The following is a 122,679-nucleotide window of genomic DNA, read 5'->3' on the forward strand; positions in this document are numbered from 1 at the left end:
CATGTGCAGTTGCTATTATATTTGTCATTGAAATGCTGATGCCATATGTGACTTTCGTGGATGGTTATTTATACCGAAGTTGTATACGTAAGCTGCAGAAGTCAACACAAACCCGCCGGAAAATCTGGGAGAAAACAATCAAGATGCAAGAGAAACGGGGTCAGCTTGTTGAACTACCTTAAAGACCGACGTGCAACCTCCGTTTTTTTGCAATGGAGATTATCCTCTTTGGGCTCCCCGTCTCCTAGGCTGCAAGGAAAGGAAAGTTTGGGGTAAGGCAAAAAGTGGAGAGGATACAGGAAACAAGGAAGCGAGTAAAAGTGGAAAGCGCGAAGTGCATACGTCGGTCTTTAACAAGTAAATTAATACCTCAGGGTCTTTTAAAATATAGACCTAAGTGTTTTCAGATCAGTTTGGCCGACCATGTCTGGGGAACATTTTTAATTTGGATGAAAACAATAGTTTGCTGACTTGGTGCTCAGCAAAACGAAACCGACTTTTGTCACGTGAAAAGCAAATTTGTCTTTGCGGAAAAAAAAAATTAAAAGCATTTACTGACAAATTACGTATTGACTGAAAGGAGGATTGACTCAAAAGTATTTATTCTAGCGACAGCGAGGCAGCTGACGAGACAGCAGCCGAGAAATGGCCACGCCAGTTGAACGCAGAACAAAGACTGCCTTCACTCCGCCAAATTCAGGAACGAAAACGTAAGCACCGCCAGACAAAATGGGTGGCGCCATCTTTTGCAAGATGGGCTTACTACATCCCCCTTTCGAGCTGAAGCGGACTTAACCTCGAGCTTACAAGTCGTCTCTCTGGTGGCCTCACTCGCCGCCCAAGACGGGCAGCGAGTGAGGCCACCAAGATGGGTGACCGTGTGATGCCTGGGATGACACTTGCACTGGGAGCACCAGGCACGTCTGAAGAGCCAAGAGTCAAAGGGCTGGCTTGTAGTACAACTATGGGGTTTGACTGGCCGGATGTGGCTGACAGGACACGAACCGGCTTGCTCGGCCGGCTGGGGGTGAAGGGCAACAGGCGGCTGCAGTTGCGTTGCACTACCCCATGGTCTCGACAACGTAGGAACAGGGTTGCTGTGCCGGGCTCAGGCCTCTTGCTGCGCACGCAATGTCCTGGACCCAGGCATCCTCGTCTGCTTTCAAAGGCCGCAGTGACCGGGCTCCGTGACGACGGTTGAAGTCTTTCCTTTGACTTCGCACCACCAGGTTTTGACGTCGGACGACCTCCAGTGACGGCCACTTGGAAGCTCGTGACCAGTTCAGTCCTGGAAGCCTTGTCTGTAGGCGCCGTCTCATCAACAGTTCCGAAGGGCTGCAGCAATACCACATCACAACGCCTGCGCCTTTCCTCCTCTAAACGTCATCACTAGTGGATCTTCGCAGCGGCCTCTAGGCAGCCCGGATGAGCACCGTCGTCTCCTACGTCGTCTGCTACAGCGGTTGACGGTACTGCCGCTGTATTGTCAGACGCTGGACCCGCGATGATCGAACGAATCGGTCAAGATTCCGTTCCACTGCTGCGTGAAAGGCTGCCAAGGAAATAAGCATACGTCTCATAATTCGGTGCCGGTTTTTTTTTTTGGGTTTTTTTTTTTTTTGTTCCCGGCCAATGAAACCCGAAGGCAGCAGTGGCTTCGAGAACTGCTGAAGGATAGTGTAGTGTCCCAACGCTCAAAGGTGCGCACGTAATACATACAATCATTGGCTCTGCGCCCCTTTAGTGGAAGGACGAGGTTACAATGATAGAAACTTCTTTTTGTCTTCAGTATGAGATGAGATCTTGATGGGGGCGAGTGAGAAAATAGACGCAGTGCAATTCTGTTGCATTGAGGCAAACGTTTTTTTATCCTATTGCCGAATGACGTGCGAGCGCAATCGCTACCTCGGCAGGTTCAATTACAAACCGACGTTCTGTCGCGAAAAAATTCGTCTTGCTGCACTTGCCGTTCACGAAAAAAGCGTAGATTCTGCAGTTCTACAGCGGCGGCCGCGCTGCAGAAGACATCATCGGCGTGATGCTCACCATGCAGTCGAGCTCCGAGCCCATCAACAAGTTTTAACGTCGCGCAGAAAAATTAACGCGGGGTACGACATATAATTTCGAAACTTTTTGTGACCATCACGGTACAGAAAATACATATTCCTAAATGAAATTACCGTGAACTACAGGTTTTCCCGCCCATTTTAATCCAAACGACGATAAATTTAATCCGAGTGCCATTCAATTTAATTTAATCGCTATCTAGTTTAATGCCAGTGCTACCCAATTTAGTCCCGGCGTCAGTAAATTTAGTCCACAATATATATATATATATATATATATATATATATATCAGTGTGTCGAACCGAAAAAAATACGGGTTCGGTTACGGTTCAGGTTCAGGTAAATTTATTTTGTTCCGGTTCAGTTCCGGCTCGATTAATTCGATCCGCAAACCGGTTCGCGAACCGGTTCGGGGCGCTGAACCGGTTCGCGAACCGGTTCGGAAATTATAAATGACAAATTGCAACATCAAAATAAATTACAAATAAAACATCTGAAATCAGCACATACGAAACGGGATACATCGTAGTGTAAGGCTCAGGGATTTCTACCAGGAATGGTTTCTTTATGTGCACTCAAAGGTTACCTCACCGACGTTTACGCATTCGGACTTCATCTTAATGGGTCCGACGCAGTAGCTGTAAAATCCGCGACCTCCTTACAAACCCACTTACAGGTAGACCTCGCTAACTATCCCGCCACCTCGGCGTGTAAGCAATTGAAGGAACAGTGGGGAGAAAATACAGCTTTCTTTATTTGAACTAACCTTCGGTAACTCAAATTAGACCCTTAAAGAAGTTTTCATTAAACAAGATACAGAATATGAAAAACACTTCAACGAACGCAACGCCAGAAGGACGTAATAGGATAAATATTAAAATAGAAGAGTTCGCTGTCTCACAAATATGTTAGCTTCTAAATGCCTATGCGAAACCGGATGCATTATTATCAAACTCCACAGCCTTTTCTTTTCTCATTCCGATGGAAGCAAGCTTCAAGAACTCGCGCGTTCTAGAAACGGGTTATGAAATGAGCACACAGCAGCATTTAGGATTTACGAGATTGTAGGAAAATAAAATCCCGTGACCCGATTTTTTTTTTTTTGCATAGCCTTTCAATTTTTTTTTTTCCGTGCAAGCCGCGACCAGCGCAATACTGGTTCCTATGTCAAGATGCATGGATGCAGCGTTTGTCAAGATTCATGGATGCAGCGTTTATATTCCTAAGACTGAGTGGAGAAGGAAAATATGTAAGCGAGGTGTGTGTCAGTTGACGCCACTTAAAAAACGAATGGCATTGATAGCACATTCATTGTCAACAGCGCGTGGCCGAACCGTTTTGACATGAGCCGGTAACCATTATTTTTTTTCCGGTTCAGTTCCGGTTCGGGTTCATCGCGATAACAATATAACGGTTTGGGTTCGGGTTCAGTTCCGGAAAAAATACCGGTTCGGTTCCTTTTTTCGGTTCGGTTCGGTTCCGGTTCGACACCCTGATATATATATGGGTGATTTCATTTGAATTCGACCAAACTTGTCGGGGGGGTCTTTAGATTTAATCGTAAAAAATATATATGATACCCGAATCCTTGTGATGAAAGAAACTGCCTTTTAAAAAAATTAGAATTGTATAGTTTGAGAGAAAAAAATTCTGAGGCGCTGCAGGGTAGAACACGTCAAATTCCCAATTTGATTTTATCTCGACTTTTGCCGCCATTTACAAAATATCGAATTCTTGCAGAATTATTATATTTATTACGCAATATTTACGCAGACTTGGCTATTTTTAGAGGTAAATTTCTGTCTTCTGTTATTTTAAATTAATTTTCTAAAAAATCTCAAACATGCAACCTAGAGCAAGTGTGACGCAACTTCGGACAGCTATATAAAACGAACGGTAGGGCGCAATGACGTGAGACAGATATCTGTGCGTAGCTATCAATGTAAGCTATCGATTGACATGTATTTTCTGGTTATTGTGTTTACCGTGTTGTTTTTATTCTGCCACAAATATAGACAAAAATGAAAAATATGCAAATTTTGAAGTCAATTTTCTCAAAAAAGCCCTTTTTTATTTCGTTCATACTTTTTTAATTTATTGCCCAGATTCTGCTTAATAACCGGGTATAAATATTGCTTGACCTTTTTTTGTTGTAGTTTTAGGACAACCAGTTGAATAAGTCATTTTTATCGCGTAATACCAACCTCCGGCTCCGGTATGCGGGCTTCACCGCAACATTGATAATTGGCTCAGCAATATCAGATTTCACTGACAACCACTTTACCTCGTTGCATTCCTAGTAATATACTTTTTACAAAAAAAAGAAATGTCACAAAAAAATGACAGAAGGCAAGTGGCGTAGGCAAATTTTTTTTTCTCTTTCAAACTTTTTTAATTGATTTCCCGTGTGTTGCTTACCAGCTGGGTATGCACGTTTTCTGGCGCTTTTCTTTATGTTTGTTTTTACATCAAAAGAAAGAGCCATGTTCGTTACATCAGTTGCAACTGGTCCAGTTGTTAGGTGAAGTATAGGTTCAGTAACCTCTTCGCGAGCGCCAGCAAAAGGCTGCGATTCTTATCATGAAGATTACCATGCGACTCTTAGTTGACCTCGGCGTGCGCCGTTGCAAGAGGGTTATGCTAATCTTGTTAGAGTGGAACTCGCGTCGTCACAGGCTGTCGCAATGCATCACAGCGAAGTGGAACTGTGTGAAGCAGTCCTTGTCCTTCTCCCAATAAATTTATGGGCGGAAGCTTGAGACTCTTTGGTGCCCGAAGTTTCTGTAGCTCGGCTGGGTCAAGTTTGTCAAAAGGAGAAAACAAATGCAGTAAACACTAGACATTATCACGCCGGTCGATGGAGTCGTAACTGTATACATACAGCTTTTGCGGATACTTATTTGTTTCAAGGGTGGCAAGTTATCACCAGTACAAACATGGCCACAGTGTCGGCAAGAGCATCAGAACAAAAAGGAAGGTTTGGTTGGCTTATCATTTTGTGTCTTCGTTGCAGCGCTTTTCTCCGGAACTAATGTTTGTAGTCCTCTTTGAGCCCCTGGTGCTATGGTCTGTCTGTTTCTCTTATCCATTATTTATTTTTACTTGTAAGCGAATAACACGCACCATGACATTTCTGGCGTCCTTAGGTTGATTCGCTAATCAGTGTCTATATTTGACAAACTCATCTAGTATAAGAGAATAAAAACAATATAAGAAAAGGGCTTGCAGCAATGAATTTGCATAAGAGAACTGCGGAACTGCGTCGAAAGCAGAAAGCCGGAACCTCCCGAGGAATGAACGCGTTATTTTGAACTCAGTCATGGCTGCAGTTTTCAGCTTTAAAAGAAAGAGTTGCGCGGACTACTTCGAGAGACATAAGCGAAGGGAATACCGCAACCGACGTTTTCGTTATGTCACCGATCTCAACGTAGACGCCTTGAAGATGATCCTGCCTCCATCGAAAGCCGCGGCTCTTGCGTTGGATGACGTGCTCTGCCAGAACTGCTTCCAGTACACCGGTGAGAAGCTTTCATCATCTGTCAGTGATCCATGCTCGAGCTCTCCAGCAAGCTGCATCGAAGAGCACGAAGTAGTGGAAGGTCTTAACGAAGAGATTTCTGCTGCTGGGCTTGAAACAACTCCTTTGCGCATGCCTTCTACAGTAAACCCGAAAAGCCGTCAGGCATATGCTGAAAGAAAACAGCGGGAGATTGAAGGATCACACAGCCGACAGGTACGAAAAAAGTTGGCGACTGCATATACCTTGGAGCCAAGTGGGTCAAGTTCTCGCAGTGATCAACCATGCCTCGGCTGCGACGGGTGGTGGGCAAACATCAGAGAGGCCTTTGTGAAGGCGGCATCTTACCAGGAGAGATGTCAGCTCCTCACGCTTGTGCCCAAGGGCGTAGCCACTAGGGAGGTAGAACGGCTAATTCCTGAGGCATCGAAGTACCTTCTGAAGAAATCAAAGCAGCTTCGTGAACGGTTCGGCGTATGGGAGCGTCCGGAGCCTTATCACGGTGGAAGCATAAGCGAGGACACCATACGGGCAGCCACGCAATATTACACCGACGACGATCTCGACTGTTCTCGGCAGAGCCCAAACAAAAAAGATGCTGTTAAGCTTCTGAAGGATGGCGAAGAACATGTGGTCGTGAAGCGGTATATGACAAGGTCTGTCCGAGAGACGTACAGGCTGTTTAAGGAAGCAAACCCGGACTCAAAATTAGGTCTGACTAAATTTTACTCGCTGCGGCCAAAGTGGGTCAAGCTAAACCCTGAACAGACTGTCTGTGCATGTGTGTGCTGTACGAATTTCGATTTGTGCTTTTCCATCCTGAACAGCATGCGAGAAGAAAAAATAACAAAAGAGGAGATTCTCGCTTTGTGCCTCTGCCCTGAACCCTCGTCCGAATGTTTCAGAGGCGAATGCAAAAACTGCCCCTCGACTGACAGACTCTCCTTAGAATCATTGGAAATGGTGCCTGAAGAGGAAATTACATTTTTCACATGGGAGAATGGTAATTTGATAAGCAAGACTGCCGACTCCAGCGCCTTTTTGAAAGAGCTACAGAAATGGGCCACAAGGTTTTCCACGCACGATTTTATTCGTAGGACTCAACGGGAAGCCATACGGATTGAGAAGTCTAGTGTGACCTCAAGACACATCGTCATGCACTTCGATTTTGCGGAGAACTGGACGGTAATTTTGCCACACGAGATACAGGAGTACCACTGGCACAAGCGTCAGCTCTCTGTGTTCACGTGTGTGGCATCCACGTCGCAAGGCTCAAAATGCTTCGGCGTTGTCTGTGAGGACTTATGTCATTACACTTCCCATGCGCTGCTGGCTCTGAGACTTATAGAAGACTGGCTGGAGGAGCACATCCCAGTTTATGCTTCACTAACGTACATATCCGACGGGGCACCTGCTCATTTTAAAAATAGATTTCAGCTGCATGAGTTCGAACGAGTGGGCCATACCCAATTGAAGTGGATATTTTCTGCCTCTGGGCATGGTAAAAACTCTTGTGACGGGGTTGGAGGGCTTCTCAAACACCACGCAACGGTGCACAACCTCCGTTCACCGGAGGAGCAGCTCGTCCGAACATCAGTAGATTTTGTGGACAAGGTTGGAAGGCGTGTCAAAAACGTAACTCTCATGAACTTAACCGAGAAGGAGGTGAGTGACTTCCGCAGAATCAAGAAAACAGAGTGGAGTTGCGTACCGACTCGGAAAGGCATCCGCGCTTCGCACGTGTGGCGACGCGAAAGGGGCGAAGTGCAGCTTGAGCGAACTGTTCTATCTTCGTCTTAATACATGAACCTCTGTGGTGCACGTGCGGAACTCTCAGATGATCTACGGCTTTGTTTTGTTTTGTTGTTAAAGCCTCTTCTTGTACATTTGCGCTTCTGTGAAAAATTATGTGTTTCTATAGGTGTGCCTTGTTAACCCAAATAAATTACTCAATAAATAGAGTGATTTTGTTAAACTGTTACCTATGAATGTTTTATTGCATACTGCCAACAAAAGAGTATGATTACTGTAAGCTGAAAAGCAACTTCCGATATGCTGTGCGTAGCCCAAAAAATTTAAACGTATGCAACAAGTAGTCCAAAAGCCGAAGGATGGACAAAATGTAGTCAATTTTTTTTCACGTACCTCGGAATACTAAGGGCCAATGAAGGATAGGCGAAAGAATGCCATGCGGTAAATTTAAAAAATTCGAGCCGATTTTCCGATAATGTTTGTATAAAATAAAAATTGTCCGAAACGCATAAACGGGGATATTGTTTTTCTGGACTGGATAGTGCCGTAGAATGCAACCCGACATGATCGAAACGGATGAAACGTCTTGGATCTCTCCACTCGCTTAGGCTAGTTAACATTGATGTTAACTAAATTTACTTTTGTTGTTGTTTATCACGGCACAATGTTCAAACAAATAATTTAAATATGTAAGTTTCGGGCAACCTCAGTAGTAAAACGTTGTCGTGGCGACGTTCGAAAATGCAAGCTGTGACTTCGCAGACATCACTTCGTCAATTCAGCCATCTCTCATTTCTTTATGACGTTACTGATTTTTTTTAAAATATATTAGTAAAAATTCAACGGGGTAAAGTAGTTTTCAGTGAAATCTGATATTGCTGAGCCAATTATCAATGTTGCGGTGAAGCCCGCATACCGGAGCCGGAGGTTGGTATTACGCGATAAAAATGACTTATTCAACTGGTTGTCCTAAAACTACAAAAAAAAAGGTCAAGCAATATTTATACCCGGTTATTAAGCAGAATCTGGGCAATAAATTAAAAAAGTATGAACGAAATAAAAAAGGGCTTTTTTGAAAAAATTGACTTCAAAATTTGCATATTTTTCATTTTTGTCTATATTTGTGGCAGAATAAAAACAACACGGTAAACACAATAACCAGAAAATACATGTCAATCGATAGCTTACATTGATAGCTACGCACAGATATCTGTCTCACGTCATTGCGCCCTACCGTTCGTTTTATATAGCTGTCCGAAGTTGCGTCACACCTGCTCTAGGTTGCATGTTTGAGATTTTTTAGAAAATTAATTTAAAATAACAGAAGACAGAAATTTACCTCTAAAAATAGCCAAGTCTGCGTAAATATTGCGTAATAAATATAATAATTCTGCGAGAATTCGATATTTTGTAAATGGCGGCTAAAGTCGAGATAAAATCAAATTGGGAATTTGACGTGTTCTACCCTGCAGCGCCTCAGAATTTTTTTCTCTCAAACTATACAATTCTAATTTTTTTCAAAGGCCGTTTCTTTCATCACAAGGATTCGGGTATCATATATATTTTTTACAATTAAATCTAAAGACCCCCCCCCCCCCGACAAGTTTGGTCGAATTCAAATGAAATCACCCATATATATATATAAACAAATATGTGCAGATGAATGAACCGTACTTAATCCAATGAATCATAGAATCAAAGTTTTCAGGAACACGCCGAAAGCCCAAAATTGGCGGAGCCAAGATTTGAACTCTGGGCCTCCCAATGTCCGGTCGGGTGTGCTAACCTCTACACCACTCCACCTTGGCTTTCTGGCGTTTCCTACCTGTCTTATTAATGCATGCACAAGAAACGAAATGTATCAATCGGAGGTGTTCTGGAAACACACGCCGCCGCGTGGAACGCGGTACGACGCTTAGTGTCACGTGGTACGTGCTCGTTTGTGCTCCAGAAATCCTCCCACTGTTTGTCTCGCCCCGTGTACATGTAGTATTCTTTGTTCATGAGCTTTTAGAGACACGGTATCATCATCATCTGCGAGAATCAAGAGCCACGTTATTGAATATACAACATGGGCACTTCACACCATCGTACGTGGTCTCCGAGGAGGATATAAACAAATATGTGCAGATTAATGAACCGTACTTAATCCAATGAATCAAAGAATCAAAGTTTTCAGGAACACGCCGAAAGCCAAGAATTGGCGGAGCCAGGATTTGAACTCTGGGCCTCCCAATGTCCGGTCGGGTGTGCTAACCTCTACACCACTCCACCTTGGCTTTCTGGCGTTTTCTACCTGTCTTATTAATGCACAAGAAACGAAATGTATCAATCGGAGGTGTTCTGGAAACACACGCCGCCGCGTGGAACGCGGTGCGACGCTTAGTGTCACGTGGTGCGTGCTCGTTTGTGCTCCAGAAATCCTCCCACTGTTTGTCTCGCCCCGTGTACATGTAGTATTCATTGTTTATGAGCTTTTAGAGACACGGTATCATCATCATCTGCGAGAATCAAGAGCCACGTTATTGAATATACAACACGGGCACTTCACACCATCGTACGTGGTCTCCGAGGAGGATATAAACAAATATGTGCAGATGAATGAACCGTACTTAATCCAATGAATCAAAGTTTTCAGGAACACCCCGAAAGCCAAAAATTGGCGGAGCCAGGATTTGAACTCTGGGCCTCCCAATGTCCGGTCGGGTGTGCTAACCTCTACACTACTCCACCTTGGCTTTCTGGCGTTTCCTACCTGTCTTATTAATGCACAAGAAACGAAATGTATCAATCGGAAATGTTCTGGAAACACACGCCGCCGCGTGGAACGCGGTACGACGCTTAGTGTCACGTGGTACGTGCTCATTTGTGCTCCAGAAATCCTCCCACTGTTTGTCTCGCCCCGTGTACATGTAGTATTCTTTGTTTATGAGCTTTTAGAGACACGGTATCATCATCATCTGCGAGAATCAAGAGCCACGTTATTGAATATACAACACGGGCACTTCACACCATCGTACGTGGTCTCCGAGGAGGATATAAACAAATATGTGCAGATGAATGAACCGTACTTAATCCAATGAATCAAAGTTTTCAGGAACACGCCGAAAGCCAAAAAAAAAAAAAAAAGCCAAAAAGCCCCCCCCCCCCCCAAAAAAAAAAAATATATATATATATACAGGGTGTCACAAAAGAAAATTTACACGGTCTTGTTTACCGCAAGAATAAACTAGGCATCGCCGAACGCTCATTCTCCACCCAAAGGTAGAGCTAGAGGTCACAACCAGATGCCAAAGTTTCAGCCCGATCCGATAGCTTAATCAAAAGTTATAAGTGATTTACTGAAAATTTCAATGGGAAAATGGAGCCGATTTTTGCTCGTTTTCGGTTTCTGGTGCCATAGAGCCTTATGTGTTTGAAAACGCCGTCGGCCGCCATTTTCCCATTGAAATTTTCAGAAAATCACTTATAACTTTTGATTAAGTTATCGGATCGGGCTGAAAGTTTGGCATCTGGTTGTGACCTCTAGCTCTACCTTTGGGCGGAGAATGAGCGTTCGGGGATGCCTTGTCTATTTTTGCGGTAAAAAAGACCGTGTAAATTTTCTTTTGTGACACCCTGTATATATATATAATAGGGTGTGAAAGGACTTGGAAGACACGGCAACCTGGTCTTGTCAGTTCGGTCTTTTATTTACGACTAACTTTCTCTTTCTTATCCCCGTGGCTACTTCGTCGTTCTTCGTATAACCAAATTATGTGATTGCGGTCTAACCGTAACAAGATATATATATATATATATTGCTGAGAAGCAAGTGTGCGGTGTTGAGCGAGTTGGCGGGACTCTTCCGCCCGGTGAAGAACGTCTTGTACATAGTCAGATGATGGTTCGGAAACGCTTGGAAGGATCGTTTCTAGGGGCGTTACTACGTCCGGTACGTAGACTAAGTAAAATGGAGAATAGTGCGTAGTTTCATGGATGGCCGTGTTGTAAGCATAAGTAACAAACGGCAAAACTTGATCCCAGTTGTCTTGATTATTGGAAATGCACATTGCTAGCATCGAGGCAAGGGTTCGATTAAAGCGTTCAGTCATGCCATTTGCTTGAGGGTGGTAGGCAGTTGTGGTGCGGTGGATTGTGCAACAATACCGAAGGAGGTGCTGAATGACTGTAGATAAAAAGACGCGCCCTCGGTCGCTCACGAGTTTTCTGGGGGATCCGTGTCGCAGAACAATATTGTAGAGAAAAAACGAGGCCACCTCCTCTGCATTTGGTGCCGTAAGTGTGGTGTCATCCTGATAACGCGCCGACGTGCCGATTCCTCGGGAACTGTTATCACTGGTCACATGACCCGAATCATCTGTATATATTCACTGGTGTCTGAATAAACGAGAGGGTTCTTTGCTCACCCACGACGGCTTGTCTGACATGGTGTCAGAAGTGGGTGGATTCCGACCGGTTCCGACGGAATGCCGCTAACGACGAGTACGAACCCCTAAGCAACGACCGAAGCAGCGTCGACCTCGCCACCACAGCAGCAGCCGGCGCCACGTCGAGATGGCAGGACTCAAGCCTCCGAAGCCGTTCGACTTCCACAACGCCGCTGACTGGCCTGCCTGGATAGACGAGTTCGACGACTACAGATTCGCGTCGGGCCTGCACGAGAAACCTGAAGAAGTTCAAGTAAGAACTCTTCTTTATACGATGGGCCGGAAGTCGCGAGAAATTCTGCGTTCAGTAGGCGTAAAAGACGAAGAATTCAAGAAGTTTGACCTGATAAAGTCAAGGTTAGACGGATACTTCGTTCACACCAAGAACACGGTGTACGAGAGTGCCCGTTTCAACCAACGCCGACAGCAAATGGGAGAAACGGTAGACCAATTTGCGACCGAGCTACACAGGCTAGCAGAGCGTTGCGAGTTCAAGGACATGAAAGAACGGCTTATCCGAGATCGATTCGTAGTCGGTCTTTTGGACCAAACTCTCTCAGAAGAGCTTCAAATGGATCCAAAGCTGACGTTACACGTAGCTCTATCGAAAGCTCGGACAAGCGAAACAGTAAAGAAACAACAAGCCGAACTAGCAGGGCAAGAGTCCGCAAGCCCCGAAGCATGCGTTTCGGCCGTGAAACAGAAAAAGACTGCTAGACAGAACGAAGCCTCAACCAGTCAAAGGACTGCAAACAGCAAGAGGTGCAGTTACTGCGCTGGTCCTCTGCATCCCAGGACAAGTTGTCCCGCCCAACGAGAGAAATGCCGTTTTTGTCAAAAGTTAGGACATTTCGAAAAAGCATGCCGCATCAAAAAACGCGACGGCAAGAAACTCGACGTCATTGCCGCACCCGATAGCGATGATTTCTTGGGCACGCTCGAACAGTCGACGAACACGTTATCTGCGCTCTTCGTGACTGTGCAGATAAATGGTCAGGAGCTTCGAATGAAAGTTGATATGGGAGCGGAAGTGACTGTAGTAAGCGATAAGTTTCCAGGCGTTCCATGCTCTCTAGACGAAGCAGAAAATCTTCGAGGGCCGAGCGATGCAAGAATTTGCACTGTTGGTAAGTTCCACGCGAACGTCACCTGGAAAGATAACTGCTCACGACAGACTATCTACGTCGTCCGCAATCTGCGAACTCCCCTTCTTGGGTTCCCAGCGGTCAATGCCTTAGGCATCGTTCGATTCTTGGACGAAATAGAGAGCGTCAAAGACGTTGAAGCGAAGTATCCCAAACTGTTCAAAAGTACGGGATCCCTGGTCGGTGAACACACGATACGCTTAGTACCGGATGCCGTCCCCTACGCGGTGTCTACTCCTCGTTGGATTCCCATACCGACGAAAGAAGCAGTAAAGAAAGAGCTAGACAAGCTAGAGCTCGAAGGAATGATTCGACTGATCCGAGAATGCGCCAGTGAACGCGTGCAATTCTCGGAACCGATGATCCCATCCGAAACACCAGAACTACCATGGGAGAAACTAGGAGTCGATTTATTTGAACTAAAAGGAGCGGTGTACGTTGTTGTTGTTGACTTTCACTCCAGGTACCCGGAAATGGCGTTGCTGGACACAGGCTCGTCATCTGTGGCCGTCATTCAACACCTGAAAAGTATCTTCGCCCTACACGGGATTCCTAAGACCGTGGTTTCGGACAACGGGCCCCAGTTTGCATCGGGTTTGTTTCAAGACTTTGCGAGGACATACGGGTTCAAGCACGTGACAACCAGCCCTCGCTACCCGCAAGCAAACGGTGAGGTTGAACGTGTGGTAAAGACTCTAAACCTGCTCCTCAAGGAAGCAGAAGACCCTTATCTTGCGCTGCTGAACTACAGGAACACCCCTGGGCCTACAGGTTTTAGTCCAGCACAACTTCTTATGAGCTGACGACTTCGCTCAAGAGTGCCTTGCGCCCCATCTTTACTCAAACCTCGCACGGTAAACTCTTCTTGGAAGAAGAGAGATGAGGAGTATAGGCGGAAACAAAAAAAAAGTATTTTGACAAGCGTCACGCGGCCCGACCTTACCGTAGTCATTCTGCAAGCAACCAAGTGTGGCTGAGAGACAGAGGTGCTACGGGTACCATCCTTCGCCCCGGGTACACACCAAGGTCTTAATGGGTCAGGACAAAGGACGGCACCTTCCGCAGGAGCCGTCGTCACCTGTTCCTGCTGCGGGAAAAAGATCCTGGTGCAGAGCCAGAGTGTCAACAACCTGCCGAGCACGCGGACAAGACCACGAATGATGCAAGCAAGTCTGGGGAGACCACACCGCCAAGCGAGCCTTTCATGTCCGATCATCCGTCGACCAGCACCCAAGAGACTGCCCCAGCGGGTGAAACCGCGACACACGGTGTGACGACGCGATCCGGGCGTGTTGTAAAGATTCCTAAAAGACTTGGAATTAATGACTAGTTTGTTGACGACAAAGACCGATTTGTTGTGTTTTCCTACCTAAAGAAAAGGGGAAGATGTGGTGTCATCCTGATAACGCGTCGACGTGCCGATTCCTCGCGAACTGTTATCACTGGTCACATGACCCGAATCATCTGTATATATTCACTGGTGTCTGAATAAACGAGAGGGTTCTTTGCTCACCCACGACGGCTTGTCTGACAGTAAGAGCCTGGGTTTCTACGTATCGCGACAAATGGTCGACGGCGACGATTATCCATCGTTTTTTGTGTGTCGACTCAGGAAAAGGGCCAAGGAGATCAATTCCAACACTCTCAAATGGGTGGCTGGGGGGCTGAATGGGATGCAGATAGCCCGCAGGAGCGAGGGTAAGTGTTTTTCGGCGCTGGCAAGCTTCACATGATGTGACGTATCTGTGCACACTTTTGTATAAGCCAAACCAGAAAAAACGAGAGCGGGCGCGGTTGTATGTTCGAAACACACTGAAATGTCCGGCAGTCGGATCATCATGAAGGGAACGAAGTACATCAGAGCGTAAATGTCGCGGGATCATAAGAAGCAGGGGTTGTCCTGTGGGTTCATAATTGCGACGATATAGAACTCTCCCGACAATTGCATACATACGTTCGATTTTCGCTGCTCTGCTCCGTGGCAAAGGATGCTGTAAGAGTCGGATGATACTCCTCAGTTTTGGATCGTTACGTTGTTCCGTTGCGATGTCCATTTGGAGGGATAAGGCTTGAACAGGGATCTCGGTGGCATCCGTGTCATCGGTGGTGGTAGGTTGTAGAGGGCAGCGGGACAAAGCGTCGGCATCTTGGTGAGCGTAGCCCGCCTTATAAACTATCTCGAAATCATACTCCTGTAGACGAAGTGACATTCTAGCGAGACGTCCTGATGGGCATTTAAGGTTGGTCAACCAGCAGAGAGCGTGGTGGTCAGTCACTACTCGAAAACGTCGCCCAAATAAGTACGGTCGAAACTTTGTTATGGCCCATATTATAGCCAAACACTCCTTCTTTGTTGTAGAGTAGTTTACCTCCGCTCAAGTGAGCGTGCGGCTAGCATACGCGATAACCTGTTCCTTGTCATGTTTCTTCTGGATGAGGACAGCACCAGTTCCATATCCGCTTGCGCCTAAATGCATTTCTGTGGGATAGCGGGGGTCAAAATGGCATAGTATTGGGTCATTCGTCAGGGACAGCTTTAAGGATTGAAGAGTTCTCTTGGTCTTCCGTCCATTCGAATGCTGTTTCCTTTGAAAGAAGGCGATTTAGAGGTGCTGCACGGTCAGCGAAATCTTGGATAAAGCGACGAAAGTATGAGCAGAGGCCCAAAAAGCTTTTCAGTTGTTTAACGTTGAGTGGCCGGGGAAATTCCGAGACAGCTCTTATCTTGTCGGGGTCAGGACGAATGCCGTCTGCGCTGACGGTGTGACCCAAGATCTGAATTCAAGCAAGATGGCATTTCTTAGTAGTAAGTTGGAGACCCGCTGTCTTGATGCATTCTAGGACGGATTGCAATCGTAAGAGGTGTTCTTTAAATGTCGCAGAGAAGATGACAACATCATCTAAATAGCACAGGCATGTTTGCCATCTTAAACCCCTCAATAAAACATCCATCATCCTCTCGAACGTGGCAGGAGCGTTGCATAAATTAAACGGAAGGACTTTAAATTCATAGAGCCCGTCGGGAGTTATGAAGGCTGTTTTCTCTTGATCTGGGTCATGTATTGGTATCTGCCAAAATCCAGATCGAAGGTCTAAAGAGGAAAAATATTCGGATCCTTGTAAGCTGTCTAAAGCGTCGTCGATTCGTGGTAGAGGATACACGTCTTTTTTGGTGACATTATTTAGGCGTCTGTAATCTACGCAAAACCTCCACGACCCATCTTTTTTCTTGATCAGAACTACAGGTGAGGACCAGGAACTTGATGATGGTACAAATATCTTCTTTCGGAGCATGTCTTTAACATGCTGATCAATTAAGGCTCGCTCTGAAGGAGAGACGCGGTAAGGTCTGTGTCGAACTGGCGAAGCATCGCCGGTATCAATTCGGTGCTTTACGGAGGTTGTTAAACCCAATTGGCCACCGTCGATGTCAAAGCATGAGGAGCATTGTTTCAATAAATCCAACAGTGGTCTTTGATAATCCCTCGGTAGTTTTTTATCAACCATGGATGATAAAGAAGAGACGGAGTCACGCAATGAAGTAGACGAGCCTAATAATTTTTCAGCGCACGGTAGAAGAGTAAAAACTGGGCAAGTGGGCAGGGTATAAACAAAGGCTACGCAAGTTCCAGTTGATAAACGTTGAGGCTCGTTTGACATGTTGGTGAAAGGGACTGTGGCCGTGCCATTGGTCAATGTCGATAATGAAAATGGAAGGGCTAGGTTCTTGCGTAGCAACATGTCGCGGCAAGGTTCCACAAGGACAACGCATTATAGTCGCCGAAAAAACACTTATTCACCGCCGTGACAAAAATGGTACTCAAAGACGGAATGACATGGTCATGACTCAAACATAGCTTCCTTACTTGAACCGTGTCTAGGTCATAGTCATCATAATTCTCTCTACCAATATTAAGCAACCCAGTGCCGCAGTCGATGAGCGCGTTGCGTTGTGATAAGAAGTCGCATCCCAAAATAAAATCATTGCTGCAGTGAGGAACAACAGTGAAAGACACCACGGTAACTTTGTCTAGAGTGATGCGAGTGGTACACAAGCAACATGGCGAGAAAAGAGAACGACTCGCACCTTGCAATCCCCGCAGGGGGCACCTGTGAAAGCAGGTGTTTGGAGAGTGGCGTCTCCACGGACCACGAGCCATGCGGGTTCGCCCGCCCACGTCTGGCTGTGCGTGGCTTTCCCGTGTCCGGGGAAAAGGGCATCCTGGTGGTTGAGCCGAGCCCGGGGTAGGTTTGGACCCTTCGGGGCCCCCCGGGCGAGGCAATAAACCACTTCGGCCCCCGCTTCCCGTAGACGGGTGTCCTGGCTTGGCCCGACCAGGACGATTCAGTCAGTCGACACTTCTACTATCCCCTCCCTTCTTTTACCTTTGTCTTCTCCTTCTTTTCACTCTTCTCATTTCTCTTCTTTCCTTTTTCAACTCCTTTGGCGGCAAGGGCTAACCTTGGGTGGCGACAGACCCCTTGTCCAAAACCATACTTGGTTATAGTACCTGGGCAGTGCTAATAGTCTAACGGTTCCAGCAAAGCCCTTTTTGTTATGGTCCGTTAACTATTCCCTCGTTGGGCTCCGTGGTGGGCGGCACACCACAGGTTCTGAACACTCTTTGCCCTCCTATGGCGCCCCCCTCTTCCAAACCCCGTTCAGGGCAAGCCTTTAAAAGGCGTTGTCTTGAACCCAAGACCATCGACAAAGATTCTGAAGGAGAAACATTTACAAAGTTTTTTGTTGTTCATTCACTTGATGAACAAAAACCTGTTTCAAAGCTGTCGCCCATTGTTGTTGCGAAGGTACTAGAAAACCTTGTCGGATTTTCCTACAAAGCTAAAAAGCAGCACTCCGGAGACCTCCTAGTGGAGGTAACCAACAAAAAACAGAGTGAAGCGATCCTTAAACTGACTAGTTTTCTTGATGTTAAAGTGTCGGTTAGCCCTCACCGCACGCTCAACACCATCCGTGGGGTCCTCTCCGAGGACGACTTCTTACACACTAGTGAGGAAGAACTTCTCGAGGGACTCCAAGGTGTTGGCGTTGTTGCCGTTAAGCGCATCATATTCCATAAAAATGGTGAGGAAATTCCTTCGAAACACGTAATCCTTACTTTTTAAAGAAACACACTACCAGAAACCATCAAGGCAGGATACCTTAACTGCCGCATCCGCCCATATGTCCCCAACCCCCAGCGGTGCTTCCGTTGCCAGCGTTATGGCCACGGATCACGCAGCTGTCGAGGGAAGGAGACGTGTGCAAAGTGCAGCAGCCACGACAATCTAGCCGACAACTGTGAAGCGGCAGCTTTCTGTACCAACTGCAAGGGTCCTCACCCTGCGTACTCTCGTTCTTGCCCCTCCTGGCGACAGGAAAAGGAAATCCTCACCTTAAGAGCAAAAGAAAACTTATCTTATCCGGAAGCAAAGCAAAGGTTCTCCTTTCTTTCGAAAGGCACGTACTCCGACGCGGTGCGCAGGGGCCCTCCCCCGCGAACGGAATCGAAGGCCACTCAGGTCTCGCCTGAAGCCCTGGCAGTGGCCTTTCGGGCCCCATCCCCCCCGCAGGGGCAGCAGCTTCCCCCACCTTCTGGAGGGAGCACATCAGCAGCCCCCAAGTCTCAGGACAGGCAGGCAATGCCAATGCCCGTCCTGACCGCGACGCCTTCCTCCGGTGGAAAGGAGCGACACTCTCGTTCCAACTCACTGGAGAGGGCCTCCTCCAAAGAGCGGCACAACTCTCGTGCTGCTCTCCCTGTACTCAAGGGGCCGGAGCAGGCAGAGTTGAAAGACACTCTGCCTAGCACCTCCGCTGCCTCTTCGGCTGGTCGCGGCCGGGACCTGGCTCCCCGTGATCCAAGCCGGAAGAAAACGCTGGCCAACACCAGCGACACGACTCAAGAGGCAGACCTGTCCATGGAGTTGGACGACTCGGCTGCTCCTGCTTCTGACCCGGATAGCATGGAGTGGCAGACGCAGACCCGTGCAGGGAAGAACAAAAAACCGGTTACTGCGCCGAAGTAATCCAAGTGGTCTCCCTCCCGAGTTTTAATCTTTTTACAACCGAGTTTTATTGATTTACACTTTCCGATATAAACACATTTTATAAATGTCAAAAGTGAATTTTTTGCAATGGAATTGTCGCGGCCTTTTAAGAAATACTGATGATATAAATCATTTCATGGATGAGCTTCGGCCGATAGCTCTTGCTCTCCAGGAAACTCATCTTCATGATCACTCTCCTCATATTTCAAGACGTCACCGGGTCTTTAGAAAAGACCGTCTTAGTGATACTCCCTCTGGTGGCGTGGCAGTGGTTGTACAAGGTGGGGTCGCCTGCTCTGAGGTCCCGCTTTGCACACCACTTGAAGCCGTGGCAGTGCGCCTTCTTTTAGACCGCCTCATAACTGTAGTATCACTTTATTTACCACCTAACACTCCATTACATCTTAGTGAATTGCAGGGTCTTGTAGGTCAGCTCCCACAACCCTTTATGATTCTAGGCGATTTTAATGCCCATCATCCCCTATGGGGTAGTATTCGTCAAGACTCTCGTGGAGGTATAGTTGAACGTTTTTTTATTGGCATCTGGACTATGCCTTCTTAATGGGAGAGAGCCAACATTTTTTAGTGCAGCTCACACCACATTTACATCCATAGATCTGTCGATTTCATCCCCCTCATTGTTTCCTTGCTTTACATGGAATGTTCTCAACAACCCTTTTGGCAGTAATCACTTTCCGATTGTTTTAGAAAGTGTTGCTCAGTTGCCCTCACTTTTAAAACGTATCCCTAGGTGGAAGTTAGATAAAGCTGACTGGTCACTTTTTGGGTTACATTCCACCTTGGACCCTTCTCTGCTTTCTTCTATGTCACCTGAAGATGCTACACTGTATATTACTGAGCAGATACTAAATGCTGCTGAGGTGTCTATTCCACGAACCTCTGGTAATGTGCCAAAAAAAAATGCAAACCATGGTGGAACAAGGAGTGTGCCACAACCTTAGCGGATCAAAACAGGGCTTGGGGCAAACTTCGCAGATACCCCACATCATGTAATCTCGCAGAGTTCAGGCAGCGGAAAGCTAAAGCCCGTTGGACCAGGAAGCAGTCAAAATGGAAATCCTGGATGAAGTATGCCTCTTCTATAAATACTTTTGTGCCAGCCAAGGAGGTTTGGGATAGATACAGGAAAATAAACGGAGACTATAGGTACTTTGCAATTCCTACTTTTGATGCCCCTTCTTCATTTTTAGTTGACATCGCCAACATCCTTGGTGAACATTTTTATAACACATCCAGCTCGGCAAACTACAGTGATTCGTTCAGTAGATTTAAATCTCGTGCAGAGCGACAAAATATCTCCATGTCTGGAGGAGACTCTGAGCCTTATAACCAGCCTTTTACGCAGTGTGAGCTTGAAATGGCACTTGACATAACGAGGGTTTCTGCTCCAGGGCCCGACGCAGTTTATTATGAAATGCTTCGTCGCCTTTCTCCTGAGTCCCTGAAAAGTCTTCTCTTGTTTTTCAATTTATTATGGGAAAAAGCCTGCTTTCCCCATGCCTGGAAGCATGCTCATGTCATCCCGCTCCTAAAGCCGCAGAAAGACCCTTCACTACCATCAAGTTACCGTCCCATTGCTCTGACGAGCTGTGTTGGGAAAACATTTGAAAGGCTTATAAATAGGCGGTTAGTATACATATTAGAAAGGCAAAAGGTCCTTGACAAAAATCAGTGCGGGTTTCGCCGAGGTCGATCTACTCTCGATAATTTGGTTCGCCTGGAAACCATTATACGCGAGGCATTTGTGAACAAGCAGCACTGTTGCAGTGTTTTTTGACTTAGACAAGGCGTATGATACCACTTGGAGATATGGTATCCTGAAAGACTTGTATGATTGCAATATCCATGGTAGGATGTTGCAATGCATTAACAACTTTCTAACAAACAGAACCTTTCAAGTCCGGCTTGGCAGCACCTTGTCTAAACCTTTTGTTCAAGAAAACGGAGTCCCACAGGGAGGCATTTTGAGCGTCACTTTGTTTGTACTGAAAATGAATTCTCTCGCACGAATGCTACCTCGATCCATTTCCTACTCTCTTTATGCTGACGATATACAGATCTCCTCATCTTCTTGCAATCTTTCTAGTTGTGAGCGGCAGTTGCAACTGGCTATAAACAAACTTTGTAAGTGGGCAGATGAAAATGGTTTCAAGTTCTGCGTTGCAAAGACAGTATGTGTGCCTTTTTTCCTACGTCGCGGGCTTTCCTTAGACCCAGCTTTGGAACTAAACGGTACTCTGATCCCTGTTAGGAAGGAGCACAGGTTTCTTGGTGTCATATTCGACAAAAAACTTACCTTCATTCCCCACCTGAAATTTCTCAAGGAAGTTTGCCTTAGTTCCACAAACCTTCTGAAAGTTTTGGCTCATAAATCATGGGGGTCGGATCGGAAATGTTTGTTGCATTTGTACAACGCGCTTGTGCGATCTCGTCTTGATTATGGCGCCGTGGTGTACGGATCAGCTCGCCCATCTGCTCTCAAGATGTTGGATCCTGCACATCATCTTGGCTTGCGTTTGGCAACAGGTGCTTTTCGGACATCGCCTGTACTTAGTTTGTATGCGGAATCAAATGAAATGTCGCTGTGTAAAAGATGTCAATACCTCAGCTTAACCTACGCGTCTAGGATCCTAGCAAACCCTGATCACCCAACGTATCATTCCGTACAAAGATCTCTATTCCACCGTCTCTTTGAAAATAAGCCAAGCATTGTCAGACTTTTGAGTTTTCGTATAGAGCAATTTTGTTCCTCACTTCAACTTCATCTGGACGAACTTAACCTAATTCAGAACACAGACTGCGTGGCGCCCTGGAATGTGGTGCGTGTTTTTTGTGACTGGACTTTCACTAAGTTTAATAAGAATAGCATATCAGCTCTTGTGATTCAGCAGGAATTCCTTGACCTAGAAGAGAAATATAAAGATTATGCTCACTTTTACATGGATGGTGCCAAGACTTCATCATTTATCGGGTGCGCCGTGCATTCAAGTCGTTTTGTAAAAGTTAAACGTCTAGAAGAATTTGCGAGTATATTTACTGCTGAAGTATATGCTGTGTCTTTTGCATTGGATTATATTCTGAAGACTAAAACTAGACGGGCCGTAATATTTGTGGACTCTCAAAGTGCCATTACTGCAATATGCTCTCTAAAAGCCACTAAGAATATGCTTGTGTAACAGGTGCGAAATAAACTTAACGGAGCTTTACGTAAAGGTCACAATATAAAATTCTGCTGGGTTCCGAGTCATGTGGGAATAAAGGGTAATGAGGAGGCAGACAGGCTCGCAGCATCTTCAGGTAACTGGTCTAAATATCAAGGTAGCTTGCCCTATCAGGATATCAGATCATTAATTAAGTCATCACTTTTTAGTTTGTGGCAGACAGAGTGGGCCATGGAGACTAATAACAAGCTCCATGTAAGCAAACCAGTCCTTGGGTGTTGGGAAAGCTCCTCACTTAAGAACCGCTTTCACGAAGTTGTATTGTGCCGGCTTCGAATCGGGCACTCCTTCCTTACACACAGATATCTCCTTTATGGGGAGGATCCACCAGTTTGTGAGCACTGTGGAGACAATCTCACTATTCTTCATATTTTGTGGATCTGCCCGGAATTCGACACTGAACGACGCACTCATTTTCCAGAGCTTTTTAGATTTTGTATTCCATTTCATCCCGCTCTTTTGCTGGGAAAGCACCCTCTCGTTCCTCTTGATCGAGTTTTATCATATATTACTAGTACTGGCCTTATACATTAGATCTAGTCCCAGTTCTTTCCAAGATCGCCTTTTTGTAATGAGGTAACCATAGGAGTTTCATTAGTTCATTTAGTGTGGCGCAGTATGGCCTCCGTTGCTGTTGCGCCAAAAAACCCGCAAACAACAACAACAACGCACCTTGCAGTAACCTGCCGTCCGGAGGGGTGCCAACCCAACGAAGTTTCCGTCGCGTGGACTCGTTCATGACTGAAACTGACGCACCCGTGTCTATTATTAATGCTGAAAATGTTTGTCCTTTGACGGTTATCGAAACAAAATTTCTTGGGGAAGGTGGAGGCTCGCAAGAATTGAACGAAGCGGCGTTACCTCATACTGCCGCCGCGTCTAGTTTCCCTCGTTCTGGTAGGAAGTGGATGGCTCATGGGATGGTCGGAATGACGCCGACGAACGTGGGTAAGGCAAAGGCGAGCGCGGACGCCTGTATGCCGATGGTCTCGGAGATGAAGATCGGTAACGATGTGGGAAGCTTGTTACTGGAACATCCTCGTCGTATGGATACGTCGGATAGGCTGGTGGCGAGTTGTAACTGGAACGACCAAAGAATCGGTAGGTATCTCCTCGTTCTTCCGCGATGCGTCGGCGACAAAAGCGAGCAATGTGACCTCGGATTTCGCAGTGGAAGCAGGTGGGGCGGCTTCGAACAGTGGAGGTCCACTGGGCGTTGGAGTAAGTGGTCCTGAGAGGTTCGGTACTCATCGGTCTTTGAAACGTGGGTTGGAAAGAAACCTGGGCAGCTGGCTGGGAAAGAAGTCTGGGCGCTGAGTCAGCATGTAGACGACGGCTCATGGTAATTGCAGATATATTAGGAGCTGCGGCAGAAAGCTCCTCTCGAATGGCGTCCCTTAAAGACATACGCGTCGCTGCAGTTGTTTCCTCGAGTAATGTGGCACTGTCGGGAAACATAATCCGAAGCTTTTCCTTGATGATGTCACGGATGACTGTGCGTATAGTTTCAGTGACGGGGATTTGCAGTCGCGAGGGTAGCGAGGGTAACCTCGTTGAGGTGGTTGCTGGAATCCTGGCTCTTTTGGTCTCGTTGAGGCGACGACATGCTTCTATGATGCTCTCGACGGTGCGGGAGTCACGAGCCATGAGGTATTGGAACCCGTCTTCTGATATTCCTTTGAGTATATGGCCAGCCTTGTCTGCCTCTGACATGGTTGGATTGGGGAGTTTACAAAGAGCAAGTACGTCCTCGATGTAGCCGATGTAGTCCTCGTCGGGACTTTGGGCACGGTAAGCGAGACGCCCTTCAGCCAGTTGTTTGCGCTGCGTAGAAAGTTCAAAAACTTGCAGAAACTTCTCCTTCAATCGATCCCAGGAGGTGAAAGCGTCTTCGTTGTTATTGTACCAGATCATCGACGTGTCTTTGAGGTAGAAAGAAATTAACGTTAGCAAGTTTAAGCGTATCATCCCAGCGATTGTGCGCGCTCGCCCGATCATAGTCGCGGAGCCATTCGACGACATCTTGGGTGGCTGTGCCGGCAAACAATGGAGGATCACGTTGACGGCATGTCGCGGTCAATGACGTTGTGACGGGTGGATTCGGAATGCTTTGGGATGTTACGGTGTTTGTGCCCAACGGTGGCTGTAGACCCCGGTGATTACCTGATCGAAGCTCCGTGTCGGATTCTCAGCCTTGAGGTAGGGGTCGCCTCACCTCCACCAAATAATAGGGTGTGAAAGGACTTGGAATACACGGCAACCTGGTATTGTCAGTTCGGTCTTTTATTTACGACTAACTTCCTCTTTCTTATCCCCGTATAACCAAATTATGTGATTGCGGTCTAACCGTAACAATATATATATATATATATATATCTATATATACATATATATATCTATATATACATATATATATATATATATATATATATATATATATATATATATATATACATACATATGTGCTTAGTTGTCTTTAGTGGTCGCGTTTCGCTTAAACTTTTGATAACCAAAGTAATTGTTTATAGAAAAGATTTTGTTCAGGACAATTGATATTTTGATCACTACTTCGATTACTTGGTGTTACCAGTCGTATGATTGACCTAGCGTAATTCATATGTTGTTTACCCTTTTGGTAAACTCGATTTTTTTCCCCAAAAGGACCAAAAGAAAAACCTTTTGGTCCTTACCAAAAGGGTAAACCTTTTGGTTTACCCTTTTGGTAACCTCGATTTTTTAGTGGGACACTCGACTTTAATGTAGCTGAAGTAATGTTTTGTTTACTCTTTCTTGTTGTTCGACTTGTTATTGATACAATTCAGATGATAACAGTGCGATTGCAGTTTGTGATTGCTCTTTTGATTACTTCGCGCTATTATTGACACTCCTGACTTTATATAAAGCTTGCTTAATGAAGGTTTGGCTTGCAATTCTAATTACGTCAACTCATTAATAACACGAATCACATGAAAACAATTCTAAAAATATTTTGGATTACTGCCTCGGTTACTTCGAGGGATTATTGACAAAAATATGACTTGGTAGAAGCTTGTTTGACCTCGTGCTTACTTTTTGGTTATGCAGGTATCATTGACACAAATAACTCTATAGAAGCCAAAGTTTCATTACTCAGTCGATCACTTTGAAATATAATTGACACATACCACTACATAAAAGTTCCGTTCAGATTTGGATTACTCATTTGATTACTTCGGGTTACTAGTTACCCGATTCACTTGAAATAGCTCAATTAACGCAGAGGTTATTTTTTATCTTTCCCCAATATATTACTCACAACTGAGTTTATATCACCATTATTGGCATCCTCGCGGATGGAGCGACCTATTCGACTTTATATTGGTCTAATTGACATAAACTTCACTAGCGTGCTTGAAGCTTTTATACAACCGAGTGATTTATTCTCAATTCAGTTACCATTTTTATTACTTTTTTCAATCAATCAATCAGTCAATGTTTATTTTTCCCTTGTGCTCACCAGCAGCTCGAAAGCCTACTCGGTTAAGCACACATAGTTGAAATACACACAAAATACAAAGTTGTGAAAAAACATGCAAGCACACAGACACATCTGTATGCGAATTAAAAACGCGTTCATCAAATGATCGTCCTCCAAAAGACAGGTTTGCACTAGAAATACCGACGTAAGTAAATTGCGTGTTTAAAACATGTTGGATTCGCGAAACCGGTAATGCGTTTTGAATAAGGTCTGGGTAAAATACTCTTAGATTTCTAGAGTTTGTTCTAAGTGCAATGCGAAAGTGAACAGATGTGAGGAGAGTAGGGCTGTCTATTGCATTGTGAATAAACCTATGTAAAAACTCTGCATCCTGAACAGACCTTCTTTTACGTAAGGTGCCCAATGTTAATTTTGCTAAAGTCGAGTTATATTCATAAAAACACTTCCGAAATATCTATCGTAAATGATGCGCAGAAATCGCCACATAGCTTCCGCGCATGCGTGGCCTTCCGCCCGTGATGGTAAACAGAGCCGCTCCGCGTGTCGGTCTATATGGGTTGAATATTAGCTCAAAGTGATTAAAACGTTATTACAGTGTCAATTAGGCCAACAATACCTCTCAGTAATAAAAAATCACCAAAATGTCAAATATGACAAATTAAAATCTATTGGGTCAGTGGTAACTCAGAGTAATAAAAAGAGTAATCATAATGCCAGCTAGCCTCATAATAAATTAATCGGTTTAATATTAAAACAAAAGAATCAGAAGAGTCAAAACAATGTAACGTAGGCCGCAATAAAGTCAATCGCGTCAAAAGTAACTCGAAGTCATCAAAACATACTATTACTGTGAATTCCGCGCATAATAGATTATTTGGTTGCAGAACTCGAAGCATTCAAAATAGTCACTAAGATGTATATTGGGCCGAATTAAAGTTCATTGGGTCAATAGTAACTCAAAGTAATCAAAAGAATAATCATAATGTCAACTAGGCTCATAATAAACCAATTGGTTGAATATTAGCTCAAAGTAATCAAAAGAGCAATCAAAATATAATGTAGGCCTAATAAAATTTCGTTATGTCAAATGTAACTCGAAGTAATCAAGGGTAACATCAAAGTAATGTGAGCTCATAATATATCAAAATAATGATATAATAACTCAAATTGATCAGGAGAGTAACCAAACTGCCAATTATGCCAAATTAAGTTCAATCGGTCCATAGTAACTCAAATTACTCAAAAAGTAATCATCCTGTCTATTGGACTCATAATAATTCAATTGATTATTACCTCAAAGAAATCAAAACGGTGACCACAATGTCAATTAGGCTGAATTAAAATGAGCTGAATCAAAAATAACTCAAAAAATCAAAAGAGCAATAATAATGTGAATTGAGCTTGCAATAGATCAACTGGTGTTATACTAGCTGGATGTAACCAAGAAAGTCCCCAAAATGTCAATTAGGCCGAATTAAAGTCAATTCGGTCGATGATAACAAAGATTAAAAAAACGCATAATCAGAACGTCAATTGAGCTCATAACGAATAATTTGTTAGAGTAAAACATTAAAGTAAACAAAATAATTTATAATGTCAATTAAACCTCTTAATGTCTATGGGTCAAAAGTAACACTAAGTAGTCAAAAGAGGAATATTATTGTGAATTGAGCTAATTCAATAGATGAACTTGTTATATAATAACCCCAAGTAATCAAGGGAGGGACAACAATGTGAATTAGCTGACACGTATATTCAGTAAATAACAACACGAAGTAATCAAACTACGAATCACAACATCAATTAAGCATTTAACAAATCAATTGGTTCAATATTAGCTCAAAGTAATCAAGTCATCAAGATGTTAATTAGGGCGAATTAACGTTCATTGGGTCAATGGTAACTCGAAGTAATAAAAAGAGTGATCATAATGTGACTCGTGCTCATTATAAATAAATCGGTTAATCTTTAATTTGCCCAAAGTAATGTCAAGGGTAATCATGATGTGAATTAGGCAGAATGAAACTCCATTGGGGCAATAGTAAATCAAAGTAATAAAAATAGTGATCAAAATGGGAATTGAGCTGAGAATAAACCACTCGGTGGTATAAAAGCTCAAAGTAATAATGAGAGTGAGGATCATGTGAGACCTATTCATGCGAGTGGGTCACTACTTGCTCAAGGATGTCAAAAATGCTGATATTAACTCAGCTATGTCACAAATATATCAGGGAAAGATAAAAATTAACCACTAAGTTAATTCAGTAAATTCAAAGTCAGTTTGGTGAATAGTAACACGGATGAATCAAAGGAGTAGTCAAACTCTTAGCTGATCTTATATGAAGTCGCCTTTGTCAATATTAATTCAGAGTGATCGACTGACTAAAGAAATGTTTGCTTCCATAAAATTATTCGTGTCAATATTAACTATACAACTAAAAGTAATCAACATATCAAATGAGCTTCTACGGAGTTATGTTTTTGTCAATAATTCCTCGAAGTAATCGACAGAGTAAAAAAAATGTTTGCTGAACTTTCATTATGTAAATTGTGTTATTAATTGTATTTATTTAGAAGTTGAAGCGATTTTTAGTCAGCGGTGTCAATTCCCAGGTAGCACACCGCGTCGGCCGGTTTCGGGACTACGCCGGCCGGTCCCGGTAACAGGATGGCGGCGCCCGGCCATTGGCGCCGGTGAGCTACCGGCCACGGCCGGCGTCGGGGTTTCGTCTTGCTCACTGGCCAGTTCCGCCGAAGAAGTTACAGTGACTGGCCGGCATCGGGTGTTTGCTGTCTTTGCTGGCCAGTCTTTCTATGGAGGTTCCAGTAACTGGCCGGCATTGGTTTTTTGCTGTCTTTGATGGCCAGTATTTACATGGAAGTTCAGTAACTGGCCGGCATCGGCACTTTGCTGTCTTTAATGGCCAGTATTTACACGGAAGTTCAGTGACTGGCCGGCATCGGCGCTTTGCTGTTCAGGCTGGCGAGCCCCGCCATGGAAGTTCCGTTTACTGACCGACATCGTTTTATCTTTTTTTTTTTTTTTTGCCGTTTTTACTATGCAGTCAAGTCCTCCAGATTTTGACGAACTGTGGCAATTCATGAATAGCGAGTGGAAATATTTGCGTAGATCAATCCTTCGCAAATAACTGCCGACGCTGGTGTATTTGATCCCAGCATGGCAGGGCTGACGTGTTTTATCGCGAAAACGCGAGAAAAAATAATGCGGCGTGGAACATTTGCAGTTCAGGATTCGAGACTCTGACCACCTACGCTATGAAGAATAAATTACACAACACCGAACGACACCTTTTCAGGAAGCTAGTTTAATTTGATGCACTATACTTAAGGTCGGTGGTATACGCACGTGTTTGGCACTGATAAGAAAAATAAAATAAAAACGGTATAGCGGAGAATCCGAGTGAAGAACAACAACCACAATTAACAAACACGTGGCATGATTGAGCACGCGCTTTGAGTTACAAAAACAATAATCTGTATTACATTGCAGAATCTGGACAAGAAAGAGATGTGTGTTTTGCTTATGACGCAGCGAGATGTACACAACTTTCCTGAGATCATGTTATTGGTGATTTTAATTGAGTGTGAAAATATGCTATTTCAGGCAAGAATCGACTATTTTCTGTGGTAGCTACGACCATCTAACAGAAATATTTCAAATGTTCACATAGCCAGATGATCTGTCCCCCATAGCTTATGTTATACGACATACCGCACCAAAAAAAAGTAAATATAAAAACTTTTTTTTTTTTTTTTAACACGATAAAACGGGAAACACAAAGGCGTTGTGGGTGTTTACACTGCCGGGTTTGTGAATGTGACCCCTTGGCGCTACAAAACATAAATGTTATCACACCGAACGATACCGTTTCTGAAAGCTAGTTTATTTATCCGCACTGTTCTTCGATCTCAGGAATAAAAACATTATAGGCCTAATAAAAAAGTAAAATTGCGGAGCACAACCTCAATAAGTAAAACCACGGGGCAGGCGATGGATATCACTGATGTGCCAGAACAAAATTAAGTACTACTTTCCGGAAGTCAGAAAATACGTAGCGCGCTATGAGCTCAGGTAAAGAACTGCCTTAAAATAGCGGTATTTTTGTTTTAATAGTGGCTAAAGGTGACCGCCTTCAGACAAACTTCGGCTGCATCACTGTGGCAGTTTGACCATTTACATACACATTTTCCCATTTTTCTCTCAATATTCCCATTATTATTAGCTTCTTTACTTCGTTGAAAGCACTTGCGCTGTTTGCGTACTACACCAACCAACCTATTAGCACGGAGGGAGCGATTTATCCCGGCAAACAGGAGGGCCACGGTTTGTGCATTGCATCAACTCGAATTTGGGCTCGCACTTTCTATTTTCACATTCTGAGTGACTTTTACCCTAAAGTGGGGGGCCGGCGACTGCAAAAAACACAGCAAATATTTAAAATAAAAAAAAAATGCGATAAAAAAAAATTAGAAAACTTTCTCTCTACGGGGATTCAAACCACTGACCACTACGTTACCAGCAGGACGCGTTAACAATCAACGCTAAACCGACATTTTTTTTTCTTTATTACATGGAAGTTATGGAACAAGAGAGAGCACATCAGCCAAAAAGCATTCAAACAGGCAAACGAGCATAGTAATATACAGATAAAGATGAAATGCTATTTACAGAGAGGATTCAATCCACAGTCAACAATAGGCCTCTTTCACACTGATGTCTTGATTAAATTATTATACAAAACTTAACAAAGGATAATCAAATCTTTCAAAACCTATTGACACACAGAATGCATCCAAAGTCCTTAGTATCACAGTATTATATACATATATAACGGAGGGGTTGACAATGGGCAAACAAGCAAAATCTTCAAAAATCTGGTAGACCTATACAGGCGTCTAACAGTGGAAACCAATCAGGCTGGGATGGCTGTGCCGCGTAAACACTGCGCAGCTGAGCCATATTCTCCACAAAAATAGATTTTGTGGTGCGTGGCGCTTGCGCGTTTCTATCTATCATTCTACATCTCCACAAACTGTGGAGGCCTAAAATTACAAATATGTCGTAAGGAACACTTTCCCCTTTTGAGAATGGAAGAAAACGAATAGTTTGATCAGTGATGTCAAGGTCTTTCTTTAGTGTTCGTTGAAGCACATCCCAGAAAAAAAAGGCGTCATTACAGTAAATGAAGCAGTGTTCTATGGTCTCTGGCTTATTGCATAGCCTACAGTTAACCGTCCACGGCACAAATATCCCTCTACTATGAAGCCAAGTTTTAACAGGCAAGGTCGAAGTGTGCAGTTTGAAAAAGAACGACTTGGTTGATGGTGGAACAGACATCTTCTTTACTCTGTAAAGGACATCATCTTGGGGATCGACAGGAAAGTAACTTCGGTAAAGCGGGATAGAAAAAATGCTTTCGATTATCGCTGCTGATAGTTTCTTGCGTGTTACATTAAATAAAAATTCTAATGAGAAACGTGTCTTCAAGAATTCAATCGTGTCCACTACCTCTTTTAGGAAGCCCCAAGGTCTTCCCTGAAAGGAATCATCACTGGATACAATTAAATAATTTAAACTTGTGGCCAGTCGCAACTGAAGAACGGTTTTGAGGAAGGGATGGTCGGCATTCTTAAAGAAAAAAAACCGGGATACTAATTGCCGAACAAATAGATGACACAGACTTAGTCCCCCTGCCTCCAGGGGCAGGAAGAGGTTGTCCCTTTTAAAAGGCTCCCACGACGAACGCCAAATAAATGTCGCGAAAATTCGATGAAATGTTTGAATGTTCTTACGCGCACAATGCATCACCTGAAGTACATACATTAGCTTAGACACTAGGAACACATTGCACACGTTTGCCCCGGTGAACATGGACATGTCACGTCCTTTCCATGCTTCAGCTTTCCTCCTCAACGAGGTTTCCATTGACGTCCAGTACGATGAGCTACTCCTGATGTGCGAGAGTGGAACTCCCAGGTATTTCAGCGGACCACGATTCCATGCAATACCGGCAAAAAATGGGGGCGTGGTAGCCCATGAACCATACCAAAATCCATTACATTTTTCCGTGTTCAATGATGCTCCAGTAACACTACAGAAATGTTCTGTAACATGTATGGCCTCTTCCACACTCTTCTTATCTGCACAGAAGACGGCAACGTCATCGGCATAAGCGAGTACCTTTACCTCAGCATTATTAAGTGAAAATCCTTAAATACTCTGACTTGCAAATATGCTCCGGCACAAAGGTTCCAAATATATGGTGAATAGAAGAGGTGATATTGGACAGCCTTGGCGAACGGAAGCTTTTATGTGTATTTTATCGGAAAGCTTGCTGTTCACAATCAATCTTGTAGTGCTATTATGATAACACAAGTTAATACCTTCGGACACTGTTTCGCCTACGTTGATGTGGCGTATGAGTGCAAACAAAAATGCGTGGCTCACACGATCAAAGGCTTTTGACAAGTCAATTTGTGTCAAAGCAACTTGTGTGTTACTGTCAGAGGCACACTCAAGAACCGAGCGCGCAACGTGGATATTGGTTTGAATATTTCTTCCTTTTATACCACATGTTTGGTGCTCACCAATAAGGTCTTCGATTGCTAGCTGGAGTCTGTCATTCAATATTTTAGCAAAGATCTTGTAATCTACATTGCAAACTGATATTGGCCTATAATTTTCAACTTTTTTCCTCTGTTCCATGTCTTCCGTCTTGGGTATTAGGACAGTATGGCAGTCGTAAAAGGATGGAGGAAGCGTCTTCCATTGGTAGGAGTCATGAAAAACGTCAAGTAAAACTTGACTAAGTTTGTCTCTGTATTTCTTGTAAAACTCTCCGCTAAGCCCATCGGGTCCTGGTGTTTTGCCATTTTGTAGAGAGTCGATGGCGGCCTTGACTTCATCTAAAGTTATAGGGCCTTCTATGATATTTTTATTGTCTTCACTAAGTGCAGGCATCAGTGATAACAAGTTATCTACATCCTTTGCATTGCCTGTGTGAATAGCCTTGCCAAAAATGCTTAAGTAGTAGTTTTCAAATGCTTTAACAATCAAAATTGGCTCCTTGATAGTTTTGCCTTCTTGATCTATTTCTAATATTTCTTTCGATAGGGCATATCGCCTCTCATCGTCCAGGGATCGTTTGGTGGGTTGCTCGCCAAGTAAAAACTTTTTCGTGCGAGAACGTATTACAGCTCCCCGATATCTTTCTGCCTCGAATTTTTGAAGCTGTGCTTTGGTGACATTGATGTCGTCGTTGTAAAAACCGGGATTAATGCTTTCCATCTCATGGAATAACGAACGAGTTTTATAGAGTTCGCGCTGTTCCTGTTTGTTTTCGTAAGATATTGCTGTAGAGCGTTAAATTGCCAAGTTTTTTACCTCTTGCTTAAAACCGTCCCATATTGCAAAAATATGCATATTACTATTCTTAAGGCTCTCTGACAGAATTAATGACACTCCTTTTGAAAACTTCTCATCCTTTAAAAGCTTTACATTAAGCTTCCAGAGTTCCCATTTGGGCCGAAAAACACGGAGAGTTTTCGTCCCGAAGCTAACAGAAACTAAACAATGGTCAGAAAAGAACACTGGTTTAACGCTATAGTTCTTCATTAAATTAAATGCATCGCCTGACACATATATTCTATCAAGACGAGCGTGTGAAACACCTTGAAAGTGGGTGAAGCGTATTGATTGGTCTTTCCGACATGCCACATCTACAAGGTTGCGCTCCTGGAGTATGTCAATGAGTAACGCAGAGCTTTTGTCATACCGTGTCTGCTGTAGCGCACGGTCTTCTGCGCTACAGACACAATTAAAATCTCCCGTTAGTACAACTTTTTGTCGGTGTTCAAAAAATCTGCTAGAAACTGGAAGTAAGAAGTCCTTCCATTCACCGTATTAGGAGCATATATACAAATAAAACGCCAGTTGATCTGTCTTAAAGAAAGGTCACATAAAATGAGACGCCCTTCCTGGTCTCTGGTCAAGGAAACAGACGAATAGCCAAGCTTTTTACGAAGAAACAGAAAACAACCGGCAGAAAGGCCTACTGCTTGACTCACACATATTTCGAAGTCCTTCCGAAAAGGCTCTAAAGCCTCCGCCACGTCTTCATCTGATGACAATTTCGTTTCTTGTATTACGGCTATGTCAATATGCTCGTGATTCAAGAGCCTTAGAAGTTGGTACTGTTTCCTTTTAGACCTTAAGCCCCTTACATTTAACGTTAAAAAATGCAAAGGCAGGGCGGATTTTATGAGGGGCATTAGGGTGAGCTAAAGCCCCTCATGACCATCTTCAAGCGTCTTATGGCTACTTTGTTTTCGATACGGCTGGTGTCTGGTTCCTACCTGTTTTCTATCTGTTCTCGATTTTGCAACAGCCCCTTCATCAGCTACAACAGTGTCAGACTGATAGCCGAGTCCTTCTGAAAGATCTTGCGGCTTCAGCGCGTCTGCATCCAACCCGATGGTCGTTGGTGCTACCTCAAAGGTGGTGGTGGTGTCGTCTCCACTTGCTGTAGCATCCTCGCCGACGACCGTGGTTGTAGACGAGTTGTCGTCATCATCGTCAGGTGGGGGGGATGGTTCAGGGAGGAGTTCTGGATCGTTTTCCGTGGTTTGGGGGTCTGTCACTGCTGCTGGAAGGTCACTTTCGGCTTGGCTCTTAAAAGCTTCTGCGGGTGGTGTGTGCCCGGAAGCATCGACAACCTCCGAGACATCCATCAGGAGCTCAGACCGTTCCTCTTCGTCCTGGGATATCGTTCCGCGAAGCTTGCTTGCATAAGTTGTGACGCAGTCGTCTGCGGTGTGTCCGTAGCGTTTACATTCCGAGCAGCGCGGTGTTCTGCACTGTCGGCGGACGTGTCCTACCCTGTTGCACCTGAGGCACAAGGGGGGTCTTCCTGGAATAAGGATGAGCGATTGACATCCATACACTTTAAGTAGGAATGGAATTCTCTCCGTGGTGATTCCTTCATGCAGGGTAATGTTAACTTCCCTGTTGAGGGTGTCCATGTGCTCCATGCCGGGGCACCGCCACTTCTCTCGGCTGATGTTACGGACTGTGCCGTAAGGCGCCAAAGCTTCGATGATACGCCTATCTTCGAGGTAGTCCGGAAGCCAAATAAGCTTGATCTTGAGGTCCCGGGTGTCCGGGTCAAGGACAAGGCATTTCTTGCCTTTCACGACCAACTCACCACGACTGCAAAGCTTCTCTTTGGCGAGGGCGTTGACGCAGGTCACCATCCACACATGACTCATCTGAAATTGTCCGGTGGCTTTGACATCTTTCAGGTCGATAACATCTTTGATGGCGTCTCGAAAGTCCGGGGCCGTGTATGGCCTAGCAGTCAGATCGGCGTGGAGAAATACGGAGTTGAGGACGATGTTGCCGGTTGGCAGACGTGGAAGTATGACCTTATATTCGTTGGAGACGACGTCCGAAGACTTAGAAATAACTCGGCCAGTGGCCGATGCGGTGTTTCCACCAGAGAGCATTTTTCCACGGTCGTTCGCAACGGCGTCTTTTTCTTCCTCCAACGCTAAACCGACATACAGAATCTGATGTTTTAAAAGATTACACGTCTGCTGAAGTCGGTTGGATACATTGTGCGCTTAGTTTTGTATTTAATTTTTTGCTACGTGTTCAGGACGCATTTATATTATTGTGGCAATGTTTACATGCTAAATAAGTTATTATTACTGTGTATACTAATTTTTTTTTTTAATTTGCATTGCTGGTCGTTTTATTGCAAGCGTGTTGAAGATAGTTTCCGTAAAGTCGCTAGATATCCATTAGAGCCAACAAATGCAATCCAATCCAATCCACAGCCCTTTTTTGCACGTTTGGCCGGGCGTGTGGGTTTTCATATCTCTGTCTTCAGGTCAATTCACCGATTAGTCGTGATGCGTGGAGTTTATCTTAGTTTCAAATGTGTCTAAACAAGAAGGAAGCGACTGTGAGCCGTGGAACTACGTCAAATCTGCTCAACAGCCAAGATCATGGTACGATCGTTCCAAAGTAAGTTCCTTTCTTTGTCAGTTAGGGCTAGATTATTCTTTCCTCCGTTCAAAATCCTTGTTATTGTCTAGATCGCTTGCTTTTACCAGTATTACTAATTGTGCGCGAATGGGGTAATGCGAGGCTGTTTTTCTTCGCTCACAAATAGGCTGCATACTCGCTCGAGGTCCATCAGTAGCGGCGGAACTTTTGGGGAGATGGAGGGGGGGGGGGGGGGGGGAACCGCGGCAGCGCTTGGGCAGCGGCAGCGCTTGAAAACCATACAAGGGGATTATTTTAGGCCTTTATTATTCTTAGTATGAGCGACCAATGTGTCCGCACATCCGTCTGTTACCTGAGCTGCCAAGAAAATTGTGTTTACAGTCTTATGCATATGGGTGGGAGTTAGCACATTCCACTTGGACCTGTTCGAACTTTTGCTAAAGCACCTTTCGCATTCTTTTTCTTTTCTTCTCCAATTTGTGAGTTGGGAGTCTACACTCGTATGTAGTGTATGTATTCCTCTCTTTTATTTCTTCTTTTTTGTTTGTTACTTTTCAGGATGTTCAATCAGAATGAACTCACCACCTTATTACATGGAAAGGCTGTTGTTAATTCCAAAGTGTCTGTAAAACAATCTAGCTGACATCTTTTGCTCACGCCCTGGTTTCTGAAGCTCGCATTCTCCGAACACAGCCTTTCTGATTTCTCTGATCCTTTTTCTTTTATGTTCAATAGATCAAGTTGTGAGTGTGCACCAGTCTGCGTCCTATGTGTTCCTGTCCTTTTGTCCTTGTCTTTTTGTGCACTTTTTTCACGTTGGTCCATGATATTTTTTATCGTATATTCTAATCTGTGTTTTCATGTTTATACTTACTGCAGTCCTTACCGAGTAGAAGTTGGCATTCACTTTCGCCATTCTGATTCGAGTGTCCTGAGGCGACACAGAATGACAGCTTCCTCTGCTGAAGGCCAGGCTTCATGGAAGACTGCCAAGGCTGTTCATGGTAAGGTGCTCTATATATTGAGCAATATAATAGCAACTTATTGCTGATAGTATTGTTTTTAACACAGACTGTGTTTATGGACTGGCCTTTAGCAATTCCGATGCCATTCACGTGGAACGAAATCCTCTAGGGCAATTGCGCATCCCATTCGTAAGTGGAATGCTGAGTTTACAACAGAAGTGCGTCTCGACTTGCTGCCAGTATTGCTGTGTGTGTTGTGTTTGCATTTTTATTTGTTTATTTAGTGTTCCCAATAATGGCTCAAGCCTTCCCATTGGAAGTGGCAACACACAAACACAAATGAACGGCAAGAGAGGTGAACAGCGCCACTCATGCCGTTCGCCACCGCACTTATTGGTTTTTGATGAGGTTTGCAGTATTGGTCTCTATGGTATTTGGTCATATATCGCACATGAACACAACCAGGGCACTGTGCCTACAATTCAGCACTCGCAAGATTTGCGTTAATACACCCTGCAGCTGGTCGCACTTTCAGAGTCATTTTAATGTTGCAAAAATGAATAATGACATTGGCATATTTCTCGTGCCAAATCCTTCATGCCTGTTCCGAACTCTGATCCCCACGAAATCACAGTAGAGTCGTTTCTGTTGTACAGTAAAACCTCGTTAATTCAACCCCCGCTAATTGGGAAATTTGGATAATTTGAACTGCCGATTCGGTCCCGTCAAACGTATGTATTAGTCAATGGCAGCAAACGCTCATTAATTCAGAGGGAACGCGGCGCACTATCGTAAATTCGGACGAATTCGGCAGGTGGCGCTATCTACCGTCTGTTCCAAAAGGTATAACCGATATCCATCCGAAGTGCGCACTTGATTTTTCCGGTTTTCCCATGGTTTTTCGGTTCTCCGTGTTTCGCACCAGTTTTGCTCTGGATCGCCGTGCTTCAGCGCGTTACTCTCCTGGCAAGGAAGCGGCAGAAGCATTGCTGCAACCGAAAAAGGGTAGCACAAGTGACCGACGACCGGAATGGCAAAATCGCGACACGCGGGGCTATTGTTCCCGAGCGTGCCAATAGCGAGAGTGACAGTCACGTTTTATGCCTCAACGCGGGGATCCTAAAGCCCGCCATTTTAACAACTATCCTATCCCTCAATTTTTCGTCGGCCACCCCCGCATTGTAAAATGCAACGTGACTGGCACTTTCGCTATCGGCGCTCGGGAAAAATGGCGCCGGGTGTCGCGATTTCGCCGCCCCGATTACTGGTCAGTTGTGCTACTCGTTTTCCGTTGCAGCTGTACTAGGCTAAGAATTTAGCGACGAAAGTGGAAATACTGAGGGCCTTGGAGGGCGGCGTCTTTCGACAACTTATGGAAAGTTACGACGTCAAGAGAAGCACTTTGGCCACGTACGTAAAAATTTTGGCCGATATCCTACGGGCTTTTGAGAGCGAGAAGTTCAACGCGAAAAGAAAGCGGCCTTGGAAGGTGGTGCACCCGAAACGAGAAGAGGCCTTGCTGTGCTACATTGTCAGCGCACGGGATGCGTAGCTCCGACAGTGCGAGTGCGGTGGAGCACTCGACCGCGCTAAGGAAAGTTGCCGTCTTCGCCCAAGTGTCGTCCAGAAAGCAGGCGGTAATAACAGATTTTTTCTCAAAATAAAGGTGTGTCACAGGGCAACGTTTTCGCGCAGCTTTCTTTGTCCTTTCGATATTTCTACTTTCGGTTAATTCGGACATTTTTGCCGGTCCCATGAGATCCGAATTAACGAGGTTTTACTGTAGTGGCACGGCAGATTCTATACTTGTTTTGCTTCAATCTTTGTAAGGGGGACGCTGTAATCCAATTCTACTCATCTCTGATGTACTAGATAGCACCATATTTGCAGAGATAGTCTTCAGATTTTGTAGTTCCAGCAAAATATATTTCAGCTTATAAAATATTTGTTATTTGGCTTGTAAATTTTCAAGCAGATCTAGATTGAAGGCAGCAAATATCTTACCTGCAGTCATGGTATGTGTCCGAAGTATATTGCATTAAAATAATTGACCCGACCTCTTATTTTTGTTTTCAGTGCCTCTAGCGAATTGTGGATGCTAGGATTGCTTTTGTTTGTTTCATATAATCTACAACACTTTTTTCATCTTTATACTCAGTGCAGCCCTTGCCGAACGGAAGCTAGCATCGACTAGGCCAATTCGTTCCTGCATCATCAGCCAAGCCGAGGATCAGGTCCATGGCAGTCTGCGAAGGTTGTTGATGGTAAGCTGCCTTATATATACAGCTGTGTAATAGCAGCTTGTCCTGGATGACAATTTGAAATGCGTGTTTATGTTTTGGAAAGTGAAATTTGCATGGGCATACTTGCAACGTGAAACCTCACCAAGCCTGTTCTGATCTTTCATCCTTTTGAGATTTCAGTACAGCCGTTTCTGCTGCACACATACTGCCTACTTTGGCCAAGTAGAGACTTGATCCATATGAAGGTAAGCAGGTGATTATCAACTGCTCAGTGCTGTCCGTGGTGACGTCCTCTCCTTATCAGATGACTTACCATGCTTGGTTCGCAAGGCATTTTAAAAGGAGAGCAAGTCCGCAAGTGCATGATGCTCCCAGTACTGAATAGTCGACGATCGCTTGTTCACACTCGTAAAGATCACGACTGTACTTCAAGCTCGGCAAGTGTGACACTTATGTGATTCAGCCAGTGGCTGTGCAGTATAAAACGCGCCCAATTGGCAACTTTAATGCAGTCTCGTGTAGTCCCATTGATGTTTTCTTTTGGCATGCATGATATCTGTTCACACTTTTTTTCCCCTCGCTTACCGATCGTCCTAGCTGTCTGCAGAGAGTGAGTGTGAAACATGCCAACAAGCCTCTAAAGCAGTATGCAGTGCAATTTTGGTCTATTGTGCAAGCGAGGAAGAAGACTGCTCGTTTGGCTGTTGAGGCTGTGACATAGACATTAGATAGTTTTATCTGAGCATTGTTAGACCTGCTCCACTCAAAAGGAAAGCACCTGCATGCACACAACGCTCAGTCAGCAACGACCAACCGGAGCGCAGATGCCGATGGAGAAGACAATTCCTGCACCCCTATGGCCACTGCCGACTGAGCGTTACGTGCATGCCTGGTTAATTTCCCGTGGCTGAGCTGAGCGGGCCGCAAAAAGCGCTCAGCTAAAACTTTTTCTGATAGGGGGTGGCTGACGCATAGATATTTCAGACAGAGGGATGGCCGACACTGCTCACATCAATTCTCAGTGTGAGCAGCTCTCATCGCAATACGGAAATTATGATTAAAACTTCCTCTACCCGTTTCTAAAGGTTTTGGGACATGTGCTCCTGGCAGTATTGTCGGGCTAGACATCATTACACCCAGATGTACTCTAATAAATTCTAAGAGGATGAAGTCAGTTGCCACATAACTTGTGCAAAACTAAATCTGGAACTCACTCCTCCTTCCTGTTTTCCACTGTATTGAGAACCTTGTCCCAGTATGTGATGGGTATGTGAAGAAAATTGACCAGATAAACAATATCACTTAGAAAATAGATGTCCCATACATATTAACCTGCATCTACCAGCCACTGTACACTACCTCACTACTGATTTGGTATCTTTCAATTGATATTCCTGAACTGTTCGCACCTGTAGACATCTTAATGATGATAACGAGGGAATGTTTCATCTCATGGGATGTCATATGCTTAAAGTAAGTGAGGCTTGCGGGCATTTTCAAGGGCTATGGGGCATGCCGATGGAGAACACTCAATGTGAGTTTGATGGTGGACGCTGATAATATATACTAGTTTTTGTGTAAGTCGCTATTTTTTATTTCATGAAGTCTGCAGATGACTTTTAGTCGTCAAGTTGCCATTATGTGGGAACCGGGGTGTCATACTCTGCAATGCATTACATGTTTACCTGTGTCTACCCAATCTCATTAGTATGTGTACAACGGTGAGCTGTATACGTCAAGGATATGATTTGTCATTGTCTCAGTAATGCTAATGAATCGCTATGTTTACCTAAAAATGCTGAATGTGGATATCGGGGACTGCACACCTATCGTAACAAGAGTCAGTGTTAACCAACATGCCAACTACTCTGCCAAGCTCGCCCGTCTCTCGACATGCCCTTTTGAATTAAAATAGATGATTTCCACAAGCCTTTCTCTGAAGTGGGCCTTTTTCATACAAATAGCTGACCTTGATTATGAGATAACTGGACCATTTTCGCCCCTTGGTCATCCAGTGTGTTGTTACAGGTGTGTCCCTTAGGGATTCTTGTTTTGATATAGTTTCCAGATTGAAAATAAAATAAAGACAATTAGTGCATTAGCTACAAAAAAATTTCCTTTTACATGGGCTGCTTGTCTCATGCCCCTCACCCCAGTTTGGAATTTCTGGATTGTCACGTCCACCTGGTATTGATTTACCCTGTCATTCTACTGTGGTGTCGATTCTCTTTACAGGTGCTGTAATGAAGGACTTGCCTTCTCGGGTGCATGGTCGACTTGCATCACAAGCTGCATGAGAAGTGTGAAGAAAATTTCCTAGGCCCGTGACATGCAGCCTCTTTCATTCAGCGCACTCCTCTGGCGACAAGCGCATGATTACCAGCCGACTGTACCTTCACTGCAACTGACAATAAACAATGACGGTAACAATTTTGTATGTTTCATTTATTGTTTACACACATTACGTGTTAAAATAACCCCTGTTATGAACTACATCATTTCTATTCAGGTGTGAATTGCACACAAAACCAAATGTTAGCATGGAAAACAAGACCGTGAACTGTATGGTTTTAGCCCGCTAGCCTGGGGTCTTCCTGGTATCTTGCGGTACTGCTGGTACTATGCTGGGGATTTGTGCTGGCAGCAGCCCGGGAACTCGCTGGGAAAAAAGACCGGGAACTGTATGGCTTGAGGCCGCTAGCCTGGGGTCTTGCTGGTATCTTACCGTATTACTGGTACTACGCTGGGGGTTTGTGCTGGCAGCATCCCGGGAACTCACTGGGACGCCCAGTGCCAGGCGTCCCAGTCAGTCCCAGTCGCTGGCCAGTGACTGGCAATCTCACTGGCCCGTTGTCGCCCCACGGGGCGTTTCCAGCGTCGGGCCAGTAGGATCTTGCTGGCAGACCGGTACCGCCCCATTCCCAAACCAGCGAGTTGTGCTACTTGGGTTATAACAAGAAGTAATAAAATGTGTAATCACAAATTACAATTGTATTTATATCATCTTAACGCTATCAATATTAATTTGAAGCAATGATAACGAGTAAACAAAACGTCAATTCAGCTAAAGTCGAGTGCACCACGAATGACTCGAGGTTAGCAAAAGAGTAATCCACATGTTAGTCGTGCGACTAGAAACTTCAAGTGATCGAAATAGTGATCAATATGTCAGTGGTCCTCAGGAAAATCGAAATGTATAAATAATTACTCGGAAGCGCAACCACTTAAGACAAAAGCATGCACGTATATATCGTGGATTAAATTGAGCGATCCCAGGATTAAATCGGGTAGTGCAAGGATCAAATTGATCGGCGCTTGAATTAAATGGAATGGCACTTGGATTCGATTAACCACCATTTGGATTGAAATGAGCGGGAAAACTTGTACTGCTCCAGCCATGGCCAAATGTCGCCATATGTTCCATCAAAATTTTGATGACGCCCTTTTAAGTGGAGACGAAGAGCTAGCAAACACAGTTTGGGCTAAAGCCCGTGGATGGTTTACATCCGACAGCGTCTTCGCGTTTGTGTAGATACGCAAGAGCCACCGCGAAATCCCTGCTTCTTAAGGCCGGCCTACATAGGGCGTACACTCGACGAATTTACGCGCGTTTCAGCGGGCGTAATCACGGGCTTTGACGGGCACACGGGCTTTGGCGGGCACACGACGCTTTTCGTCGACGTCTCCTCGGCGTTTGGTTCAGTGTTGCCGGACTCGCGCCTTTCATGAAAGGAGGCAAAATCTAGATCGGCTGCTATTTTATTACGTTCCGAAAGGGGACAGAAATAACTGAATGCTAAAAAGCAACCAAAGCGTATTTTGCTTACACCTGTTTCATAAATGTTCGTCGCAAACGTAAAGTTGCCAAAAACTCCCGGCAGGAGGGCGGCCGCGATCTCTCCTCAAAACCCTTCCTTTTGTAATTTTTTTTCACATAGCCCCCAACACTGAAGGTATTTTCTTCTGTCTCAGTCATTCATCGCTCGCTCCAAGGATATATAGCAATTCCGTACAGTTCGCCGATAAACCGGCGAACGCGACGAGCGAGCTCCCATTTCGGCGGCTCAGTCAAGCCAGCCAGCCGGCCGCATAGCTAAGCATGCCGATTCTCGAGCAACTTCCGGCTCTCATCTCGGGAGCTGATTGGCCGGCACAGCGCCGTACGCATCCGGACACGCCACGCCGAAATACGCCGGTGCGCCGAGATCTGTCTCGGTCGGATCGCCGAATACGCGCGTGTTTACACACTAAACATCGTAACACCCTTGTGGGTGTAAATGGCTTGTCCTATAACTAACACCCATTTGGGTGTAGCAAAACGCCCTAAACAAAGGGCGTTACTCCTAACGCCCCTAAAATAGGGTGTGTTTCCCTAACACCCTTAGAGGACGGCGTTATTCCGAACACCTTTCAATTAGGGTGTGATTCCACTGTACACGTTTTTATTAGGGCGTTATGTCTGCGCAGTACGTCCTCTAAATTGTGTGTGTCACCGCCAGAAAGGGAAATAAAAAAAGGCGTGATTACCAACACCGATAAAGTAGGCGTAAAAACCCAAAAGAGTGCACAAAAATGACTGCAAATGCCTGGTTCACTTTTTTATTTTTAATCAAGGTTCTAACAGGTTCTACACAATTCTCTATAGACGATTGCGAGCAGGTCATCCGGCCGCAGCCATGTCTTGCTTATGCGGGCAAGTGCGTGCAATTACAAGCGTGCCAAAGGGCAAAGCTTCGTTCACGCGCACGTCATCAAACTTGGCGAAGGCAAGACTTAAAGAAATAGTTCTTTTATCCTCGCAATTCCACCACGACCAAGACGCTTCTAAACCAGTGGCGGTCCGTGCGTGTAAGGTCATGAATATTTCAACCGGATATTGCTTCATAACCCCTTCAAATTGTACAACCGAAGGCCCTATTTGAATCTCCAACTGTACTTTTCTTGTGACGTTTATGCCTTCTTGCACTGGTGACGTGGACAAAACTGGCAGGCTGGCAAAGACGGTACGACCGGGAGTTGCTTGGGACGTAAGCGGCAGTTCATGTTTGTAAACCGTAAAATGGTCTATTGAAAGGGAAGCAGGGAGGCTATGTTCGACAAATGTTTCGTTACTCCTAAAAATAAACGGAAGTGACGGAAGTGACGATATTGCGTTTGATTGGTTAGAGGTTCAAATGACGAAAGTTAACTATTTTCGCCATTTGACCTTCTAACCAATCAAACGCGATATCGTCGCTTCCGTCACTTCCGTTTCTTTGTTGGAGAAACGAAACATTTGTCGAACATAGCCCCTTGGACTACTATTCAAGCATGATAGCAGAGTACTTACAAATAAAACAGCGATCTCATGTAATCCGTGATAGATGCATAATCCGATTCGGGCAGCACAGAACTATCCACAAGCACAATGTCGAGGATGAAGGCGGTCGCTCACACTCAGCGGAAATTTCGCGGTCGTCGATGAGCACCTCTCTGTCGTGATAGATGCGTAATCCGATTCGGGCAGAACAAACAACGCAAGTTGAAGGCGGTCGATCACATTCAACGGAAGTCTCGTGGCCGCTGATGAGCTGCTCTTTGTCGAAACGCGCCCAACAAATACAGCACAATAATTCCATGGACTCCGACGAAATAAACGACCATTTCTGAAAAGTTTGCATGGATGTATTCCGGCCGTTCACGACGAAAAATCACGGTCGCGACTGGCACGCACGAAAAACAGGAATACACTGACGGGCGCGGGCGCCCCCCTTTTTGTATATCGGACCTACGTGGCCCCTACAACTCACCATAACTTGGCATACGGCAAAGACTACGGCCCCAGTAGCCCATCAGCGCGTCAGAGCGAGTCACATGACAAATTTTCGTCCAAACGTCCTTGTCCTACGGAGAGCGGTCACGTGTTTCGCGCCACCCCTCTGATTTGCTAGAAGCGGCCTTCGCACTCGCTCACGGCAGCACGAAGACACAAAAGAAGGTTTGGAGGCTTATCCGAAGACGAGGTCAAAGGGGGTTGGACAAAGCCGCTAATCTCCCTCTGCTGCTTTGTATTGCCACCGGCCCTGCCCAGGGAAGGTCGCGAAATCGGACTCGCCAGGGCTTGCTTTGCGTAGTACAACCTTGAGCGTCTCAAACTGCCAATCATGTAGACTCGCGTGCTCTGGTGCGGACCGCGAGATCACAAAATAAATACGAAAAACAATTTTGAACGTTGTCGAAGACGCGGTTTCACGTGTACCAAAGAAAAACCGGGAAAAAAAAAAAAAGCGCCGGGGAGTTAGATATTTTGGTGTCATTACGCAGAGATAAGAATCGCGTCCCTGGGGGTGTCATTAATCCGGCACTTTCGATTGTTTTGCGGCATGGTTTCTTCAGAGCTACACTCCAAAATAAAGTCTCAGTGAAGGTGCTATAAGTAGTACGAAACCCAGTCAGGTGAGTTTGTAATATCCGAAATGAGGGCGCCGCAGTTTGTTCAAGTCGTCAGTTTAAAAGACCTTTCTCAGGTTAAAAGTACGCGGATTCTATTTCGCTTAATCTTGCTTTGTTTTGTTTTGTAACGTCGGATTTTAGGCAGTCAAGGAATAGAAATACCTCGCCGGCATAGCCGATTCATGCAGGACACTCTTGACAGTCAGCCAAAAACGGCGCCACGTACGGTATGTCAGGATATATCGTCGGCGCAACCCATCCCATTTTTCACAGATATTGGCTGGACCAAAATAATATCGGCACAATCTTTCCGATTTAATTCCACAACAGCGCAATACTGTGTGCTGCCTAGGTTGTCTTCGTTCATTTTTTTTTTTTTTTGCGAGCGGAGATGATTTTTTTTAAATCAAGGTTGAACCGATAAAACTGATGCACGCGCGAAACGTAATTTTAGGCTCGTATCGGACGAAGAGTTCAATAGGAGTTGCAAAAACTATTCTCTAGCGCTTCCTAATCATATGCGACTCCGTGCGGCGATTAATTATACTCGATGTTTGTACCGCCGTACATCACCAACAGTTTCACCAAAGCAATAAATATGAACGGCTATGAAATCATGGCTGTATTCGACTGGATCACCATTACGCCCCTTTCACACCGTGTGGATGAAGGGCGTAAAATTCGCCCATACACCCTTTTTACACGATTTCAGACGCTGTCGCTGCAAGTGGGGCGTAAAGAGGGCGTGTAAAGGGTGTAAAACGTCAGCACACCCTTTTTACACCCACCGATATTCAAAAATCGTGTAAAAAGCGTGTAAAAAGGGTGTTTTTCCTAACGTGCACCCTTCTTACACCCTTTTTACACGATTATGGGTGTTACAAAGTTTAGTGTGTACGCCGACCGAGGAAGCGCTCGTCCCGACGCCCGCTGCACGTCGCGATTACGCCCGCCAGAACGCCCGTAAATACGTCGCAAAGACGCCCTATGTGATTCGGGGTTTACGGCGGATGACGACCGGTTCAGCGTAACTTCGCGCTCGGTACATGCAGCCCACATGTCAAGGTCGAGGTGACTTGCGTTCGTAGCGTAGCGTAAGAAAACGCTGCCCTGGGAATGGGTCTTACCGGGCAGCTGTTTCCATGTTGCGTGCCGCCAACGTACCAAGTACGGACTCTACTAAATCCAATTTAATGTTTTGATTATATTTTTTTCTTGCTTTGAACGGAGTCTATACTTTGTTATTCATTTATTTATTGAACATACCCTCAGGGCCTGGGAGCAGGTACGAAGACATTGAAGGAGAAACTGTAACAAATTAGCAATAGTAATAATATAAGAAACAATCAAGCAGGTCGTGAATCATTGGAAAAAATGGTTAGTGATAGCATTTCGAAATATATTAGGGTCAGTGCTGGTAGAAATTAAACCGGGGAGGTGGTTCCATTTTTGTGCTTTGCGAGGAAGAAATGATGAGTCAAATACAGTTGTGAGTGAGCTTGGGACTCCAACTTTATGCTGATGTTCAACACGGGACAAAATATAAAAGGGGAGAGTTATCATTTGATTGTGTAAAATAAGATTATTAAAATAAATTTCGTGAAATGAACGTAAACGTGAAATTTTACGGCGCAGTAAAAGATATGGTAATGTAAAACTAATTTTCATCGATGTGACACTAGCAGTGTGATGACAGTTCGATAGAATGAAATGAGCTGGGTAATTTTGGATAGATCAAGGGTGGCCAGGCTGGCCTGGCCTAAGAGCCGCAAACATAACTACGGAACTTTTAAGAACCGCAGGGAAGGGGGGGGGGAGGGGGGAGGGGGCGGGGGCAAACTTAACTTTTGTTCATAGTCTAACTGTACGTATGAGGGCACAAGGCTGTACGACTGTACGTATGGGTGTACAAGGCTGTCAAGCTGCAAGCTGCAGTGTGCTTTATTCTGAAATCCTTTCTTTTTGTTTTTTCCTTGGGAAACGCGGAAAGGGGCGAAGGGGAGGGGGGGTTCCTCTTACGAGGGATCCGCGAGCCGCACTTCGACCAGCAAAGAGCCGCATGCGGCTCGCGAGCCGCGGTTTGGCCACCCCTGGGATAGATTCTAGTTCCATGACGAGGGTATCGTGACCCGGATATCAGATAGAAGCTGCATATTCCAGCTTTGGTCTGATCAATGCTTTATATAAAATAAGTTTAAGTGCCATTGAGAAGTTAGGTTTTATGTATTCCAATGTGCAGTGAGCGCGAGAAGTGATATGCTGAATGTGGGGTTTCCATGAAAGGTCTGAAGTGAACGGCGAGATATTTTTTAGACGAGACTAGTTCTAAAGACTTGCGATCAAGGTAATAACAAGGATTGTCGTTAGGCCTACGGGACACTCTCATGTGTTTACATTTATTAGTGTTTAGTTTCCTTAGCCCCGACTTACACCCAAGCGAGACAGACTTAATGTCGAATTGAAGAGCAAACGAATTATAGACATCTTTAATGTCACGGTAAATTATACAATCAACGGCAAAGAGACAGATAGAGGGACACATTGATAGGCAAGTCGTCAATATACATTAAAAACTAGTAAGGGGCCTAAGACAGGCCCCTGAGGAGCGGCAGAATTAAAGGACACAAGTAGAGACATACTTTTATCGACTGTAACAAACTGCGAACGGTTAGTCAGAAAAGATTGGATTAACGCTAGAACGTTAGCGTCTTATGTTGAGTTTACCCAGCTTTAGTAGCAGCTCGTGAACCACCTTATCAAATGCTTTGTCGAAGTCTAAGAAAATGCATTCTACCAGTGAGCCGCGGTTAATGATAGGATGAATGTCATGGGTGAAAGTTAGAAGCTGAGTTTAACATAATAATGATTTACGAAATCCGTGTTGTGCTGGGGTGAGGAAAGTATTCGTCTCTAAGAAGCTCACAAGGTGGGAATAGATAATGTGCTTGAGAAGTTTGCATGGGATGCTGGTTAATGAGATGGGACGGTAGTCGTCGGGAGAATGTTTATCGCCACTTTTTGGCATAGGAACCACCTTCCCTACTCTCCAATCAAAGGGAAAAATACCTTCACGGAGTGACTGTTCGAAGTATTTAGTAAGAATTAGGGAGAACTACATTTGAGTATTTTTAAGAAACTTGGAGTTAACTCCATCCACATCTGATGCAGACAACTTCAATTCATCAATAATCTTAGTCATACCAACTGAATCGACGAAAATAGAATTCAATTGTAGGTAACCGGTACATTCCATTAAAGGGCTATCAGTCTTGCTTACATTTGAAAACGCTTCAATGAACACATAAATAACATATCGGAACATTCGTCGCTGGGCAGGTCATCACCATTTGATGATTAAAGTAAAACAGAACCACTGTCTTTTCTAGTTTACAATTTTCCAAACTCTTGAGGGATTAATAAGCAACATCTCTGGGAGGCTGCGTCTAAAATAGTTTGATTTTGAATCTTCAATCGCTTTTTTGTATGCGTCTGCTGAACACTAAAACGCGGTCCAGCGACGCTCACAAGTGGAACATTTTGCGGCACGGTACAGACGCTTTTCTTTTTAATTTAACTCGTTTTAGGGCTTTCGTGAGCCATGGTGACTGGGTGTTTTGAAGTGTATTTATTAAATGTATGTATTTGTTTGTTAAAAAATAAACATATACTTAATTAAGTTTCTAAACGTATGTCTAATCAAGTTCCTCCTTCGCACGAAAGGTGAAGCTTCGTTTCACCTTCCGTGTGAGAAAAGACAAAGCTAAAAGCGCGTGCACAACAATCTGTGCATTCCGGTCTCGCACGAGCACCCATACAGTACAGGCACTCCCTATTGGAAAAACGTACAAGAAACAAACCTGCTGCTTGTACAGTTCTGGTATGACACCACCATAATTTCTTTGTGTTATGCATGCAGCTAGTTTGGTTTGGCGTACTGCATATCTGGAGATACCGGCACCGCTATGGCTCCGGGTCTGTCTATACTGGCAGCCACTTTGCTTGCCGATATGATTGGGTGTGGCTGGTATGATTTTGCGTCCGATGACGTAGTTGACTGCCGTCTTTCCAACAAACGCTTATACCACAGGACCACCGGTATTACCAAATCATACATGCAGAAAGACGATCGCCATCTTCCAACAAAAACGTCAATCGTTCACCACCGCTATCGTTACATACACCATACATGTCGAAAAAGAACATAAGCCACGTTTACACGAATGCGACTTAGTCGCATTGAATCCAGTTGCCGCATTCAATATGCGGTCATGTAAACGGCATAATGCGCAAAGCGCATCGCATTTTAGAACGGGGAGGATTATCGGAAGGCGCTCGCTGCGGGAGCGAGTGAACAGCTGAGAACATGGCGGCGGCCAACCTCGTCGGCGGCGCGGAGAGCGGTCCCGCAATTTTTTTCCCGAGAACGCAAGCTTTTATTGCGATCATAAGTAAGCGGAATATAGCGGAGCTGCTCGGTGAGGGCGGCCCCGTCCAAACCTTTGCGAAGTACGACTGGCGCGTCCGAAGGGGTCACAAAGGCTTCAGTGCAAGCACGAATGACACCGAGAGCTCCGAGCACTGTAGAGCACTGCATGGTAGCGCAGAACGAGCAGCTCCTACCTTGGTGCAGTTCCTGACTCCGCAAGAGCCTTTCGGACTCGGGGTCCGGTTGGTCCGGTCGCGATCGGCGAGGTCTAGCGCGGCGAAACGCGGAGGCTTCCTCAAAGCGTGCACACACACGTCGCCTCTCGTTCAGAGTGAACCGGCGGCCCGGCCTGGAGTCCTAAACGCCTTCCGTCTCCCAACTTCTTCCACAGCACCGAAGACAGCGGTCACGATCTTTACGCTCACTGAATGCGTCCAAAGGTCTCCACGTGCGATGCACCGGAAAACGTGGTGCGGCTGGTGCCGGAACGGAACTGCATAACTTCGAGCTTTGAGTCAACGTGCACGGCAACAAACCGATCGTGACACCAAGCCGCGGATACCGCATCGCCGGTCGACAGCGGCAAACGGCCCGTTGCTCGTATCGTGGGCCGTGACTCGTACTCGGCCAACTTGGCGTGTTTTCGTGGCCCCTCGCGTCGTCGCAACCAGCCACAAACCCGACAAACCCACCAGCCCGAAACCGTAGCGACCGTAGCCTGCGTTGGAGAAAAGCGAAACCGAAACTTAAAGCTTCCGCCCAGTGGCTTCCGCTGCCGCGGCTTTTCTAACTTCGCGGCTTCCACTTCCGGTCGTCGCGGAGATGGCGAAGACAGAGCGGTGTGGGGGGTCGTTGGCTCGTTTACGGTTACGGGACAGATGTTTTGCGGTCCGTTTCTACTGCGTCTCTGGCTCTCAACTGGACGGCGCCTCTCATAGTTCAACCAGGCGTGGTCAGCCTGCGTCAGGCCGGCTCGACTCGTCCGATCGCCGGACCGCAGGCGACTTCCAAGTACGGCCGTTAGGCCTAGGATCCGAAGGCCTAGGATCCGTGAAGCGGTAAGCGAATCTCGTCCCGTTTTCGTTCTACTTTTAAATTACGTTAGGTGCACTACAGTATAAGCATGCGTGCCAAGTGTTCGTGACAATTTTGAACTAGAATAATTGTGCTTCATTGCGGTCATTTGCCGAAAATGTAAATCGAGCAATGAACGAGGAGCCATGCTTGAAAACGGTGTATGTACGATGTTAACTTCTACCTGGGCGGCTAAAAAAAAAAAAAAGTCAAGACTGGTTACGGTTGGATGCAAGGCTGGTCCCAATGCGATGGTAAGCACTTAGAGCGCCTTTCTGAACGGCATGTTAGCAATATAGCGATCAACGAGACGAGCGACGGCGAGAGGCTACGAGAGCTGGCGCCGAGCGCCGAAGATTTCTCACTCTCGCTGCTTGCGCCGCTCGGTTCTTGGGCTTCTAGAAAACGTCGCTCATCGCCTTGGTCGCTCGCACCAATCGCTTTCATAATGTGTGTCTCGTCGCGCGGCTGACTGCCGTGTTTATTCGAATATAAGTCGACCTTTTTTTTTCGGAAATTGTGATTAAAGAATTTTGACACCTACATTCGCGACCAAATTTTGCGACCCTACCGGAGGCATGAAGCTATCGAGTCACCGAGCCGGCGTTGCCGTAGAGTCGCGCCGCTTCTTGTTTCAAAAAGCTTTTGGTTGCCGAAATGGCTCGCCGCCCGCGGTGGCCGGTGCCGATATCGCGTGCACCCCTCGGGCGTCGGATTTCGACATCGCGCCTCTAGCGTTCCCCTTGCTGGGCAACGGGTAAGGAGAGGAACGCGATGCGCCATGCACTTTACCTTCCATCCTCGCAAACGCGCACAAAAAAAAAAAAGAAAAGAAAAGATGTAATTTTTGTTAGTTGCTTGAGGCGGCTCGGCTCGCGTGTTGCTCATGGCGACACGGCGGCTTTGCTTGCGTCTTTGTAGTTTGTCTTCCGTCGCTTCGCACCTTTTTTCGTTTCTTGACATTTTACAACGGTGTCAGTGAAGTATTGCTGCGAATTTGCGAGGATGTCTACCCAGCTGACGAAGCTTTGGACGATGATAACATGTCCAGAAGTTCTGACGGTGATGAAGTTTTTGGCATCGCCCCGTGATTTAGCTGAGAGTGATGTAAATAAAGGTTTTTTTCTTTCTTTTGCCCAAAATTTCCCCTGTTCTTAAAAATAAAAAAAAAAGATCGACCTATATTTGAATTTTTTTTTTTTGTTCTTGGTGGATTTAATAAATAGGGTTCGACCTATTTTCGAGTAAATACGGTAACTTTAATTTTTATTTTGGGTTACGTCGGACGCAACTCGAATGCTTGACAGTTACGTTGGGCGTAACTTTAATTTTTATTTCGGGTTCCGTCGGATGTAACGTTAGACACTCCGTTACACTTAAGGAAAATAGGGGCTGCTGGTTCATCATATAAACTAACCATTTGTGTTTAATTAAAATGCATCACTGACCTCAAAAAAAAAATACTGCTATCCTAGAGTTTATGCTATAGGAATGTAGCGCTTAAGATAAATTTGTTAATTTTTACTTTTAGTCCCTGCCCCCTCCAGATACAACATCTGGCCTAAAGCAGTGTTCCGGATCTCCTTCCAAGACCTCAGGCGGGTCGTCATTCAATCCATGAGTGGGCGGCGTCTCATGGGCGTGTTGCTGGTGCTTACTGGATGGTGCTACCGAGGGAAAAGTGGTCATGCTTGGGAAAGGCAAGTATGGCCGCCGTAAGTATACATATTGTCTTTACCTTTGCTCGAATCCACTTTTAAGAAATGCACAGTTCGCATGTGTGCATCTCTCAATGTTTCCACAGTCGGCTGTTTTTTTTTTGTTTTTTTTTTGAGTGCTCCAACTCTGTCAGCGCTAGTTTCTCTAGATCATGCAAATGGGATGCAACACTAAACCACATATGCTCTCGCAACAAACAGTGCTGTGCAGAAGCACAGTGGAATTTACTCTAGCTTTATAATGCAGCACAAAATAGTTGACTCCAAGTATAGCTACTTTTGTGACTCCGTTTAACCAAAAGCTCTGCCGAAACAAACTTGCCGCCTTATAGGTAGTGCAAAAGAACCTCGCGTGCCTAACCTGGAGAAGGGCATTTTTTTTCATAGGTCAATTTTTTCTTAAACCAATACCTTCAGCCTCCTTGAAATGTTAACATCATGTGACACACGGAAGAACAGTAAACTCTTTAATGTTGGCGAACCTTTAATTTTTGCGGCCTTTAATTTTGCAGAATTCAGTGGCTGCGATTATGTCCTTTGTGACCGATTCGAGAAGAAATAGGGGCCACGAAGATAAGGGGGATTTACTGTACATCGGAGGAAAGAGGAAGTCACTTATGTTTGTATGCAGGAGTAAAACCAACAACAACAATCATGGTGTCGACACTTTGTAAGCCTATCTGTGTCTATTGAATGATATCAATTTTGTTTTAGTTCGTTAAACATTGTTGCCTGTACATTGTGGGATGTCGTCTTCAACACGAGCAGTGGTTTTCTTCTCAAGCAGGCAGCATGGATGCGTGCCGCAGCACAACATAGTTCATTTGCAGGTGGTACCGCAGGTTGAAGGATGGTTGGCACAATATGGGGGAATCACAATTCAATGTTCTACCTCGGGCGTAGACAAGATTTGCTTATTCTAAATCATTTTGTCTAAAAATCTGGGTTTTGCGATGAATGTACCCGCATGGTTGGAAGGGCCAGACAAGCCTTGTGAGCGCTTCATTTCCTAGCGTCTCAGTCCTGAACCCACTCACGCACCACATGTGTAGATGTTCCGATAGGTGGGAGCACTTATTTGGAAAATGGTGAATGGCAACTGTTATCTTTATCAGACTTCTGTATTATAGTCAAAGTTGGACTGCATATTTGCAATACTTTTTCTCACTTTAAAATATGTCACACTAAAATATGTAAAATAGCCAATGACAAAAAGAGAATGGCTGGGCGTCCTCCAGCACGTGCTTGTGCTTTTCACCCCACTTTGGACAGATGTGCTTGCTCCAGGCTCATGAGGCGCTGAAACGTCATCGAAGGTAGCAGACGGGCTGGTGGTGGAACAACGGAGACTTCTCCCTGCCTTTCTCATGCTGTCAGTGAGCGTGTACCTCTATAATCTCACTTAGCTTAACCTGCACAGAGCTGAGGAGAATAGGCTTGGCGAGTGCCCTTACTGCATATGCATTTGTACAGCTGAGGCACTTTCTGAATCAAGAACATTGTGTATCTTACCTTCAAAAACACATCATTTTGGGGGTGCAAAAGGAATTGTAAGGCATATCTTTGTTTGTATTGTCCTATTACGCATCGCAGGCACGTAGCCAGGGGGAGGCTTATGAGGCCCGGCCCCCCCTCCCCCCCGATATTTTCCATTTTGCATGGGTCCTCCTCTCCCCCCTCCCCCTCATACAGCGTTTTGTTATGAGGGGGCCCACCCTGAAACAAAATCCTGGCTACGTGCCTGACGCATAGACTCCAACTTAATGCGGAGTTGACCCACCCTGTTGATAAATTTAATGCCTGCCAGGTAATTTGTTTTGCATTCAGTTAGTATATCAGTATTCAGTTAGGTATCCCAAGTCATTAGTCGTTGAGATGCAGTCTCTCTGCAAGTCAGTCATGTTTAACATTCATAAAACTGCTTGTCAAATAATGGCACTGTCGAGGACATGTACTCGGCTCGAGCAATCGCTGTGCACAAGCTGGTCGTGTGGATGCAGACAGCAAACATCCCGGTTGAAACGTCCTTCCTCGCAATGTAGCTCAAGACTAGGTCAGGGCCCCACTCACAAACGTCTATACTTTGCATCTCTTTAAGCTGGACCACTTTTGACACTACAAGCCATTGCAGCAAAAACAGTGTGAGACATGATTATAAGCTCGACGTACCATGGCATCTAACTAGAAGGTCACATGGCTTGCAGCTTCTGCCGTAATTAACTTTAAACTGAGATAGTTTGGAATAATGCTCCCAGTTTTTAGTGTTGCCCGGCACGGTTAACAATTTGGTGATATAGTGCTGCATTGAAAAATCTGCATTCGTGACTGTATCACCTTATGAATGCATACTAGCTATTAAACTCTCCATTCTGCAGAGAAATGAAATGCACTTTGCTTCCAATTGCAGCTACTTCTGGAACTTCATGATATGAAGCACCTTATGGCTGCAAGCTCTGACCGATCTTGTTCTCTGGTCTGCGCAGGCCCACTGCAGGGAGTCACTCCGAGAGCCTCACCAGAGGTTCCTGCCCGTGGTCGTTCTAAATTTTTTTGTTGTAGGTATGCATCCTTTCTGTCTTTCCCTAATGTACTCAGGCGTTTTCTTTTCATTGTCGCAGATTTGCCTCAAAATATGTTCAGCACAAAAATGGATGCTGTACAACTGTATCCCGCATATTTTGTTCAAGATAACTTTTCTTTGCGAAAGTTAGATTTTTTTTTATGAAGGTTAGTCTTTTTTGTTTTTATTCACAAATTTATTTGAGTTTCCATCGGCAACACTAAAATGTTATGCCAAGGGCAAGGACAAGTTCACTGCTCTAACTTGTTCTCAACTGAGAGCAAGAAATTTTGTTAATGTCGTGAAACCTCTTTCCAGCACTTGCTTTGCAGCATGTATACATGGGACATACACTTCTTTAGACTGCTTGTTTATTCTGCAGGTCTGTCTTCTATAGATGTCGTGCTACTGGAGAGCAGGCGAATTCGATTGTTGGTTTTGCCATTGCTTTTTTTTTAGTCGCTGTCTTAATAGTTCTTGTAAATTTAAAAATTTTCCTAAAAAGCAAGTCGGCAAGAATATCTATTTTGACTAGTTAGCTGGAAATAATGATCTAGTACCCTTTAGTCAGTAAAATAGATAGTGTGTGCCGCTGTTAGTGTCAAGTAGAGATGCACGCTTTTTAGGCATTTTGCGCAGAGTGGTACCCATTTTTATTGGTTAGCCTCTTGGTGCGCCAACTAAACTCTTTCTCTCCAGACACCTGCCCTTTGCTTTTATTTAGCAGGCTCTGGCAATAAAATAATATAGTGTTATTCCTCGGTGGCTTAAATACCTAAAGAAAGAAGTTTCTCCATGTTTAAACGCAAACTTTTATAAAGGCAAAAATGAATTAAGCCAGTAGTAGACGACACATAGCCTCAGCAGTGCTCCGCGGCAACAGCGTTGCATCAAAATAGCGGTCGTCTCCTTTTTTCTGCCTTCTCTCTCTTTCCTTCGGCGCTCTTCTCCCTTTCCTCCTCTCCGGCACCTTTGTCATTACACCCACTTGCTAAACTCTCCCACTATACGGCTCTGCATTGCAGTAGTAGGTTTTTTTTATAGTCTTTAGAGTTAAATGTGAATATTTGACAGAAATCTCCCAGGTTGGGGTGAAAGAGGGTTAAATGAATGCATTTGATCATTCGCCTTAATTCGGTACCCATCATTTCAAGGCCTGTATGGCCTTGTCCTGGGGTGTGTCTATGACTGTGGCTGTGAAGGAGCAGTTTTTTAATAGGTACAAGTACAAAGTATAAAAACAAAAGGATCTATGTGCTGATCATGAAAGAATATGCTAGCCATTCTAATGCAGCTCTGCCAAGTACTTGATTGTGATTTGTTTTTATTTCCAGCTACTTGGTTGCCTCAAGATCTGGAGATCCCAGTGGCCACAAGCTTGGACTCAATCTTCTTCTGTGGTCCGGCCAGGACTATGGGAAAGGTAATCCCAGCTACAAGAGCATCACAGTGTCTCCCTGCCTGTGACTTTCGATTAGCATCACGACAAGGGAGTCCTCATGCAACCAAGTGTTAGGTATGCTACTCGAAATAAGCATTCTTACCTATTCTTAAGTGAAACAGCAAAAGCACTACTAAGCCTAAAATGCAAAAAACATTCAAATCTCGGGTTGGATGGAGTTCCAATTACAAAAAAGGCGTCTGCAGACATGATTCACATGTGAACTTAAAGCCCACGGATGTAGGTTCGACGGAGTCACAGAAATAACTTCCCGCAGATGGCTTCGCTAGTGCCATACCCAAACAAATTCTTAAAATAATCATTGTGTTACGTTGGTGTCATTAATCTTATGTACCTACCCCACCCAGCAGTCGGGAGATGTGACGTATAAAAAAAATGGGAACTTGCACATTGTCAGCTCTGCAAAGATAATATATTGAACCGAGCATAGCGCGTTCAACTTAAGAAAGCAATTCAGTGCAGGCCTAGTTTTAAGCTTCACATATTTGTTATTGCCCTTCATAATGAAGTAAAAACTGCTTAAGTTGTGGCCCACTACAGGCTTTCTATTAGTGTTAAAAAGTGTTATGGCAGTTTAAACAGCTCGCTCCAAATATTTTCTTGAAATGCATAGGTTTATGGAAATTATTATGTGGATGTTTGCAGACAGTCATGGGGAGACCAATCTTTAGTGCCAAGTGTTCCACTTATTCAGAGTTGGTTGAGTCTGTAAATATTGTAGGTCGCAAATTAAATTTTTATGCTATGCAATGGGCACAATCATCCGTAATGACTAGCTCTACCTAGGGGAACTTTATACGTTTACTACGGCAAGATGGTTTCACAGAACTAAGTATTTAGTTTATTCAACTCCTGCACTAACCTTATCTCTAGAAACTTTTTTATATTCTTTACGATGCTGAGTTAGGATTCTGGAAGTAGATTTTCTAGAACTACGCTAGACATTTCCAGTTCATAATTTTTCTTGCGAAGAATTCGAGAGAGCCAAACCCTGTAATATACGGATGGAACTCGCAGAATGATGCGACTGGCAGTTTGAAACATTCGGCACTGTAACAGTAACAATGACATGCCACTTGCCTATGTAATGCTCATTGTCGCAGATCAAACTGCTTTTTCCGTCTGCACTCATTTTCAGTGGACTCATTCAGCGAACTCGCACCCGAGACTGCAGCGCTGGGTTCTGCGAAGTAATTTGCATGAATATAGATGCAACAGGTTTCTTTGAGTGTGCGTCTAACACATATTCTTCATATTGAATCTGCTACTGTATTCATGACCATGTCCTTAATTGTATCCACATTCCAGCTTATTTTTATTTTGACATTTGAGTTTTCTTCAGTACTTTTCTCAACATCTGTGCTTGTTGAGCCGTACTCAAGACCATTAATCTTGTCTTTCACTATTACATTAATATATAAAACTGTTGATGCCGAGTGAGAATTCAAGGTCCCGAATCTGTCGTGCGAGTTAAATAAGAACCAATAAAAAGCTCTACAAAGGAAATTTTGTTAAAGGAGGCTGTATAACCATTAAAATAGCACATGCCATGCTAAAAAAAAAAATACAAATTCTTGTTAGGTATGCAAGGATGACACTGCTGTTTCTGATGTGTCACAAAAAAAAATCAGTGCCATACAGTGTTCCTTATGGAAGTACAAACTGTCGAATTCAAAGCCCAGAAGTTTTATTCAAGAAAGTTCCTCAATACAAATGTATTTAGAGATCTGAGCCACTGACTCATACATGACTATGTGGCGAACATTCATTTTCATGTGCATTATAGTTTACAAGGTCTAGTCTGCATTGATTTATTGCATTCATGCTGAAACTGGGAGGGTTTCTCTGGGTATGAATAAAGATATAAACATTTCTTGAAATCAAAACATTTGAGAACGGACAAAAGGAAGGATCTGAGAACGGTATCTTAGATTCTCTTCTCTTTTTCTTATCTCTAATTTTCACCTTATTTCACCTGATGCATTTAGTTTTTTTAGCGCAGCTCTTAGCACCCGTTTCCGCGTTTCGCTGCGTCACCCTCGGTGTAACCGCCCAACTAAACTTGGCAGGAAATTGAATTAATGTTGCGGTCATGTGACGTTAATATTTCCGCCAAGTCTAGCTGAGAAACTAAATTTTTTATGGATGACATGACACGGTCATGCAACGTCATTTTCCCCGCTACTTTTAGCGGGAAAACTGCATTTGTGTTGAGGTCATGTGACATCAATTTCCGCGCTAAATTTTGTGGAAAACTTAACCCGCTAAATTTAGTGGGCACATTTTCCCGCTAAATTCAGGGAAATTTTTCGCTAAATGGGAGGGAGCAGAAGAGTTGGAGGGTTAGGGGGTGGGGGGTCATACCCTCCCATCCTCCTCTTCAAGATCTGTGCTCTAATTTCACATTACAGAGAATTGTAAACGTCTCATATTTCATCTCATGTTTATTCAACTTTTATATTGCAGGTGCGCTTGCAGCACAAATCTGGGTTGTGCTGATCTTCTACGCACAAGTTGGGAACTCCTGAGTGGCAAGAGTGGGAGTTTGGTCTGACAGCTCAAGGGACACCATTGTTCAGTATTGAATTTTTAATTATCTTCTTTTGAGCAAAGTTAAGCTTTGCTGCTTGCAGTTCTTCTAAAAATAAATACCTGCAACCAAATTTACCACGTCACGACATTTTGCCTCTGCTCTTAGTGCTCCTGGTGAGCCTCGGATAAGAGCTTACTGGTGTGCAAACATCATGCTTGTTTGAAACCACTCACTGATGTAGACTCGCTGACATCCAGCATTCCAATGAAACGCTGGATGTCCACAGGTCTTTCTTGAACAATGCAAGCGGGAAAAGAACCATACAATCGTATCGTATTGGGGGACATTCTAGAGAGTGTTTTTTTGTATGTTTTACAGATTTTTTTTAAAAAAGCCGTAAAAGCTACATTTACGCGGTCTGTGCACGTGAGTTATATGGCCAGGGCAGCATAGTATAAAAGGCTAATTTGTAATGATCAGTCAGCTTATTACAGAGATGTGCCAGTCTTCCTTCAGAAAACTAGATGGAGGTTCATTCTAGCATAGTTTTATCTCGCGAATCTGAATATCCAGTTCGTTTTCCACAAAGATATAACTAAACGTGAGAAAACAAAAAAACATCCTACCAATAGTGACATCGTAAGAAGACCTTTCGGCCGCCAAGCGTGTCGCTTAAGGGCCGCGCGTCCAATCTCAAGTTTTCTAGGTACAGGGGTGGAAGCGGGCTAGAGCCTTTTGTATCAGGGCTGGGAGCAGCAAAAGTCCCACTTTGGAGCAGTTTTGGAGCAGTAAAAGGCTCGTTTTAGAGCAGCTCGGGAGCAGCAAAAATAAGTTTTGTAGCCGTAGAAGTAGGTTTTGCAGCAGGTCACGGAGGTCAAACAAATGTCTAAAAGTGATTTGTTGTTTCTAAATGTGAAAATGTAGCAAAAGTATATGCATGCACATCCCAGAATAATTTTCAAGCAACATACATACACACCTTTCTATTTCTATTGCATTGAAATATGGAATATTGGCAATTTATGCAAAGGAAAGGCTTTGAGAACCATTCCGGCAGCAGGCAGAGTCATGATAGACTTTATATGGGAGGCCCCGACAATAAAAGCCTAACTTGAGCCACGCCAGTACAAAACCGTCTACTTAATAGACCAATTGTAAACATGTATCCAGAAAACTAAACCACTGCAAGGTGTCAGATAAACTACCTTCGCTGACTACAGTTTTTGTTTAATAAAGAATACACATGTTCAATCACTACTTAAAAAGCCCTATATCAAGTTTAGTAACAAAATACAAGGCTACTGACATTTGACAAAAATTCAGATGCAAAATAAAATGTGTATTTTATATTTTTAGAATACCACAGTCACTCGTACATATGCAGCTTTAAGCATCGACTAGAAGAGCAACGCAACCTTATGTGCTCCATAAAAGGCTGTGCATTGCGTGTCTCCATAAAAAACATTAAGGTACCACAACATGTTTCAGAATAAACCAGTCCTTGCTGACTTGTTTTAATTAAATACAAATGTTCTTAATCCCTGTTCATAAAATACAGTAATCCCTACACCCAAGTTAACATACAAAGCTATATCTATATTACTTTAGATGGAAAAATATATTGTCTTAAAAATATCACAGCCACTAATACATATGCAGCATAAACACTGACTAGAAGAGCCCACAGGCTCCATGTTAAAAAAAAAGGGTTGTGACTAAGCTGAATCTGTGTAATTTAGAAACAACTGAAGTTCACCTTTTTTTTTACAGTTTGAAGAGCAGAGTCAATTTCTTTTATGCGCTCAAGTACTTTGGGCAGTTTAGAGTTCACATCTCTTAGCAGGAGGTGTCCACTCCCCACCTTGTCCATGTCCTTAACTGCCTCACCCTTGCTTATGAGTTCTTGTGCACTCGGTAGAAGTGCTTTAAGAGAAGACAGTTTGAACGAGACTGAAAATGAGATGTAGCTGATCAGGCGCTGATCCCTGCGGGGCAGGCTGCCTTCTTACGTGACAAAAAGCCCACCAACTTCTCTCTACCCTACCCAACCCCCAAACCCTCCCCCCCCCCCCCCCCCAACCAGATACACCTATACCCGAAACTTATACGAGTAGAGTGGCTATAGCAAGTTAAGGTACGTTCTTGACAGGAATCGGCAGCGCGGGAGTGTTGTACGGCATTTCTGATGTCACCCCCACTCCTCCACGCTAAAGGAAAGAAACAAAAAGTGTGTAGCACTGCCAATTAACCAACTCGCTTAAGATCGCGGGTATTGTTTTCGCCAGTGGTCTGACGGCGGGAGACAACACACGACAGCGTGCACATTCGCGCACACAATGATGGTTTTGGTTTCGTTTTGACAAGACAAATTGAGCTCGAAAACGGATGTGCCTGTGCTCGCGATTCTTCACGACTAAGCGTCCAAATATGGTAGGCTACCAAATAACAGGTAAAGCTAGTAAAGACCACTTACTTCTGCTCATGTTAATGGCCAAGGTAGCCCACCGGTGCCGAGGCACCAAATCCCACGATCACGGCAAATCGGGACCACGGGCAACTGCATGCGCGCTCCAACCGCGCCAACCAACTATGCCCGAAACCAAACCGATGTGTTCGTATATCAAGCTCGTTGTAGTAAAAAACGACATCGCACTCTCGATGAACTAAAATCGACGCCTCGCCCTGAGGTTACACATGGTTCGGAGCCCCAGTCGAGTTGGTACGAGTCACCCGCAGTGACACCTAAGCAAAAGTACACACCACATGGTGGCCCGTGGCCAACCGTTTTCCGCTAAATTTAAGGAAAACAAAAAAAAAATTGAAATTGGCGTTTTGGAGCAGGCTGGCGCAGGGAAGTGAATTGGCGCAGGGTGGCGCAATTGGCGCAGCGCTTCCACCCCTGTAGGTATATTCTCCCGCATTGGCACCAGTCGCGACACATTTTTCTGCCCTTTTAAAAAATAGCACGTGCGTGCATAGCTTTGATAGGTGCTGAAGATGCATGAGCAAAGATTTCGAAAGCCACTTTTGTGACGTCGCTCTCCAGGGAAGTGCTTTCACAGCGCTTTAAAAATGACTCTATGCAGCCTCGATTCATAAAATTACCAAATAATTTTGATATTCGAGATTCTGGAGGTCATATGAAGAAGATTTAAAAGTGTTTTCTCAAATACAAAACCGCTTCAGCCTCTCTCTAAGTATAGTATGTTCCTGAAATTTTTAATCAGTGAAAATAGACCCATGGTTCCAATTAGAAACTTGCTAAGCATCATCAAAACACACTAAATCAACTTTCTTTGTGAAGATATAAAACAAGAGCAGCATTTTATGGCGTTCTAAAAAAATGGTCAATTTGGACGCGTTTCCAGACTTTGGTTTCTTACCAGAGCGCATCTTTGCACCTGCGGTCCTGCTGCCCGGTGGCCACAGTGCGAAGCCGCCCCCTCGCCTCCCTCGTAGGATGGAGCCCTGTTGGAAAATTTCGATGATGGAAAGATGACGGAAAAGGCTCATACAAGCGTAACCGTAATATGGGACATTCTATGCAAGCGAATCGGCTGATGGAGTATAGTGGATTAAGGCGGAACGATACAGGTAGGCGGAACCATACAAGCGTGTCGTATTATGGGACATCCTATACCAGCGTAGTGGAATATAGCGGAACCATATGGAACCATACATGCATAACGTAATATGGGACAACCTATACCAGCGAAAAGGCGATACCAGCTCGGTGGAGCCATATGGCTCCAACATGCTGGTTTCGCCTTTTCACTGTTGTACAGGGCGATTTAGTTTTAAGCTTTACATATATGTTTAGAAAGGTCGTGAAAGCTAAATTAACGCGGTTTGTGCAGGCGAGTTATACGGCCAGGCGTACGTAGTATAGGGACCTAATCGTAACAATCAGTCAGATAATTAAATAAAATTTGTTAATTGTTAATTTCTATGTTTACAATTGTTAATTAACTTTTTAATTAGTGAAAATGAAAATATGGTTTCAATTAGAAACTTGCTGAGTCATTGAAAACCACAAAATCAACTCTTTTTAGAAGGATATAATGCAGGGGTAGCCTTTTATGCGTTCTGTAAAAACGCTTTATTTGGACGAGTTTCTAGGTTTGAGTTTCTTATCAGAGCTCATCTCTGCGCCCAAGGTCCTGTTCCCCCTTAGACACGCAACACACGTGCGCCTTGCTTCCCTCCATCCTACGAGGGAGGCGAGGGGGCGGCTTCGCACTGCGGCCACCGGGCAGCAGAACCGCAGGTGCAAAGATGCGCTCTGGTAAGAAACCAAAGTCTGGAAACGCGTCCAAATTGACCATTTTTTTAGAACGCCATAAAATGCTGCTCTTGTTTTATATCTTTACAAAGAAAGTTGATTTAGTGGGTTTTGATGATGCTTAGCAAGTTTCTAATTGGAACCATGGGTCTATTTTCACTGATTAAAAATTTCAGGAACATACTATACTTAGAGAGAGGCTGAAGCGGTTTTGTATTTGAAAAAACACCTTTATCTTCTTCATATGACCTCCAGAATCTCAAATATCAAAATTATTTGGTAATTTTATGAATCGAGGCTGCATAGAGTCATTTTTAAAGCGCTGTGAAAGCACTTCCCTGGAGAGCGACGTCACAAAAGTGGCTTTCGAAATCTTTGCTCATGCATCTTCAGCACCTATCAAAGCTATGCACGCACGTGCTGTTTTTTAAAAGGGCAGGAAAATGTGTCACAACTGGTGCCAATGCGGGAGAATATACCTAGAAAACTTGAGATTGGACGAGCGGCCCTTAAAGGGACACTGACAGGGTATTTATGCTCGCCGAGGTTTTTAGTTGTACGTGACATATGAGAGCTCAACTACCCAGAACAGAATTTGCGGCTCGAAATTCGGTTTCTTTCCGCCCGAAAACCGCCGATCAAGAACTGGCCGGTTCGAGTCTCGCTCACTCTCTTTTCCGCGGTCACGGGCCGTTTTCTAAGGTATCGATGCGACCACCAAATTTAATCAAAGTCGTGGGTCACTGAAGGCACACACTCAATATTAAAAATAGAAAAAAAAATATGAAACCCATTTTTTGTGGCTTCTAAAAAGCTGCAAATACGTTGATTGAAAAAAACGTTTCACAGACAACCGGAAGCATTCTGTGCGTGCGTCGTTTCGCGTATCGTGGGACTCGCAGGGACGGCGATGGCAGCGGACGACGGGCGTGGGACCTCTATTTCAGGACTGTCGTTCGCGGTACTGGCGAATTCTGTCTACCTTTAAAAGAGAAATTTGGGACTGATCAAAAGAATTGGTATTCATCCCGTACGACACGCCCGACCACCAAGCCGATTTGCACGAAGACGTCGCCGAGCCGTCGCTCCCTTCTCGTCGCTGAAGACATCGCTCGCGCAAACGTCAAGCACGACGTGTCTACTTCGAGTTGAATATGCACGCGTACGATTTCTTTACAAGGTGAGAATGTCGCCAATGCGTGGTGCATCCCGACTTCGACCCGGGAGTGCTTTTGCTAAAGGAAAATCGGTAGCAAACTTTCGAACTTACAGTTTATCGGCTGAATTATTGCTAAGGTAAGAGATCCCCTAGTTTCGTTATGCCCCAGTAGCTTAGTGGGAAAGACGTCCGCTTTACACGCCGTAGGATCGGGTTCGATCCCCCTGAAACCTTTTTTTTCTTTTTTTTCATATGTTTTTCGATGTCTACATTTCTTTTCTTTTTTTACAATTATCACTGAAGAAACAACACACAAAAAAAATAAGAAACAAATGCTGTGGACGACACGTCTCTGAATTAAATGGTATGGGATTTCCTTTTTCACACCTGCGAACTCAATGTAATCACTTTCCACAAAATGCAAGGAGCATATAAGTCAGGTAGCGTCCGCTTTCCGAGGTGCCCGTAAATGGTCTACAGGAATTGCAGCCAGCCATTGGTCCCGATCCCGTTGATCTTTCGGAAACTCTGTCGCACAATGCCACTTCTGTTTCGGACGCAGGACATGTGAGCCAGCTCTTCACGCAACATCTTGGGTGTATTCCTTTCGGAGCCGATCAAAATTCACCACGGGCACTCACTACTCATCTCCAACTCCTCAATGTACAAAACAACTCATCTTGGAGTACAGAACAACGAGCGGAACATACATAACTGCAAAAATATCCCACGGCGAACAGTTCCCGCACGCCGCATGTCGTCTGCTACCGGGAAGGAGGGAAAAAACACACACACACACACACGGTCGGGTGTAGCCACGTGATTTCCGCCACTTGCTCTCTTCTCTCCACTTCTCCGACCTCCGTCGGGTTTCGGTTTCGGTTTCGAGCAGTTGCGTCTTTTGGCTTTACTAAAAAAATATGCTACTCTGTTGCAAAATATTAATTGGGTAGTCCTCCGACACCATAATGAAGCGCCTGGCAAAAGATTAAAAAAAAATTTTGGGGGGTGTCAGTGTCCCTTTAAGCGACGCGCTTGGCGGCCGAAAGGTCTTCTTACGATGTCACTATCGGTAGGATGTTTTTTTGTTTTCTCACGCTTAGTTATATCTTTGCGGAAAACGAACGGGATATTCAGATTCCCGAGATAAAACTATGCTAGAATGAACCTCAATCTAGTTTTCTGAAAGAAGACTGGCACATCTCTGTAATAAGCTGACTGATCATTACAAATTAGCCTTTTATACTATGCCGCCCTGGCCATATAACTCACGTGCACAGAACGCGTAAATGTAGCTTTTACGGCTTTTTTAAAACAAATCTGTAAAACATACAAAAAAAAACACTCTCTAGAATGTCCCCCAATACGATACGATTGTATGGTTCCTTTCCCGCTTGCATTGTTCAAGAAAGACCTGTGGACATCCAGCGTTTCATTGGAATGCTGGATGTCAGCGAGTGTACATCAGTGAGTGGTTTCAAACAAGCTTGATGTTTGCACACCAGTAAGCTCTTATCCGAGGCTCACCAGGAACACTAAGAGCAGAGGCAAAATGTTGTGACGTGGCAAATTTGGTTGTAGGTATTTATTTTTAGAAGACCTGCAAGCAACAAAGCTTAACTTTGCTCAAAAGAAGATAATTAAAAATTCAATACTGAACAATGGTGTCCCTTGAGCTGTCAGACCAAACTCCCACTCTTGCCACTCAGGAGTTCCTAACTTGTGCGTAGAGGATCAGCACAACCCAGATTTGTGCTGCAAGCGCACCTGCAATACAAAAGTTGAATAAACATGAGATGAAATATGAGACGTTTACAATTCTCTGTAACGTGAAATTAGAGCACAGATCTTGAAGAGGAGGATGGGAGTGTATGCCCCTCCTCCCCTTCCCCTCCTCCTCTTCTGCTCCCTCCCATTTAGCGGGACATTTCCCTGAATTTAGCGGGAAAATTTCCCCATTAAATTTAGCGGGTTAAGTTTCCCACTAAATTTAGCGCGGAAATTGATGTCACATGACCTCAACACAAATGCAGTTTTCCCGCTAAAAGTAGCGGGGAAAATGACGTTGCATGACCGTGTCATGCCATCCATAAAAAATTCAGTTTCTCAGATAGACTTAGCGGAAATATTAACGTCACATGACCGCAACATTAATTCAATTTCCTGCCAAGTTTAGTTGGGCGGTTACGCCGAGGGCAACGCCGCGAAACGCGGAAACGGGTGCTAAGAGCTGCGCTAAAAAAACTAAATGCATCAGGTGAAATAAGGTGAAAATTAGAGATAAGAAAAAGAGAAGAGAATCTAAGATACCGTTCTCAGATCCTTCCTTTTGTCCGTTCTCAAATGTTTTGATTTCAAGAAATGTTTATATCTTTATTCATGCCCAGAGAACCCCTCCCAGTTTCAGCATGAATGCAATAAATCAATGCAGACTAGACCTTGTAAACTATAATGCACATGAAAATGAATGTTCGCCACATAGTCATGTATGAGTTAGTGGCTCAGATCTCTAAATACATTTGTATTGAGGAACATTCTTGAATAAAACTTCTGGGCTTTGAATTGGACAGTTTGTACTTCCATAAGGACACTGTATGGCACTGATTTTTTTTGTGACACATCAGAAACAGCAGTGTCATCCTTGCATACCTAACAAGAATTTGTATTTTTTTTTTTAGCATGGCATGTGCTATTTTAATGTTTATACAGCCTCCTTTAACAAAATTTCCTTTGTAGAGCTTTTTATTGGTTCTTATTTAATTCGCACGACAGGCTCGGGACCTTGAATTCTAGCTCGGCATCAACAGTTTTATATATTAATGTAATAGTGAAAGACAAGATTAATGGTCTTGAGTACGGCTCGACAAGCACAGATGTTGAGAAAAGTACTGAAGAAAACTCAAATGTCAAAATAAAAATAAGCTGGAATGTGGATACAATTAAGGACATGGTCATGAATACAGTAGCAGATTCAATATGAAGAATACGTGTTAGACGCACACTCAAAGAAACCTGTTGCATCTATATTCATGCAAATTACTTCGCAGAACCCAGCGCTGCAGTCTCGGGTGCGAGTTCGCTGAATGAGTCCACTGAAAATGAGTGCAGACGGAAAAAGCAGTTTGATCTGCGACAATGAGCATTACATAGGCAAGTGACATGTCATTGTTACTGTTACAGTGCCGAATGTTTCAAACTGCCAGTCGTATCATTCTGCGAGTTCCATCCGTATATTACAGGGTTTGGCTCTCTTGAATTCTTTGCGAGAAAAATTATGAACTGGAAATGTGTAGCGTAGTTCTAGAAAAACTACTTCCAGAATCCTAACTCAGCATCGCAAAAAGAATATAAAAAGTTTCTAGAGATAAGGTTAGTGCAGGAGTTGAATAAACTAAATACTTAGTTTTGTGAAACCATCTTGACGTAGTAAACGTATAAAGTTCCCCTAGGTAGAGCTAGTCATTACGGATGATTGTGCCCATTGCATACCATAAAAATTTAATTTGCGACCTACAATATTTACAGACTCAACCAACTCTCAATAAGTGGAACACTTGGCACTAAAGATTGGTCTCTCCATGACTGTCTGCAAACATCCACATAATAATAAACCTATGCATTTCAAGAAAATATTTGGAGCGAGCTGTTTAAACTGCCATAACACTTTTTAACACTAATAGAAAGCCTGTAGTGGGCCACGACTTAAGCAGTTTTTACTTCATTATGAAGGGCAATAACAAATATGTGAAGCTTAAAACTAGGCCTGCACTGAATTGCTTTCTTAAGTTGAACGTGCTATGCTTGGTTCAATATATTATCTTTGCAGAGCTGACAATGTGCAAGTTCCCATTTTTTTTTATATTTCACATCTCCCGACTGCTGGGTGGGGTAGGTACATAAGATTAATGACACCAACGTAACACAATGATTATTTTAAGAATTTGTTTGGGTATGGCACTAGCGAAGCCATCTGCGGGAAGTTATTTCTGTGACTCCGTCGAACCTACATCCGTGGGCTTTAAGTTCACATGTGAATCATGTCTGCAGACGCCTTTTTGTAATTGGAACTCAAACCAACCCGAGATTTGAATGTTTTTTGCATTTTAGGCTTAGTAGTGCTTTTGCTGTTTCACTTCAAGAATAGGTAAGAATGCTTATTTCGAGTAGCATACCTAACACTTGGTGGCATGAGGACTCCCTTGTCGTGATGCTAATTGGAAGTCACAGGCAGGGAGATACTGTGATGCTCTTGTTGCTTGGATTACCTCCCCCATGGTCCTGGCCAAACCACAGAAGAAGATTGAGTCCAAGCTTGTGGCCACTAGGATCTCCAGATCTTGAGGCAACCAAGTAGCTGGAAATAAAAACAAATCACAATCAAGTACTTGGCAGAGCTACATTAGAATGGCTAGCATATTCTTTCATGATCAGCACATAGATCCTTTTGTTTTTATACTTTGTACTTGTACCTATTAAAAAACTGCTCCTTCACAGCCACAGTCATAGACACACCCAAGGACAAAGCCACACAGGCCTTGAAATGATGGGTACCGAATTAAGGCGAATGATCAAATGCATTCATTTAACCCTAGCTCTTTCACCCCAACCTGGGAGATTTCTGTCAAATATTCACATTTAACTCTAAAGACTATAAAAAAAACCTACTACTGCAATGCAGAGCCGTATAGTGGGAGAGTTTAGCCAGTGGGTGTGGTGACAAAGGTGCCGGAGAGGAGGAAAGGGAGGAGAGCGCCGAAGGAAAGAGAGAGAAGGCAGAAAAAAGGAGACGACCGCTATTTTGACGCAACGCTGTTGGCGCGGAGCACTGCTGAGGCTATGTGTCGTCTGCTACTGGCTTAATTCATTTTTGCCTTTATAAAAGTTTACGTTTAAACATGGAGAAACTTCTTTCTTTAGGTTTTTAAGCCACCGAGGAATAACACTATATTATTTTATTGCCAGAGCCTGCCAAATAAAAGCAAAGGGCAGGTGTCTGGATAGAAAGAGTTTAGTTGGCGCACCAAGAGGCTAACCAATGAAAATGGGTACCACTCTGCGCAAAATGCCTAAAAAGCGTGCATCTCTACTTGACACTAAAGGGTACTAGATCATTATTTTCAGCTAACTAGTCAAAATAGACAACGGCTAAAAAAAAAGCAATGGCAAAACCAACAATCGAATTCGCCTGCTCTCCAGTAGCACGACATCTATAGAAGGCAGACCTGCAGAATGAACAAGCAGTCTAAAGAAGAGTATGTCCCATGTATAATTTGTTTCCATGCTGCAAAGCAAGTGCTGGAAAGAGGTTTCACGACATTAACAAAATTTCTTGCTATCAGTTGAGAACAAGTTAGAGCAGTGAACTTCTCCTTGCCCTTGGCATAACGTTTTAGTGTTGCCCATGGAAACTCAAATAAATTTGTGAATAAAAACAAAAAAAAGACTAACCTTCATAAAAAAAATCTAACTTTCGCAAAGAAAAGTTATCTTGAACAAAATATGCGGGAAACAGTTGTACAGCATCCATTTTTGTGCTGAACCAATTTTGAGGCAAATCTGCTACAATGAAAAGAAAACGCCCGAATACAATTAAGGGAAAGACAGAAAGGATGCATACCTACCACAAAAAAATTTAGAACGACCACGGGCAGGAACTTCTGGTGAGGCTCTCAGAGTGACTCCCTCCAATGGGCCTGCGCAGACCAGAGAACAAGATCGGTCAGAGCTTGCAGCCATAAGGTGCTTCATACCATGAAGTTTCAGAAGTAGCTGCACTTGGAAGCAAAGTGCATTTCATTTCTCTGCAGAATGGAGAGTTTAATAGCTAGTATGCATTCATAAGGTGATACAGTCACGAATGCAGATTTTTCAATGCAGCACTATATCACCAAATTGTTAACCGTGCCGGGCAACACTAAAATCCGGGAGCATTATTTTAAACTATCTCAGTTTAAAGTTAACCACGGCAGAAGCTGCAAGCCATGTGACCTTCTAGTTGGATGCCATGGTACGTCGAGCTTATAATCATGTCTCACACTGTTTTTGCTGCAATGGCTTGTAGTGTCAAAAGTGGTCCAGCTTAAAGAGATGCAAAGTATAGACGTTTGTGAGTGGGGCCCTGACCTAGTCTTCAGCTACATTGCGAGGTAGGACGTTCCAACTGGGATGTTTGCTGCCTGTAACCACACGACCAGCTTGTGCACAGCGATCGCTCGAGCCGAGTACATGTCCTCGACAGTGCCATTATTTGACAAGCAGTTTTATGAATGTTAAACATGACTGACTTGCAGAGAGACTGCATCTCAATGACTAATGACTTGGGATACCTAACTGAATACTGATATATTAACTGAATGCAAAACAAATTACCTGGCAGGCATTAAATTTATCAACAGGGTGGGTCAACTCCGCATTAAGTTGGAGTCGATGCGTCAGGCACGTAGCCAGAATTTTGTTTCAGGGGGGGCCCCCTCATAACAAAACGCTGTATGAGGGGGAGGGGGGAGAGGAGGACCCATGCAAAATGGAAGATATCGGGGGGAGGGGGGGGCCCGGCCTCAAAAGCCTCCCCCTGGCTACGTGCCTGCGATGCGTAATAGGACAATACAAACAAAGATATGCCTTACAATTCCTTTTGCACCCCCAAAATGATGTGTTTTTGAAGGTAAGATACACAATGTTCTTGATTCAGAGAGTGCCTCAGCTGTACAAATGCATATGCAGTAAGGGCACTCGCCAAGCCTATTCTCCTCAGCTCTGTGCAGGTTAAGCTAAGTTAGAGTATAGAGGTACACGCTCACTGACAGCATGAGAAAGGCAGGGAGAAGTCTCCGTTGTTCCACCACCAGCCCGTCTGCTACCTTCGATGACGTTTCAGTGCCTCATGAGCCTGGAGCAAGCACATCTGCCCAAAGTGGGGTGAAAAGCACAAGCACGTGCAGGAGGACGCCCAGCCATTCTCTTTTTGTCATCGGCTATTCTACATATTTTAGTATGACATATTTTTAAGTGAGAAAAAGTATTGCAAATATGCAGTCCAACTTTGACCATAATACAAAAGTCTGATAAAGATAACAGTTGCCATTCACCATTTTCCAAATAAGTGCTCCCACCTATCGGAACATCTACACATGTGGTGCGTGAGTGGGTTCAGGACTGAGACGCTAGAAAATGAAGCGCTCACAAGGCTTGTCTGGCCCTTCCAACCATGCGGGTACATTCATCGCAAATCCCTGATTTTTAGACAAAATGATTTAGAATAAGCAAATCTTGTCTACGCCCGAGGTAGAACATTGAATTGTGATTCCCCTATATTGTGCCAACCATCCTTCAACCTGCGGTACCACCTGCAAATGAACTATGTTGTGCTGCGGCACGCGTCCATGCTGCCTGCTTGAGAAGAAAACCACTGCTCGTGTTGAAGACGACATCCCACAATGTACAGGCAACAATGTTTAACGAACTAAAACAAAATTGATATCATTCAATAGACACAGATAGGCTTACAAAGTGTCAACACCATGATTGTTGTTGTTGGTTTTACTCCTGCATACAAACATAAGTGACTTCCTCTTTCCTCCGATGTACAGTAAAACCCCCTTATCTTCGTGGCCCCTATTTCTTCTCGAATCGGTCACAGAGGACATAATCGCAGCCACTGAATTCTGCAAAATTAAAGGCCGTGAAAATTAAAGGTTCGCCAACATTAAAGAGTTTACTGTTCTTCCGTGTGTCACATAATGTTAACATTTCAAGGAGGCTGAAGGTATTGGTTTAAGGAAAAATTGACCTATGAAAAAAAATGCCCTTCTCCAGGTCAGGCACGCGAGGTTCTTTTGCACTACCTATAAGGCGGCAAGTTTGTTTCGGCAGAGCTTTTGGTTAAACGGAGTCACAAAAGTAGCTATACTTGGAGTCAACCATTTTGTGCTGCATTATAAAGCTAGAGTAAATTCCACTGTGCTTCTGCACAGCACTGTTTGTTGCGAGAGCATATGTGGTTTAGTGTTGCATCCATTTGCATGATCTAGAGAAACTAGCGCTGACAGAGTTGGAGCACCCAAAAAAAAAAAAAAAAAAACAGCCGACTGTGGAAACATTGAGAGATGCACACATGCGAACTGTACATTTCTTAAAAGTGGATTCGAGCAAAGGTAAAAACAATATCTATACTTACGGCGGCCATACTTGCCTTTCCCAAGCACGACCACTTTTCCCTCGGTAGCACCATCCAGTAAGCACCAGCAACACGCCCATGAGACGCCGCCGACTCATGGATTGAATGACGACCCGCCTGAGGTCTTGGAAGGAGATCCGGAACACTGCTTTAGGCCAGATGTTGTATCTGGAGGGGGCAGGGACTAAAAGTAAAAATTAACAAATTTATCTGAAGCGCTACATTCCTATAGCATAAACTCTAGGATAGCAGTATTTTTTTTAGGTCAGTGATGCATTTTAATTAAACACAAATGGTTGGTTTATAACTTTATATGATGAACCACCCTATTGGAAAAACCAGCATGAAAATCTAACTGGTCAAGCTGGTAATTAAGGTGGTCAAGCTGGTAATCAAGGTGGTCAAACTGGTCAATGTGGTAATTAAACTGGTTTAGCTGGCAATCAAGCTGGTTTAAGCTGGGCAAGCTGGAATTTAAGCTGGTCAGTCTGGTCTAAGTAAAAACCAGCATCGTCCAACTGGAATCTGGTTTTAGATTCAATCTGGTGTAGCTGGGAGCCAGTCTGGTCCTAACTGGTTAAGCTGGTGTTCCTGCGAGCCAAGGTGGTCAAGCTGGTTTTCCTGGGAGCCAATGTGGTCAAGCTGGTTTTCAGCAGGGAGCCAATGTGGTCAAGCTGGTTTTCCTGGAAGCCAATGTGGTCAAGCCGGTTTTCAGCTGGGAGCCAGTGTGGTCAAGCTGGTTGAATTGGGAACCAATGTGGTCAAGCTGGTTTTCAGCTGGGAGCCAATGTGGTCAAGGTGGTTAAACTGGTCTTCCTGGGAGGCAATGTGGTCAAGCCGGTTTTCAGCTGGGAGCCAGTGTGGTCAAGCTGGTTGAATTGGGAACCAATGTGGTCAAGCTGGTTTTCAGCTGGGAGCCAATGTGGTCAAGGTGGTTAAACTGGTCTTCCTGGGAGGCAATGTGGTCAAGCTGATTTTCAGCTGGGAGCCAATGTGGTCAAGGTGGTTAAACTGGTCTTACTGGGAGGCAATGTGGTCAAGGTGGTTAAACTAGTCCTCCTAGGAGCCAATGGGTCGGCTGGTTAAATTGGTCTTCCTGCGAGCCAGTGGGGTACGTCAAGCCAGTTAAACTGCTCTTCACGCCAGCTTACTTATCACTAAAACAGAGCTGCCTAGCTGGCAGTCCCACTGTCGGCCAACAAAACAAAATATATCCATTTGTAACCTTGCGCGTGTCTTCTTAAGTGACGCAAGCTGTTTTGCCATTTGGTGACTATATTGAAACGGAATAATGACTGCTAACAAGCTGCACTTTCCGTGTCTCTGAGAAGTGTTTTGGTTCGTGCTCTAGTGGGACGAGGCCATAATAGTTATGACCTATACCGACATCAAGCCGTTTAAGAGTCTGAATGAAAAGCAAGGTAGTTTTAATAGAGGAACAAAATATGTGAAGCAGAAACCTAGTGTTTGAAATATGGTGAAATTTTAGTTATAGATCTCACACTGCATTTTTAGGGTGCCGGGGGGCGGGGGGTATATGCCTTTGTTGTAAAGCAATATGGTTCACCTGACATTAAAAAAAAACAAGCACCGACTGCAAAATGAAGAAAAGGTGTATTGTTTAAATGACAAAACCTTTTATTATGCCACTTATACACATTAAACGATCAAATATGAATTTAGGTCGACAACCAAATGTATATACGGCTGATTCCTCCTATAAGTATTGATTGACAAAGTACACGATCAGAAATTCACTATTTAAAACAATAAATGCGTGCACAGCTCTCCCTCAGTGGCGAGTGAAACCCGGTTGCAACTCCAAAACTTCACACGTGACCTTCCCATCGCCGGCAGTAGAAAAACCAAGCTGCTTTCCAGATTGATTGTTATTATCGCTTTCCACCCATCTCACGGTTGAGTACCACAAGGATCTGTATGAGACTAAGTGATTTATTTATTTGCATTAATGGAACCAATGACATGGTGATCTTTACACAAAGCACATTTATTGACCCCAAAAACCACAACAGACCAAAAACCACATAAACTTCTGCACACGCTCAATCATTTTAACTTGTATTAACAACTAATTGAACCCAATTCAAGTACTGAGCGTACAAGGCTACAGAACAGACACACTACAGATATTGGTGAAGTGAAAGAACTTGATAACCAAAGTGATCATTTCCAACTTCTTATCTCTAATCCAAGGATCTTAGAAACGTGTGCAGTGAATTTGTCAATATAGACGCCAAGGTCTCTTACTAGAGATACAGCATCTACCACATTTCCCTCAAGCACATAAGGGTAAAAGAAAACTTCCCACTTTCTCTATAAAGAAATCAATTTAGCTTTTAAGATTGAACGACAAGGCTTTTTTTCTACACCACTCTGAAATTGCACCAATATCAGTTTGCAATAAAGTACAATCAATATGGTCTTTAACATTTAAAAAGAGTTTCATGTCATCAGCAAAAAGAAGTACATTTGAGTGCTTGACGCATGATACTGTATTGTTTACAAACAAAATAAACAACAGTGGTCCCAGGTTTGAACCTTGGTGTACGCCAGAAGTTGATCTAAAACACTTCCAAAAAGTTGCCAACATAAACAGTATTACTATGTAAACTCAGGTAGCTCCTGAACCATTCACAAAGCTTTGGGCACATGACATAAAAAGAAAGTTTGCAAAGGAGTAAAGTATGATCTACACAGTCAAAAGCCTTTGACATGTCAAAATATACAGCATCAATTTCGCCTCTGTGACTATCGGCACAAAGAAATCTAGAAAAGAGCACAAATCTCTTTCAACGGACTTTCCCTTTTAAAAACCATGCTGAAAAAGACTAAATATTTTTACTGAGGTAATTTGAGATCCAGTTATGCATAACCATTTCGAAAACCTTCGGGAAACCACACAATAACAAAACGGGACGATAGTCACTAATAATGACAGATCACCAGCCTCGAATATGGGCACAACTATAGAAGACTTCCACAAATTAGAGAAAGTACCCCTCATGAGAGGTGCTTTGTATGTTTGAACAATGTTTGCTTCAATGATATAAAATGCCCTTCAAATTTGGAACAGAAATGCACTAGAAGGATATGTATGTTCTACCTAAGCTTCAAGAAAAGTACAAAAATGTTCTAACAAACCAAATACAGGGTTTAAAGGAAAGAAAAAATGAAAGCCAGTTTTTCGGCCCACATGATGAACAAACTGTGCATCGCAAAAAGCGGAAAGTCCACCAAAATGATGCTATCAGTAAGATAGGATGTGATGAGCACTTTCAACGTTAAAGGGATGCAGAAGCGAAATTTTGATTTCAGAAAACAATGCAGAAGCACTAGGCGGGAAGCTACAAACCCGAAAGCGTCACCCATAAATCATTATCTGCAATGGATGGTCGTATTTTTGCGAAAGAAGAGCTCGCTTGAACAAGGCCAAAAATGCCCACGACGTTGCGATTCTTGTTACCTCCTCTCTTCGGTTTGACTCCACGAGGACACAAAGAGGGAAGGAAGCGAGGCCGTTTCCCCTCCTCCTTAACTGTTCTGCAGGAAACAAGATGTCGCAATTCTCACTCAATCGCATCCTTATTTTACAAAAATATGGCCATCCGTTTCGGATATCTCTTTATGAGTGCTGTTTTGGGGTTTGCGGCGCCCCGTCGAGCATACTAACAATCTGTATCAAGAGTCCTATAAAATTTGTGTTGCTCATGGCATGCTTGGAGATGGTGTGAGGAGGTTGTCTTACATAGTTTCAAATACTGTGAACGTAATAATTTTTGAGGAAACCTAATGTTCTGAAATCTCAAGATTTGAAAAGTATGACAAAAAAATTTATTGCATGTATACATACATCACCCCCCTCCCTTTCCCCATCAATACAAAATTTTCTGCCTGCACAATTTTTCCAGAAACCTACACTTTGCAAAATTTGTGAAACAAAGCCCTCGAAAATAAAGCTGTTTAGAAGTGTTGGCTAGATGGCAAGGCTTCAACTAAATGCTTGTTTTTGGGAGCTCACCTGCACGCTTGATGTCACGGAGCGTAAGGCTGTCATGCAGCAAAATGTGTACAGCCTCACAGAGCTTGGAGAGGTGCTTCCAGTAGAGTTGGGGAAGGACATCCAGCAAGCATGGCAGTGCATAAAAAAGGAGCCACTGCTTCCACTCTGACGCCTTCCAGAAGCCACGCTCCTCAATGGAACGAGGCAGCCTTGTTATACAGTGGGGAGGCTTGATGCTTCGTAGTCGCTTGTCTACCTTGACAACAGACGCACGTGTACCTGCAAACCACATTTAAACTCTTCAGTGATTAGAACACCTAGCTTCATAAAGGAGTTCTTAGAAAAATTGATTTCTTAGATCTAGACAGTAAATTTGAATAAAATATATTACGAAAGCACGTTTATGACAAATTTTGCAGCGTTCTATTGAAAATGAAATTCAGCATATCATTGTAGTGCAACAGGTACTGTAGTTCCTCCAGTATTTTATGCTGGGCAATCTAAGGAATTCTATGGTTTTTTACGGGCCTGAAAAAACCTCACAGGCAGCCACCGAACAAGGTAGGTTCTATGAGGAGCAAGTACGTCTGCTCCACAAACGGGGTACAGTGATGCCCTGGCGCCGAGCTCCGATTAAATGACAGGGGTACACATAAACGCTGCGTCGTCTCCTAATCGTACGAATGACTGTCATGTCCTTTTAGCAGCCGTCGAAACTCCATTGGTTCTTTGTGAACAAGGGCTCGTCCTTTGAAGGAGGGGGAGAAGATAGTTCGAAGGGTATACTCATTTTGTCGACTAAGAATGACCAGGTGCACCACAAGGACCACAAAACCCACGGATCAGATGTTTCTTTACCAACCAGATAGAATGCTGTCTAGTGGGCAGAGTTTCGTTGCAATTGTGATCACTCCCTCTTACTTTTTCGTGGCTTTGTAATGTTGAGAGAAGACTCCTTTAGGCTCGTTCACACACTTGTAACCAAGTATGACCGAGAGAGACGAGACCGGTTTTTAAGTCTCTTGCGACATCTTAGGACCGGATGCGCTGCTGCGGAGCTGGTCCAAAGACGTCAGAAAAGGCTTAGAAACCGGTCTGTCTTTCTCAGTCATACTCGGTTGCAAGTGTATGAACGATGTTTTACTATTCCATGCCTTCCCTCTCGCACGCAACGTGACACATTTTCGTTGAATTGCTTACTACACAGCAGATAAACACACTGGTGCTGCAGCAAAAATATTGGGTGAGATTGATGTTGCAACGATTCTCAAAGCCCTGTGTCGTTTAAAGGGATGCTGAACCGATATTTGAAATCTTATAATTAGTGCCCGAGCGGGCTTCACGGAATGGTACTGTACCTAAGAACGATATTGAATCCGACGGATGGGGCCCGAATTATTGTATTTCTTTGAATTAAGAGCGAATCCTCGGCCGGAAGCCGCCGGCGCGAGCGAGTCCTTCTGAGAGCAGGCGTAGCGGAACTGACGTGCGCATTCTCGGCGCCCCCAGCGCCCCTGGCGCCTCCCCGCATTCTCCTCGTTCGTTGGTGCTCGCCTTGATTCTTCGCTCGGCGGCTGTTCTCAAAGCGGCTGGGACTAGTACCACGCGGGCAGAGCAGACAGAGAGAGAGAGGAGGAGTTTGGAAAGGAAGAGATAGTCCTGTAGACTCACTCGAATGGGAGTCGTGCTAACTATCTTTGGGGGGAGGGGGAATGGGAGTGAAAGATGAGCAGAAAGAAATGAGATTAGATAGAGGTCGGGAAGCGGTCTTCCGGATGCGAGAGGGGGGGGGAGGGGGGGCCGAGGACACAGAATTCACGGGCACACGCGGGCGGGCACGCGGATGGGGCTCCGGCGCGGGGTGCGCGGCGGAGGCACGCGGTCACTGCAGAGTCGGGGCAGAGACATCCGAGTCATTCTCAGGCTCGGCGGACGTCAGGGAGGGCGGCGGAGGTACGCGATCATTCCGGGAGTGGGAAGAGTCAGCCGAGTCGCTCACAGGCACAGCGCATGTCAAGGGGGTGCGGCGGAGGCACATGATCACTCCAGGAGCCCGCGTGGTACTAACAATAACAAACGCCACCCGACTTAGCGCCTGGCTTGGCTTGGCTCAGTCTGTCTTTTGAGGCGAATGAGAATGCGCACGTCACGAAGCGAGTTTTCCACGACGCTCACCAGGGGTCGCGTAAAATTGTATTTTTCGTGTTTATTCAATTTTATACGCCTCCTCGCTCAAAACAACGCCATTTAGAAGTAAAGGACATGCTATGTATGCCATTGCGACCAAGAATTTCCACCCAAAATTTCGGTTCAGCATCCCTTTAACAAAATTAAACATAAAAAAAAAAGCCGCCTGGTAGCATTGTTTTCTCGGTTACCAAGCGGCGTCGGCAATGAGCAGTAGATCGACGGAAACCTTTCTTAAAGACCGCATTCATGTCTAGGGACACAAATGGACTGCTGATACTGCTAGATGACAGGTTAAATGGGAGTAAGCACGAATGACATTTGAGAAATCTTGAAATCAGCTCGCGATCCCAGTTTGGGGTGTCATGCTTGGCAGCGGCAGGCACTGGTTTGTCTATTATAAACTGTCATTCGGCACAATATTGCCGCGCTGAGGGCCGAGCAAACAACACTCTGTCACATAGTTCTAAAAGATTCCCGTGTATTCTACTCGAGGCGTAACTTTTACCGTTTCATCTTTGTTTCTCGTTCTAGAAAGTGCCTGTTCATTCTCGCCCTGAGCCCGCGACGCTCGAAGCGGCCCACAACCTTGTTGAATCAGTCTTACTTGGCATGTGAGTGGTACGAGGATAAGTACCCTGCACCTCCACCAGAAATGCCACGAATGAAGGTGACGAGAGGACTAACAGAAACGTTCTCAGGGCAAAGAATGCTCTGCCGGGGTGCATCTACTGCTCAACTTTCTCTACAAGTGCGCTCGTTGCCGCGGACGTCATTGCTCAGAATTGAGCGATTGCTTCCAACTTTTCAAACACTCGGCGACCGTGCAAACTACACATCTCTACAAGTGCGCATTGCGCAGTTGCCGAGCGTTTGGAAAATTTCAAGCAATCACTCGATTCTCGGCAATGACGTCCGTGGCAACAAGCGCGCTTGGAGAGGAAGTTCGGCCATTCATTCATTGTGACAATATCATTTGGAATTCCCATGTGAATGAGCTAATAGATGAGGCAAGAATTAAATACCCGGGCATTAACAACCTTGCAAAAGGCTTGCACATCATCTATCAATTTTCCTAGCTGCCAGATGGTGACACATGATTGAATGCTGTTTGACAATGACAAACTCTAAGGTTTTTGTTTCGTGCATGCTATGGCATTGTAACAGACACGTTAAAACGGTTACCGATGTAGTATGCCTGTCGTGAGCTTGTCGATGAAAAGAGGAGCTCCGTGACTTGTCGCACCACCCCTTGCAGAACACAATGCATGTATTCCACGCTCATGCCAGCAACCAAGTCGAAACCTGAGCAAAAACGATGTCAGGTAGGTTTTGACATGACACATTCCACACACACAAATTACCTTCAAGGTTCATGAGAGGTGATGGACCCTTGATACCATTTACAGGGCTCCCCAGCCTCTGGGCGAGCTCCATGTCTCGAACAACAAGCTCCGATGTCCTCGGAATTGGGGCTTCATCGGCGACATAGCGCACGCATCCTGCAAAAAGAAAGCAAAGTATTTAACTGATCAACCATTGCGACCTGATCAATGATATCTTCCTTGATTAGCAGGCAAAAGTGTATATCTGCAAAAGAATGAAAATTATATGTACCTTCCTCGTGCTCGCCTTTCATCAAGCAATATGGGCAGCCGAAGAACCCATTGAAAGAGACCATGTTTTGCACGGCAGCACGGGCAGGGGTATCAACGCTGCAGCACAGTACAAAGGCTTTTGAAGTGAGCTGCTGATCTCCATGGATCCATGTCACAGGGGCCATAGTGTTGACTTCCTCCACAAACTTGGTCAGAAAAACCGACATGTCTGGATGGCGCTTCCCAAACCAGAGTCCAGCCAATGTAGGGTGGTGCAAGCGCACTGCAGGGGGTAGTTCATTTACTGTAAATTGAATCGGCCACACTGACGTCTTCGAGGATTTGAAGATGGGGCTCCCATCAGTGTTGAACGTGATTGTTAGGTCACTCGGACCTAAGGCAAGCTCTTGGCGCAAGTGCTTACAAGCTTCGGCTGTTGTAATGTCCGTAATCAAATCAGAGTCATTGAGTGCTAGCATTGACAGCGAATGATGAAGCTCGACACTTGTTTTTCCAATTAGGTGCTTGAGCTGCTTGTGGAGGTCGAGCATCAAGAAATATGACCCACCATGTCTTAGCTTCTCAGTGGACTCCTCAAAATTGCACACATCGCATCGTGCAATCGAATCGCTTGAGTTGAGGACCGTGTCACAGCATGGGCACAGATAATGGTACTTCACCAAGTTTTCCTTTTTTTTCGTCCACAGCTTCCTCAGCTTGTAGATACTTGTCGGCAGAACTGCGCTGCCAAACAAGGCATTCACAAGTGTCAATAGCTTGCCGAGCCCGGCCCACGTCGATCTCTCCGAAACGGCATACGATATAACCATCGCGATGGCGCCAGCTTTCGACGTTGGTGAATGCGGCAGCATACTAGCACCAAACTCTTCCACGCACAGGGTCAAGAGATCTTCGATGGACCCAGGTCCCATCTCCTCGTCGTCGTCGTCTTCAGAGATCACGGCTTCTTCGAGAGACTTCTCTCTCGACACCTCGCCGTCAGGGTGTTCATCATCAGTGCTGTCCCCTCCGTCATCAGCTTGGTCTTGCGATGCATGCTCACTGTCGGTGGAGACATCTCCGACGTCGACTCCATGGCAGTCTTGGGCGTCATCTTCGTCAGTATCTACAGGGTCATCACGGTAGGCTCCGTGGCAGTCTTCGGCGTCATCTTCGTCAGTATCTACAGGGTCATCACGGTAGGCTCCGTGGCAGTCTTGGATGTCGTCTTCGTCAGTACCTAGAGGGTCACTACGGTAACCTCCGTTCTCTCTACCTTCGTCGCCGTCAAGCGGTTCCGTAACTACAGAGGTGCCAGCGTTAGCCCCCTGACCCACAAGCGTCTTCTGGAAACGTAAGGTTGATACCGGGATGAGGTAAGGCTGGTCTGCGTCTAGGTACCGCTTTCGTCGTTTGCCAGGAGTAGCCATGTCATAAATATTTCGGTCGCCAAACGTAGAATACGAAGGATATCAGTCAAGAAGTCTGCCGGACTTACACACAAGCCCACAAGCACAAGGATTGGCTAGATGTTTGATGACCGCTAAATAAAAAAAAATCCCTCCGCCGCAAAGAACGTCGCGACTCGCGAACACCCAATGATTTGAAGTAGTCTTCCGGAGTTCCGGATTTCAGAGAAAAGAGTCAACTACAGTCACCTCCTTCGTTCAAAAAACGCCACCAAAAGATTTCTGTGAGTGCTGACACGTTTAGGAGAAGGGTGACTGGAGGTTACGGTCACGTGCCTTCCCGAAGAGCGCATTGCATTTGTTTTCTTCCTTCGCGACTCGAATGCGTCCCGTTTATTGTTGTCTTGTTCCGCCTTTCTGAAGCACTACGGCCGTCATTAGTAGAAATAAATATTATTTATTGCTATTACTGTCACACTGCTAACAACTTTTTTTTCCTCATTGCTTTTTTTTTTTATTTTTTTTTTATGTGGGTTGTTTGGCTTTTACACCTGACGTCAGATTCGATTCGTAGCCTCGTCGGCATGGCCGTGTGCCGTGTTCCAAAATTTACTCGACCTTACTCCAGGCCCCAGGATAAGTGCTTGGTACCTTGGCGTTCCCAAACTTACCCGCATTCAGCGCTTTACAACCTGTGTTGTCACGTGACACGACCCGCCTAAGTAATGCGGATTCAAGACATTGAACGCAGCCCATGTTGGCGCGTCGTCTGCTACGCCGTGTATGCGCGGAGGCAGTGTTTCTCGAGCTCATTCGATTTAGGGTGCCTACATGTGCCCGCCGCACCGGAAACATGTAGGCACCCTTGTGACCCTGAGTTGCAGCCTCATAGAGGATAAGAGCGCAAAAGAAGAACAGGACAGGACAGAGCCTGTCCTGTCCTGTTCTTCTACTTGTCCGTATCTTTTTGCGTTCTTGCAGCCCAGCAGTTAATTCTGTTGCAGCCTTCCTGGCTTCGATCTGCCAGCTTTCGGCCAAGGCAGCGGCTACACCCGAATAACACTTAGGCGTTGGGCTCCGTGTAGCAGCGTCCGAGCAACGCCCGAGTCCACGACCGCTCAAACTCCGGCGCTTTACCAAGACAACGCCGCCACACCAAAACGAAAGCCGCAGGCGCAAGGTGCGTTCGAAAAGTACGTAGCGATGGCGGAACGGCGCTGTGTTGTGACGTCGGTGCAGGGACCCCACCCACTCCGTTCGGATAATGCCAATATCTTTTGTGAGTGTGAGTGGCGGTGCGGGCGGGCGTGACTCAGGAGGGGGTGACTGAGAGTTGCTTTCACGTGCCCTTACTGAGAACGATTACATATGTCTTTCGGCACAAACCGAACGCATCACGTTCGCTGGTTCTGCTTCTGTGTCGTGTATCGATCTCTGCTGCTCTGCTTGCTCTTTCTTCAACGTGTTTCGGTGGTTTGTGTTCTTTTTCTAAGATAGGAGGCTGTAGAGTAGATGCACGCATATGTAAAATTTACGGACGGTTGGCAGCTGATATTGCCAACGTCTTTGATCAGAAGCTTCTCGCCCCGAAATGACGAAGACTTCGACGCCACCCGGATATACGAGGCCTACTGGGTCACGTGCTCCTTCTGGTCACGCTCATGCTCACGTGCTCCTTCTGGGCGGTAAGTTTTTTTGTTGTTTTTTTTTCCTAGGGAATGGAGGCATCTTTTGGGGTGCGAGCTTGGTCAGATATGCTTGATCCGCACAACTAAGAGACCCGTTTCGTCACTCGGCTAAGCTACGCCTGTCGGGCCGCGACTGCCAAAAAGAGAAAAAAAAAAAAAGGCTTACCAGAGTTAGAATTTTTATTGTTTTTTTTTGTCCACTCGTATGACAAGTAAAGTTCTCGCGCTCGGTCCTGCCGCGCTCACGCACAGATCATAGCTTTCCTGGTATTTTGCGACATGTCAACTAAACTGATATTTACAAAATTCGGTTCATATTTATTTTATCTTTTTGGAAAAAAGCATGTTTAAAAAATCAGATTTATGTTTAATATATGTATATATATTCCGCAGAGTCTGTGGATGACCTCCTGAAGAAAATGCAGACAAAACGGTACCCCATTCCAAGGATTGTCGGTGGAACAGCAAAGCTCGTAGGACCAGTAGGAAAGGCAAGTTTTGCCTTGCTGTGCCACTTTTCCTTGAACCAATTGTAAAGATTCATTATCCGATAGAGATAATCCAACACATCCACTCGAAAAACAGTTCAAGCCTTAAAAAAAAGCAATCGCATTTTTAGAGTGCTGTTTTACGGCGCTCCAACCAAGTGTTCAAGTGCTGCCCGACAAGTACTGCTATGGAGCGTTCAAGTGCCTTCGTTTAGCGATTAACATCATATTTTAGTGTAGTTCAGCCGAAATTAGCACGCTTACATGATCTCTTTCTTTCCTGATAAACTAACCATAGTTATTTCGGATTTTATTTTCGTGCATTGAAAATGATATCAGAAACCCCCAAAAATGACATATTTAGCTCGCTGTGGCGGTGCAGTGGTTAGCAGGCTGAGCAAGCAATGTGTTTTACTTTATGGAAGTCCAGGTTCAATATTGCATATCACAAGTAGATTTTTATTTTCAAAAGGATTTTTTTATTTTTGTCTCCAACTTCTGCGGCCCTGCATCGCAATACAAAGAATAATATACCTCACTACCGCAACATTGCTTGATCTGCACCTAATGGTAAGATAAAGCAGTGGTAAGCCTCTGATAGGTCATATATTGCAATAGAAGTGTGGTTTGTGTTGGAAAGCGTTCTGACCTTGCCCCTAAATTTCCGCTCATCAGAGCTCTCCGACTGCTAGTGCTTGGAATGTTGACAAAATTTGAATCAGCGAAGTTCAGTCTACAGAGGCAGTGGCCTCTGCAATTCGCAGAATGTGACGGCGCACTGCCCCTGTAAAGACTTTGGGTGCCACTTGAACTATCCTGTGGAGAGCCGTTAGACGGCACTCTAGGCACTGCAAAGAAAGGGGTCAAACTTAACAATTTTATTTATGAATAATTACTATTACACTTTTTTTTAATATTTGCTCATAGTAGCTTGTTGTAGTCAGCATTTTTTTTAACAGTAAAAAACAAATGGCACCTTTTTAATGAAATCAGCTCGGTTTATTATTTTTTGAAGTGGATTATCCTGCGGTCTGCCGGCATAATAACTAGGGGGAAAAAAATACCGGCAGCTGCCCCCTATTGGGTCTCGTATAAAACAAATTATGAAGACTATTTGAAGCTGTAGAGTAGCTCACTGATAAGGTGTCTGTCTCGTACGCAGCAGGACCCTGAGTCAATTGTCAATGAGGGATTATATGATGCTTTTTTTTAGGCATTTGACGATATCTGCAGCATTTCTTTTTTACAATTAACACTGAAAAATCTAATGTTGTCGACGAAACTTCGCTGAGTTAAATGGAATGGGACTGCCTTTCCTGGGGTGAATGGAGGACAGCGATACTTGTACTGCCGGTGGACAGGTGGGCCAATAGTGTTAATATTTTTCTAATGAGCAGCTGCAGACTGTGATACATGCGCCGTTCGAGTGATAAACACGCCGTCCGCTCCCCAGTGATACACGCGCCGTCCGAAACTGGCGGCATTTTTTTTTCCCCGGGCTGTTTTTCATTTACCCCCGGGAAGGGTGCAGTGCTATACCATTTAATTCAGCGAAGTTTCATTTCCAACATTACATTTTTCCTGTGTTAATAAAAAGAAAAGAAAAAAAATGCGGTAAATATTGCAAAAGCCCCCCCCCCCCCCCCCACCAAAAAAAAAAAGTTTGAGAAAAAGAAAAAATAAGCCCACACTGCAATTGAACCAGGGTCCCAATATGTGTGAGATAGACACCTTACCAGTAAGCTACTCCACAGCTTCAAATAGCCGTTTTCTCAATTAGTTTTATATGAGACCCAATAGGGGACAACTGCCGGCATTCTTTTCCCAGGTTATTGTGTCCCCTGCCGGCAGAATATCCACTTCCTTTTTTTTTAGCGATTACAAACCTTACTTCCTTACTGAGCGAGCCTTGATATTTTGTCTGGGGCTGTTAGCGGTTGAGTTGTATAAATTTTAGATTCCTTCTCTTTGCATTCAGAAAGTCCAAGACCTCGGTCACAAGGAGAAGAGAAAACAAAAGGAAATCGGAAAGAAAACAAGGCTGCATGACATTGCCGCTGATTTCAGGAAAAAGCAGAAGGTATGAAATTGCGCCAATATAAGTTGGAAGTGTCTAGAGTTCCTTCCAGATGGAACAATAGTCGCCACTGAAGTTCTGTCTGCACTGAAGGAATGATAGCAAACAGTGTAGAGTTCCGTCGAAGCGGAACTATAAACTGAGCAACGGGGGTACTGCTGCCGCAAAGCGGCGTGTAAGGTGGGTCAGGGGAGTTACATTTTTGTAATGAGCCGCCACATACTGTTGCTGCGAAGCAGCGTAAAGAGGTGGACCGGTTAGGTTGACACGCACGTTTCATCGACACTGAATAAAAAGCCCTACGAAGATCACTTCGGAGACTGGACATTGGCAGTTTAGACGGAACTCTAGCGGTGACTATCGTTTTGTCTGGACGGAATTCTAGCCACAGCCATACAGGTTTAATTATTTAGGCAGTTGATTAAAGTCAGCAAACACACACGTTTTTGCCCAGATCAAGCAGACGGAGACACCCAGCCGCTACCAGAGTGACATGGTACCCATCACTGTCCTCAGGGAAAAAGAGGAAGTTATAAAAGAACTAAAAAAAGAACTGGCCAAAGAAAGGAGCCACAGTCGGCAGCTGGCTCAGGCCCTGGCCACAAAAATTGGTGTGTATGTTTCCCCCTCTCATAGTTAACGAAAACTTTGAAAGGAATATAGTTTTTACTGCTTGCCTTCTGGTTCAATTCAAACTTCATTTTTCAGTAGTTGCCGCAGGAGAGAGTAGAGACACAGCCACTACCTCCGATGAGGGGCTTCCCTTTTATGAGTCACCATTCCTTGAGTGGGGTGAGTTGCTTGGTAATGTTGATAGGCCACTCCATTTTTTCTTACATCCATCTGTGCATCTCCTTCTATTTAGAGAATGCACCCTATCCAATGAAGGATGTTCACTGCGGCCCAGTTTCAGTGCCTTCAACTTCTGGCACAGGCAAGTTTTAACTGCTTTTCTTTATTTTGTTTTTGTTTGCCTTGTTCATTGCTAGCCATGGATGGCTCTGAGGAGTGAGAGAAAGAAATGCTCTGCAAAATGTCAGTCTACTGTAGGATAAGTGAAACACATAGATTGCATTCACGGCAGTTTGCAGCCGTGACAAGCTTTTAGCAAGATCAGAAGACTGATGTTGCTACTCAAATTACACCATATAAGCATCTCTGGGAAACGGAGGCTCCCAGAAAGGCTCCTGCAATCGGCACAATTCTCCCCAAATAAAAAAATGGCAGTTGCGTTCGCCAAGCAGGGTGCCTTTCCAGCAGGTCTCTACTTGAGCATAACCCTCCAGTATGCTCAAAGAAAATATACCATGGTTATTCACATAATTATCATCTTTATTTTGCCCGAAAATGAAGCTGCTTCCTGGGGTGCGTGACAGCTATGTGTGGCAACTTTGAAAGATAAACACAGAAATTAGGTATGGTTTGTGAAAGTTCCTGTTACTACCCTTTATGGTAAGGAAAATGAAGCTAAGATTTTTCTTACTGTGCTGGGTTCCTAAGTAGCGTCAAATCATTAACAAAGAAGATGTGGACTGAAAATGCAACCGAAACTGCATAAATTTGAAGAACCCCTTGCCTGATGTCATGGCTGTTTGCCGAGATCTTGGGTGTATCCAGAATATTATTTCTTTCCCTTTCTGACTCTGCTGATCACGTATCTGTAACATGACAGCCTGCTTCAGCTACCCTAATCACTTGGGCCGGCTCTGTGAAGCACGTGATTAAAAAGTATGCAGAATGTCTAAATACGGAACACGCCCAGTCACTTTCACGGCTTGGTTGTTCCGCGAGGCATGCCATTGAAGCACATGCTCTCATAGTTGTGCATCTCGGCAACGAGCGAACCTTTGCTCTGTGCATGCTTTCCCCTTCACCCGTGCGTCCTCTGCCTTGCATTGTCTGCTTGTTGTCGGCGACTCTGGGCTTTTGCGTGCCGTGTTCTTGGTAATTTTGAGTCAACGTCTTCTTGCCCAAGCCGACTGGGCACTTTGTCTCGTACTGCTTTCTCTCTAACTTCTTGTTGCTTCCTTTGCATATTCCGGATGCAATAAATACACAGGGAAACAAAAATCAATTCTTTTATATACTCAATTTGAGAGTGCATTCAATACTTCGGTGCATTACAAAAAGGAAGTATTTTACAATATTTGCCTGGCCAGATTATTTCTTTTCAATCTTCTAAATTGAAAAGTGGGTCTCACGTCTCTCAAATACTACCCTACAAGGCAGCGATTGATCATTGTGCTCGCCTGTAACACATCTTTCTTTTATGTCTCCAGGATGCCCATCTACACAGCGTGCGTTGCCTGCTAAAGTACTAGTGGATCAAGCTCTGGTACCGCCAGTTGACCAAGTACTGGGTGAGTGCCACAAATACAGAAAATAAACTGACTTGCAGGGTAGGAGAGGGGCAGTGAAGGATTCTACAGTAAGCATCATTGGATATTGATGAATGGCAGGGAGGTTGAGCCTTTTTATTTGGTGCTGGCATTCTAAAATATGGTGCCTTGTCCCACATACTGTCATTGCAAGTTCCTTGTTTTGTCCATTGCCAGCAAACCAAGTGCCAACATGTCCTGCTGAGAGAGTGCAGACTGTGCCGACTCCTCCCGCAGCTCTCTTGCCAGTGGCTGACGTCCCGCCAGTCGGTCAACAACAAGGTGAGTGCACAAATGAAGAAAGGATGACCTGACTTCTAGGGGGGGGGGGGGGGGGGAGGAGGGTAAAGGGTATATCAAAATGCATTTGTGAATACTATAGGAAGACAGTTAACCATTGCACCAAACTACTCCAAGGGGCTAACCTTGCTCCATCCCGCTACATTTTGCCAAAATATGGGTAATCTACACTATGCTTGTACCAAGAAACCAATTTCGGTTGCCTCTCAATACCGAAACTAAACCGAGTACTGTAATTGAGCATGCATGTGTTATATGGCGCAAGCAGATGCCCGACACAAAGCCCCCTGCATCAATTGTCCATCCGGTCTTGCATGGTTTTCCTGCCGTCTCGCGCTCTCGTGGTTTTGTTGGTCTCGTCTCGCCTCTTTTTTTTATAAATATTTTCACGATAGACGCAGGTGTATGCGGACGCTCTGACACTAGCGTGCGTGCTGGGTAGCAGCCATGCCACATGCTGTAAAACAAAACATTTTATTTTTTTGCGGCGGGAGTTATTTTGTGAGCTGGAGCACTCGTTTATCAAAGCAAGGGTCGTGGGAAAACTATATTTTTCTAACTGCCTTTCAGTCACCGCGGCCGTGCGACGTCGGGTGTTGCCGTCCCCACCTCGCTGCAGATATGACAGCTTCTAAAATGAAATTAAGTGCCGACACATGTTCATCAACATTCCTGTCCTTGTTTAAATATCCGTTCCTACTGCTGTGTCAAAGTATTGATTACCTAGGTTTCTGTCGGTGGGCTTTCTTTCGTATAAAATGTACCGCAAAAGAAAGTGGGTGAAGAGAAGTGAGCTAAAGCAAAGAAGGCAAAGTGTGCACGCTGAACCCTCATAGCGCGCTTGTTTGTCGCGAGTTCAGTCGTTGCACAAAACGCTCCGTCTTGACCCTGGCTTGCGAAGTATTGCATCTATGCGCTCAGGTTCTTTTTTTGTGTGTGTGTGTGTGCTTAGCTTGTATTTTGTTTGCCGGCCTGGCAAGCACGTGGCACCTCATTTGCCGGCTTGGCAAGCACGGGCTGCTGGACTGTTCTTTGTCGTATGCTCGACAATTAGATTTTGCATGCAATTTTTGGAATCAGTTGGCGACGGAGTGGAGTGGCATGGTTTCGGTTTCGGATCTTGAGCTCCAGGTGTTGGCAGCTGCGCGGTTCCGTAAACTTTTTGTGGGTCACGGCACTCTTGAAGATCAGATTCCACCCTCTCCTCCACCAAATCACACCTGCTCTGTCCAGTTTGAAGTGTTCAGCAGTGTCATGATTTCCACTATCCTCCGCATAAGAAATAACCGTTTGCTTCAACTTCATCGTGTATAAAATTCTCTTCACACTGATGGTGGAGGATTTCCGCAAACCACAAATGCGCAGTGAACAGAGTATGATTGCGAGACGAACGCCGACAAACACTGCCATCCATTAAGTGATGTTGAAACCAAGCGCTAGCGACCGTTCGCGACTCCGGCGCTCGAGCTTAATGGATAACAAGATGATACCGGCATCGCCGCTCTCAAATTTCTTGCATGGGATGGGGGTGCTTACATTCGCATACAAACTTTTTTTCAGGCGTCTCGTTTGGAAAAGGTGGGGGGGGGGGGGGGGGTGGGGGGGGGTGCTTAGAATCGCGAAAATATGGTATTTGGTAAATATGGTAAACCTTCAGTTGAGAGTGCTTCATCTATGTCAAATTCGTCCTTATTTATTTTGTGCTTTCCTACTAACAGTATAGTTCAACCCATTTTTTGTCAAAAAAGGAATGGGCATTTCCTTGGTATATTACGATACATATAAAAGTAAGCGCTTGTTAATTATATATCTTATTACTTGAATGGGTGCTCTAATGCAATTGGGGACAATACATAGTGTACTCGGTTATCAAGTGTATCCCACGGTAATGCTGTTCCGTCTTACTTAAGATAACATCTGTGTTACAGGACTTCAGCTGCCAGTGCCTGTTTTGGACAGGGAAGATCCCACACCACCGGCTTTTTCTGAGGAAGATGGCATGGTAGGCAACCACATTGTTCTATTGTTAGCATTTTGTGTTGCATCATTGTAAACTTTTTTATGCCTTTAGAAGCTTCTTGCTGTTACAAAGTACTAAGTTAATGCTATAAAATATTCTCATTCACAGTCACGTTTGAAAGTAAACTGAATGCTCATCAATTGGAGTCGCTGCAAGTGGGTTCACTAGTCACACTGGTCGAGAGTGTTAAGAGCCGTTCACACATTTGCAACCGAGTACGACCGAGAGAGACCAGACCGGTCTTTAATCCTCTTGCGACATCTTAGGACCAGCTCCGCTGTAGCGTATCCTGTTCTAAGACGTCTTACTGGGTCTTACTCGGTCGCAAGAGTGTGAACGGGCCTTTAGGAGTCTCGGGAGGACTAGTGGCATCCGAGAAGAGTGTGTTTACTACGAAATCTGGATTTCGGCTATTCGAACCTGCTGTTGTGTGTACAGTGAAGTCTAGCGGTCTGGTTTGGTGCATATGTGACGTCGGTACGCTCGACTGAATGAGCCTGTTGTGGACCGACAACTCTCCGAAGACAAGCTTCATGGGGATTCACTCCTGCCGTTGGCGTACCACTGTCAACATTGAGAAGGAATTTTTTTTTTTTTTTTAATTTTAGTTTGCCAATATTTTTTTTAAATATTGTGATTTTCGGGAAAATTTTGGTTTATCTTGGTTCCTATGTTTTGTGAGGTCAGTTTTAGTGAAACTTCAATCTTGATCAAGATTTATTGCAAGGCTCCATTAATGCATTCACAATATATATGGAGGAAACAATGAGAAGCTGCAGTGGATAGGTTAAGCATGCCGAAAAAGCTTAAATATAAAAAATATGCTGTACGCGGCAAAGTGCTCAGGTGGCTAAGTTGTCATTATCCAGAATCCCAGAATGACCGAACCGAGCGTGAGCAGATGATGTGCGGGCAAGGAGGGAAGCACGCACAAAACCTTTGAAAGTCGTTAGACTTTCATGACTAAGCGAATGATTTTTCATTGCAGGTACACCTCGGTGGCAAGATAAAGCTTTCGAAGCTAAAGATTGATGATTTAGTAGACAGACTCCCTCCCAAACGATATGTGAAAGATTTGTGCAGGTGTATTTATACTCACGAAGAGATGTGCGCGAGAAGTGTGACCGGTGCCCCCTGCCGGAGTCAGTTGAAGGATGGGGCAAAGGGGAAGCTGCCGGTAACCCCAATGAAACTGCTGGCCCTTGCAAGTAAGTGAGAAAGCTTGTCCTTGAACAGCTCATGCAAAGGCGACTGAAGATGCTCCGCAAGATTTGAAATTTGTTTAAAATATTTTTTTGAAATAATTAAGTACAAGCATGACACTGCTAATGCAAGCAACAGATTACCATATTTTAATTTTTTTTCCTAGGAATTGGGGCTTTGTCCATCATTCTGCTAACGCAAAAAAAGAAAAAAGGATTGCCATAATTTTTTTTAATGAATTTGTGATTTGTGATTGTCATACTGGCATGGTAAAAGGAGCTAATTTGGAGAACTAACCTAAGTGGTAAAGTTTTCTGCCCATCATTCTGCTTTTAACGTAATGGAAAAAGCTGCTGATTCGGTGTTCTCGCTAACAGGGTCATGCAATGTAGTGCATGCACGGTAGTAGATGATTTACAGAAATGGAAGGATTATTTCCATGTCTTGATTATTACGGTATCTCTACTTCCTGGAGATTTCTTATAATTTTAAGTTTATACCATTTTTGGTATCCTTTTGAGTTACTTTGCAATTTAAGCGAGTTCAATGAAATACAGTAGAATTGGTTGACGAGATTTTTTAGGGAAAAGTGACAGCCAATTAAGCGTTGGGAGGCTTATAAATGAGAGGAAGCAATTATGACTGCAGCTGGTTTCAGATAGAATTTCACAGCCTTGGTGAAGTTTATGGTTATTGCAATATTTGCCGAGTGTTTGTTTTTCAGAAATGTTATTTAAAGTTAGCAATTAATTTTCAGTTGCAACTTACACATGGCAGCTTTTAATAGTGAGCAAAACTTTAGAGACCATTGAGCTGACCCAGATGTTGACCCCCGTCAAGTACTGCTCCTGGCACATGAGTGCAGAGTAGTGAAGCTCCACATGCATGCTAGTATGAGGGGAACTGTACACTGTGCTTCTGCTTGGTTAAAAAGTTGGGATCACAAGAAAAGTTAAACCAGTAATAGGATGGGAAAGCAAGCAAAACTGAGCGCAGCAGTAAAAAGCTTGCATCGAGCGTCATGGCATAGTCAGTGCAAAGAGGTGAGAAAAGGGGCAGCAGAGCAGAATAAGGGGCAGCAATGATCCAACACATCAAATCGACCGCATAATATTGTACATTTTACTTTAGGGAAAGCAAACAGATTAAATAGAAATTGATACACCTATCACTACGGGAGTTTGGGATCAGTGTTAATTAACATAAAACTGAAACAATGTGTCAATCACTTCCACTATTGCACTTGTGCGATAGGGGAGGGAAGCAGGTAGTGTTTTGACATTGGCCTTTTCACCGACCTCTCTGAAATTTTATTATGTTATGACCTCACCCACAGCTCACTGTCCTTGCCCTTTTGTTTGTATAAGTTATATTTCTGTCGCTCTTGGATCATACTTCCTGAAAAGTAAAACACAAAGTTCTTAATAATTTTGGTAGTTTGAAACACTTGTATGCAGAAAAACTGTACGGTGAACGTGACATACGCACTGTCTTCAGAAACGTTTGATGAGCCAACAAGAGGAAATCTTGGAGCTTACTTTATTTGACTAAAGCACCTCAAAAAGCAGGTGAAAGGGATGGACAGGACCAAGCGCTAACTTATAACAACACAAACATGTTCAATTGTAAGGTAGCACTCCGTGCTGTCCATCCTTCTCTTGTGTCCACGCTTTTTAGGCGCTTTTCCATTCAAATCATGCACTAATTAACTAGCCCACCTAGCCATTTTATTGCTTGTTTTATTGCCCATCTAACACACATCTATTTAAAATTTCCCCAGATGGTCTCATGTACTACGAGGGAGCCAAACCCACCGAAGCTCGGCACACGGGCCCCGAACTTCAGAAGATTGTGCGGGAGGTTTTAAAGGAGTTCCTGCCCGACAACGCAAGACAAGGCACAAGAAGGAGGGAACCACCGGCACCCAAAGAATAAATGTGCATGCTTGGGTGAAACAGCACACAAGATTTACACCCAAGCCTCCATCCTCTCAATAAATGTTCCTCGAGGCATTTAGGCATAACTTGTTTACCTGTGTATTTATTTCAGCTGGTTGAATGGCTAAACTGGTTTGTTCAGCCAATTCCCTCAGCATGACAAATCATTGAACCATCTGGTCATGCTAGGTGATCTACCCAGTGTGACCAGATCACCCACCATGACCAGATCAACCAGCATGACCAGCATGCCAAGCTGGGACCAGCTTGCCAAGCTGGGACCAGCTTGCCAAGCTGGTCCCAGCATGACCAGATTAACCACCATGCCAAGCTGGGCATGCTGGGGCAATAACCCAGCTTGAAGCTGGGACCAGCTTAACCAGCTTAAGCTGGTTTTTTCAATAGGGCAGCAGCCCCTATTTTCCTTAAGTGTAACGGAGTGTCTAACGTCACGTCCGACGGAACCCGAAATAAAAATTAAAGTTACGCCCAACGTAACTGTCAAGCATTCGAGTTGCGTCCGACGTAACCCAAAATAATAATTAAAGTTACCGTATTTACTCGAAAATAGGTCGAACCCTATTTATTGGATCCACCAAGAACAAAAAAAAACAAAAACAAATTCAAATATAGGTCGACCTTTTTTTTTATTTTTAAGAACAGGGGAAATTTTGGGCAAAAGAAAGAAAAAAAACGTTTATTTACATCACTCTCAGCTAAATCACGGGGCGATGCCAAAAACTTCATCACCGTCAGAACTTCTGGACATGTTATCATTGTCCCAAGCTTCGTCAGCTGGGTAGACATCCTCGCAAATTCGCAGCAATACTTCACTGACACCGTTGTAAAATGACGACAGGAAAGGAAAGAAGGTGCGAAGCGACGGAAGACAAACTACAAAGACGCAAGCAAAGCCGCCGTGTCGCCATGAGCAACACGCGAGCCGAGCCGCCTCAAGCAACTAACAAAAATAACATTTTTTTTTTTTTTTTTTGTGCGCGTTTGCGAGGATGGAGGGTAAAGTGCACGGCGCATCGCGTTCCTCTCCTTACCCGTTGCCCAGCAAGGGGAACGCTAGAGGCGCGATGTCGAAATCCGACGCCCGACCGGCCACCGCGGGCGGCGAGCCATTTCGGCAACCAAAAGCTTTTTGAAACAAGAAGCGGCGCGGCTCTACGGCAACGCCGGCTCGGTGACTCGATAGCTTCATGCCTCCGGTAGGGTCGCAAAATTTGGTCGCGAATGTAGGTGCCGAAATTCTTTAGTCCCAATTTCCGAGAAAAAAAAAGAAAAAAAAAAAAAAAAGGTTGATTTATATTGAATAAACACGGCAGTCAGCCGCGCGGCGAGACACACATTATGAAAGCGATTGGTGCGAGCGACCAAGGCATTGAGCGACGTTTTCTAGAAGCCCAAGAACCGAGCGGCGCAAGCAGCGAGAGTGATTAATCTTCGGCGCTCGGCGCCGGCTCTCGTAGCTTCTCGCCGTCGCTCGTCTCGTTGATCGCTATATTGCTAACATGCCGTTCAGAAAGGCGATCTAAGTGCTTACCATTGCATTGGGACCAGCCTCGCATACAACCGTAACCAGTCTTTTTTTTTTTAGCCGCCCAGGTAGAAGTTAACATCGGACATACACCGTTTTCAAGCATGGCTCCTCGTTCATTGCTCGATTTACATTTTCGGCAGATGACCGCAATGAAGCACAATTATTCTAGTTCAAAATCGTCACGAACACTTGGCACGCATGCTTATACTGTAGCGCACCTAACGTAATTTAAAAGTAGAACGAAAACGGGACGAGATTCGCTTACCGCTTCACGGATCCTAGGCCTTCGGATCCTAGGCCTAACGGCCGTACTTGGAAGTCGCCTGCGGTCCGGCGATCGGACGAGTCGAGCCGGCCTGACGCAGGCTGACCACGCCTGGTTGAACTATGAGAGGCGCCGTCCAGTTGAGAGCCAGAGACGCAGTAGAAACGGACCGCAAAACATCTGTCCCGTAACCGTAAACGAGCCAACGACCCCCACCACCGCTCTATCTTCGCCATCTCCGCGACGACCGGAAGTGGAAGCCGCGAAGTTAGAAAAGCCGCGGCAGCGGAAGCCACTGGGCGGAAGCTTTAAGTTTCGGTTTCGCTTTTCTCCAACTCAGGCTACGGTCGCTACGGTTTCGGGCTGGTGGGTTTGTCGGGTTTGTGGCTGGTTGCGACGACGCGAGGGGCCACGAAAAGACGCCAAGTTGGCCGAGTACGAGTCACGGCCCACGATACGAGCAACGGGCCGTTTGCCGCTGTCGACCGGTGATGAGGTATCCGCGGCTTGGTGTCACGATCGGTTTGTTGCCGTGCACGTTGACTCAAAGCTCGAAGCTATGCAGTTCCGTTCCGGCACCAGCCGCACCACGTTTTCCGGTGCATCGCACGTGGAGGCCTTTCGACGCATTCAGTGAACGTAAAGATCGTGCCCGCTGTCTTCGGTGCTGTGGAAGAAGTTGGGAGACGGAAGGCGTTTAGGACTCCAGGCCGGCCCGCCGGTTCACTCTGAACGAGAGGCGACGTGTGTGTGCACGCTTTGAGGAAGCCTCCGCGTTTCGCCGCGCTAGACCTCGCCGATCGCGACCAGACCAACCGGACCCCGAGTCCGAGAGGCTCTTGCGGAGCCAGGAACTGCACCGAGGTAGGAGCTGCTCGTTCTGCGCTACCATGCAGTGCTCTACAGTGCTCGGAGCTCTCGGTGTCATTCGTGCTTGCACCGAAGCCTTTCTGACCCCTTCGGACGCGCAAGTCGTACTTCGCAAAGGTTTGGACGGGGCCGCCCTCACCGAGCAGCTCCGCTATATTCCGCTTACTTATGGTCGCAATAAAAGCTTGCGTTCTCGGAAAAAAAATTGCGGGACCGCTCTCCGCGCCGCCGACGAGGTTGGCCGCCGCCATGTTCTCAGCTGTTCACTCGCTCCCGCAGCGAGCGCCTTCCGATAATCCTCCCCGTTCCAAAATGCGATGCGCTTTGCGCATTATGCCGTTTACATGACCGCATATTGAATGCGGCAACTGGATTCAATGCGACTAAGTCGCATTCGTGTAAACGTGGCTATGTTCTTTTTCGACATGTATGGTGTATGTAACGATAGCGGTGGTGAACGATGGACGTTTTTGTTGGAAGATGGCGGTCGTTTTTCTGCATGTATGATTTGGTTATACCGGTGGTCCTGTGGAATAAGCGTTTCGTTGGAAAGACGGCAGTCGCCTACGTCATCGGACGCAAAATCATACCAGCCACACCGAATCATATCGGCAAGCAAAGTGGCTGCCAGTATAGACAGACCCGGAGCCACAGCGGTGCCAGTATCTCCAGTTATGCAGAACGACAAACCAAACTAGCTGCATACGTAACACAAAGAAATTATGGTGGTGTCATACCAGAGCTGTACAAGCAGCAGGTTTGTTACTTGTACGTTTTTCCAATAGGGCAATGTTACTCATTTCTGGAACTACATTCTGTTATCACTTCGGCCGAGTCACCGAAGCATGACTTACTGTTATCCGCCTTTTGTTTGTTTTATTAACTGCGTTGCCATTGGTCCGTGGAGCGCTATATATAGTTCCACGCGGGCCCGAAATAAACCGTTCATACCCTGGTAGCCGGCCTGCCTGTTTGGTCCTCGCGGTTCTGTCATACTGCGAGATGTCAAAGTGACAACAGTGACGACGAGGCGCCGAACTCCGCCGGGCAGGAGGCAAGGGCTGCTCAAGATCCGAGACGGGGGCAATGGCGACGCCGACCAGCTTTCAAGTGCCTGCCTTCGACGACAGCAGAGATAAGTGGGACTCCTACATCGTACGCGTTGAAGCATACTTCGAGGGAAATGCTATTGCCAGTGGAAAGACCAAGAGAGCGCTGCTAGTTTCGGCACTCGGCACGCATACGATAGAAGTCTTAAGTGGTAGCTGTGCCCCGCGAAAGGTGAACGAGTTATCGTATGAAGAAGCTGTGGAATTCCTAGAGCAGCACTACGCGCCTAAGCGCAATGAAATAGCCGAGAGCTATAAATTTTTCAACCGCGTGCAACAACCAACTGAGAGCGTACGAGAGTTCGTTGTGCAGATCCGCAAAATTGCGGAAAACTGCAACTTTGGCATGAGCCTTGACCGGATGCTACGGGATCGAATTGTGTGCGGTGTGAGAAGTAGAGACGTCCAGCGAAGGTTGCTGTCACGGCGGGACCTTACGTTGAATGAGGCGGAAGAAGTAGCAGCCGCAGCGGAAGCAGCTGATTCCGAAGTAGAACAAATGCAAAGGCCAGAAACGAAGGAAGGGGCCATACACAAAATGGTGAAACAGCCGTCAAGAAATGTGTACGGGCGGGAGAAGCACCTTTCGGTAGCAGCGTGTGGGCGCTGTGGAAGTTCCTCACACACCGGGGAAAACTGCGGCCACAAAACGAAAACGTGTTTTCGCTGTGGAAAGCAAGGGCACCTAGCCAGAAAGTGTCGAGCTACGGGGTATCGGGAGCGAAGCGGGAAACCTGATAAGGAACAGATGTCGTCGTTGTTGGCGGACGCGTCAGCAGAAGATGATGACTTGTGCATTTCGTCGGTGTACGCAATCAAGTCGCAAGCTGCAACGGTCGGTTTGGTTCAACCAGTCAGGAAGAAGCTTTGCTGGGGAGGCATTGACGTCAGCATGGAAATAGACACTGGCTCTCCTGTCTGCGTCATTCCTCGGAACGTGTATCTTCAGTGCCGAAACCGCTGGCCTAGCCTTGCAAAAAGTGAACTGAGACTGAATTGTTATCTCGGGAAATTGCCCATCTTAGGAGAGCTGCATCTGGACGTTGCTTTCCAGGGCCGCACGGTTCCTGCAAACCTGGTGGTGTTGGATTGCCTTGGACCCAGCCTTTGTGGCCGGGATGTAATCAACAAGTTGAACTTGCTTGGCGCAGAAGTGGCCTCTGTTTCCGCTCACCGAGACCACCAGGATTTGGAATCCCTGCTGAGCGACTTCCAGGACCTGTTCGAGCCCGGTCTAGGAGCCATCGAGGGGCCCCCCGTACATCTCTACCTGAAGGAAGGAGCTCGCCCGAAATTCATGAAGGCAAGACCCGTTCCTTACGCTCTGAGAGATAAGGTCTCTGAGGAGTTAGACCGTCTTGTTCAAACTGGAGTTTTGTCTCCAATAACGCATTCAGAATGGGCGGCGCCGATCGTTCCTGTGCGGAAAAGTGATGGATCCGTTAGAATTTGCGGAGATTTTAAGTTGACTGTGAATGCTGCCTGTGCTACTGAACAGTACCCTCTGCCCAGCATAGCAGACATTTTTGCGTCGATGCGTGGTGGGGCAGTGTACAGTACGTTAGATCTGCGAGACGCGTATAACCAGGTACCGTTAGACAAAGATTCCAAAAAACTGGCGGTGATTAATACACATCGCGGGCTCTTCCAGTACAACCGGTTGCCGTTCGGGGTTGCATCGGCTCCGGCCATTTTTCAGAGAAAAATGGAAACCATGCTGGCCGGCCTGCCAGGAGTGCAGGTGTACTTGGATGACGTGTTGGTGGCTGAGCAGCCGGGAACTGAAAATCTAAGGGCAGTGCTGCAACGATTTCAAGACATGGGTGTGCGGCTGCGGCAGTCGAAGTGTACGTTTAGGAAAAGTGAAATTTGCTACTTGGGCCACAGAGTGGACCAGGAAGGGCTTCACCCCATCGAGAAGAATCTGGACGCCATCCGACAGGCCCCAAGCCCTACGAACGTCAGCGAGCTCCGGGCCTTTATTGGATTGTTGACGTATTATCATCGGTTTTTGCCAAATATGTCTACCCTGCTGGCACCGCTTTACGAGCTCTTAGAAAAAAATAAAGTATGGCAATGGGGACCGAGACAACGAGACTCCGTGGAAAAGGCCAAGACAGTATTGCTAAAATCTCCCGTGTTGACCTTTTTTGATCCAAGTAAACCACTCCGTCTGGAATGCGATGCCTCGCCAACAGGAGTAGGAGCTGTACTGTCGCACCGATTGGGGTCTGTCGACCGACCAATCGCCTTCCGTTCCCGAAGCCTGACATCAGCAGAAAAAAATTATTCCCAAATAGAGAAAGAGGCACTCGCCTTGGTGTTCGCCGTGACCAAGTTCAGGGATTACTTGCTAGGTCGACAGTTCGTTCTCGTCACCGACCACCAACCCCTGGTGGGTCTGCTGAGAGAGGACCGGCCGATACCTCTGCTGGCATCGGGAAGAATTCAAAGGTGGGCCCTTCTACTCAGCGACTTCCAGTACAAAATCGAATTTCGCCCCGGGAAACTCAACGCGAACGCGGACGCCCTCAGCCGATTGCCCCTTCCACAGACCGAGGAGAGCCGAGAGGAGGAGCTGCCAGAGTACGTGTTCGCGATACAGTGCATGGATGAAGCGTTCCTGCCGGCACGGCAGCTAAAAGAGCTCAGTGCCGAGGACAGAACACTGACTACAGTAAAAAGCTTCGTAATGCGTGGCTGGCCGAAAATTCTAACCAAAGAACAGCATGAGCTGCATCCTTACTTTTGCAGAAGGCAGGAGTTGACTGTCGTCCAGGACCTGCTCTACTGGGGACAGCGAGTCGTCATTCCAGGGGCAGCCCAGAAAGAGATGCTCAATCTACTCCACGAGGCTCACCAGGGGGCGACGGCCATGAAAAGGGTAGCCCGGACGTTGTTTTGGTGGCCCGGATTGGACGGTGAGGTAGAACGACTGGCTCGTCTTTGTCACAACTGCACACAGGCTGCTCCTATGCCTCCAGCAAGCACGCCTGTTAACTGGCCAGAAACGGGAGAAAATTGGGCGCGCTTGCACATTGATTTCGCTGGGCCAATTGAAAACAAAATGCTGCTGGTGGTAGTGGATTCACACACTAAGTGGATCGAAGTATGCGTAATGCGCTCGGCCACCACTGAAGCCACCATAAGGGAGCTCAGAGAGATGTTCAGCCGATTCGGCTTACCACGTGCGATTGTGTCAGACAAAGGGACTCAGTTTACTAGTCAGCAGTTTGGCGAGTTCCTGGAACGAAATCACGTGGAGCATTTAAAAACCGCCCCGTATCACCCACAATCTAATGGATTGGCAGAGCGGGCGGTCAGAACGGTAAAAGAGTCCCTAGCCAAGTTGTCAACCGGGGATTTGGAATCCCTGCTGAGCGACTTCCAGGACCTGTTCGAGCCCGGTCTAGGAGCCATCGAGGGGCCCCCCCGTACATCTCTACCTGAAGGAAGGAGCTCGCCCGAAATTCATGAAGGCAAGACCCGTTCCTTACGCTCTGAGAGATAAGGTCTCTGAGGAGTTAGACCGTCTTGTTCAAACTGGAGTTTTGTCTCCAATAACGCATTCAGAATGGGCGGCGCCGATCGCTGAGTAGAAGGGCCCACCTTTGAATTCTTCCCGATGCCAGCAGAGGTATCGGCCGGTCCTCTCTCAGCAGACCCACCAGGGGTTGGTGGTCGGTGACGAGAACGAACTGTCGACCTAGCAAGTAATCCCTGAACTTGGTCACGGCGAACACCAAGGCGAGTGCCTCTTTCTCTATTTGGGAATAATTTTTTTCTGCTGATGTCAGGCTTCGGGAACGGAAGGCGATTGGTCGGTCGACAGACCCCAATCGGTGCGACAGTACAGCTCCTACTCCTGTTGGCGAGGCATCGCATTCCAGACGGAGTGGTTTACTTGGATCAAAAAAGGTCAACACGGGAGATTTTAGCAATACTGTCTTGGCCTTTTCCACGGAGTCTCGTTGTCTCGGTCCCCATTGCCATACTTTATTTTTTTCTAAGAGCTCGTAAAGCGGTGCCAGCAGGGTAGACATATTTGGCAAAAACCGATGATAATACGTCAACAATCCAATAAAGGCCCGGAGCTCGCTGACGTTCGTAGGGCTTGGGGCCTGTCGGATGGCGTCCAGATTCTTCTCGATGGGGTGAAGCCCTTCCTGGTCCACTCTGTGGCCCAAGTAGCAAATTTCACTTTTCCTAAACGTACACTTCGACTGCCGCAGCCGCACACCCATGTCTTGAAATCGTTGCAGCACTGCCCTTAGATTTTCAGTTCCCGGCTGCTCAGCCACCAACACGTCATCCAAGTACACCTGCACTCCTGGCAGGCCGGCCAGCATGGTTTCCATTTTTCTCTGAAAAATGGCCGGAGCCGATGCAACCCCGAACGGCAACCGGTTGTACTGGAAGAGCCCGCGATGTGTATTAATCACCGCCAGTTTTTTGGAATCTTTGTCTAACGGTACCTGGTTATACGCGTCTCGCAGATCTAACGTACTGTACACTGCCCCACCACGCATCGACGCAAAAATGTCTGCTATGCTGGGCAGAGGGTACTGTTCAGTAGCACAGGCAGCATTCACAGTCAACTTAAAATCTCCGCAAATTCTAACGGATCCATCACTTTTCCGCACAGGAACGATCGGCGCCGCCCATTCTGAATGCGTTATTGGAGACAAAACTCCAGTTTGAACAAGACGGTCTAACTCCTCAGAGACCTTATCTCTCAGAGCGTAAGGAACGGGTCTTGCCTTCATGAATTTCGGGCGAGCTCCTTCCTTCAGGTAGAGATGTACGGGGGGCCCCTCGATGGCTCCTAGACCGGGCTCGAACAGGTCCTGGAAGTCGCTCAGCAGGGATTCCAAATCCTGGTGGTCTCGGTGAGCGGAAACAGAGGCCACTTCTGCGCCAAGCAAGTTCAACTTGTTGATTACATCCCGGCCACAAAGGCTGGGTCCAAGGCAATCCAACACCACCAGGTTTGCAGGAACCGTGCGGCCCTGGAAAGCAACGTCCAGATGCAGCTCTCCTAAGATGGGCAATTTCCCGAGATAACAATTCAGTCTCAGTTCACTTTTTGCAAGGCTAGGCCAGCGGTTTCGGCACTGAAGATACACGTTCCGAGGAATGACGCAGACAGGAGAGCCAGTGTCTATTTCCATGCTGACGTCAATGCCTCCCCAGCAAAGCTTCTTCCTGACTGGTTGAACCAAACCGACCGTTGCAGCTTGCGACTTGATTGCGTACACCGACGAAATGCACAAGTCATCATCTTCTGCTGACGCGTCCGCCAACAACGACGACATCTGTTCCTTATCAGGTTTCCCGCTTCGCTCCCGATACCCCGTAGCTCGACACTTTCTGGCTAGGTGCCCTTGCTTTCCACAGCGAAAACACGTTTTCGTTTTGTGGCCGCAGTTTTCCCCGGTGTGTGAGGAACTTCCACAGCGCCCACACGCTGCTACCGAAAGGTGCTTCTCCCGCCCGTACACATTTCTTGACGGCTGTTTCACCATTTTGTGTATGGCCCCTTCCTTCGTTTCTGGCCTTTGCATTTGTTCTACTTCGGAATCAGCTGCTTCCGCTGCGGCTGCTACTTCTTCCGCCTCATTCAACGTAAGGTCCCGCCGTGACAGCAACCTTCGCTGGACGTCTCTACTTCTCACACCGCACACAATTCGATCCCGTAGCATCCGGTCAAGGCTCATGCCAAAGTTGCAGTTTTCCGCAATTTTGCGGATCTGCACAACGAACTCTCGTACGCTCTCAGTTGGTTGTTGCACGCGGTTGAAAAATTTATAGCTCTCGGCTATTTCATTGCGCTTAGGCGCGTAGTGCTGCTCTAGGAATTCCACAGCTTCTTCATACGATAACTCGTTCACCTTTCGCGGGGCACAGCTACCACTTAAGACTTCTATCGTATGCGTGCCGAGTGCCGAAACTAGCAGCGCTCTCTTGGTCTTTCCACTGGCAATAGCATTTCCCTCGAAGTATGCTTCAACGCGTACGATGTAGGAGTCCCACTTATCTCTGCTGTCGTCGAAGGCAGGCACTTGAAAGCTGGTCGGCGTCGCCATTGCCCCCGTCTCGGATCTTGAGCAGCCCTTGCCTCCTGCCCGGCGGAGTTCGGCGCCTCGTCGCCACTGTTGTCCCTGTCGCTGAGTAGAAGGGCCCACCTTTGAATTCTTCCCGATGCCAGCAGAGGTATCGGCCGGTCCTCTCTCAGCAGACCCACCAGGGGTTGGTGGTCGGTGACGAGAACGAACTGTCGACCTAGCAAGTAATCCCTGAACTTGGTCACGGCGAACACCAAGGCGAGTGCCTCTTTCTCTATTTGGGAATAATTTTTTTCTGCTGATGTCAGGCTTCGGGAACGGAAGGCGATTGGTCGGTCGACAGACCCCAATCGGTGCGACAGTACAGCTCCTACTCCTGTTGGCGAGGCATCGCATTCCAGACGGAGTGGTTTACTTGGATCAAAAAAGGTCAACACGGGAGATTTTAGCAATACTGTCTTGGCCTTTTCCACGGAGTCTCGTTGTCTCGGTCCCCATTGCCATACTTTATTTTTTTCTAAGAGCTCGTAAAGCGGTGCCAGCAGGGTAGACATATTTGGCAAAAACCGATGATAATACGTCAACAATCCAATAAAGGCCCGGAGCTCGCTGACGTTCGTAGGGCTTGGGGCCTGTCGGATGGCGTCCAGATTCTTCTCGATGGGGTGAAGCCCTTCCTGGTCCACTCTGTGGCCCAAGTAGCAAATTTCACTTTTCCTAAACGTACACTTCGACTGCCGCAGCCGCACACCCATGTCTTGAAATCGTTGCAGCACTGCCCTTAGATTTTCAGTTCCCGGCTGCTCAGCCACCAACACGTCATCCAAGTACACCTGCACTCCTGGCAGGCCGGCCAGCATGGTTTCCATTTTTCTCTGAAAAATGGCCGGAGCCGATGCAACCCCGAACGGCAACCGGTTGTACTGGAAGAGCCCGCGATGTGTATTAATCACCGCCAGTTTTTTGGAATCTTTGTCTAACGGTACCTGGTTATACGCGTCTCGCAGATCTAACGTACTGTACACTGCCCCACCACGCATCGACGCAAAAATGTCTGCTATGCTGGGCAGAGGGTACTGTTCAGTAGCACAGGCAGCATTCACAGTCAACTTAAAATCTCCGCAAATTCTAACGGATCCATCACTTTTCCGCACAGGAACGATCGGCGCCGCCCATTCTGAATGCGTTATTGGAGACAAAACTCCAGTTTGAACAAGACGGTCTAACTCCTCAGAGACCTTATCTCTCAGAGCGTAAGGAACGGGTCTTGCCTTCATGAATTTCGGGCGAGCTCCTTCCTTCAGGTAGAGATGTACGGGGGGCCCCTCGATGGCTCCTAGACCGGGCTCGAACAGGTCCTGGAAGTCGCTCAGCAGGGATTCCAAATCCTGGTGGTCTCGGTGAGCGGAAACAGAGGCCACTTCTGCGCCAAGCAAGTTCAACTTGTTGATTACATCCCGGCCACAAAGGCTGGGTCCAAGGCAAACCAACACCACCAGGTTTGCAGGAACCGTGCGGCCCTGGAAAGCAACGTCCAGATGCAGCTCTCCTAAGATGGGCAATTTCCCGAGATAACAATTCAGTCTCAGTTCACTTTTTGCAAGGCTAGGCCAGCGGTTTCGGCACTGAAGATACACGTTCCGAGGAATGACGCAGACAGGAGAGCCAGTGTCTATTTCCATGCTGACGTCAATGCCTCCCCAGCAAAGCTTCTTCCTGACTGGTTGAACCAAACCGACCGTTGCAGCTTGCGACTTGATTGCGTACACCGACGAAATGCACAAGTCATCATCTTCTGCTGACGCGTCCGCCAACAACGACGACAAAAAATAAAGTATGGCAATGGGGACCGAGACAACGAGACTCCGTGGAAAAGGCCAAGACAGTATTGCTAAAATCTCCCGTGTTGACCTTTTTTGATCCAAGTAAACCACTCCGTCTGGAATGCGATGCCTCGCCAACAGGAGTAGGAGCTGTACTGTCGCACCGATTGGGGTCTGTCGACCGACCAATCGCCTTCCGTTCCCGAAGCCTGACATCAGCAGAAAAAAATTATTCCCAAATAGAGAAAGAGGCACTCGCCTTGGTGTTCGCCGTGACCAAGTTCAGGGATTACTTGCTAGGTCGACAGTTCGTTCTCGTCACCGACCACCAACCCCTGGTGGGTCTGCTGAGAGAGGACCGGCCGATACCTCTGCTGGCATCGGGAAGAATTCAAAGGTGGGCCCTTCTACTCAGCGACTTCCAGTACAAAATCGAATTTCGCCCCGGGAAACTCAACGCGAACGCGGACGCCCTCAGCCGATTGCCCCTTCCACAGACCGAGGAGAGCCGAGAGGAGGAGCTGCCAGAGTACGTGTTCGCGATACAGTGCATGGATGAAGCGTTCCTGCCGGCACGGCAGCTAAAAGAGCTCAGTGCCGAGGACAGAACACTGACTACAGTAAAAAGCTTCGTAATGCGTGGCTGGCCGAAAATTCTAACCAAAGAACAGCATGAGCTGCATCCTTACTTTTGCAGAAGGCAGGAGTTGACTGTCGTCCAGGACCTGCTCTACTGGGGACAGCGAGTCGTCATTCCAGGGGCAGCCCAGAAAGAGATGCTCAATCTACTCCACGAGGCTCACCAGGGGGCGACGGCCATGAAAAGGGTAGCCCGGACGTTGTTTTGGTGGCCCGGATTGGACGGTGAGGTAGAACGACTGGCTCGTCTTTGTCACAACTGCACACAGGCTGCTCCTATGCCTCCAGCAAGCACGCCTGTTAACTGGCCAGAAACGGGAGAAAATTGGGCGCGCTTGCACATTGATTTCGCTGGGCCAATTGAAAACAAAATGCTGCTGGTGGTAGTGGATTCACACACTAAGTGGATCGAAGTATGCGTAATGCGCTCGGCCACCACTGAAGCCACCATAAGGGAGCTCAGAGAGATGTTCAGCCGATTCGGCTTACCACGTGCGATTGTGTCAGACAACGGGACTCAGTTTACTAGTCAGCAGTTTGGCGAGTTCCTGGAACGAAATCACGTGGAGCATTTAAAAACCGCCCCGTATCACCCACAATCTAATGGATTGGCAGAGCGGGCGGTCAGAACGGTAAAAGAGTCCCTAGCCAAGTTGTCAACCGGGGATTTGGAAGAGAAGTTGGCGAAAGTGTTGCTGTCTTACCGTCGCACTCCACTGTCGGACGGGAAATCACCGGCCGAGCGCTTACTCGGTTTCCAAGTACGCTCGCGCGTCGACACTGCTGTGCCGTCAAGACGTGTGTGCTCGCCTGACTTACAGGTCCCAACCATCCGCCCTCATGCTGCCGTGTGGTACCGGAACTTCGGGCAAGGTGAAAAATGGTTGCCCGGGGTGGTGGAGAGCAACCACGGCGCTCGCATGACTGTGGTATCTACTCCCGGAGGCAACGTCCGCCGTCATCTCGATCAACTGCGGTTACGGGAGGTCAAGGCGGAAACCAGCGAGGCACCCGCCGCCAGCGGTTCAGCAGTACCTGCACCCTCTCCCAGGAGCCCTGCTGACCAGTTGGCCCGAGCCGCAGCCGCCAGCGGTTCAGCGGTACCTGTACCCTCTCCCACGAGCCCTGCTGACCAGTTGGCCCGAGCCGCGGTACCTGCAGCCTCGGCCAAGAGCCCTGCGAACGAGTTGTACGGCGACGCCACGACCTCAAGCGAGCCCGAAGACAGCTGTGTGCCGTTCCAGCTGCGACGGTCCACTCGGACTCGGAAACCCATTGATCGCCTTCAATTATAAGAGAAGGAGAATTGTTATCACTTCGGCCAGCCACGCATTACGAAGCTTTTTACTGTAGTCAGTGTTCTGTCCTCGGCACTGAGCTCTTTTAGCTGCCGTGCCGGCAGGAACGCTTCATCCATGCACTGTATCGCGAACACGTACTCTGGCAGCTCCTCCTCTCGGCTCTCCTCGGTCTGTGGAAGGGGCAATCGGCTGAGGGCGTCCGCGTTCGCGTTGAGTTTCCCGGGGCGAAATTCGATTTTGTACTGGAAGTCGCTGAGTAGAAGGGCCCACCTTTGAATTCTTCCCGATGCCAGCAGAGGTATCGGCCGGTCCTCTCTCAGCAGACCCACCAGGGGTTGGTGGTCGGTGACGAGAACGAACTGTCGACCTAGCAAGTAATCCCTGAACTTGGTCACGGCGAACACCAAGGCGAGTGCCTCTTTCTCTATTTGGGAATAATTTTTTTCTGCTGATGTCAGGCTTCGGGAACGGAAGGCGATTGGTCGGTCGACAGACCCCAATCGGTGCGACAGTACAGCTCCTACTCCTGTTGGCGAGGCATCGCATTCCAGACGGAGTGGTTTACTTGGATCAAAAAAGGTCAACACGGGAGATTTTAGCAATACTGTCTTGGCCTTTTCCACGGAGTCTCGTTGTCTCGGTCCCCATTGCCATACTTTATTTTTTTCTAAGAGCTCGTAAAGCGGTGCCAGCAGGGTAGACATATTTGGCAAAAACCGATGATAATACGTCAACAATCCAATAAAGGCCCGGAGCTCGCTGACGTTCGTAGGGCTTGGGGCCTGTCGGATGGCGTCCAGATTCTTCTCGATGGGGTGAAGCCCTTCCTGGTCCACTCTGTGGCCCAAGTAGCAAATTTCACTTTTCCTAAACGTACACTTCGACTGCCGCAGCCGCACACCCATGTCTTGAAATCGTTGCAGCACTGCCCTTAGATTTTCAGTTCCCGGCTGCTCAGCCACCAACACGTCATCCAAGTACACCTGCACTCCTGGCAGGCCGGCCAGCATGGTTTCCATTTTTCTCTGAAAAATGGCCGGAGCCGATGCAACCCCGAACGGCAACCGGTTGTACTGGAAGAGCCCGCGATGTGTATTAATCACCGCCAGTTTTTTGGAATCTTTGTCTAACGGTACCTGGTTATACGCGTCTCGCAGATCTAACGTACTGTACACTGCCCCACCACGCATCGACGCAAAAATGTCTGCTATGCTGGGCAGAGGGTACTGTTCAGTAGCACAGGCAGCATTCACAGTCAACTTAAAATCTCCGCAAATTCTAACGGATCCATCACTTTTCCGCACAGGAACGATCGGCGCCGCCCATTCTGAATGCGTTATTGGAGACAAAACTCCAGTTTGAACAAGACGGTCTAACTCCTCAGAGACCTTATCTCTCAGAGCGTAAGGAACGGGTCTTGCCTTCATGAATTTCGGGCGAGCTCCTTCCTTCAGGTAGAGATGTACGGGGGGCCCCTCGATGGCTCCTAGACCGGGCTCGAACAGGTCCTGGAAGTCGCTCAGCAGGGATTCCAAATCCTGGTGGTCTCGGTGAGCGGAAACAGAGGCCACTTCTGCGCCAAGCAAGTTCAACTTGTTGATTACATCCCGGCCACAAAGGCTGGGTCCAAGGCAATCCAACACCACCAGGTTTGCAGGAACCGTGCGGCCCTGGAAAGCAACGTCCAGATGCAGCTCTCCTAAGATGGGCAATTTCCCGAGATAACAATTCAGTCTCAGTTCACTTTTTGCAAGGCTAGGCCAGCGGTTTCGGCACTGAAGATACACGTTCCGAGGAATGACGCAGACAGGAGAGCCAGTGTCTATTTCCATGCTGACGTCAATGCCTCCCCAGCAAAGCTTCTTCCTGACTGGTTGAACCAAACCGACCGTTGCAGCTTGCGACTTGATTGCGTACACCGACGAAATGCACAAGTCATCATCTTCTGCTGACGCGTCCGCCAACAACGACGACATCTGTTCCTTATCAGGTTTCCCGCTTCGCTCCCGATACCCCGTAGCTCGACACTTTCTGGCTAGGTGCCCTTGCTTTCCACAGCGAAAACACGTTTTCGTTTTGTGGCCGCAGTTTTCCCCGGTGTGTGAGGAACTTCCACAGCGCCCACACGCTGCTACCGAAAGGTGCTTCTCCCGCCCGTACACATTTCTTGACGGCTGTTTCACCATTTTGTGTATGGCCCCTTCCTTCGTTTCTGGCCTTTGCATTTGTTCTACTTCGGAATCAGCTGCTTCCGCTGCGGCTGCTACTTCTTCCGCCTCATTCAACGTAAGGTCCCGCCGTGACAGCAACCTTCGCTGGACGTCTCTACTTCTCACACCGCACACAATTCGATCCCGTAGCATCCGGTCAAGGCTCATGCCAAAGTTGCAGTTTTCCGCAATTTTGCGGATCTGCACAACGAACTCTCGTACGCTCTCAGTTGGTTGTTGCACGCGGTTGAAAAATTTATAGCTCTCGGCTATTTCATTGCGCTTAGGCGCGTAGTGCTGCTCTAGGAATTCCACAGCTTCTTCATACGATAACTCGTTCACCTTTCGCGGGGCACAGCTACCACTTAAGACTTCTATCGTATGCGTGCCTTGTGCCGAAACTAGCAGCGCTCTCTTGGTCTTTCCACTGGCAATAGCATTTCCCTCGAAGTATGCTTCAACGCGTACGATGTAGGAGTCCCACTTATCTCTGCTGTCGTCGAAGGCAGGCACTTGAAAGCTGGTCGGCGTCGCCATTGCCCCCGTCTCGGATCTTGAGCAGCCCTTGCCTCCTGCCCGGCGGAGTTCGGCGCCTCGTCGCCACTGTTGTCACTTTGACATCTCGCAGTATGACAGAACCGCGAGGACCAAACAGGCAGGCCGGCTACCAGGGTATGAACGGTTTATTTCGGGCCCGCGTGGAACTATATATAGCGCTCCACGGACCAATGGCAACGCAGTTAATAAAAGGTACACAAAATGGTGTTTCACCATTTTGTGTATGGCCCCTTCCTTCGTTTCTGGCCAGTTAACAGGCGTGCTTGCTGGAGGCATAGGAGCAGCCTGTGTGCAGTTGTGACAAAGACGAGCCAGTCGTTCTACCTCACCGTCCAATCCGGGCCACCAAAACAACGTCCGGGCTACCCTTTTCATGGCCGTCGCCCCCTGGTGAGCCTCGTGGAGTAGATTGAGCATCTCTTTCTGGGCTGCCCCTGGAATGACGACTCGCTGTCCCCAGTAGAGCAGGTCCTGGACGACAGTCAACTCCTGCCTTCTGCAAAAGTAAGGATGCAGCTCATGCTGTTCTTTGGTTAGAATTTTCGGCCAGCCACGCATTACGAAGCTTTTTACTGTAGTCAGTGTTCTGTCCTCGGCACTGAGCTCTTTTAGCTGCCGTGCCGGCAGGAACGCTTCATCCATGCACTGTATCGCGAACACGTACTCTGGCAGCTCCTCCTCTCGGCTCTCCTCGGTCTGTGGAAGGGGCAATCGGCTGAGGGCGTCCGCGTTCGCGTTGAGTTTCCCGGGGCGAAATTCGATTTTGTACTGGAAGTCGCTGAGTAGAAGGGCCCACCTTTGAATTCTTCCCGATGCCAGCAGAGGTATCGGCCGGTCCTCTCTCAGCAGACCCACCAGGGGTTGGTGGTCGGTGACGAGAACGAACTGTCGACCTAGCAAGTAATCCCTGAACTTGGTCACGGCGAACACTAAGGCGAGTGCCTCTTTCTCTATTTGGGAATAATTTTTTTCTGCTGATGTCAGGCTTCGGGAACGGAAGGCGATTGGTCGGTCGACAGACCCCAATCGGTGCGACAGTACAGCTCCTACTCCTGTTGGCGAGGCATCGCATTCCAGACGGAGTGGTTTACTTGGATCAAAAAAAGGTCAACACGGGAGATTTTAGCAATACTGTCTTGGCCTTTTCCACGGAGTCTCGTTGTCTCGGTCCCCATTGCCATACTTTATTTTTTTCTAAGAGCTCGTAAAGCGGTGCCAGCAGGGTAGACATATTTGGCAAAAACCGATGATAATACGTCAACAATCCAATAAAGGCCCGGAGCTCGCTGACGTTCGTAGGGCTTGGGGCCTGTCGGATGGCGTCCAGATTCTTCTCGATGGGGTGAAGCCCTTCCTGGTCCACTCTGTGGCCCAAGTAGCAAATTTCACTTTTCCTAAACGTACACTTCGACTGCCGCAGCCGCACACCCATGTCTTGAAATCGTTGCAGCACTGCCCTTAGATTTTCAGTTCCCGGCTGCTCAGCCACCAACACGTCATCCAAGTACACCTGCACTCCTGGCAGGCCGGCCAGCATGGTTTCCATTTTTCTCTGAAAAATGGCCGGAGCCGATGCAACCCCGAACGGCAACCGGTTGTACTGGAAGAGCCCGCGATGTGTATTAATCACCGCCAGTTTTTTGGAATCTTTGTCTAACGGTACCTGGTTATACGCGTCTCGCAGATCTAACGTACTGTACACTGCCCCACCACGCATCGACGCAAAAATGTCTGCTATGCTGGGCAGAGGGTACTGTTCAGTAGCACAGGCAGCATTCACAGTCAACTTAAAATCTCCGCAAATTCTAACGGATCCATCACTTTTCCGCACAGGAACGATCGGCGCCGCCCATTCTGAATGCGTTATTGGAGACAAAACTCCAGTTTGAACAAGACGGTCTAACTCCTCAGAGACCTTATCTCTCAGAGCGTAAGGAACGGGTCTTGCCTTCATGAATTTCGGGCGAGCTCCTTCCTTCAGGTAGAGATGTACGGGGGGCCCCTCGATGGCTCCTAGACCGGGCTCGAACAGGTCCTGGAAGTCGCTCAGCAGGGATTCCAAATCCTGGTGGTCTCGGTGAGCGGAAACAGAGGCCACTTCTGCGCCAAGCAAGTTCAACTTGTTGATTACATCCCGGCCACAAAGGCTGGGTCCAAGGCAATCCAACACCACCAGGTTTGCAGGAACCGTGCGGCCCTGGAAAGCAACGTCCAGATGCAGCTCTCCTAAGATGGGCAATTTCCCGAGATAACAATTCAGTCTCAGTTCACTTTTTGCAAGGCTAGGCCAGCGGTTTCGGCACTGAAGATACACGTTCCGAGGAATGACGCAGACAGGAGAGCCAGTGTCTATTTCCATGCTGACGTCAATGCCTCCCCAGCAAAGCTTCTTCCTGACTGGTTGAACCAAACCGACCGTTGCAGCTTGCGACTTGATTGCGTACACCGACGAAATGCACAAGTCATCATCTTCTGCTGACGCGTCCGCCAACAACGACGACATCTGTTCCTTATCAGGTTTCCCGCTTCGCTCCCGATACCCCGTAGCTCGACACTTTCTGGCTAGGTGCCCTTGCTTTCCACAGCGAAAACACGTTTTCGTTTTGTGGCCGCAGTTTTCCCCGGTGTGTGAGGAACTTCCACAGCGCCCACACGCTGCTACCGAAAGGTGCTTCTCCCGCCCGTACACATTTCTTGACGGCTGTTTCACCATTTTGTGTATGGCCCCTTCCTTCGTTTCTGGCCTTTGCATTTGTTCTACTTCGGAATCAGCTGCTTCCGCTGCGGCTGCTACTTCTTCCGCCTCATTCAACGTAAGGTCCCGCCGTGACAGCAACCTTCGCTGGACGTCTCTACTTCTCACACCGCACACAATTCGATCCCGTAGCATCCGGTCAAGGCTCATGCCAAAGTTGCAGTTTTCCGCAATTTTGCGGATCTGCACAACGAACTCTCGTACGCTCTCAGTTGGTTGTTGCACGCGGTTGAAAAATTTATAGCTCTCGGCTATTTCATTGCGCTTAGGCGCGTAGTGCTGCTCTAGGAATTCCACAGCTTCTTCATACGATAACTCGTTCACCTTTCGCGGGGCACAGCTACCACTTAAGACTTCTATCGTATGCGTGCCGAGTGCCGAAACTAGCAGCGCTCTCTTGGTCTTTCCACTGGCAATAGCATTTCCCTCGAAGTATGCTTCAACGCGTACGATGTAGGAGTCCCACTTATCTCTGCTGTCGTCGAAGGCAGGCACTTGAAAGCTGGTCGGCGTCGCCATTGCCCCCGTCTCGGATCTTGAGCAGCCCTTGCCTCCTGCCCGGCGGAGTTCGGCGCCTCGTCGCCACAGTTGTGCCGTCAAGACGTGTGTGCTCGCCTGACTTACAGGTCCCAACCATCCGCCCTCATGCTGCCGTGTGGTACCGGAACTTCGGGCAAGGTGAAAAATGGTTGCCCGGGGTGGTGGAGAGCAACCACGGCGCTCGCATGACTGTGGTATCTACTCCCGGAGGCAACGTCCGCCGTCATCTCGATCAACTGCGGTTACGGGAGGTCAAGGCGGAAACCAGCGAGGCACCCGCCGCCAGCGGTTCAGCAGTACCTGCACCCTCTCCCAGGAGCCCTGCTGACCAGTTGGCCCGAGCCGCAGCCGCCAGTGGTTCAGCGGTACCTGTACCCTCTCCCACGAGCCCTGCTGACCAGTTGGCCCGAGCCGCGGTACCTGCAGCCTCGGCCAAGAGCCCTGCGAACGAGTTGTACGGCGACGCCACGACCTCAAGCGAGCCCGAAGACAGCTGTGTGCCGTTCCAGCTGCGACGGTCCACTCGGACTCGGAAACCCATTGATCGCCTTCAATTATAAGAGAAGGAGAATTGTTATCACTTCGGCCGAGTCACCGAAGCATGACTTACTGTTATCCGCCTTTTGTTTGTTTTATTAACTGCGTTGCCATTGGTCCGTGGAGCGCTATATATAGTTCCACGCGGGCCCGAAATAAACCGTTCATACCCTGGTAGCCTGTGTGCTCCCCACCACCCCGGGGCGTTGAGTTTCCCGGGGCGAAATTCGATTTTGTACTGGAAGTCGCTGAGTAGAAGGGCCCACCTTTGAATTCTTCCCGATGCCAGCAGAGGTATCGGCCGGTCCTCTCTCAGCAGACCCACCAGGGGTTGGTGGTCGGTGACGAGAACGAACTGTCGACCTAGCAAGTAATCCCTGAACCTTATCCGCCTTTTGTTTGTTTTATTAACTGCGTTGCCATTGGTCCGTGGAGCGCTATATATAGTTCCACGCGGGCCCGAAATAAACCGTTCATACCCTGGTAGCCGGCCTGCCTGTTTGGTCCTCGCGGTTCTGTCATACTGCGAGATGTCAAAGTGACAACAGTGGCGACGAGGCGCCGAACTCCGCCGGGCAGGAGGCAAGGGCTGCTCAAGATCCGAGACGGGGGCAATGGCGACGCCGACCAGCTTTCAAGTGCCTGCCTTCGACGACAGCAGAGATAAGTGGGACTCCTACATCGTACGCGTTGAAGCATACTTCGAGGGAAATGCTATTGCCAGTGGAAAGACCAAGAGAGCGCTGCTAGTTTCGGCACTCGGCACGCATACGATAGAAGTCTTAAGTGGTAGCTGTGCCCCGCGAAAGGTGAACGAGTTATCGTATGAAGAAGCTGTGGAATTCCTAGAGCAGCACTACGCGCCTAAGCGCAATGAAATAGCCGAGAGCTATAAATTTTTCAACCGCGTGCAACAACCAACTGAGAGCGTACGAGAGTTCGTTGTGCAGATCCGCAAAATTGCGGAAAACTGCAACTTTGGCATGAGCCTTGACCGGATGCTACGGGATCGAATTGTGTGCGGTGTGAGAAGTAGAGACGTCCAGCGAAGGTTGCTGTCACGGCGGGACCTTACGTTGAATGAGGCGGAAGAAGTAGCAGCCGCAGCGGAAGCAGCTGATTCCGAAGTAGAACAAATGCAAAGGCCAGAAACGAAGGAAGGGGCCATACACAAAATGGTGAAACAGCCGTCAAGAAATGTGTACGGGCGGGAGAAGCACCTTTCGGTAGCAGCGTGTGGGCGCTGTGGAAGTTCCTCACACACCGGGGAAAACTGCGGCCACAAAACGAAAACGTGTTTTCGCTGTGGAAAGCAAGGGCACCTAGCCAGAAAGTGTCGAGCTACGGGGTATCGGGAGCGAAGCGGGAAACCTGATAAGGAACAGATGTCGTCGTTGTTGGCGGACGCGTCAGCAGAAGATGATGACTTGTGCATTTCGTCGGTGTACGCAATCAAGTCGCAAGCTGCAACGGTCGGTTTGGTTCAACCAGTCAGGAAGAAGCTTTGCTGGGGAGGCATTGACGTCAGCATGGAAATAGACACTGGCTCTCCTGTCTGCGTCATTCCTCGGAACGTGTATCTTCAGTGCCGAAACCGCTGGCCTAGCCTTGCAAAAAGTGAACTGAGACTGAATTGTTATCTCGGGAAATTGCCCATCTTAGGAGAGCTGCATCTGGACGTTGCTTTCCAGGGCCGCACGGTTCCTGCAAACCTGGTGGTGTTGGATTGCCTTGGACCCAGCCTTTGTGGCCGGGATGTAATCAACAAGTTGAACTTGCTTGGCGCAGAAGTGGCCTCTGTTTCCGCTCACCGAGACCACCAGGATTTGGAATCCCTGCTGAGCGACTTCCAGGACCTGTTCGAGCCCGGTCTAGGAGCCATCGAGGGGCCCCCCGTACATCTCTACCTGAAGGAAGGAGCTCGCCCGAAATTCATGAAGGCAAGACCCGTTCCTTACGCTCTGAGAGATAAGGTCTCTGAGGAGTTAGACCGTCTTGTTCAAACTGGAGTTTTGTCTCCAATAACGCATTCAGAATGGGCGGCGCCGATCGTTCCTGTGCGGAAAAGTGATGGATCCGTTAGAATTTGCGGAGATTTTAAGTTGACTGTGAATGCTGCCTGTGCTACTGAACAGTACCCTCTGCCCAGCATAGCAGACATTTTTGCGTCGATGCGTGGTGGGGCAGTGTACAGTACGTTAGATCTGCGAGACGCGTATAACCAGGTACCGTTAGACAAAGATTCCAAAAAACTGGCGGTGATTAATACACATCGCGGGCTCTTCCAGTACAACCGGTTGCCGTTCGGGGTTGCATCGGCTCCGGCCATTTTTCAGAGAAAAATGGAAACCATGCTGGCCGGCCTGCCAGGAGTGCAGGTGTACTTGGATGACGTGTTGGTGGCTGAGCAGCCGGGAACTGAAAATCTAAGGGCAGTGCTGCAACGATTTCAAGACATGGGTGTGCGGCTGCGGCAGTCGAAGTGTACGTTTAGGAAAAGTGAAATTTGCTACTTGGGCCACAGAGTGGACCAGGAAGGGCTTCACCCCATCGAGAAGAATCTGGACGCCATCCGACAGGCCCCAAGCCCTACGAACGTCAGCGAGCTCCGGGCCTTTATTGGATTGTTGACGTATTATCATCGGTTTTTGCCAAATATGTCTACCCTGCTGGCACCGCTTTACGAGCTCTTAGAAAAAAATAAAGTATGGCAATGGGGACCGAGACAACGAGACTCCGTGGAAAAGGCCAAGACAGTATTGCTAAAATCTCCCGTGTTGACCTTTTTTGATCCAAGTAAACCACTCCGTCTGGAATGCGATGCCTCGCCAACAGGAGTAGGAGCTGTACTGTCGCACCGATTGGGGTCTGTCGACCGACCAATCGCCTTCCGTTCCCGAAGCCTGACATCAGCAGAAAAAAATTATTCCCAAATAGAGAAAGAGGCACTCGCCTTGGTCACGGCGAACACCAAGGCGAGTGCCTCTTTCTCTATTTGGGAATAATTTTTTTCTGCTGATGTCAGGCTTCGGGAACGGAAGGCGATTGGTCGGTCGACAGACCCCAATCGGTGCGACAGTACAGCTCCTACTCCTGTTGGCGAGGCATCGCATTCCAGAAGGAGTGGTTTACTTGGATCAAAAAAGGTCAACACGGGAGATTTTAGCAATACTGTCTTGGCCTTTTCCACGGAGTCTCGTTGTCTCGGTCCCCATTGCCATACTTTATTTTTTTCTAAGAGCTCGTAAAGCGGTGCCAGCAGGGTAGACATATTTGGCAAAAACCGATGATAATACGTCAACAATCCAATAAAGGCCCGGAGCTCGCTGACGTTCGTAGGGCTTGGGGCCTGTCGGATGGCGTCCAGATTCTTCTCGATGGGGTGAAGCCCTTCCTGGTCCACTCTGTGGCCCAAGTATGACAGAACCGCGAGGACCAAACAGGCAGGCCGGCTACCAGGGTATAAACGGTTTATTTCGGGCCCGCGTGGAACTATATATAGCGCTCCACGGACCAATGGCAACGCAGTTAATAAAACAACCAAAAGGCGGATAACAGTAAGTCATGCTTCGGTGACTCGGCCGAAGTGATAACAATTCTCCTTCTCTTATAATTGAAGGCGATCAATGGGTTTCCGAGTCCGAGTGGACCGTCGCAGCTGGAACGGCACACAGCTGTCTTCGGGCTCGCTTGAGGTCGTGGCGTCGCCGTACAACTCGTTCGCAGGGCTCTTGGCCGAGGCTGCAGGTACCGCGGCTCGGGCCAACTGGTCAGCAGGGCTCGTGGGAGAGGGTACAGGTACCGCTGAACCGCTGGCGGCTGCGGCTCGGGCCAACTGGTCAGCAGGGCTCTTGGGAGAGGGTGCAGGTACTGCTGAACCGCTGGCGGCGGGTGCCTCGCTGGTTTCCGCCTTGACCTCCCGTAACCGCAGTTGATCGAGATGACGGCGGACGTTGCCTCCGGGAGTAGATACCACAGTCATGCGAGCGCCGTGGTTGCTCTCCACCACCCCGGGCAACCATTTTTCACCTTGCCCGAAGTTCCGGTACCACACGGCAGCATGAGGGCGAATGGTTGGGACCTGTAAGTCAGGCGAGCACACACGTCTTGACGGCACAGCAGTGTCGACGCGCGAGCGTACTTGGAAACCGAGTAAGCGCTCGGCCGGTGATTTCCCGTCCGACAGTGGAGTGCGACGGTAAGACAGCAACACTTTCGCCAACTTCTCTTCCAAATCCCCGGTTGACAACTTGGCTAGGGACTCTTTTACCGTTCTGACCGCCCGCTCTGCCAATCCATTAGATTGTGGGTGATACGGGGCGGTTTTTAAATGCTCCACGTGATTTCGTTCCAGGAACTCGCCAAACTGCTGACTAGTAAACTGAGTCCCGTTGTCTGACACAATCGCACGTGGTAAGCCGAATCGGCTGAACATCTCTCTGAGCTCCCTTATGGTGGCTTCAGTGGTGGCCGAGCGCATTACGCATACTTCGATCCACTTAGTGTGTGAATCCACTACCACCAGCAGCATTTTGTTTTCAATTGGCCCAGCGAAATCAATGTGCAAGCGCGCCCAATTTTCTCCCGTTTCTGGCCAGTTAACAGGCGTGCTTGCTGGAGGCATAGGAGCAGCCTGTGTGCAGTTGTGACAAAGACGAGCCAGTCGTTCTACCTCACCGTCCAATCCGGGCCACCAAAACAACGTCCGGGCTACCCTTTTCATGGCCGTCGCCCCCTGGTGAGCCTCGTGGAGTAGATTGAGCATCTCTTTCTGGGCTGCCCCTGGAATGACGACTCGCTGTCCCCAGTAGAGCAGGTCCTGGACGACAGTCAACTCCTGCCTTCTGCAAAAGTAAGGATGCAGCTCATGCTGTTCTTTGGTTAGAATTTTCGGCCAGCCACGCATTACGAAGCTTTTTACTGTAGTCAGTGTTCTGTCCTCGGCACTGAGCTCTTTTAGCTGCCGTGCCGGCAGGAACGCTTCATCCATGCACTGTATCGCGAACACGTACTCTGGCAGCTCCTCCTCTCGGCTCTCCTCGGTCTGTGGAAGGGGCAATCGGCTGAGGGCGTCCGCGTTCGCGTTGAGTTTCCCGGGGCGAAATTCGATTTTGTACAGGAAGTCGCTGAGTAGAAGGGCCCACCTTTGAATTCTTCCCGATGCCAGCAGAGGTATCGGCCGGTCCTCTCTCAGCAGACCCACCAGGGGTTGGTGGTCGGTGACGAGAACGAACTGTCGACCTAGCAAGTAATCCCTGAACTTGGTCACGGCGAACACCAAGGCGAGTGCCTCTTTCTCTATTTGGGAATAATTTTTTTCTGCTGATGTCAGGCTTCGGGAACGGAAGGCGATCGGTCGGTCGACAGACCCCAATCGGTGCGACAGTACAGCTCCTACTCCTGTTGGCGAGGCATCGCATTCCAGACGGAGTGGTTTACTTGGATCAAAAAAGGTCAACACGGGAGATTTTAGCAATACTGTCTTGGCCTTTTCCACGGAGTCTCGTTGTCTCGGTCCCCATTGCCATACTTTATTTTTTTCTAAGAGCTCGTAAAGCGGTGCCAGCAGGGTAGACATATTTGGCAAAAACCGATGATAATACGTCAACAATCCAATAAAGGCCCGGAGCTCGCTGACGTTCGTAGGGCTTGGGGCCTGTCGGATGGCGTCCAGATTCTTCTCGATGGGGTGAAGCCCTTCCTGGTCCACTCTGTGGCCCAAGTAGCAAATTTCACTTTTCCTAAACGTACACTTCGACTGCCGCAGCCGCACACCCATGTCTTGAAATCGTTGCAGCACTGCCCTTAGATTTTCAGTTCCCGGCTGCTCAGCCACCAACACGTCATCCAAGTACACCTGCACTCCTGGCAGGCCGGCCAGCATGGTTTCCATTTTTCTCTGAAAAATGGCCGGAGCCGATGCAACCCCGAACGGCAACCGGTTGTACTGGAAGAGCCCGCGATGTGTATTAATCACCGCCAGTTTTTTGGAATCTTTGTCTAACGGTACCTGGTTATACGCGTCTCGCAGATCTAACGTACTGTACACTGCCCCACCACGCATCGACGCAAAAATGTCTGCTATGCTGGGCAGAGGGTACTGTTCAGTAGCACAGGCAGCATTCACAGTCAACTTAAAATCTCCGCAAATTCTAACGGATCCATCACTTTTCCGCACAGGAACGATCGGCGCCGCCCATTCTGAATGCGTTATTGGAGACAAAACTCCAGTTTGAACAAGACGGTCTAACTCCTCAGAGACCTTATCTCTCAGAGCGTAAGGAACGGGTCTTGCCTTCATGAATTTCGGGCGAGCTCCTTCCTTCAGGTAGAGATGTACGGGGGGCCCCTCGATGGCTCCTAGACCGGGCTCGAACAGGTCCTGGAAGTCGCTCAGCAGGGATTCCAAATCCTGGTGGTCTCGGTGAGCGGAAACAGAGGCCACTTCTGCGCCAAGCAAGTTCAACTTGTTGATTACATCCCGGCCACAAAGGCTGGGTCCAAGGCAATCCAACACCACCAGGTTTGCAGGAACCGTGCGGCCCTGGAAAGCAACGTCCAGATGCAGCTCTCCTAAGATGGGCAATTTCCCGAGATAACAATTCAGTCTCAGTTCACTTTTTGCAAGGCTAGGCCAGCGGTTTCGGCACTGAAGATACACGTTCCGAGGAATGACGCAGACAGGAGAGCCAGTGTCTATTTCCATGCTGACGTCAATGCCTCCCCAGCAAAGCTTCTTCCTGACTGGTTGAACCAAACCGACCGTTGCAGCTTGCGACTTGATTGCGTACACCGACGAAATGCACAAGTCATCATCTTCTGCTGACGCGTCCGCCAACAACGACGACATCTGTTCCTTATCAGGTTTCCCGCTTCGCTCCCGATACCCCGTAACTCGACCAGCTTTCAAGTGCCTGCCTTCGACGACAGCAGAGATAAGTGGGACTCCTACATCGTACGCGTTGAAGCATACTTCGACTGCCGCAGCCGCACACCCAGACGGAGTGGTTTACTTGGTCCCAGAAAGAGATGCTCAATCTACTCCACGAGGCTCACCAGGGGGCGACGGCCATGAAAAGGGTAGCCCGGACGTTGTTTGGTGGCCCGGATTGGACGGTGAGGTAGAACGACTGGCTCGTCTTTGTCACAACTGCACACAGGCTGCTCCTATGCCTCCAGCAAGCACGCCTGTGTGCAGTTGTGACAAAGACGAGCCAGTCGTTCTACCTCACCGTCCAATCCGGGCCACCAAAACAACGTCCGGGCTACCCTTTTCATGGCCGTCGCCCCCTGGTGAGCCTCGTGGAGTAGATTGAGCATCTCTTTCTGGGACCAAGTAAACCACTCCGTCTGGGTGTGCGGCTGCGGCAGTCGAAGTGTACGTTTAGGAAAAGTGAAATTTGCTACTTGGGCCACAGAGTGGACCAGGAAGGGCTTCACCCCATCGAGAAGAATCTGGACGCCATCCGACAGGCCCCAAGCCCTACGAACGTCAGCGAGCTCCGGGCCTTTATTGGATTGCTGACGTATTATCATCGGTTTTTGCCAAATATGTCTACCCTGCTGGCAGGCCGGCCAGCATGGTTTCCATTTTTCTCTGAAAAATGGCCGGAGCCGATGCAACCCCGAACGGCAACCGGTTGTACTGGAAGAGCCCGCGATGTGTATTAATCACCGCCAGTTTTTTGGAATCTTTGTCTAACGGTACCTGGTTATACACGTCTCGCAGATCTAACGTACTGTACACTGCCCCACCACGCATCGACGCAAAAATGTCTGTGCTACTGAACAGTACCCTCTGCCCAGCATAGCAGACATTTTTGCGTCGATGCGTGGTGGGGCAGTGTACAGTACGTTAGATCTGCGAGACGTGTATAACCAGGTACCGTTAGACAAAGATTCCAAAAAACTGGCGGTGATTAATACACATCGCGGGCTCTTCCAGTACAACCGGTTGCCGTTCGGGGTTGCATCGGCTCCGGCCATTTTTCAGAGAAAAATGGAAACCATGCTGGCCGGCCTGCCAGGAGTGCAGGTGTACTTGGATGACGTGTTGGTGGCTGAGCAGCCGGGAACTGAAAATCTAAGGGCAGTGCTGCAACGATTTCAAGACATGGGTGTGCGGCTGCGGCAGTCGAAGTGTACGTTTAGGAAAAGTGAAATTTGCTACTTGGGCCACAGAGTGGACCAGGAAGGGCTTCACCCCATCGAGAAGAATCTGGACGCCATCCGACAGGCCCCAAGCCCTACGAACGTCAGCGAGCTCCGGGCCTTTATTGGATTGTTGACGTATTATCATCGGTTTTTGCCAAATATGTCTACCCTGCTGGCACCGCTTTACGAGCTCTTAGAAAAAAATAAAGTATGGCAATGGGGACCGAGACAACGAGACTCCGTGGAAAAGGCCAAG

The 122,679-nt window shown here is 46.6% G+C and overlaps 5 protein-coding genes across 6 annotated transcripts; 2 read left to right on the forward strand and 3 right to left on the reverse strand.

The window, feature by feature from the left end:
• Positions 1-33,942: 33,942 nt before the first annotated feature.
• LOC115322086 lies at positions 33,943-35,129 on the reverse strand (the record flags this gene model as incomplete). The annotated part of the gene is made up of 1 exon (XM_029982409.4): positions 33,943-35,129. A coding segment is annotated over one exon (1,146 nt), but the record flags the coding sequence as incomplete, so codon positions are not given.
• Positions 35,130-75,605: 40,476 nt separating this feature from the next.
• On the reverse strand, positions 75,606-80,938 carry LOC120836290. The gene is made up of 4 exons (XM_040499396.2): positions 80,568-80,938; positions 80,315-80,452; positions 80,136-80,255; positions 75,606-77,042 (listed from the first exon to the last, which is right to left on the reverse strand). The coding sequence occupies exons 1-4, from the start codon at positions 80,773-80,775 to the stop codon at positions 76,756-76,758; spliced, it is 753 nt and encodes a 250-aa protein (XP_040355330.1). The 5' UTR covers positions 80,776-80,938; the 3' UTR covers positions 75,606-76,755.
• Positions 80,939-83,548: 2,610 nt separating this feature from the next.
• Positions 83,549-94,134, forward strand: LOC115317576. Its single transcript, XM_040206389.1, has 11 exons — positions 83,549-83,642; positions 84,039-84,136; positions 86,112-86,213; positions 86,665-86,821; positions 86,919-87,002; positions 87,076-87,144; positions 88,490-88,570; positions 88,766-88,870; positions 90,817-90,890; positions 91,897-92,116; positions 93,892-94,134. The coding sequence occupies exons 1-11, from the start codon at positions 83,549-83,551 to the stop codon at positions 94,044-94,046; spliced, it is 1,239 nt and encodes a 412-aa protein (XP_040062323.1). The 3' UTR covers positions 94,047-94,134.
• Positions 94,135-105,931: 11,797 nt separating this feature from the next.
• On the forward strand, positions 105,932-114,446 carry LOC120837132 (uncharacterized protein K02A2.6-like). The gene is made up of 2 exons (XM_040206333.3): positions 105,932-107,640; positions 114,270-114,446. The coding sequence occupies exons 1-2, from the start codon at positions 106,281-106,283 to the stop codon at positions 114,290-114,292; spliced, it is 1,383 nt and encodes a 460-aa protein (XP_040062267.1). The 5' UTR covers positions 105,932-106,280; the 3' UTR covers positions 114,293-114,446.
• A 3,346-nt stretch (positions 114,447-117,792) lies between these two features.
• Positions 117,793-121,592, reverse strand: LOC120837136 (uncharacterized protein K02A2.6-like). Of its 2 annotated transcripts, none has more exons than XM_040206345.3 (2): positions 120,565-121,022; positions 117,793-118,350 (listed from the first exon to the last, which is right to left on the reverse strand). In XM_040206345.3, the coding sequence occupies exons 1-2, from the start codon at positions 120,973-120,975 to the stop codon at positions 117,877-117,879; spliced, it is 885 nt and encodes a 294-aa protein (XP_040062279.1). In that variant the 5' UTR covers positions 120,976-121,022; the 3' UTR covers positions 117,793-117,876. The 2 variants fall into 2 exon arrangements, with proteins under 2 accessions (XP_040062279.1, XP_040062274.1); XM_040206340.2 differs by lacking the exon at positions 120,565-121,022 and adding an exon at positions 121,458-121,592 and having other exon boundaries at positions 117,794-118,902.
• Between the last annotated feature and the right edge of the window lie 1,087 nt (positions 121,593-122,679).

This window comes from Ixodes scapularis, unplaced genomic scaffold (genome assembly GCF_016920785.2).
Source record: "Ixodes scapularis isolate PalLabHiFi unplaced genomic scaffold, ASM1692078v2 PGA_scaffold2__306_contigs__length_199485367, whole genome shotgun sequence".
NCBI classification, from domain to species: Eukaryota; Metazoa; Arthropoda; class Arachnida; order Ixodida; family Ixodidae; genus Ixodes; species Ixodes scapularis.

Excerpts from the sequence above, each read along its gene's own strand:
- LOC120836290 (XM_040499396.2), bottom strand. The coding sequence starts at position 80,775 with ATGTCGGTTTTTCTGACCAAGTTTGTGGAGGAAGTCAACACTATGGCC. Across the intron at positions 80,256-80,314 it reads ACCTCTCATGAACCTTGAAG|GTTTCGACTTGGTTGCTGGC; the intron begins GTAATTTGTGTG and ends GTTTTTGCTCAG. Across the intron at positions 77,043-80,135 it reads ACGACAGGCATACTACATCG|GTACACGTGCGTCTGTTGTC; the intron begins GTAACCGTTTTA and ends TGTGGTTTGCAG.
- LOC115317576 (XM_040206389.1), top strand. The coding sequence starts at position 83,549 with ATGACGAAGACTTCGACGCCACCCGGATATACGAGGCCTACTGGGTCA. Across the intron at positions 86,214-86,664 it reads ATTTCAGGAAAAAGCAGAAG|ATCAAGCAGACGGAGACACC; the intron begins GTATGAAATTGC and ends GTTTTTGCCCAG. Across the intron at positions 87,003-87,075 it reads GTCACCATTCCTTGAGTGGG|AGAATGCACCCTATCCAATG; the intron begins GTGAGTTGCTTG and ends CCTTCTATTTAG.
- LOC120837132 (XM_040206333.3), top strand. The coding sequence starts at position 106,281 with ATGGATGAAGCGTTCCTGCCGGCACGGCAGCTAAAAGAGCTCAGTGCC. Across the intron at positions 107,641-114,269 it reads GTCCACTCGGACTCGGAAAC|CCATTGATCGCCTTCAATTA; the intron begins CCATTGATCGCC and ends GGACTCGGAAAC.
- LOC120837136 (XM_040206340.2), bottom strand. The coding sequence starts at position 121,589 with ATGCTCAATCTACTCCACGAGGCTCACCAGGGGGCGACGGCCATGAAA. Across the intron at positions 118,903-121,457 it reads TTTGTCACAACTGCACACAG|GCTGCTCCTATGCCTCCAGC; the intron begins GCGTGCTTGCTG and ends AACTGCACACAG.